At 36.9% G+C, this 144,179-nt stretch overlaps 1 protein-coding gene across 3 annotated transcripts; it reads left to right on the top strand.

The window, feature by feature from the left end:
- Window positions 1-23,806: 23,806 nt before the first annotated feature.
- On the top strand, window positions 23,807-141,263 carry Ntn4 (netrin 4). Of its 3 annotated transcripts, none has more exons than XM_076853217.1 (10): window positions 23,807-24,330; window positions 27,228-27,757; window positions 61,058-61,336; window positions 85,310-85,436; window positions 88,544-88,732; window positions 112,337-112,550; window positions 112,909-113,021; window positions 132,048-132,116; window positions 134,640-134,810; window positions 139,886-141,263. In XM_076853217.1, the coding sequence occupies exons 1-10, from the start codon at window positions 24,276-24,278 to the stop codon at window positions 140,020-140,022; spliced, it is 1,884 nt and encodes a 627-aa protein (XP_076709332.1). In that variant the 5' UTR covers window positions 23,807-24,275; the 3' UTR covers window positions 140,023-141,263. The 3 variants fall into 3 exon arrangements, with proteins under 3 accessions (XP_076709332.1, XP_076709331.1, XP_076709333.1); XM_076853216.1 differs by having other exon boundaries at window positions 112,906-113,021; XM_076853218.1 differs by lacking the exon at window positions 88,544-88,732 and having other exon boundaries at window positions 112,906-113,021.
- The last annotated feature ends 2,916 nt before the right edge of the window (window positions 141,264-144,179 follow it).

Genomic DNA, 144,179 nt, shown 5'->3' with positions numbered 1-144,179 from the left:
CCTGAAAATTCAGGTAGTAAGCAAATGTGGGCAATAACTACGTTGGAAATACTTGGCTTGTAGATATAAAAATATTTATGCATATTTTTTCTATCAGAGTATTTAACAAAAGAAAAAATGGAATTATTTATTTATGAAAATGTTTATTTGGAAGCTGCTTATTCTTTGGGGAGTAAACTAATTCCCAGGAATGGCTCCACAAATTAAAAATAATTCCTAGTGCCTGAATATTTGACCAATTGTTTTCATTTCTCCTCCTCCTCCTCCTCCTCTTCCTCCTCCTCCTCCTCCTCCTCCTCCTCCTCCTCCTCCTCTCCTCCTCCTCCCCCTCCTCCTTCTATTGATTCTTTCTAGTTATATATAACATTATGGTACATTTTGACATAATCACAAAAGCATGGAATATTATTTGCTCTAATTCAGTTCCTAGCACTTTCCCCCTCCCTTTAATCCCTCTCGATACTCACCTCCATCTACTAAATCTTTCTTTAATTTATTTATAGTTTTTTTTTTTAGTGTCTTGTGGATATACTCGATGTTGGGATTCACTATGGTATATTCATGATGTACGTATGAAAATTTGGTCAGATTCATTTTATACCTCATTTAAAAAAAATTTTTTTAGTTGTCAATGGACCTTTATTTTATTTATTTATATGTGGTGCTAAGAATTGAACCCAGTGCCTCGCATATGTTAGGCAAGTGCTCTGCCGCTGGGTTACAACCCCAGCCCCTCATGTTATACCTCTTAATGGAAAAGGACAACCTTATAATTTTATTACTAATTTTCTTGCACCATAATTATTACAAAAATAATCATTAGCCCAAACTGGTTGGAACTACTTGATTTTATGAATAGAAGTTAATATAATTTGCTAGGTGCAGTGATGCGTGCCTGTAATCCCAGCAATTTAGGAGGCTGAGGGAGGAGGATCACAAGTTCAATGCCAACCTGGGTAACTTGGCAAGTCCCTGTCTCAAAATAAAAAAATAAAAAGGGCTGGAGATGTAGCTCAGTGGCAGAGCATCCCTGGATTCAATTTCCAGTACCAGAAAGCAAGAAAGTGAATAAACTTGCACTACTACATAGTGTAAAGATTCTCAAAATCAAAGAAACTTAAAACTTGTTGAACTTCTTTGCTCCAGAGTCTTTATTAAAGACCTCTTTCCAAGGATGCTCAGTTCTGTCAGCCACTTTATCAATCTACCAATATCAGGTGTTGAGTAACAACTAGGACTCATGACTAGGCTTTTATTTAATCTACTTAGGCTGCAGTTATGACAGATAAATTGGGTCAGTTTTTTTTTTAAAGAGAGAGCGAGCGAGAGAGAATTTTTAAAAAATATTTATTCTTTAGTTTTTCGGTGGACACAACATATTTGTATGTGGTGCTGAGGATCAAACCCGGACCACACGCATGCCAGGCAAACGCGCTACCGCTTGAGCCACATCCCCAGCCCATGCATGGGTCAGTTTTTTTTTTTTTTTAAGTATCATTTTAATCACTGGACATTACATTAATGCCATGAGAATGATACAACCAGGGTTTATTCTTCTATTATACAATTTTGCTGTACGTGCTAGGTCATGGTAAAATAAGCCAATGACGATGTGAACATTTCAGCCCTATGAGAAAAAATTATATTTTCACAATCAACTACATGACCATTTATACAATAAAATTTGTAAATTTTTGTGTATCAATTTAACATGTCCTCTCTGGTCTTAAAACTTGGAATCACCTGACTTTTCACTCTAAAAACTATTATTGCAAGTGTTTGATAAATGACCACCCTTTTCTCTGGAAGAAGTCATTTCCCGTGTGAGTCATGGGAGGCTAAAGCCACAAGCTTGTATTTCTTGGTCTACACCTGAGACCTTATAATCATGTCTGATCATTCTGCCAATTTCTAGATACAAGAATTCATGGGTATATGTTAACAACATATGCCAAATTCAAGTTTTCATTTTGTCATCACTCTTGACACTGTAAAGATTAATTAGCATTTTTTAAAGTTTAGAATCATCCTGCAGGGGAGAAGTTCAGTGAGGATGGTTGGTACATAACATTAGACCTGGGTGCTACAGAAGACTGGCTCCACTTCTTTAAGGTACTCTTTGGATCAGTGGGTTTTCTTTCTGGGCCAAGTTACATCTTCTTTTCATTGATGGTTACAAGCATATCAGAAGGTCTTGCAATCTTCTCCTTTTTAGAAAACATAGTAGAAGTAATTGGGAGCAGGTGGGAATCCAATATGGCAATTTCTTTCTTTCTTTCTTTCTTTCTTTTTTTAGCAAAACAGAAAACACGTTATACTGCTTCTGATTAAATCTCACCCCAACCCAATCACCATCCCCCAAAAATGTAAGTGTTATGACAGAAGAAACCTGGACTGTCTTATTTTCCACAGAATCTCCAGTGCCTAAAACAAGGTGCTTGGCCAGCATTGACTGAGTGAATGAATAAGCAGATCCAACATTTAGGAATATGGGAACATGGCTTTGTCATAAGGGGCTTATTGCAGCACTTGCGGTCCCCACTCAACAAAAAGCATCGTGACTTTTAAAGAATGCCAAGAGGAATTCTGAATTACAAACATTCTTAAAATTCATAGAGAAAATTCTCTAAAGCAGTCCCCTAGTCTGCATATATTTTACAGTATCCTAAGCCACTGAGTTGTTTAAGGGCTTACCCAAGTGAATAGATTGAGTATATTTATTGTTACACACAGAATCACTAAATTTTTCAAATTGTATTCTAATTATATATTTTTATAGAATTAAAAAAATAAACATCATTGGTTTTACTATTAAACAAGTCCTAAATATCTGCACTTTATGACAATTTTAACTCACTTTTACACTCAAGTCCTTAAAGTTCCACAGCATTCACTACTTGAAATCTGAATGTATGTGAGGCAAATCTACATCACAAATAATGCTGAAAAGAAAAATTTTAGAAGATTTCTAATTTCATTTCTAACCATCTGAGTTCACCAGGGCGAACCACTGTGCCTGCCTGGTCAGAGTGTGAATTCAGCTGCCAACCATCTACATGAAGATCCTGGCTTGGTCGGTTACCAGCCCCATGACCTGAGGCAAATCATTATCCTCTTCTTGCCTTACTTCCTCATATGTAAGATGGGGATAATGATAGTATTTCTGTCACAGAGTTATTATGAGGACCACCTGAGTCCATGTTGTTTTTAGGTCAGTACCTGGAACATGGTGTGATGTAAAGCTAAAAAACAAACAAAAAATTATATGATTGTAGATGTTAAATGGTTTGTGTCCAGTGATAAGAGATTTTTGCATATTCAGAAAGATCAGCCCAGAAGACCTTCAGGCTCCCTTCCAAATTCTTTTACTCTCTCTTGCTCTCATAAAATGTGGCTACCTGATGTGTTCTAAACATCCATATTCTTTGAATCTTCACGTGCCTTTGTGAAAGTTCTTTACTGCTCATCTTTAGCCTATTCAAATCTCATCATCTCTGTCCATCATCTTTATTCCTGGGCACACTGACTCTGGAGTGCTTTATTACTTTTATTTTATGTGCAAATTATTGTCTGCCAGATCAAACTATAAGCCTCTTGAGAACAGTTTAATGCTTCATGTATATTTACCAGCATATAAGTAGCTATTTAATAAATGAGTGACATGGGAAAAATGAAATTAGCAATCAGCTTTTCAGTGATCATTAAATGCAAGTAAAGCAGAATATACATTCAACATTCAGATGATTACTAAGCAGTTCCTATTTCTAAAGAAGTTTTGGTTTATATCCCCTCACACACACATTTTTTTTTATTTTTTTTTTGGTCTGATCTACTGAAGGGAAACATTTGTAGATTAGCTGGTTCCCCTTCATTCCTTCTCTTCTGAAATGTTTGTTAAAGTAAAAATGCCCAGAGCAATAATTTGTGGATAAAAAACAGCTGCACATGAAAAATTATTGATGTGGTTTAAAAATTACTCTGAGGTGGAAAGTAAATGCCTTTTTCAACCTACGCTCTGAGAAGAGTGTTAAAGCTGATTCCTTATAAATCACAGAATGGAGGCAGAGTGGGTCTCACATTTGGGGCAGTCAGTTGATTGTAAACAAATTGTTTTAAATTTCTGTGTAAAAAGTTAGAAAATATTGTTTGCTGAGAAGATATAGCTGAGTTAAAGAAGGTCTTATCGACAACCTTAGCAATGTGAGTTTAATTTTTTCCATAGTTACAACTCAAGAAGCTGATCACTTTGGTTTACTGCCTAATTTTTTTTTAAATGCCTTTGTAGTTTTAGTTCTTTTTTCTATCATGCCTCTGAAATTTTCCTGGAAGTGACCCAAATGGCAGACACTCTATTGTATTCCCCAAGGTGCTATTATCACTGATGTGCTACCCAAATGCCACTTGCACCAGGTGTGCAGGTACATGTGCCATGCCAGACGTTGGGATAAGACTGGAAGATGCAACAGGAGGTTATCACATCACAACACAGAATGCATTTCATTGCTTTTTGATGTTGTTCTTATGTAAATCTATATAGGCCCATCTTTTCTTTTCTTTTCTTTTTTAATATAATTCATAGGTCTTTCTTTTCTTTTCTCTTCCTTCCTTCTTTCTTTCTTTTTCCTTTCTCTTCAATCCTGTTATGCCATAAATTCATGGGAAATAGGTTCCAGCAGTTCAGGGTCTTGTCCACTGGTCCTCACAAAGTGTGTTTCTCTGGGTGGAGGAGGCCAGCACTTCAATTAAATCCAAGTACCCTCTCTTTGGCTTCCTTTTTTTTTTCTGATGATTTTCCTTCATATATTTCAAGAAACTGTCTTGGCTCTCAGCATGCTCAGTATGATCAATATGCACATTGATTCTCTTGGCAAAAATCTTGCCCTTAATTTTTTTGTTTACAGCAATGCCAACAGCATGCTGGGTAACATTGCAAACCTCCGATTTGCCATGGTAACGTGGAGCTTCCTATCTGAACAGCAATCTTTTCCCCTTGATGTCTACATCACCTTCCCTGCAGATCACATGCATGTGGCCAAGGATCAACTCCATGATTTCTTCAAGGCCTAGAGAACAGAGTGGGTATCTTCATCTGAAATGGTTAGCTCTAGAAGATATGCCTGAGAGAATTCTAATTCCCTGGTTTCCTTCCTATAAAGTGTGTCTGAGTAATATTTTTTCAAAAATACTTTCCTTTAAAAGGAAATTTAAGCAGGAAATAGAAAAGGTTTTAGTCATTATTTTTTAAATCACTGTATCTCTTAGCTAATTCACACAGGAAGCCTACAAATTAAGCAGCATTAAAACGGAATGAGTCATTAACATTTTTCAAGTGCTTAATTTGAGCCTGTTATTAATTTCAATACTTCATAAATGGTAGTTAAGCACAAAGATTAAAAAATATACGTTTACTTTTAAAATCTTTAAGCCCTATGATTTATGATGCTTAGTAGTGTCTGTATACAAAGATAAAAAACATTCTATGTATCACATTTGGTATAATCTGCAAGTTTACTTTTTTTACTTGGGAAATTTGTTACTAAATTATAAGAACATTGAAATTTAACCCTAATCTTGATTTAGGGGAAAGAGATAGGCCAGGGCAATGAAAAGCAGTGACTCTGAATTATCTCAGGATTATAATAGAATTAAAGCAATAACTGCAATAAATTCAAAGTAGAAAGACTTGAATTTCTATCATGTATTAAATAAATTTGGAATATTTAGAGTGGGGAAAATTAAAGTTTTTCTCTAAGAACATTTTTGTAATTAATCTGTAAAAAATCAACTGGCAAAATATGTATTTTTTTTACATGGGAAATTACATGATAATTACTTTTTTACATGGGAAAAGTAGAGAAGATGAAAACTCATGTAAGTTTTATGTGTAAGGCACTATTCCTAGAACTATGTGTAAGGCACTATTCCTAGAACTTTACATGGAAATGACTCATGTAATCCTCATAACAAATCTGTAAGAAGATAACATTACTCTTTCAATTTGTTGGTGAGGCATAGATGATTCGTCCAAAGTCACTACTACTGAGTAGGATTCTATTCAGATGCCAGAATCTAGGCTGTTAACCATTTCTCCATTTTGCTTTTGCATCACGATCAATACGCTTGCAACTCATTTTTCTTAAAGCGTTAAGAATGGCTAGTTAAAATAGCAAGTTCTGGCAGGTTGATATTCTACCACAATAGGGAATTGCCAAATAAGTTGTATATAATTTTTTTCATGAAGTGCTAGGGATCAAACACAGGACCTCATACATTACTAGGCAAGCACTCTACCACTGAGCTGCACCTCAACCCTTTTTGGAAAAAAAGTGAATACCTTCTAGAAATCACATTATCAGACTACAGGGACTGAAAAAAGAAGAAAAAACTCCATTGCACCTGGTAGGGAGAAAAAAAAGATAAATAATAATTAACTTTTATTAAATGTGCCAACCATTATTCTAAGTGCTTTAATTAAAGCTATTTAATCTTACCTGATATGATACCTATTATTACTATTCCTATCTTGTGAATGAGGTTAAATGTGATCTAACACTCTTATGTTGTCCCCTCTCACCTCTATTCTTTCTTTATTCCTGGAAATTTCTAGCTCTTCAGTTTTCTTGTTTTACACATCTAGGTGCCTTTTTTTGTAAGCAAGGTTGCAATTTTAATCTAGGACTGAGTTGGAGGATAATTGTGGCTTGATGACAGAATAAAAAATAAAACTTTAAAGGCATTTTGCTTTCTGCTGGCGTGTCACTAATGCCCAATCTAGTTTAGTATAAAGATTATGAGCCTAATTTTTCAAATCCTGTCTCTGCCTGTGTCTTAGTTGCTTCCTGCTATCACAAAACACCTTAGAGTAGGTAATTTATAAATTTATTTCTCACAGTTCTGGAGGCTGGGTTTCAAGATCAAGGCACTGGCAGATTCGAGGTCTGGTGAGAAATTGGTCTCTCCTTCCAAGATGGTGCCTTTTTGCAGTGTCCTCACATGACCGGAGAGCGGGTGTAAGGGAAAACAGGCTCCCTGAGGTCCTTTTATAAGACACCAGTCCCACACATGTGCTGATCCAATCGACTCCCAAAGGCCTCACCTCATATTAGTGTGTGTGACCTTAGCGGTTAGGTTTGAAAGTATGAATTTTGGAGGCACAATCATGCAGACCACCATGGTTTCTTCTTAGTTGATCTTGTGCAAGTTACTTAACTTCCAAAGACAATGCTCTGAATGGATTATAGGGAAATGTCCCTCCCTTGTTTGTTTTTGAGGTAGGAGTGGAAGAGGGTAAGCCAGGACAGTAGGAAGAGGAAGCTAACTGACAGAGGGAATGAAAGAGGCAGAAGTACCTAAAAAAAGTTCCCTCCTGACCTCATTTGACATTTTTCCTTACCTATCTGATAATTTTTATTTGTTTAATCATGAAATCTGTTCAACTGCTCTCGGCTTTTTCTCAGTCATAGAACTTTCTAAAACTAATGTTCTGCATGAGAACTGACCTATCAGGCCTACCCATGCTGTTATGATGAGGTCACTTTGTGCACCACTCACTCTCTGTCTGCTTGCCATCTTTCCTGATGTGTCACCAATGCTGTCTGTGAACCACACCCACAAAAACAACTCAAAACAGATTTTCTTTAACCACATATGACGCCGGTGGATTGGGATTTTTTAAATTAGGCCACATAGCTATCTAATTGATCATTCTTCTTCCACTTTGAACAAGTATTTATTGAGAACTTATTTTTAATAAGTTCTCAGCTGTGCCTGGCACCAGTGATAGAAAGATGAATTAATCACAGCTGTGACCCTTGGTCACTTTGTCATAGCAGCAAGCTTCATATACCTTAAGTATTGCCAGGGTAGCCTTTTGATTTTTTTTTTTTTAAGTTAAGTTGCTTTCCAACTCTTGAAAACTATTTTTTTGGATACCAGGAGATTGAAACCAGGGTCACTTAACCACTGGGTCACATCCCCAGCCTTTAAAATTTTTTTTAATTGTATTTTATTTAGAGACAGGGTCTCAACTAAGTTGCTTAGGGCCTTGATAAGTTGCTGAAACTCGTTTTGAACTTGCAATTCTCCTGCCTCAGCCTCCTGATTCGCTGGGATTACCCATCCACTACCATGCCTAGCCAACTCTTGACTATTCTTAACTTTATCTTATAATCTATGGTCTTTATTTTTGCCTCTTGTTTACCTCCTTTGCTAGCATTATTACTTGCAAACATCAGAACATACAAACTTTATCCTTTTTTATCAGGGTCGTGGTTGATTTATACTCCTCTTTTGGCTCCCTCCATCCAGTGTCTTGTTCTGATACTGCAAACTAGTGGTAAGCATTTACTTTGTACATTGGACATATTATTCCAATGAGTGAGTGAAACATTCCACATAAGTATAACATATATGTAACTTAAGGCTTTGGATGTACAGCTGCAAAGATGAATTGGCTATAGTCTTTGACCCTTTTAGGATATATCTTAAGGCCTGCTTTTCTAAAGAAAGCTATATAGTTTCAGTCAGATAAAATTAATTTTGACTTTACATGGGCATGGGATGAGACTTTAAAGAGTTATAACACCATCTGATTCAAATGTATGATATGTCAAGATCATTGTACTGACATAAATAACTAATTAAAACAAATTTAAAAAGAGTTATAACAAAAGAGTCTAGTGTCATGTAAGTCTGACTTATGTCATTAAGAGTGACATTTCTTAGTGAGAAAGTAGCAGCTATGCTATGTTATGCTCTCTCTTTTTAAAGAGGTTTTTATGGCAGCATATAAGCCATGATGTAGCTTACACTTGAACTAAACCAAACAGCTAGGATTTATGGGTATAAAACATCAACATCATTATTATTATCATTAATGCCTTACCATTATCTCCTAAAAAATATTATTAGTACTACTAATGAGAATTGCAAAATTGTACTGTTTTTAACATTTATTCTTTCCCCCAAGGAATTTCGCCTATATTTATTAATTTTTTAACTTCACCCCAATTGTCTTTCTATAAACAGAAGTGAAAATTAATTACATAAAATTAAACCCAAAAACATAGAATCCATACTGCTTTGGCACAGGAGTTTGCCGACTAAAATTGTATTATAACAATTTACTTCCCAGGCATAATATTTGTCTACTTGCAGCTAAGAAAATAAACTGTTTTTCAAACACATTTTAGGTTTGCTTTTGGATTCAGGCATTCACAAATTATCATTCCTTGCCTGAGAGAAACCCCACATTCTGTAAAATGACAGAAAAATGAGAGACATAGGCAGGGCTATGTATCTAGACTTGTAGGTTATATACTGCACAATTCCAGGGGATGCCACACACAAAACAGTGATGAGAATAGTATCCCTGGTATTGTACAGCAAGGCAACCTACATATTTGAAAGTACTGGAAACAGTACTGTTTGGAAGGACAATTTCTCAGTAGTAAATTTTACAACAAATATTCAATTTACAAGAATACACCATTAGAAAGAGGAAAGTAAATGTGAAAGAAGAGAAGTGTATAATGAGCAAAATGAGTAGTAGAAAAAATAAAGATGTGGGAAGAGATTTAAGGTAATGAATGACAGATGAGATAGCTTAGATTTTCTTAGTACAGAAAAACCTAATTCTGGGTTAAAAAAAAAAAAATCAATCAACAAGCATGACTTTAAATACATTGCTTACCTCACAAGACAATAAGGGAAATCACTGGTTCTCCAATATTGTGACTTTTCAAAATGCACTAAATGGTGTAGCCAATGTAATAAGAAAAGAAAAATAATTATAATGATTGAAAAAGAAGAAACAAATTACACCTATTTACACATTGGTTGTTTTCTTGGAAAAATCCAAGAAACTTTATATGATTAGAACTAAGAACTTAGTAAATTTGCTGGATAATATCAGTATACAAAAATCAACTATATTTCAATAACCCAACAGCAATTTGCATTGTTATAACTAAAGTACTTTTATAGCAAAGAGTTATAAAGTACTACTTTTATAAGGATGTCACTCATAAATACAACTGAAAATATGTCTAGGAATAAATCTAATGAAAGATTGGCAAGATTTTTTTTATGAAGAAAAATATAAAACTCTATTGCAATGTTTTAAAGATGACCTATATACCCGAGGAATTAAATCACATTTATAAAAGTGTAAATTCAATTCTCTAAATATGTAAATATTTCTCAAATTAACTATAAATGTAATACAATTCCAATTCAACCCAGCCCAACAGATGTAAATAAGTGGAATAGACTTGAGGTTTTTGAGGTGAATCTGAAATTCTGTGGGAGACATGGCATAGTTAACAGTACCTCTGATGGGAAAAAAAAAGTCCCTGCAAACTCAAAAGGATGAATACTCAGATAAATATTGCAAACAGAAAAGCTATCTTATTTACCAAGAACTGGAATATTTACATCCACATTAGAACATTAAGAATGTGATTTCTTGGCAAAGGGACTGCTATCTCAGTTGCAAGATGGCATTTTTCATCCATGACTCAGAAGGAAAGTCTGGAATACCTGCCCAGTACCTAATATGGGTATAAACATTAGGTTTTTAGATCTAGAGAGGAGAATGTTTTAGCAAGTGCATACTGCCACACATGAGAGCATCCAAAGCATCCAGAGGTATCTGAATGACTATACCTCACCCAAAGGCCACTTGTTAAACTATAACAGGCATGCCACCTGTTCCTTCAGAGGCCAATAAGTGATCTTTGAACAGGGCTGAAGTTAAAAAGTAAACCTATGCTTCACGTTTTTGCATTGTTATAACTAAAGTACTTATAACAACTGACTTGATATGAGTGTGCAGTCAATGTTTGCTTCTAAGATTTGCCCAGTGTTTACATTTTAAAGGAAGGACACATTTGCTATGAAAAAGTTTTTCCAAATAGTCTGATTGCTTTTGAAGCAGCTCTTCAAACTCTAACACTATGTAATCAGCCAAAATTTCTGTACTATAGTTACCTTTCCAACTCTATATCATCATTGAGTTATCTTTATTTTATACTGAAAAGAGAACCAATTCAAAGCAAAAGAAAATATACACTCTTTTCAGCATTACACTATTACTTTTGCATTATAAACTATGAATTCCCAAGAACACAGATAAAGATAATATCCTTGGTCAATAAATATTTTTTTCAGTAGTCACAAAAGCATTGTATAGAATATGGAAAAAATCTCAGACTAATGACGTGATTGGTGTTGCCTTTCAGGATTTTCTTCATGTTTCTGACTCACCCCCTTACCCTGCTTTTCCTCTCACACATCCTCTTCATTGTTAGAGAGATATGAGAGACGCAAACTAAAAATTTCATGAAAAGCATGCATGACAGTCTATTTCCTACAATATACACTTTAAGTATAATTAAGTTTTTTTATTAACTTTTCTGTTGCTCACTAGTTGCTAGAAGTACATGCCATTTGAAAAGGGTGAAAATAGTAAAGCTATAGATCACCTGAATGAACTAACAAAATCCAAATGATAGACATTAAATATCCAGTTGTAAAATCAATTTTATTCAGTTGACATTTACAGGATAATCCATTCCACAATAGCACAATACACTTTCTTCTCAAACTCACATGAAATTTCTGAGATAGACCATATGCTGAGACATAAAACACATGTTAATGCATTTAAAGGAACAGAAATCCTACAAAGTTTGTTCTCAGACCACAATGGAATTAAACTAGAAATAAATCAAAGATAGCTGGAGTATCTTCAGTTATCTGCAAATTAACATGCAAAATAATGTGTCTTTAACTCTTGGGCCAAGGAAGAACTCTCAAGAGCAATATAAAAATATTTTGAGGGCTGGGGTTGTGGCTCAGCGGTAGAGCACTGGTCTAGCATGTGAGAGGCCCTGGGTTCGATCCTCTGCACCACATAAAAATAAAGGTATTGTGTCCAACTACAACTAAAAAATAAATATTAAAAAATTGAAACAGTGCAAAAGCAGAGCTTAGAGGGCAATTGATGGTATTAAATGTATATATTAGAAAAGAATAAAAATATAACCTTGTTAGGAAGTTTGGAGATTACAACTTAAGAAGTTAGCAAAAGATAAAGAAATAAAACTGATTAGCAAGCATAGAGGAAATGTTTAGGCTCAAGTATAATCCAATCAAAGAAATGCAAATAAAATGCCACTTTTCACATATTGAATTAGGAAATTTATATTTTTAAAGTATAACATCTAATGCTGATATGGATGAGGTAAAACAACCATCTATTAGTGGTGGTTGTACCAATGGATACAAACTTCTTGGAATCTAATTTAGCAATGTGGCCCAATGTACCTTTCTTTTTCTGGTATTTCCATTTTAATGGGTTATAAAGAAACAATCCCAGAATAAGAAAATATTTAATTCACAGAAATAGCTATAAAAGTATTATTTAGAATACTAAAAATTGCCCATGCAAATAAATGTGGTATTAGGTAAAACAGGATATATCTACTCATTAGAAAAATAAGATGGTCATTAAAATTGATGTCTTGAGAGAATTTACAATAACTTAAAAAGTAAACAGTGTATAGAACAAAAATTTTATGGGTATATATAGAATCAGAAGAAAATACACCAAAATGAAAACTGGTTTCTTCTGATTATGGGTGTGCCCTTCTTATTTTCTGTATTTTTGCTTTTCTGTATTTCCCAAAACCAATGGTGGCAATAGTGTTTCGCTCATGGGCTTTAGAGTACAATGGTTTGGGTTATAGCTTCAGCTCTGCTGCTTAATTAGTTGTGTGAATCCCCATTCTCATTTGTAAAATGAAGATGATGACTGAAAGTCTCTCCCTGAAGATGATCATGTATGTAGAGTGGTTACTACAGGATCTGCCATACAGTAGGTTCCCAGTAAATGCCAGCTATTGTTATTGGTTATAATAGGGAAAAAATGTTTTATCAAGAGTTAAGTACATACTGGGCATGGTGGAACACACCTATAATCCTAGGGACTCAGGAGGCTGAGGCAGGAGGATCACAAGTTCAAAGCCAGCCTCAGCAACTTAGCAAGGTCCTAAGGAACTTAGCAAAACCTGTCTTAAAAAAAAAAAAAAAAAAAAAAAAGCTGGGGATGTAGCTCAGGATTGACCCCTGGGGTCAATCCTCAGTATCAAAACAACAACAAAAGAATTATAAAGAGGAATAAGCACAGAAAGACAAGTCCATCCAGATTTTCAGGGTTTATTTCTACTTAAGATGCTATTTATTTAATCCTTTGAATAATATGCAAATTCAAGGCATTTATAAAAATACTGATTGCAGGGTAGTATTTTATGTCCACAAAGGGGCAGATATATAGATATATCTCACTGGGAAACTATAAGTACATTTTGCTCTCTTTGTGTATTTATCTCAAGGTAATACCAGTGAGAATGAAGAAAGAATTCAAAGTCACTGACTTTAGCTACTTATTACCTTAAGTCTGCAGGTCTTGATTTTTTTTTTCCAGAATAAAAGATAGTAATTTGTACCTCCTTTGCCCAGTTGGGTGGGTAGGAGACCAGAGAATATGGTAGGCCACAGGGCAAAATTCCTGTAGAGTCATTAGTAGACTAAAATATACCCTGCTATGTCAAGATTATTTTCAGTATAAAATTTAATATTGTTTTAAAGGGTTAATATAGATCTAAATGATTACATAAATATTCCTTACTAAATTTGAATTTGACCAGGGTTCTGCCCTTTAGAGAAATACCATGCATTCTAACAATAATTCATCCCCCCCACCTTTTTTTTTTTAACTCTGTGTGTGGTCTTTATTTTAAATATTTGTTAAACACCATCATTATTCCTTAGGACAAGAGCAAAGATCACACCCCCCCCACCCCCACAGAGAACTTTACAGAACAGAGGCAACGACCCTTAGTGGAGGCTGAGGGAAGGTGCCCTCTGAATTGAACTTCAGCTGCCATTTGGGGCCTATCTTGTGGTCACAGATTGCAGGCTCTGTTTTTGGAAGGTTTGGGTACAGCACAAGAATTCCATTTGTCTCTTGGCTAAAACCCTGGCTGTGGTGCCATTAGGTCAATGTCACTCAAGTTGCTGGCCACCAAACTCTCACAGTAAAGAGTTCCAAATTGAGAATCAGTCTCTTCCAGAAATCATTCCTACTGGAATGACAAGATGCTGATTATCATTTTTTAAAAAGATTCCATCTTTCCTGCTGGCAGTAAAGCTTGTATTCATTCAAACACTTCAGAAGTAGAGCTGAAAGTGGGAAAATGATGTGTTCTTTTTATGATGAAGGAATCTTCCATAGTTATGTTTATACAACTAACTTCATGAGTGCAAAAATGCTTTAACTTAAGAGTAATATAAATATTTTTGTATTAACTTTCGCTTTATTCTTTCAATTCTTCAAATTTAGTAAGGAATATTTGTGTAAGCAAATAGCTTTTAAGTGGAGAAAGTCTAAGTAGACATATGAGATGTTATTCTAAAGTGTGCAGAAACACAAAGGAACTTATTTTTATTTTAATCTTGGGTGCCTATAGCCTTTCAATGTCTTTTACAACTCATCTATACATTTTCAGAACTCATTAACACTTGAAGCCATTACTTGAGCCCTGAGGATGGTGTTAATATTTGGATACTGGTTAGTGAGGTTCTTCGGATGTTTCTGGGAACTGAATCCCTGTTTTGGTTTAGATCTAGAATGTCCCCTCAAAAGTTCATGTTTTGAAAACATGATATCCACTGCAGGAGAGTTCAAAAGTGGGGCTTTTAGCTATCACCTCATTAGTAGATTAATCCATTTGATAGACATATAACTTGAATGGACTACTGGGTAGTAACTGTAGGCAGGTAGGACATTGTTAGAGAAAGTAGGTCACTAGGGGTATGCCCTTTGGGATTATATTTTGTCTTTGGCCCCTTTCCCCCTTGCCTCCCTCCCTCCCTCCACTGGCTACCATGAGCTGAGCAGCTTTCCTCCACCATGCCTTTCTATCATGATGTTCTGCCTCACCCCAGGTCCAGAGAAAAAGAGTCGGCTGACCATTGACTGAACCTCTGAAATTGTGAACCTAAAATAAACTTTTCCTCCTCCAAGCTATTCTTGTCAGGTATTTTGGTCATTGTGGTAAAAAGTCAACTAAAACAATCCCTTTATACAATGAGCTCCATTATAATGAAATCAGGGTTGAAACAAACTGTCATACACTTGCCCCCTAAATTGCATTATAATCGTGTGAGATTTAAAATACAAGGGGTTTGTTTTTGAAACTACAGCACAAATTTAGGATTGGAAAATATTCGGGGTAATTAAGACCCAGAGGTAACACCAAGCTATAAGTACATTAGCTTTATTAACAGCTTGGGCATACTGTACTAAACATATATCTTGAAATTCTGCCTATAGAGATTTTTTTTTTAAATCAAATTTCTGTTCTAAAAGATTGGGAGATTTTTAAACCTGGTTTTCTAACTTTTGGACAGTATATTTTCTTTGATTTTTAGCTAAAAAGGCAGAAAAATTTGTAGAACCTTTGTGCTTTCAATTGTTTACATAGGAGTACTAGACACAGAGAAGGTTAAATCTGCGATCCCAGTGCAGTTATTAACCCTAACTAAATAACTTTGACTAGGCTAGAGTCCATGGAATACTAAGTTTTAAATGTAGAATCTCAAGGGACTTCAGTTTTCTCAAGTCAGAAAAGGAGGTTGGACTAACTGCTAAAGTCTTTTCCTATACTGACTGATACTTTATCATGAAGTTATAAGTTAGGTAAAATTATGATACTGACTACAAATATTTATGTAAATGTCTGCCTCTCCTCTTGGAGATTTTATTTCTGCTATTATTTCAACTGTCTTTTTATGTCAATGGTTTCTACTCAGAGTCTGGACACTTGACTTCTCTGTGAGGTCAGGGTACCTGTGTACTGGCCATGCCTGACCTACCCTTCTCTCTAAGCCAACTAGTCCAAAATGGAATCATCTCACCTCCCAAACCAGCAAAGTTCCTGATTTTCCTATTCTTGAAAAAGAGATTATGATTTTTTTTTCCAACTAGCCAGAGGAAGAGCCACCATTTTTTTTTTTTTTTTCCAGAACTGGGGATTGATTCAGAGGCACTCAATCAGAGTCCTTTTGTATTTTATTTAGAGACAGGGTCTAATTGTGTTGCTTAGTGCCTCACTTTTGCAGAGGCTGGCTTTGAACCCATAGTTCTCCTGCCTCAGCCTCCAGAGCTGCTGGGATTACAGGCGTGTGCCACTGCGCTGGCTCCAAATCATTTTTAATTTCTTCCCAGCCTTCTGCTGGTTCTATGATCAGTCACAGAGCAGAGGCCAATCAATTCCTTTTTTTTTTTCCTTCAGTCCTCTCTTCCTTTCCATTTTCCCTATCATCATCTTGGTGTAGACTCAGGTGTCCTCATAGACAAGACATTAAGCCTCCTCCTAGATCCTCTATTAAAATCTATTATGTGACATTTCTGGATAATGACAGCTATAGTTGTGTTACTTCTCAATACAAAATAGCCTGCCTCACCAGTATGTTAACTGTTTGGCCCTACTCTCCTTTTTCTTTCTCATTTGGGCTGACCTCCATGATTCTCCCCCTAATAGTCTCCCCTCCCATTCTCCTGGAAGCACTTGGTATATTCACACCTGAGTCTTTACGTGAGCCTAACCAGCAAAGCTGGTCTATACATACCACAAAATCCAACTACCCCTACCCATCTGATAGGCCCAGCTCAAGTCCACATCCTTCTTGTAGCTCTTGTGACCTCCTGTGCTGCCGATAACCTACTTTATATGCCACTTTTCATGTACTGCTTTATGTTTTTAAAATGTTCTGCCCTAAGCTGTTATAGTTTATAAAATTAATATGTAATCATAACAATTACATGGTATTCCTGAAAGTTCAGAAGCCAGAAAAAAAGTTTTTCTAATATTTTGAGATATTTCTTTCTGTACCTTTTTCATATGCACCTTTTCACTCTTACAATTAGAGCATATATGCAATTTTGCTTCCTATTTTTTCCCACTTAGCATATCAGAAAAAAGAAGAAAAACTGAGAATAATAAAATTCATGCACAGTGTTCCATAGGAGGGCAGAGGGTCAACCCTGTTGTCAGAGGAAAGGGTAAGAAAGAAAGTTGTGATAACAGTTATTGTCAGAACTGAATTTCCTAGACTGCCAGAATCCACCAGAAGGAGAGAAGAGGAGGTTGTCTATCTCAGAGACTGCAGGAAGTTCAGTGTGGATGGCAAGGAGCCTAATACATGATAGAAAGTTTGGATGCCAAACTAAGCAGAATGAATTCCATCAGCAAATGGAGAAGATCCGTGGAATATGTTAATAGATACTTGGGCCAAATATGTTAGTGAAATTGCTAACTTTTGATCACATATACAGCTAGTTGTCTTCCTGATATCCAACCTCCCCGTCTTACTAATAGAATCCTGACTAGATTAAGGGTGACAAAGTGCCCAAGTGAAATACTTAGCTCCCCAGATTTTCTTGTGGTTTGGAGAGCCCATCTAACCCAGTTCTGGACAATTAGATATTAGTAAGTGGGTGAAGCTGCTAATAAAGTTTTTAAAAACTCTGTTGGCATATACTTTTTTTCCTTCTCTCTTTTTCCGTCTCTCTTGCCTAGAACAGGAATACAAGTCCTAGAGTTGGAACAGGTATCTTATGGCCATGAGATAGAAAACCACACCTGCTGAATTACTTGAACAGCTGCACTGCATTGCACTGTATAACTCCTGACTCCTTGTTATGTGAGGAAAGTTAATCTCAGTTTGGCTAAGCCAATGAATTGGGTTTCTGTTAATGCGATTGAGTGCAATCCTATCAAACACGATATGAGACTATAGCTCCCGTAGATTCACAAAAATTCTAAGAAAGTCTATTTAACTTGATTTAACCTAATATTAAAATTAATGGACTACCAAATTCTTTTTCCCTAGAACACATAGTATATCTCACTGAACACAAGTGTTCTACAGAAGTTTGGGCAGGATACCCTTTTCGTGTTGATCAAGGCAAAAAGGATGCTAAATCTGCAATCACAACTCACTCACTAATAGCAACTAGATACATAATCTGACTAGGTAGGGGTCTATGAAATGAATTTAAATGTAGAATCTCAATAGACATCAATTTTCTAGTGTCATAAAAGGAGTTCGACTAACATCCTGCATCTTTTCCTATGCTAATATTTTTATTGTGGAATTACAAATTAGATAAAATAATAACATTCATGGTAAATATTTGTAAAATAATCTACATTCCTTGGAGCTTTTGTTGGAGATGAACTGTTGTGACATTGCACTAAGAGAGAATACAGGAAGAGAAACGTGTTGTGTGTGGTGGGGGAGGGGGATGATGAGTTTAATTTTGAACTTGAGATAGATTTAATTTAGTTCAGTGATGAATTTGAGATGTCTAGGTAGAGCTGCTGAAGACGGCTGGATGGAGAGCCACAAAGCCCAAGAGTGAGATGTGAGCATGAACAAGATAGGGGCTAAACATGGGCTCTGTGGGCTAAACTGAATGTTAAGGTGAAAAACATTCTGTGCATGCTTTCACCAATGAGGCCATTGGCAGCCCAATCACAGGACCCTCCCTCTTCACTGCTTCTCTGGCTGCACCAAAGAGGAAGTGGAAAGAACATGCTGTGTCAGACAGTCAGACACCCGGAGTTCAAATCTGGACTTGTCTGTTTCCTTAGCTGTGTGACCCTGGCTCAGTCAGTCATCTTCTCAGAGCTTCAGTTTCCTCATCATGTGAGTGACACCCACCTTAAGAGAGTCACCATGATGATTATATTTAACCAATTAGAATGGCTCATTCATTCTCCCTCCTCCTTTCTCCGATAGAGAAGACTTGCTGCTTCATACACATTTTCATCTCCTTTGGAATGCCCTTCATAGATGGAAAGCAGTATTTAAAGTTAAGCCTGGGTTACCACTTGGCTTCTGGCTACTGAAGATCTATCCACGTGTAAACTGAAGATGGAATTTCAGGGTGGGTCAAAAGAGAGTATATGTACATGGTCGATTTATATTTTACTATGTTTTTTATATTAGCAAACTAAAGTGCTTCTTGTGTGTCTTGGTCTTGTCTAAGCACTTCATAAATATTGGCTCATTTTATATTCATGATAATCTTATGAATTAGGCACTGCTATTATTTCCATAATGCCAATGTGGAAAGGATGTACAGAGAGGTTAAGTAACTTGCCCACAGTCACATAGCTAGTAAGCCACAAAGCCAGGATTCAAACCTGGGGAGTCACACCCCATAATTTATGCTCTCAGCCACTATACTAATATACAAAAGCTACAAATAAAAGGAATAACCCATATTGTTCACTATTCCTTCATTCTTCTGAGACCTTTGTTGATTATTTCTTTTCTCTATTTCCCTACATTAAGAAAAGTAGTAATTTGTCTCAGAGAATCTTTTAATCAATATCAGAAAAAGCAATATGCGTAGAAAGTTTTAGCAACATTTAGAGGAAATTTGTTTTCAATGTGTATATATATAAGGCTGTAAATAGTAGCTATCTCTGTAAAAACAACAGAACTGTTGTTTGTTTAAATTTTCTAGGCTCCATATAATTAATTTGAACATGAGAGAGCATGCGTGCATTTTTTTTTTTTAAGTACTGGTTACCTTCCTGCAAGAGCACATATATTTTCAAAGGCCTCACTCCCTTCCTAGGAATGAGCAGCTGTAGCCAGGAAGCACATGAAATAAGAAACAGTGCCATTGGCAGGAGGCTTAGATTAAAGCTTAAGGAAATTCCCAAGATGATGTTCTTAAAGGGCATTCAAAGGGCATAGGCCAGGTAGAAAATTGATGGTGATGGATAAACAATGGTTGTTTTTTTTATTTTTATCGGCAAACCCAAGTCCAATCTCCAGTGTATATTTATTATGTATTTAGGTATGTATGACCTAAGTCTGGCACTTACATCTTCCTTATTACTTTCTCTTTGTGTAAATGGGCACAACTATTCCTGTTCCCTCCCACACACTGATGCTGCAAGGATAAATGAGATAATGTTTATAGTTCCATGGAGGAAGGATACTAGGTATACTAAAAATATCACTATTTTTAAAGTCCTTCCTTTCCTTGGAAAGTAGAGTAATGCCACATGTGTGCATTGCTATTTAAGAGTTAAATTTTTCATAGAAGTTAATTTTTTTTCAGAAAATAAATACTTATTCCACTAAGGACTAAAGGTTCTTTCAAAGTTTCAAATAATTTTTTAAATTCAGCAATTTGAATTTGTTGATTTATTCTTTTAATTAGTGTGTATTGAATGCTCACCACATGCAATGTATTCTAATAAAATCTCCTCTGGTTATACAAAATATACTTAGCCATTTATTAATGATGCTGTAAGACACTGGTATATGTGAAAGGTATCTTAGTTGACTTCAAGCTTGGTATCAACCATCATCACAAAGCTGCTGATGCAGTTTTAGGCTACAGAATAAAAGCCCTAGATCTAAGTTAAGAGAACTATTAGTTATGTTTATTCTCTACTGATTAGACAAATATGGAATTAAATTTTAGGTGTATAGATTAAAGTAAACTGGTGTATACCTAAAAAGGGGTGATTAAGATGGTAAAAGGTTTGGAAATCATGTCAGATGGGCAATAAAACAAATACTTGGAGGAGGATTGCTAAGAGGAGTAATAAATTTGGCTTCAGATCTTTGAATATCTCTCAGAAGAGAAATTGGCCTTATTCTGCATAGTTGCAGATTATTAACACGTAGACAATGGGCTCAAGGTCATGTATGATTCTGAATACTCTATGATTCATTAGAGACCTCAGTTATTATACTAAGTTGTAAAAAAGTGATGCTTTTATTGCCTCTGTACTAAAAGGCCTTAGGCTGCTGTGGGTTTGGGGGTTTTGTTGTTGTTACTGATTTTGTTTTGTCCGTGTATCTGGTTTTCATAGTTTCCCCATCCTCCTTATTACTAGGCTGTCTGAAATTTAAATAGAATCCTGCTTCATTCAACATTTCTACTATGCTATGGTCTAGGAAAACCATCATAACCAAACATTAAAATAGCATGAACAGGGGCTGGGGATTCAAACCTGAGGAGTAGCTCAGTGGCAGAGAGCTTGCCTAGCTTGGGTGCGGCCCTGGGTTCAGTCCCCAGCAACATACACACACACACACACACACACACACACACACACACACACACACACGAGTAATTTAAATGAGACCCTGAAGAGTTCTCCTATGGGTATGTTCTTTGGCACAAGGACTTTTTACTATTTTAATTATTAAAGTCCTTTTCGGGCTTCTTCTAAGTTATCAAGAATGTTCTAGATTTAATTTTGCCAATTATATGGTTTCTGAAAACTTGTTATTGAAGTTTTATAAGTTTGCTAAACTTCCTCCTAATTCATGCTATCAAAAATTCTTAATCCATTATTGAAATTAAAAAAAACACAATCATAGTTAATGATATGTTTACCATTAAACAAGATTTACCTAAGCTTACTTTAATAGCATCTTCAAAATGAAAGTATAATGTGTAACAAATTAGGCTGTATAAGCAAATGAAACTGATTAGAATGCTGATTCTTTTTCCTTCTGAGATGGTTTATATATAAAGTATTGCTGTAGAATGTACAGATTCCTTTCAAATATGGGGAATCATTCTCATTTCACTGATTTTCTTCTTAGTCTCTGTTCTTAGTATATAGCAATACATAACTCAGTCAAAAAACATTTAAGGAGCTGGGTGCCATGGTACCTACCTGTAATCCCAGTGAATTGGAAAGCTGAGGCAGGAGGATCCAAAGTTTGAAGCAAGCCTGAGCAACTTAAAAAATAAAAAGGGTTGGAAATGCAGCTCACTGGTAGCGTCTCTGGTTCAATTCCCAATACCAAAACCAAAAATTTAACAAACATGTACTATATCTGGTAGGTATTTTCAGTTAAGAATAATGAATATGGACTGGGGATGTAGCTCAGTGGTAAAGTGCTTGCCTAACATGTGCAAGGCCCTGAGATCAATCCCCAGTATCAAAAGAATAATGAATATAAGAAAATGTTTTGTATAGACTAAATACAAGAGACTGTCCTACCATTAAGGAGTGTATTGTCTTGTTAAAATAAACAAGAATCAGTTATAGAGCAATCAAGGAAGTATATTATCTATGCAGGATTGTTGCAGATAGTTAATGTTTCTGAAATTTATAATAAGAAATGGAGTAGTTCTGCCTAAACATAGTAGACCCAGAATTAATAATAAATATTTTCTCTGCTTTTACTTCCTTTGGCAATTGGGTTAATATTGTCCTGAGTCTTAGACTGTTAACAATTTCAATAAAAAGTACAGTTGGAGAGGTGCTTTAATGACTTGTCATTAGGAGCCTGTCTATATGATATGAAGAAAGTCCCCCAATAGTTTAAAAAAAAAAGGATTTGTTTTCTAAATGGAAAATGTCATATGTGTTGCTGTGACACACTGGTTTGCCACTTCCTAATGTCAACCAAAAGAATAACTTTTAATGTTTCCCAAGTGGATTATTCTGACCTCAATCCAGTTTTTCCTGGAAGAGATAAACTTCTTATATATAACATTATATAATAGGTTTATCTCCCCCCTGAGGAACTGGATTGGGGTCATTATAAATAATATCTATATGTGCCCCAAGCGCTGAATTATTCCCACTTGCAATACACACAATAACTGAATGGTATCTGTAAAGTACTTAATTTTCTGGAAAATATTCAAAAGCACAAACCGAACGCTGCAATACAAAATTGCATTTGTCTTAACTTTTGCCAATTTCCCTGAATATGTAAGCAGAATTACATTTTCACAGAACTTGCAAAAGTCCCAGACTCCAGTGCTATTTAATCTCCTTCCATAAACACCAGCCCTGAGCAATCCTATCTATCCTAATTAGCTGCTTGTGGTTACTACTAAATTTTTGCCCATGAGTTATTTCATAACATTATTGTTGCACAGCACACCATAATCTATAGAGTGAGAGTGCGTGGAAGGACCAAAGAATTATTTGTAATTATGAGAAAGATGTTCTTCAACAGTTCACTAACTAATCCCGTGACCCTTTTCTTGCAGAACCCTGAGTGTGATTAAAGAACCCCATTTACACCTGGCTACACCCTCAGACCCATAGACAGTGAGTGTTTAGCCCGGAAGCGCCCCCATCCCCAAAGGCGGCAGAGAAGCAGCGAGTGCTACTTAGTGGCGCGATCTCGGTGCCAGTACCCGGGTCTGAGTTGGGGGTTCCGAACCCGGGTCGGGGGACTCGCGAAGAAGGGATGGCAGAAAGAAGAGGGAGGGCTTGTTTTGCTGGGGGACGTGAAAAGTAGGCGCTAGCCTGATTCGCGGTTTTTTAAGCCCCTTGGCATGCCCTGACCTGATCAAGAGGGAGTCAACTGCTCTCAGGAATGTTCCGGGAGAAGGTGGGAGATTGCTTCCCAGGGGAGGCCTGTGGGTGCTGGAGGACACCGGGGGGTCACGCAGGGAGATGCAGGGCGCGCGCCAGGAGGGGCGCCAGGGCAGCTGGGGACCGAGGGGAGGGCGCGCGCCTGGCTGAGGCGGGCGGGACCAGACGGCCGCGGGGGTGGCTGGTCGGGGCGCGGTGGACCCCTCCCCGGGCGGCGACGCGGCGACCCGGCCGCGCGGGCTGCACCGCCCGGGCTGTCAAGCACGGGGGGCGGGCGGGAGGAAGGGGTGGAGGTGCGAGGGGAGGAGGGCTGGCACCGGAGCGCCGCGGTGTCGGTGCAATAAAAATGCATCCCATGGAACTGCCCATGGAGAAGGACGGGACCGAGGCGCGGCAACCAGAGGAGGTGGTAAAAGCGGAGGAGGACGCCCAGGAGGCGGCAGCGGCGGCAGGGACGGCCGGGAAGTGAAAGGTCTCGCAAAGTTCAGCGGCGGCTTCGGGCGCCGAGCCCCAGGCTAGCGGCGGAGAAGCCCTCAGGACCGCTCGGCCGGGCAGCGCGGCCAGGCCGGCTATGGTCCCCGGGTTCCCGCCGCCCCCGAGGTGCCCGGGCCCCGCCAGGCCGGTGCGCGAGGGTCACCCCACCGCCCGGCGCGGCCCCGGCCCACGGCTCCGCGCCACGGGTGCCCACTGACCGAGCCTAGCGCCCCAGGAGGAGGAAGAAATAAAGAGCCCCGGGTTCTCCTGAGGACCGTTGCCGCTTCATCCCACAGCCGGGAGGTCTCGGCTCCCTCCCGCACCCGCCCAGCCCGGCTGCTCCCGGCCATGGGGAGCTGCGCGCGGCTGCTGCTGCTCTGGGGCTGCTACGCGGTGGCCGCAGGTGGGTGGTGACGCTGCCGGGCCCCCACCCCCCTTCCCTCGCGCCTTCTCTTCCCCAGCTCGAAACTCAGGGGTGCAGGGGGCCGGGCTGGGAGCTCAGAGCTCGGCTCCTGAGGATGAAATGAGTGGCCATGTTCCGCCTCCTTTCCCCGGGGCCCCGCAGTTTCAAATACCATTGATATTTTTTGCAACCGAGATACACTTGCCCTGGGATAACCCGATACCCTGGGTGCGCCCTACTAGAGATACTGCGACCTGGGTTTCTTTCTCGATTTAGTTTGTTAAAAAACTGTTTCTCCACTTTGTGAGGGAACAAAGGACCCAGCTCGCCATCCCCCGGCACTTCATGGCCTGAGGAGTGATGAGGAACGGTGGCCCAGCGACCCTGGGCGCGCGTGGGCCGGGGCGTGTGTCTCGTTGAGAGCGATCACCAACGTCCCCGACCTAGCGCAGGTGACTAGGGAACCAGGTAGGGCCACCTGGGGCGGGGGTGAGTGCCCTCTCCCCGGGGACGGTGACTGGAACGCAGTGGGACTCCGGGTTAGGACGATAGGTGGTGATCACCCTGGTGATTGCACGGAGCTGGCTGGCCGCCCCTGGGGAATTGGTACCCTGGCCGAGGCTCTGCGGGAGGTCGGAGGCGGGTCTGCTCCCTGTCTCGGTAACTGGACAACCGGCAGAGGCGTCGTCAGATGCCCTCTCCCTCCCACTCCTGTCCTGGCTTTCTTGGACTGCCCTAGGCCACCCGTTCCCAACTCGCTGTTTCTAAATTCGGGAGCCCCTTCGGTTCCTGTCCCTCCCTCGTGCGGGTCACCTTGTTTCCAGTTAGGCATAAATGCAGCTAGCTGTGTTGGTAAAGAGGAAAGAAAGTGAGGGACCCTCAGCCATCTAGGCTTGCAGGCGAACCTCGCTTGCTCCAGAAAGAGGAGTGTAGGCTACAGAAGAGCACTGATGGATCGCACGCATCTCTTCCCTTAGCTCCTTCCACTGTCCTCCCAGAACTTCTGAGACCCGATAAAATGCAGGCTTTGGAGTCCACACCCCTAAAGCAGTCAGTCATAGAAGCATCCCTGGTGTACTTGGAGAGTCACTTTTTTAGTAATCTCCAAGTATTTTATTCACTGATTACTATTATTTATTATCAAATCTTTTCTAGACTTATTAATGTAGGGCATTTACAAATTATTTAGCACCCCTCAGGAACTGTTAAAGGTCTATTCTTTAATTTTTCTTGCTTATACACCCTTATGTGCTCTAACATATGCTCCTCCAACCAAAAAGTGAACTTCAACAAAAATTTCCCTTTTCAAACCATGTTATGGCAAAAACATGCAAGCATTCAAGAAGTTGTAAATAAATATCACAAGGCAAGTGTTTCAAGTCAAAAATACTTGTACAGGCAGTATATGATTTTCCCCCGAAATGCTTTACAGGTGAGTCATAGCACACCGTGTGTTTGTGTGATTCTGGCCACAAGCAACTGTTGCTTCAGCTAATCAGAACAATGGCAAATAGAGCCAGGCATAGTGCACACTTTAATTTGACATTTAGAGAATAATGTCTAAGGAAGCCCTTTATTTTGGTTGCAAGACTACATGGGGCTGGTGATTGTCAATCAGCCTTGAAACATCTCCGTCTCCTTTTCAGCCAAAGCTGTCATTTGGCTCTCTTCAATACCACAGTGATAACAGTTCAGAAGTGCTCCCTTTTAAGCCGAAACGTTCAATTAGCCAGAATTTGGGGTTTGGTTTCTTTTTCCTTCTTTTCCTCTCTGTTTTAGCTTTTAAAATAGGTGATTTTGCTTAAAAGTATTCATATTAAAATGACAGACCCAAATTAAAGGATTATGATTTGTAGTCTGGATGTTAATAAGTGGATAATGTTTATCATTTTAAGTAATTTTGAAACATTAAGGTCTCTTGGACTTTTGGGGGGAAGAGTGTGTTTCTTTAAGAAGGTGTTTTAGTTCACAGTCAATAAAGATGTGTTAGTGGCTGCCAGAGTGTAAACATTCTCTTGTTAAGCAAACAGGTAACTGCTATGTAACCTGTCATAGGTAGAGGCACTCAAGAGGCAGAGAACATGTAAAATAAGCTTTCCTGTCATTTGGCAGTTTGGAGGGTTTTTTCATGGTTATATTTACTTAGTATTAGAAATGGATTTTGCACATTTGCCATCCAGTGGTTTCTGGCTTTGCCTCCCTCAATGAGGTCCTATTGTATTATTACATGTTTATTAAATATCACATATTGCTTTTCCTAGGGAATTTATCTTTTCATTGGCTTAAAAATATAAAGAAAGTAGAATTCTGCATTTCCTCCTAAATGCACTCCTTTTATTCAAACATTTATTTTTTAGTTATAGATGAACACAATACCTTTATTTTATTTTTATGTGGTGCTGAGGATTGAACCCAGTGTCCCACGAATGCTAGGCAAGCGCTCTAGCTCTGAGCCACAACCCCAGTCCCTAAATGCACACTTATAATAAACATGTTAGATAATTGCTAAGGACTCAAATTATATTTGAAAGACTAAACTAGGTGATCTTGAAAGAATGGGTTTGGGGGCTATAATTTCAGACATGACTTTAAAAAATTATATTTCAAAAATATAGAATATTTATGCTACAAAGTTCTCAAAAATATTAGGCCAATATTCTTCACCCCAGTGTTTGCATTTTCCCTCATTCTACATGAAATTTTCTCTTATGTGAATTTTATAACTGAATATAAAAAGCAAACACTTGGATACACAAATGTGTATGTGTACAGACCTATGTTCATGATCAAATCAGCCCATTAGAGAAAGTCAAGTTCTTTGGGGATACCTTGGCTGTGGTTGCTGAACCAGGTAGACAGAAGAGCTTTCCTAATGACATGTGCTTTCCCCTCCTCAGGACTGAGTGGAGTAGCTGGAGCCAGTTCCCGCTGTGAAAAAGCCTGCAACCCTCGGATGGGGAATTTGGCCTTAGGGAGAAAACTCTGGGCAGACACCACCTGCGGTCAGAATGCCACTGAACTGTACTGCTTTTACAGCGAGAATGCAGATCTCACTTGCAGGCAGCCCAAATGTGACAAGTGCAATGCTGCCCACCCTCACCTGGCTCATCTGCCATCTGCCATGGCAGATTCGTCCTTCAGGTTCCCCCGCACTTGGTGGCAGTCTGCAGAGGATGTGCACAGAGAAAAGATCCAATTAGACCTGGAAGCTGAATTCTACTTCACTCATCTAATTATGGTGTTCAAGTCCCCCAGGCCTGCAGCCATGGTGCTGGAACGGTCCCAGGACTTTGGAAAGACATGGAAGCCCTACAAGTACTTTGCCACTAACTGCTCAGCTACGTTTGGCCTGGAAGATGATGTTGTCAAGAAGGGAGCTATCTGTACCTCTAGATACTCCAGTCCCTTCCCATGCACTGGAGGAGAGGTAAGGGCACCTGTTTAACTCTACACTGTAAGTAAAGTAAGGTAGAAAAATGTTACCAGCCCACATTTTTTTTAAAGCATGAAGCTATACTTGTAGCAACATGAATGAAATTAGAATTTTTCATGAGCTTTATTTGTCATAAATTATTTCCCATCCTTGGATATGGATGTGTAGTCATTTCCAAGCAGGTTGCCCACTGGCTGTGTTTAAGACAGAATTCTAAGATTCTATTTTTTTTTTTTTTTTTTCATTTTAAGAAAGAGTAGGCACATGCTCTGCTTTAGAGATCTAAAAGGCTAATGGTTTCTTCAGTTGGCAGGATTACATGTGTTACTGAAGGGGGAAGGAGTTACCAAGACAGCCTGTTCCCGGAGCCCACACTGGTACTTTCCTGATACTGTTAACATAAATAGGAAATAAATAAAAACAAAGCCAACAGAGGAAAAAAAAATCTGTTGCCCAGAAGGATACTTCTGTGTGACAGTGGAGTTTTACTGTTTTAAGATTCCAAGAGTGCGTAGCAAACAAATGAAGATAGTTTAAGATGTAAGGTTCCTTTGGGGTTTACGGACAACATCTGTTCCAGCTTAGGGAGTTGGGTCTACCCTGGGTTCAAGACCAGCTCATTCACATTGTGCAAAACAGTCTCTTTAGCTCCTGTCCAATTGTTGCGTGGATTATTTTCACTCTAATATTTTCCTTTCCTAAGTGGGTACCTAGGTTCTGCCATATATGTGAAAACATTCAGAGAAAACTGGATGAAAATAGATTAAAGAGAGAGGATTATCATTCTAATTCTGAAACATATCATGAATATTCAGAATAAGTAAGTGGTTCTTGACTAGGGGTGATGTCACCTCCATCCATGGATATTAGGACACTTGGCAATGTCTGGAGACATTTGGGAGGGAGGACATTACTGGCTTCAAGTGGTTGGGAGCCAGGGAGGCTGCTAACAATGTGTAAGACAGCATTCCTTCCTCTACACCCAACAAAGAATTATCTACCTCAACATGTCAATAATAGGAAGGTTGAGAAAACAGATCAGGTGTCATACTCCCAGAGTACATATTACAATGGCTACAAACACCAAAGCACACATCTAGCAGTCCTTTATATAATTAGTCACAAACTTCCCAGATGGCTTTATTTAATAAAAATTTATTAAGTTCTGCTATGTGTCAGGCACTGTCGTTGGTGCTAATTCTGCCTTTGGGTTGGTGGGGCACTCTGTTTACCAGGGCCTGATGAAAAGATTGCTCTGGGAACTTCTCCCACTATTCTCCATAAGAGACTTCCAACATGTTGTCCACCTACTTATTCTTCTGAAGAGACCACAAGAATAGGGCTTCTGGCCCCAGAACCAAGTAGGACCCAGGGCAGGCAGCACACCAATTGTGCCATTCTTCTTCATGGTCCCTAAGGTTCTCTTAATATTGTAAGCTCCTTTACACCCTATTATGATGGATGTTTTTAAAGGTATCAGGACAGGAAAGAGATAGATAAGTTCGACTCATTGCTTTCTTATGTGGAGAACACTTTGTGTTGAAAACAAACAAATGGCTTTAACTCTCAGATTGCTTTGGAATTGATCCATGGGCTCCTATCAGCTCCTTCCATCTCAGTGCTACTGGGTCATGTGCATCTATGAAGTAGCAAAAATACAGTTTTAGTAACCAGATGGCAGGCAACACTCCCTTAGCAAATATCACATTGAATTGATTACAGCGCTCTAGCAGTTACTTAGAGGTGATTAAAGTAAGTTACCTGACCTATAGTGGCAACAAAATCTAACTTATTGTCATCAATGTTTGCATCAAATTCCAAGCCAACAGCGATTACAATTTATGTTAGTTATTTCAATGTACAGATGCTTGTTTTATCCAGTTTGTAAATTTTTTTTTAAGAGAGAGAGAGAGAAATTTTTTTATATACATATAGTTTTTCAGCAGACACGACATCTTTGTTTGTATGTGGTGCTGAGGATCGAACCCGGGCCACACACGTGCCAGGCGAGCGCGCTACCGCTTGAGCCACATCCCCAGCCCCTGTAAATGTTTTTAATTGCTGCTGTTAATTCAGCAGTCTTATATTTTAGGGGCAAGAAAAACATTAAGTGCAACTTAATTCCCCCTAGAGCATATTTGCAAGTCTACATTAAGTCATAGAATTTCTTCCCTTCAGAGAACAGATTTGTGAACTCATCTTTTTCAGAAAGTCTTCCTCCAAGATAATTATAATTATCCTCCCCAGAAAGAACTATAACCTAACCGTCTTCTGTTATTTTAGAAAATAAAGTAGTGCTGAGCTACATCATTTTGCAGTTACAACTTTATAGCGTCAATGTCTATCTTTGGAAATTCAGTTCTCAGAAAAATAAGCCAATTAATCAATTTTTATTTATTCCTTGTTTATAACAGACCTGTTATAAACTTCCTGCACTCTAAGTAAGACTTCTTACAACTTCTGTGGGTATTATTCTACTACTCAGGCTAACATAAGTATATTCCAGATATAATTTGTTTCCTGTGTTCATTCAAAAGTACTGTTTTGGCTTTGGGCTTTGAGATCCTCTAGCTTCATGTCTGAAGAACAGATACCTCCATCAACAGAGCTAAAGCAACCAACCTTCTCAAAGAGGACTTTAAAATTATAGGCACAAAAATCCACATAGAAGAGCACTTTTTCTTTTCTTTTTTTTTTTTTCCTATTTGTAGTGCTGAAGATTGAACCCAGGGACTTGTACATTTAGGCATTGCTCTACCACTAAGCTATACCCCAGCCCCAGATAATTTTTTAAACCAAAGTTAAACACAAACTCCCTAAACTGGTCAGCAGTTTCAAAGAATGGGGTGTGATTATATCCAAAAACACATCAACTTCCCAGGAGACCAGACTGAGGCTCAAAGGTAAAGTGATTTGCCCAACAATATGCAGTGAGTTATGGGACAGAGCTAGGACTATGTCACACTATTCTGAACTGAAGGCGAATATTTGTTCCATTAAACTACATTCTCCCTCAATTAGTGACCAACCCCCAGAACTGCTTTCAGGGAGAGGTATGCACATCTTCCCTTCTCTCAGTCTCGCAAAGCCATTTGTTGCTGTTCATTTGGATATGACATCAAGATAAAAAAGAATCTGCTGAACAGATTTCTCCTGAGAAGTAATAAACTTCGAGACATTGGAGATAGTCTAGTATAAAAGGGTCCTGTGGTTGGATTAGGCTGGGAAACACCAACTGGTGTCTTAATCTATTTTCTTTTGCTATAACGAAATACACGAGCCTGGGAAACTTATGAAGAATTAAAGTTTATTTGGCTCATGGTTCTGGAGGCTAGGGAGTCCAAGAACATACCACCGACATTCAATCTGCATATCTTGGGCTGCATCCTAACAGGGTGGAGGGCGTCACATGGTTAGACAGCAAACTTGCTAGCTTGGATCTCTCTTTCTCTTCTTATAAAGCTACTAACTCAGTCATCTTCACATAATTCTAATTACCTCCCGAAGTCCTCATCTCCAAATACCATCAACATATGAATCTGGGGATTAAGTTACCAACACATGAACTTTTGGGGTATACATTCAAATCATAGCAACTGAGTTTAACGAAGTTAAACGTTTATAAATACACAAATATTCTTATGATTTACCCTGTACCCCCAAGTGAAAGAAATAGAGTGTGGAATTCCCAAACTTGTTTGACCATGGGACCCTCTTTTTGCCAAACCCCAGTTAACTTTCAGAGCTCTAGAAAACCACAGAGCACAATGTGAAAAATTCTGCAATGGAGGCGTTAAGTGCTCCCAAAGCCTTGGCATAAGGAAAAGACAGCTTGGGCTTGGCAGGGTTTTAGTTCCAGATTCTGTCACTTGGGGGCTTAGTCTCCAATTTAGGTGAAGCAGTAGGTAATAATAACCTTGAAGCTAAAGATGATGGATTCATGAGGCTCTTTCGGGATGCAAAGAAGCACCCTGAGATCACCACAGGGTACAGGAAATACAGGAAATTGGGGAGATTCAGAAAACCATTTTAGGCCCCACATAGTCAGGACTTATGGAACTGGAATTTCCATTATCATTCAAAAAACTGCATCTGTTCCAGGGACCAAAAGCAACTCTAAAGTGATATAGGTATCATCTTGTTGAAAGTGAGCTTCATTCACTCCCTGCTTTCATTAACTCACTATTACAAGCACTCAATCAACCTCTTCTCTAGGGTATGAGAAATATATAACATTCAAAAGGAGGACGATAAGGTCAGAGGCGGCAGTGAGAGAAGTCAAGAGAGGAGGGAGTAGCTGGCCTCCAAGTAATCCTTGAACAGATAAGGATTGTTAAAGAGGGTAAGGGATCTGTCAGTCTTATTTGCCTCTGCTACCCAGCACTAAGCACATGACTTGGATCACATAGGCAATCAAATATGCAACTGAATGAAACTATGGGTGGATGATATGAAAAGCAAGGACAGAGAGGGAGAAATGAATAGGACTAGGGCAGGGGATGAGGTTCAGAAATCCCAATTAATTGGAAAAGCTGAGTTGGTAGTAATCTCAGATAAGCTATGGTTTAGGGAAGGGCAATTAATAAGGGATCTTAAATGATGTTTATTCACCCATTCAAATAATTTTTGAGTTATTTTTTCAGATCCCACTCCAGGTTCTAGGGATATAGCAGTAAACCGAACATAAACATCCCTGTCCTGATAAAACTTATATTCTTCATGGGGAGATATAAGAAGATAGAGAAAAAAAAATGAAATATACTGTGTGCAAGATTGTGATAAATGATGAGGGCGGAATGAAACAGGGGAGGGGATGGGAATGCCAGCAGGGGATAGTTTACCATTTTAAATATATACTGAAGGATTTGTGTTTGACAGAATAGTGACATGAACTTGGAGTTCCTGCCAAGTTTTCATGAGTGAATAATATCTATAAGTAAGGGTTACATTTCTTTTAACCTATAGATATGGGAAAATTAAGTTGGATATAACTTAATATGAGATACAGTGGTCCAAATCAATTTTGCTAGTGTTTACTAATGAGCAGAATCGGTGTTGCTAGTGTGTCTTAGAATAAGAGCATATGAAAAGGAATCTAAATGTCATCCATGGAAAAGAAGATTGCTCATGAGTAATCTGAAGCCTAAAGAGAGTGTAAATGACTTGTCTATAGTTACTTAACTGAAATCTTCATTTTCTGAATTCCAGCCCAGTGCCATTTCCATTAAGCATACTAAGTGGAAATTTCTTTGCGCCAAGGCAATTAGGATGGAAGATACAAAAACTACATACGTTCCTTTCTTTCACAGTCCTTACAACCTGCTGGGTAAAAGAGTAAACATAATTTATGGGCTGATTTATTAAATAATATGAGAGTAGATATGATGAATACTCCAAATGTTGTATGGATAATATGCCTCTCAAGATCCAAGCATTTATTAGTCTCTGTGTTTCAGTCTGGCACAAGTATGCAGAAAATGGGAAGCAACTTAATCAGGTTTATACATATTTATATATGTTAAATTATACTTAGAATTTTTAAAACTTAAAAGATAAAGAGTAGGAATGCTTTCTAAGCACCACTCTTTGGTTAACTACTCATTTTCTTTGGTTCCTGGAGTGGGGCTACAGCAACAGTTAAAAGTCATGACATGACTGGTATCTGCCTTCCCACGTGTCTGATAGGATGCACTGCACCCTTCTCCTCACAGGACCCTCACTGGTTAGGTAGCAACATTAACTCCATGTTACAGAAAAAAGGAAGGGAAACAGTGATTGAGAGTAACTCGGAGTCAAATAAGCAATGAGCTTTGGGATAATGAACTACATGGAAATTATTTGTATGATTAGGCTTTATTATAACCACAAACTGCAAAAGAAAGAAAAAAATGAAAACCTAAATTGCTCTGGTGATTGTTTTTGAGTTTTATATGCTTATAGTTTAATTGATAATTTGTGATAAAGCTGCATGTACTTTTTATAATAAAGTTAATATTTTTTTACATTAGTAAAGACAATGTGCACTTAATGATACCTGATATTGTTTAAAGTAAGCTACATGATAATGAATGTGCAGTTCTTCAGAAACATTTAGCATGCTTTTTGATTGGTTTGTATTCTGAGGGAAGAGGAATTAATACTTTTCATCAAGCCAATAACTGCTTTAAGTAGTTTTCTAAGTTAGCTATATCAATGTATCATCTTGAAACATAGTCTCAGATATAATTTTGCTGAATTTACTTGAAAATGAAAATGTTGTATATACTTATATATTTTGATTAAACATACCACAGTGCTATTTCCTTTCTTTAGGGATGGGGCTTAAGATTTATAGCAGCCTATTTCAAAAAAAAATGCCTTTAGTTCAAATAAAATCCATGTGGCTATTAGTTAAGATTATTTAAAGAATGTACATAAAAATGAGAACAAACCCAGATGCCTAATCAATAAATAGCTTGGTTTATTGATTTCAAAGGGTGGATCTTTCCACCAACAAAATAATTTCCTTGCTAGCTATTTTGAAAAATGTCTTTTAGCATTTATTTGCTTTGCATTTTGGTCTATTTGATGGTTTTACTTTGCCAATATTTAGTTAAAATAATCTGGAAACTTTAGGAAATTAGATGATAAAATATTGAATTATTGTGATGACTCATTGAAAAACTAAAGCCTGACGATGAAGAACAGATGAGGAGCAGGCACTTGGAAGTCAGGTCTATATGGGCATATGAGGCAGCTCCAAGGAATGGAGAACCCCAGAAACCAGGTTAGGGGTTCTAAGGATGAGGCTCTGGAAGATGAGGAGGATGAATCAGGTCAGATGATGTGGAAGTGATTGCCTGTGGTCAGTAATCTTAAGTGTCTGAAAATTCAGGGAGGATGATCTCTCTACTCTGTACACCATGCAACTCACACATAGCTATTCTGCCATGTCTCCTATGTCTTCTGCTCCCACACTGTTCACTCCTTGAGGGATACTGTCCTTGTTGAATTTGCTCTGTGGCTTCCAGCCCCCCAACTTCTGTACCCAGTACAGATCCCTTTAAGGAGTAAATGTCCTAAATACATTTGTTGAACTGAATTATATGAAAGTACCTATAAAATAATAATGCTATTTATTAACTGTATTGAATGTTACTCTACTAAGTACTGATCCTTAAGTGTGAGCTGCCTTTTAGATATTCAGTGGGAGATACTGAGGAGACAGTTCAATCTATAAGGTTAGAGTCCAGAGAAGTCTGGACCAAGTACATAAATTTGGGAGTCATCAGTGTAGAGATGTTATTTAAAGCTATGAAACTGGATGAGATCATCCAAGGAGTGGGTGTGGATAGAAAAGAGGAAGATCTGAAAACTGAGCCCAGAGGGGATTAAACTTTGTCCATTGAGGCTGCCATTTCTGAAAAACACTTGAAAATCCCAAGGCATATACAAAAACCAGTCTTATTAATTCATGGGTCCAACTGTTACTTAACTAAGCAACATATTGTGAATTTGATACCATTAAATTACCACAGTCAGAATGGTGGGTGTAAATTCTAAAATGACAAGTGAGAGAGAAGTTGGGAGGAGCAACCTTAGGTTTTCAAAAGAGGAAGCAAAACCAGCCAAGAGAATGGAAACCATTACTTGATAACCAATGAGGATAGAAAAGGGAAGGAGAATCATAGTTAGAATGCTAGATTGGAGGAAGAAGTCTTTGAAAACACCATGCTGAAAGAGGAATGCTAATTTCAGGGACCTGCAGCTGTCAAGGGTCTCATATTGTATTCCATCTTGATTCATCCAAATTTTCGTCCTTCTTTTGACTCTCAAAATTCCAGTCATAGGAGCAAGATTTTTGGAATGTTCCTGGGCCATCACTGTTTGGGAAATTAAGTTAAAATAGCATTGTACACATTTTTCTGCTTAATGTGTTGTAAAATTTGATTTGCAGAATGTGATGTTGAAGGGCATCTACCTAAGGCATAGGGACTAGACAATTAATCCTATTTAAGTAGAAGTGTTTACATTTTCAGAATTTCAATTCACATGCAGATTTTTAAAAACAACTTTATGAATGTTTAAATTAATGTTGAATATATTGATGTTGAATTGCCCTGTTAAGGAGAACAGAAAACCAACACTTAAAGCTTCCTTTAAGAATGTGCCAGTTTCTATGCTGGGCATTTTGCATGCATCTCATTTTATCTCTAGGACACAAATTCTTTTCCTGGATGATTTCTCTCGTTAATGAGCAAAAAAGCAAAACATCACTCTTCTTCCTATATCCATTTCTCTCTTGTTCACTTTCCTGCAACTGGCAGAAGAGCAGAAGTCTTCTCAGGCCTCGACAATGTTTGCTGATGTTGCTTTATATCTCATAATCACAGATCCTAAGACAAAAAAGTAATTATGAAAAATATTCAAATGCTTTCTACATGACATCATGTTCATTTGTGCTAACATTGTGTCTCTTGGCTGCTACTGAAAAAAGGCTTCTCTGTTTTAAAATGAATTGAAAAGAGAAAATGTGATCACTCTCTTGTACTGCTTAGTCTACTTTATTGATTCCTACGTTTCTCTCATATTTTATGTCCCCTCACCCCACTTCTACCTCCAAATAATAACTAAAGGTAGGGCTGAGGTATGTGGTTCAGTGGTAGAGCACACCCTGGATTCAGTCCCCAGCACTAATAAATAAATACGAAAAGCAAAGCTAAAGGTAAATGACGGACACCTCAAACCAGGGCTACATCGGAAGAAATAGGCATTGCTCTCCATAACCCTCTCCTTTTTTGTTTCCTTCCTGGTGTGTAAAACTCACCCTTTTGTAACAACAGTTCTTTCTGTAATGACTATCAAACTTAAGAAGAAAATCCAGCCACTGGAAGGTCCTTCCTAAGGAAAGGGGTTGTAATGCAAAGATATAGTTTTGCAAAGACAAAACACAGGTGAGCCAGGTGCAGTGGTGCACACCTGTAATCCCAGCGGCTCAGTGGCTGAGTACCCCTGAGTTCATCATCCCATGTGCTCTATTAATTCCTGGTTTTTACTTTTAGCCATTTTTCTTTCTGGTTTTCGCTTCTAGTTATGTCTCAGTAGACTACTGATTTTCTCTTCTCTGGCTCCTATTAATCTGCCTCTGTTTGTCAACTAAACCTGGCCCCTTGTTTTTTTCTCTAGAATCTCCCAACAGTTCTTTCAATTCCATTGGCGCCCTTGCTCCTTTAGTTGGACAATGGAACTCTTTGGGGGGAAATAACACAATTGTACTAAGAGATTCCTCTACAAGTCTATGTTTTCCCACTGTAAATTTGGCCCTCAAACTTCCCACAGAAATCCTTTTTTCCTCAGCCCTTTCCTGCAATGATCCTTTTCCATGTTTTCCTCCTCTAAGACCCTTCTCAGTCCCTACTCACTCTCAGCTAAAGAACTCGCCTCCTATCTCACAGAAGAAATAAAACCTGTAAAAAACAGCATCACTGTCCAACACAGAGAGGCCCATCAAGAAGAAAAACTGATATTCTCAATTTCGTTTTTTTTAAGAGAGAGAGAGAGAGAATTTCAATATTTTTTATTTTTCGGTGGACACAACATCTTTGTTTGAATGTGGTGCTGAGGATGGAACCCGGGCCGCACGCATGCCAGGCAAACACGCTACCACTTGAGCCACATCCCCAGCCCAATTCCCAATTTCTTTCTCTCCTCCAACTAGCTTCTAATATTCAGCAGGTCTTAACCCACTCTGCTTCTTAAGTGTCTCTTGAGTGTGTGGGCTTCTACCCTAGTGCAGACCAGCCTTTCATTTCATCTGTACACGGGATTACAATATGTCCTGTGTCTTCTCTCTGTTCTGTTTTACTCACTCTCAGTCTGTTCTCGATATTGCACTTGGATCTTTTTAGATGCAAAATGTCACTTCCTGGAGGAGAATTAGTCCCTTACTAAGTCCCCTCTGGTTCATCTCTCACCATTGTCTCCTAGGTTCTAGTTTCCAGCTATGTCTGTGGAATTACTGATATCACTCCAAGGTGCCAAGCTCTCTGTCTCATCCTCTGACTTGTGGTTCCTTGGCTTGAGAGACTCTTCTCTTCCAATCCCTTCTCCCAAGTTCTTTCACTTAGCTAAGGTGTGACTCAAATATTTTTTGGATGGATGAATGGATGGATGGTTGGGTGGATGGATGGATGGATAAATGACTAGATGATTCCTATTCAACCTTGGGGCCTTTGCTTAAACTTCACCTCTTACCAAAATTATGAGTTAGGCAAACCATGCATGTGCATCACATATGTGCATTTATCCCCTCTTTAGTGAGCTCCTTAAGGAGGTGCAGACCACACCTTGAGAAAAACGATCTTGGCTTCTAACATGCTATGTGACGTACTAAATAGAAGGAATCAAATAAATGCACTCTGAGGCATCACCATTGTTATTATTATTGATGACAACTTTTCATTGCTTTTTTTTGTGATTTAAAGTACTTTTATGGCAGAGTATCAGATATTCAGTCACAACAAATAGTATGGAGAGACAGCCTGTCAAGTGTCTCATAAACCAGAATGAAAGATCCTTAGGCAGACAATTGATGCATATAATGACATCATGAATCCCATCCTCTGCAAACCCAAAGCACAGGCTCTATCCCTAATCTGAGAGGCCTGGCTCAAAGGGCTGCTGTTTGGATGAAAGGCATGAATCTTTCATCACAGCATAAGGAGCATATAAAGATTCACTCAGGGATTCACTTAATTTTTCATCAATATCATGGAGTGATTGGGAAGGGTGCTTTGTACGGCACTTCTGCAGGGTTGCAAGCCCTGCTCCTTGCCATGGTGCTGCACTGGCTATAAGAGTGGTTGTTTTGTGATTCTGAAAAACAATTGCCTTATGACCCTACCTCTCGACAGAATTGTGCTGCTATTTGATTCTCTCAGATAAACTGCCAAGCCTGTTACTCTCTCTCCTAAAGAACTGCTATTTCAAGTAAGCCAAATCTAACTTGCTTTTCTAGAGTTTGGAGGAGAAACTAGTTGTGGAGAAACTTTCTTAGGAGAAGGAGGTTTATATCATTTTCTTTGCCAAAATATGCAACAGTTGTTTTTTTTTTTGCAAAAAAAAATTCTAAGCTATGTCTTTTCCCTATTACCTGCATTCCATTACAGTATATTCCTATTTTTAAGGAGTTCACAGTCTGATTGGGACTTTTAAAATCGTTGTCTCTTAAAGGATGGATTACACTTAAAAATTGGAGAAGGGAATTCCAAGGAAAGTGCACATGAATAAGGAAGGTCAAGCTTCAGAATGGTTGGAGAGTGTGGTGAGGTGGGTGTTGTGGAAGAGAGAGGCACAGGAGATGAGCTGACCCTGGAGGCTCAAGGTCTGTGGGAAGTGGAGATCCATCAACAGTTCTTTTGAGTAGGGATAACAAAATGGTAGGGGTCAGTGTGAAATATCCTTGGGCAAAACTTATGAGATAATAATGGTATAAATTTATCTTTTCAAAAATCAGCTGTACTACCACTAGAGAGGTGTGACTTATTAAGTGGAAATGAGAAAATAACCTGAGGGTAGTATTGACTGATTGCAATGTGGGTCAACAATACATCATGACTGCCAAAAAAGCTAAGGCACAACATTAGCCAAACAATGTTCTAAACAAAGGAGAAAATAGTCCTCCTGTCCTCTGTTTCATTCACTGCATTGCTAGAATATTATGCTCAGGTCAAGATATTCCTATTTGGAGAAAGCTGAGCAGAATTGGTGAGATCAATTAGGAGCCTTGTTATATAATGAACAATTAACTTGGGATATTTCGCCTATGAGAGAGGATTTATGGATGTTCAGGAATTGCTAGCATTCTTTAGATGTTTGAAGAGGGATTAAATGGACTCTGATGCTTTTCAGAAGGCAAAAGTATGACCAAAGAAAGACTTTCTTAAAATCTGGATGTGTCCAAAGACAAGTGAACTCTCTCCATTTTCTTGTTCCATGAAATGTTTCAGCAAAGGCCAAATGATCCACAGTGAGAAATGTTATAGAAAGAATCATGTGCTGAGTCAGAGGTTTGTCTCAGGACCTTTCATGTCCCATTCAACTTTGAATGCACACATTCTGACTTAAGAAAATCCTTTACATCCAGCTATTCCAATAGCTGAGAGCTGTGTTAGGTACTGCAGAGCTAGGTCAGTTAGTCTTTCTGCTAGCCAAGCAGGCACCCTCAGATCTGGGGTAACTACATAGGGGAGATCATATTTCTTGCTATTGCAAAAGGAGCTTCTCTTCTTCATGAACAAACATAAGGAAGTCCCTTAAGTGCCCCACCTACCAGGTCCCTACTCTCCGAATCTCTACTTTGTATTCATGGATGACATTTTATCCATATTTTGAATTTTGCCAGATGCCATATGGCAGTATGAGGGTGGGAGTTGGACTTCTGGTCCATCCAGTTTCTGGCAGTTCTGGCTCTTACATGAGTTCTCCACATCCATTGCAGCTGCTCAGTTCCAGCTCGCACTTGAACCTTCAATGCAGCCTAAGTGGCTGGCTTTTTATTCTAGAAACATTAGGATCTTCATTTTTAAAGTGAGTCACTATGAGAAAGACTAAGATAAGGCACATATTTTTAAAATATATTTTGTATTTTTTAGTTATAGATGGACACAATATCTTTTATTTTGTTTACTTATTTTTATATGGTGCTGAAGATCAAACCCAGTGCCTCACATGTGCGAGGCAAGCACTCTGCCACTGAGTCACAACCCCAGCCCAGATAAGGCACATATTTTATAAATGCAAAGTGCCATGTAAGTGCTAATTAATATTGTAATTCTATTATGTTATTAATGAAGAGGACATTTGAGGCTAGTTCATGTATTCATCCAGTAAATATGTGGGGGCCCTCTATGTGTCTACCACTGTACCAGGCTCTGGCGATATAAGAGTAAATGAAATAGACCTAAAATGCATTCTAAAGCTCACACAGTTGACCCACAATACATTTTTGGAACATAAACCAGTTGTAAATTAGACACTTCTTGTACTAACTTTGGTTGTCTGTCCATGTTTCTAACAGCACCAAAGAACTACCTTTTTTACTTAGCCTTTTCAGACACAGATTTAGTTAGAGAACAGCATCAATCTTAGTCACTAATATTATATAAAGAATTACATAGTTTTGGGGGCTTGAGTTGTGGCTCAGTGGTAGAGCGCTCGCCTAGCACGCCAGAGGCCCTGAGTTCAATCCTCAGCACCACATAAAAATAAATAAATAAAGGTATTGTGTCCAACTACAACTAAAAAAATAAATATTTAAAAAATTACATAGTTTGTATTAAAGCAGTGGACCAGCCATCTTAGGCAGTAACAGATTTAGAGAAAAATGAAAAAATCAGATGTAAAACGACAATACATGTCTCTGCAATCCCTATTTAGGTCAACCTATCTATTGTGTCTTTACAAATTCTTTTGAAATTATATTATGAATGCCAAGTACAAGATAAGGAACTAAGCTTCTAAAGATATTCTTAGATGGCGGTGTTACCCTAAGATAAAAGTATGAGCTTAAAGTAAAATGTCTTATCAAAACTGAAAGAAATGTATCCACCTACATCTTGTTGGTATTTCAGATTCATGAAGGAATTTCCAAGTGATTCTATTAAGAGGTTGCTCTGTAGTGAACCCGGAGAGAGCAAGGGAGTTAGGTGCTGGGCCCTCCTTTGGGTTCCCTATCTGGACTCGCCTTGTTCTTTTGTTAAGTGCAGATACTCTGTGGTTTGTCATTAAGATTTATGGACTTTTAAAATAAAATGCTTTTCAAAATCTCTCTTAAGGCCCTGTTCAAATTAGTCAGGGATTTATAACATGTTTAAAAGATTATCAATTTGAAATACTGTAACCAGAACTCACACACCTCTTTTCCAAGAACTTTATAAAACACACACCAGGCACAGGTGGAAGGAGTTCAGTGAAGAATTATTTCTGCTTCTTTTTAGTTCTCCTCCTCCTTTAAAAGCCAGCTTCATAAAGAATTTAGTTACTTAGAGTGGCCTGGCAGGTGCTGTGAGGATAGCCTATGGAGCAGGCCCTGGCTACAGGTTGCTATGTTACACGTGGATCTGGCCCCTGGTGCTGTCATCCTCAGAGCCCATTTTAGTCTCCTGGTCAGCTTCCAGTCAGTCACCTTCATCACTTCATCTGAGTAGGAGACAGGGAACTGATTCTGTAACTACTAAATATTTAGACTACTGCTGTGCTGCCTTCCCACACCTCCATCCGTTACCTCAGTATCATTGGCCAGTCTGCCTGTCCATTTAGTTGGCATGTGACCAGAGCTATTATTTTCTCATGATCTAAATAACACAGTAACAGATGATATGAAAATATGTAGAGGATATCATTACACTCTAATTCAGATGTAGAAGTGAATCTTTCCTCCCTTCCTCACCTCCCAAGATAATGGCATTGGAGCTTCAGTCTTCCAGCCGTGTCTTACCAGGACTGGAAGTAATTGCCCAAGAGGCTACATAAACCAGTACATCTAAAAACAACACATTTTTTCCCCTCTCACGCCACTATCTCCAATCAGTCAGCTCCATTTCTTCCCAAATAGCTTCCCAAATATTGAGAGTCTTTAAAAAATCGGAATATATTTCTTAGGCTATCAAAAAACCTTTGACATTCAAGCAGATTAAAAAGAATAAAATTGGGGCTGGGGTTGTGGATCAGTGGTAGTGCTCATCTTGCATGGGTGAGGCACTGGGTTTGATCCTCAGCTCCACATAAAAATAAATAAATAAATAAATAAATAAATAAAGGTATTGTGTTCATCTAAAACTAAAAAAAAAATTAAAAGAATAAAATTGGAAAAAAGAAACATTCAGAAATGTTTAACATCATAAAGGAAACAATAGCTAGAAAATATTGTCATCAGTAGCTTATGCATTTAAATAAAATAGAGGACATTTGTCTCTCAGCCAGAGTGGTAATGGTCAAGAAACCATGGGATATGAGACACGTTAGTAAAAGTTAAGTTGATGACTGCCTTTAAATACTTGAAGGACATCCATATTAAAACAAAATAGACTTATTCTGTAGAGCTCCCAGGCCAGTGTTAGAAGTCATAAGGGACAGAGCCTAGCTTTATGCCAAAGAACTCTTTTGATAATTAGAACTATCTAGAAATTAATCATGCTGCTTGATGGAGGTTTAGGATCTTGTGGAACACAGATAGGACTCAGCTACTATAGAGAAACTTCTTGCACTCAGAACTTTGGGTTAAATAGCCTTATGTTCTCTTTTGGTTCCTAAAGATATTTTGTGTTGTGTCTCATACCACTTTTGATAGAGCTTAATTTTCAAGAATTAGGAGAAAACTTAAATCTCTTATCTATAATTGATTTTTGTTACTCAGTTTTGTATCTACAGTACTCAGCATAGTGACTCCCAAAAAGTAGTTCTTCAATTAAATGATGGTTGAATTAATAAATTATTCCTCTATTTTTTAAAACTTTATTTTATTTATTTATTTTTATGTGGTGCTGAGGATCAAACACAGAGCCTTGCACGTGCGGGGTGAGCGCTCTACCGCTGAGCCATAATCCCAGCCCCAAATTATTCCTCTATTAAAAGGCTTAATAACACATAGACCTAGGATTTTTATCTTATTTGATCATGGTTTTGCTATCATTTGAAAATAAACATGACTCTAATGATGGGAGACATAATCAGAATTTATACTAAGTGCAATCTATTCAGGTTTGAAGTATCTTTTTATAATCAAAATGTGTTAGAAAGAAACATTTTTATTTATTATTTTGTTCTCTCTCTCTCTCTCTCTCTCTCTCTCTCTGTGTGTGTGTGTGTGTGTGTGTGTGTGTGTGTGTGGTGCTGGGGAATCAAACCCAGGGCCTCACACTTGTTAAACCTATGCTCTACCATTGAGCTACATCCCCAGCACAAGAAAGAAATATTTTTAGAGGCAAAAATAATTAAATTTGTTGGCCAGTTTTTCTTGTGAATCTAGAATTTCTATCATGAGCTTTCTTATCCAGTAAGCCCAATGGCTTCTTAGCAGAAGACAATGTAGACTAATTTTATAGTATTTACTGTTTTCTATCTTTATGAATCATATGAATTAGATCTATTAGACCTTTTTCAGTCAAACTGATTGTACTTCATGCATATAGGGCGAAGTAGAGAAAATAATACCTGTGTTTTACTTTTAAAAGACTGATTGCTGGTCTTTAGTTCTATTGTTTTTCCTTCTAATTCAGCTTTCAGTTCTCTTCCTTAATTCAACTCTTGAAACTAATCCTCATACTTCAGACTGGAACTTAATGGTAAAAGATATGTGAGATTAATCTCCACTGGGAAAACTTTTCATAGTGGTAATTAATACTTCTCCTCAAGGTCTCCTACATGTAAAGGACAAAGTGGCCCTATCCTACCTACCACTACAGTAACAGCAAATATTTGTCTGTGGCTTAGGGCAAGTTGGGAGGTCCCTTTGAAAACTGTTTGTTTGGTAGCCAGGATCTCCCCACCGGGTAACAGTGTTTAAAGCTTGATCTTTTTTTTTTTTTTTTTAAACCTTAATCAGGACTTTTGGTTGCTGCTGATAAAGTCTCTTGAATGAAAAATTGAAAGCACATTCTACTGTAAGTTTGCATTATGGAAATTCCCCAAATACAAACAAATATTTAAAAAGAAAGCTAGAAATATATTTGACAACTATATATGACACTCTGGTAAAATGTTAATTTTTAAATTTCATATTTATTAACTTATTTACACATAATTATATATGGCATATACATTAAATTATTTATGTGAATGAATGTGTGTGTGTGAGTGTGTGTATCTCACTGGGTCCTCAGAAAGCCTTAGTAGTGGGGTAAGTTAGTCCTAGAATAAAGAATACATTGAATTCATACTAAAACAAATGTAAAACATCCCCCCAAAAGACTAAACTGATCCCAAGTAAATTAATTGCATGTCAGAACAAAGTCTAAGCCTTGTAAGAGAAATACATCAAAATCCAGCAAGCGACATAAAATTTGCAGTATCTAATGTCCATTCAAAAATCACCAGGTGGGCTGGGGTTGTGGCTCAGCGATAGAGCGCTCGCCTAGCATGTGTAGGGCCCTGGGTTCAATCCTCAGCACCACATAAAAATGAATGAATGGGATAAAGATATTGTGCCCAACTACAACTAAAAAATAAATATTTTTTTTTAAAAAAACCACCAGGTATAAAAATATGATTCCTACACAGCAGAAAATTCAGTTAATAAAAATGTATCTATAAATGACACAGCTGGCAATGCTGGCTGACAAAGGCTCTGGGCAGCTATTAGAAATATTCCATACATTTCAGAAAACATGAACATATTGAAAAGAGAAATGGAATATATGAAAAAGATCAAGAAAAAAAACTTCTAAATATGAAAAACTCAATTTATGAAGTGAAAAGTATACTACAAGAGATTAACAGCAGATTAGATAGTGCAGAAGAAAAGCTGGTGAACTTGAAGGCCTAACAATTAGAAACTATAAATTGGTGAAGCACAGGAGAAAAAAAGGATTAAGTAGAAAGAATTATCAGTGAACAGTGGACAGTAGTAAATGTTCTAACATTAATGTAACTGGAGTCTAAAAGAAGAAGCAGAGGACAAAAAATATTTGAATAAAAGGAAAAAAATGTTCCAAACTGGATTAAAACTATGAATCCACAGATCTAAGAAGCTAAATAAACCTCAAGCAAAATAAGCATGAAGAAAGCACACCAGATTAGACATCCATATGTGAGATTAAAAAAAAAAAAAAAAAAAGAACCTCAACAGTTAGTTCACACCCTATAGAAAAATTCACCTAAAATGGACTTTAGACCTAAACATTTGAGCTAAAATCTATAAAATTTCTAGGAGAAAATATGAACTTTAAATTAAGCAAAAATCTCATACATGGGACACAAAAAACACAAAACAAATTGAACTTCACAAAAATGTTTAAAGTTTGCTTTTAAAACACTGTGAAGATAATAAAAAACAAGCCTCAAACTGGGAAAAATATTTGTGAATCATAGATCTGAATATATATCTATATATCATAAAAAACTCAATAGGAAGTAAAAAGAATAAAAAATGGACAAAATATTTGAGTAGATATATCACCAAGAAAATGTATGTCAAACACGTGAAAAGATGCTCAATACCATTAGTCAACAGGGAAATGCAAATTAAAATTACAATGAGATACTGTTCATATTCACTATATAAAGGCTAAGATTAAGAAGACTGATGAAATGCCAAAGGTTGGAAAGGATGGGTAGCAACTAAAACTAACATCATGTATTACTAGTAGAAATACAAGAGTACACCTTTAGACAAAAGCTTGTAGCTCCTTATAAATATATACTTAGCTTGGGCATGATGGTGCATTCTTATAATTTCAGCAACTTGGGAGGATGGTAACTTCCAGGCCAGCCTGAGCAACTTAGCAAGGCCCTAAGCAACTTAGGGAGATGCTGTCTCAAAACAAAAACTAAAAAAGGGCTGGGTATGTGGTTCAGTGGTAAAGCACCCCTGGTTTCAATCCCTAACAACAAAAATTAAATAAACACAAATTTACCATACCTGGTAATTCCTTTCCCAAGTACCCATGAAAAGAGATAAATTATGTTCTCATAATGACTCTATGTGAATGTTCATAGAACTTTTATTCATAATAGCCAAAATCTGTAAACACCCCAATTGTCTCCCAGTTGAAGGATGAATAAACAAACTGCCAAAGTTCTTCAATCACTTCTTTCTTGCTTTCATTTCCTCGTTCCATGTTCTTTCCTGCAATCTTTACAAACTGTCTCTTATTCTCTCTAAGCTCTCAGAAGTATTCTGCTATCCAGCCAAACTCAGCAAGCTTCTCACAGTCTTCTTTCCTGTCTTCAGAACTGCACTTGCTGTTGTTAATTGCATGTTCTTTCTTCGTGCTCTCACTTCTTTGGGCTTCTATGATAATAAATTTTCATTAATTTCCTACAATGCTCACTGATCCTTGTTTATATTTTTTTTCTGGCTCTTCTCCCTTCTGATCTCTAACCATGGAGGTGCCCACAGCTTAGCCTTTACCTCTGAGCTTATTCTGACACTCATGTCTCTGTCCTCACTTGTGGCAGCTCTTCCCCTTACCACTCTCTCTCCAGCTCCCGGGCTCAGCTCTTCCCTCTGCCACACATTTCTCCTGAAGGGAATTATGATCATTTCACTCTCCTGATCACCTACTCCATACCTTCAAGTATTCTGTAACCAAACAAAATAGATTGTAATAGAACAATAGAACTTAACTTGAATTCCAACAACCTGAAGCCCAGCCTCTTACTAGTTAGATGACCTTGAACAAGTTAGTTAGCATTTTCCTAGTTCCTCTGCCTGAAAGATGGGAATGAATAATACCACATCATAGATTTATTGTAACGATGAAATGAGATCAATAAAAATGAAAGCACTTTGTACAATGTAAATCGTTTTAAAAGCATGACTATGAGTTTTCAACAGGTCTGTGTTTACTATATGTGCCAAAGCATTGGCTGTACACTGGCGGGTAAGCAGACAAGATCCCCTGCACTCATGAGCTCGTAGTCTAGAGAGAAATACAAGCACTTAAACAAATTAAAAATAGACATAGTAAATTCTAAGTCTGGAAGAAATGACAGGTGCTTGAAGTAGTACATAGGGAGATTTCTTACCTAGACTTGTGGTGAAAAGGGATGGCAAAAACAAAAAGCAAAACAAAACAAAACTTCCTGAATAAAGTGACCCAACCAGAGATATTGAAGATCCAAAGTGAGGTAGGGATTCCTAACTGTGGGCCAAGCATGCTGCTAAGAACACAAAGGTGTGCCCATAATCCCAGCAGCTCCAGAGGCTGAGGCAGGAGAATTGCAAGTTCAAAGCCAGCCTCAGAAACTTAGAGAGGTCCTAAACAACTCAGTGAGACCCTGTCTCTAAATAAAATACAAAACAGGGCTGGGGATGTGGCTCAGCAGTTAAGAGCCCCTGAGTTCTCAAGTATAAGACAACAACAGCAACAACAACAAAACACAGAGGTGACCTGTACTCTGGGACATTACCCAGGTAGACATTGGCATCTGAGAAGCCTTTCAATGAATCCCAGCAACTGGGCTGCATTCACTAGTTGGGCTGTGACCCAAAGAAGGGATAGCCACAAGAACAAGGCAGGTGTCCAGGTAGAGGCTACACACCAATCAATTTTATTTATTAAAAGCAGTGATTTTTCAAGGCATTTCTACATCTGATACCTTTTCAAAAATTCTTCACTGCATCATCATATGCTCCAAACAAGAGCAGGTATCAGTACTTTCACCATGGGTACATTTGATGCTACCCAGTATTAGGATGACAAGTAGAAGTGAGATAAATCAAATATTATATTTTCCTTAATCCCACATTTTAAATTGGACTTTAGTCCAGGAATGGCTAGTTTCAAAACTATAAAGTGGGAAAAATCATTAGATTGAAAGTAAGGAAACTGGGTTCTGGACTTAACTCTGTCACTAACTTGTTGGTTGACCTTTAGCAAGCACTTTAGGCACTCAGAGCCTCAGTTTCCTCTAGCTGGACTGGATCATGATTGTTGAATACTTTTCTGACATTCAAATCCTTCAACTCTAAGTGCTGAGGGCAAAGGAAAAATTAGGATTCCACGTATTTTAGGGAAATTTTATAATGAATTTTTAGCCTTGATCTTTATTTCTATTTTGGTCTTAGGTTGTTTCTCGTTCTCCTTGCGGTTCTGTCATTCCCTTTCCCCTTGAAGATAGTTGAGAAGCAGTCTTTTCATCACTTTAAAACTGTAAATATGCCCTTGAAACATGCAAAGAGGCTTTTGTGTACTTACAACTGAGGTTATTATCGTACAAGTAAGTCACTCGAGTGCACTGCATTCCTCAGCCTGCTCCATTGAGAGCTTTATTGGGTTATATTGTCCTAACTCAGAAGATAAGACTCTCCCACTTTAAAAGGTGGACTATCTGATGAAGCAGAGTGCCTAATGCTCCAGAGTGTAAGCAAAAGGATTTAGGTGCTGCCCGAAATATAGACACACTTCTCTAAGACAAGGAGGTGCTTTACTTAAAGTGGCACAGTCAAGGACAAATGTTCTAAAATTAAACCAACCAGCTGCTCCACTGTAGACGCCCACGTGTCATTGATGCTGTCTTCTTTTGTCCAGCCTTTTCTTTCCATGGAACCAGAACTCCCACTTGTTGCAATGCTTTAAAAGCCTGAAGTTTCTCATACTTTCCAAAAGGCCACCTGCCATGAAAACAGAAGCCTGCCATAGACAGTATTAGGGTCCCTGTCTTCGTCTCTGAGATTTTAAATTCAGATGCTCTCAACTTCAACTTCATTGATGCCAGCAAACTGGCTTCATAAGGGAATTGAAGTCTAACCTTCCCTGTTAAAGCAAGGTGACAATACAAAAAGTGGAGTGTGTTAGTCCCATACATTTTATTTTATTTTATTTTTTTAAAGGGAGAGAGAGAGAATTTTTTTTTTAATATTTTTTTTTTAGTTTTCGGCAGACACAACATCTTTGTTTGTATGTGGTGCTGAGGATCGAACCCGGGCAGCACGCATGCCAGGCGAGCGCGCTACAGCTTGAGCCACATCCCCAGCCCAGTCCCATACATTTTAGAAACCTAAAAAATCTAAGTCTTTAGGTAGCTTTATAAACATTTGAATGGAGACAAGTTTTTTTAATCCGTTTTCATGTTTAGGTTTTTAGTATATTCTTTTTTTAATTTTTTCTGATTAGTTACATGTGACAGAAGAATGCATGTCATTTCATTGTACACAAATGGAGCACAACTTTTCATTTCTCTGGTTGTCCATGATGTAGAGTCACACCGTATGTGCAGTCATGCACGTACCTAGGACAATGATGTCATCTCATTTCACCATCTTTTCTGCCTCCATGCCCCCTCACTTTCCCTCCCTCCCCTTTGCCCAATCAAAGTTCCTCCATTTTCCCCATCCCCCCCATCATGGATCAGCATCCACTTATCAGAGAGAACATTTGACTTTTGGATATTATATATATATATATTATATATATATATATATGTGTGTGTGTGTGTGTGTGTGTGTGTGTGTGTTTCTCATTTTTTTTCTTTTTATTTTTTTAATTTGTTTTAATTAATTATACATGACAGAATGCATTTATGCACTTTAACATATTATACATAAATGGGGAACACATACTTTTATTTTTTTTATTTGTTCTAATAATTATACATGACAGCAGAATGCTCTTTGATTCATTATACACTAATAGAGCACAATTTTTTATTTTTCTGGTTGTACCCAAAGTAGGGTCCCACCATTCGTGCAATCATACATGTACCTAGGATAATGATGTCTGTCTCATTTCACCATCTTTTCTACCTCCATACCCCCTCCCCCTTCACCCCTGCCCCATGCAGAGTTCCTCCATTTATCCCATTCTCCCCACCCCCCATTATGGATTAGCATCCACTTATCAAAGAACACATTCAGCCTTTGGTTTTTTGAGATTGGCTTACTTCACTTAGCATGATATTCTCTAACTCCATCCATAATTTTATTCTCAATTGTGCTGAGTAATACTCCTTTGTTTATATATACCACAGATTCTTTATCTATTCATCTATTGAAGGGCATCTGGGCTGGTTCCACAGTTTGGCTATTGTGAATTGTGGTGCTATGAACATGGCTGTGTCCCTGTAGTATGCTGTTTTTAAGTCCTTTGGGTATAGACCAAAGAGTAGATAGCTGGGTCAAATGGTGGTTCCATTCTACATTCCATTCTATGGAATCTCCATACCACCTCCCAGATTATTCTTAAACTAATAATAATCCTAACAGTTGTTGATATATAGTAACATAAGACTGAAATAAATTAACCAGATGCTGTTTGTAAACAAACACATGGAACAAATGATGACATTATAATAAAATTGGAAATGTTTTTCATTACAGATGCTATCCTCAATAGGCTTATATGGAGTGGGGAAAAGCATGACTATTTTTCTTACATAGAAATAGTTTTCCTATAGAAGTAATTTTACTTTTTATTAGATTACATTAGGCAAAACTTCCAAAGATTCTTTCTTAAATGTTTCAAAGTCATTTTCAAGGTTGTTATATGTTTGTTATTGAGAATATATTATTCAAATAGGGCATTCAAAAAGTATTGCTTTATATTGATTAATATTAAATTCATTTTTTCTATGAAGTAAAATTTTATCACAAAAATTGAAGTGAGTATAAAATTAGGATACAACTGAAGTATTTTGTAAAATGATAAAGCTTACCAAGAGTTAATATATAACTAATACTTTCTTTCACAAACAAAATACGTGTTATAAAATTTTATTATGTTTCACACATCAGAAAATTTAAATAAACCTGTACTATCATGATTCCATATTGACTCACTCATTCAATAAATATTGTTGAGAATTTATAAGATACTATAGTAGATGTTGGGGGTATAAAGATGCATAAAATTTCATGAACATAAAAATATATGGAGCAGAAAATTAGCATCATAAATTACTTAGGAAGTTATAATGAATCTTTACCTGTCCATTAAAAGAAACAAATTACTAAACATGGAATAAAAGAATAAACTTGCTATGCTTAGATATTTATATTCTAAATTATATTTCATATGTCTTTGTTTGATATGCCCAATAAGAAAGCTTATTTACTTTTCATGTCTTTTATCTACAAACTGTAACAACACTTTGGCTTTAATATAAAACTTCCAGTATGTCTTTTCTACAAATTTCTATCCAAAAATAAAGGATTAGTATTTTGTAAAAATTAAGCTGTATTTTATAAAAGTTAAGCTGCCTTGGGTTAAGCTTATGTTCACCTTTCAGCCAGGGTGGGGTGACAAAGACAAGATTTTCCCTCCTGGTTGCCCAAAACAACTGAAAAACCAGACAAAACATATGGAACAACAGTTTCCAGATACAAAGGACACAAAGCAGCAGAAGACAGTAATCACTGGGGTTGGGGACAAATGAGGTGAATAGGAGGATTGTCCCTCTTACAGCCTAGTGAGAGTGTCCAGGCAGCAGTGGAGGGAAGAGGAACCTGGACGAGTCTGGTGGATTTCCTGTTGAAGGTCCTGCAAGGCTGGGAAGGCCAGTGCAGCTCGAGCTTATGGGGCAGAGTTCCAGACAGTTGAGCTCTGCACTGGGAGAGAACTCCTTCTTAAGCCCTCCAGCTGGGTATTGATCAGCACATGTGTGTAAGGAAACCGCTTCAGCCAGACAAGGCATCACCCTAAAGGACAGAAAGAATAATCTTCAGAGATCACACAGGACAAGGAATAGTTCAGCATGGAAAATCTGTTAACTCATCATTAGAGTAATTAAAGGGGCATTGCTTCAATAAGGGGCCAAAATGTGTTCTATGGTAAAGGATGGTCCAGCCTAATAGAAGTTAAAAGCAATCCTCAAAAGAATCCAGCTCTTCTCAAGTAACTTAACTGTATCCTAAGAAGAAGCTCAAAAATACCAAACGAGTGCTAGGACTATAGCTCAGTGGCAGAGCGCTTGCCTAGTATGTGTGAGACACTGGGTTTGATCCTTAACACCATATTAAAGATAAATAAGAAGGAAGGAAGGAAGGAAGGAAGGAAGGAAGGAAGGAAGGAAGGAAGGAAGGAAGAAAGGAAGGAAGGAAGGAAGGGGCATGTTGTCTACATCTACAACTACAAAAAATAATTATAAAAATACCAAACTATTCATCACCCAACAAAGTAAAATTCACAATGTCTAGAAGCAAACAAGACTTGCAAAGAAACAGGAAAATGCAATGCAAAATGAGAAGAAAAATATATCAATAGAAACAAACTCTGAATGACAAAAATTATAGAATTAGTAGCTTAGGACTTTACAACAATTATTAAACTATATTCCTTATGTTTGAAAGGTGGAGGAAAGATTGTCCACCTTATGCAGAGGCATGGAAAAGATAATAAAACCTCAAATTTAATGTCCACTGTTGCAAAATTTGATGTCTGAGATGAAGAACACACTGAATAGTATTAGTAGATTAGATGTCATACAAGAAAAGATTAGTGAAGTTCAGTGCATAGCAATAGAAATGATAAACAACACAAGGAGAAAAGAGCCAAAAAAGAAACACAGCATCAGTGAAGTATGGAACAACTTCAAGCCATTTAATATATGTGTAGTTGGAGAGGAGAGAGGAATGAATGGGGAAAAAAAGGAAAAAAAAAGAAAAGAATGGCTGAAATTTTGACTATTTTATTTTATTTGACTATAACTATAAACCCACAGCCCCAAGAAGTACAATAAGCCTTAAATGCAAAAACAAGAAGAAAACCACTCCAAGGCACATGATAATCAAATTGTTTAAAAACAGTCGCAAGGTGAAAACCTTAAAAGCAATCAGAGAAGAAAGTAATACGTTTGTGTAGAGGAACAAATAAGAGAATGACAAAAGGTTTTTGTCAGAAACAATGCAAGCCAGATGACAGTGAAGCAGAAACTTTAAATATTGAAGGGGAAAAAATTATCAACTTAGAATTCTATACCCAGCAAAAATATCTTTAGAAAATGAAAAGGAAATAATGACTTTTTCAGACATGGAAAAAAAAACCTGCATTATAGGAAATGTTAAAAGAAGTCTTTCAGACAGAAGAAAAATACCAGATATCAAAAAAGGAAAATGTGAATACATGTAAAATATCCTTTTTCTTGTTTTTAAATGATCTTTAAATATAAATTGTCTTTTTAAAGCAAAAGTATCATCAATATCTTGTGGGATTTATAACATGGAAGCAAAATGCATAATAACAATAGTACAAAGGTTGGGGTGGGGAAATGGAAGCATATTGTTTTATACTATATGTGAATTAGAATTTGTGACCTAAATGTAGACTGTGATAAATTAATAGCTGAGTGATAGAGCACTTGCCTAGCATGAGTGAAACCCTGGGTTTGAGCCCCAGCAAAGGAAGGAAGGAAGGAAGGAAGGAAGGGAAGGAGGGAGGGAGGGAGGGAGAAAATATAAATCCTAAACCAACCACCATAAAAAGCTTAATTAACAATAAAGGAGATAAAAGTGACCCTAAAATATTCAGTCCAAAAGAAGACAGAAAAATAAAGGAAATGGAAAATAAAACAAATAGCACAATGGCAGATTTAAAATAACCCTACTGATAATCACATTAAATGTAAAAGATGTACATATTCCAATTAGAGGCACAGATTAACAGATTGGATAATATGTTTTTAAACAACCACTGGGTCAGGTGTGGTGGCCTATGCCTATAATCCCGGCAACATGGGAGGTTGAAGCAGGGGGGTCACGAGTTTAAGACCAGTCTGAGCAACTTAGACCCTCAGCAACTTAGTGAGACCCTATCTCAAAACAAAAAAGTAAAAAAGGGCTGGGGATGTAGCTCAGTGAGTGGTAAAGCATACCCAGGTTCAATACCCAATCCAAAAAAATTAAAAGCCTAACTGTGTTGTCTGTGAAATATCCCCCTTATATATAAAGACAACTATGTTAAAAGCAAAAGGATGGAATAAGATATATCATGCTAACACTTCAAAAGTGGCTATATTACTATCAGACAAAAATAGACTTTAGATCTATGAAGATAAAGGAGTCAATTCATCAAGAGACTATAACAATTTAAATGTTTATGTACCTAATTATTGGACTTCAAAATACATGAAGTAAATGTGTATGTATGAATATTTTACAATGAATCCCATTATTATGTATAATTATGGGATGCAACAATAAAAAGTACATGAAGCAAAAGCTAAAAGGAGAAATAGATAAGTTGATAATTGTAATTGAAGAGTCAACACCTTTTTAAGGGCACAAGGAGAATTTATCAATATAAACTATATACATAAAATAGGTATCAATCAATGTGGAAGATCTATATCACACAAAATATGTTCTCTGACCAAAATTGAATTAAATTAGAAATTAATAACAGGAAGATATTTGAGAAGTCCCCAAATATTTGGGAAATAACAACTTTTGAATAACCTATGTGTGAAAGAAAAAATGAAAAGAAAAACTAGAGAGTATTTTTGAGTGAATGAAAACAAAGACAACATATCAAATCTGTAGGATACAATTAAAGAAATGTTTAGGAAAAAAGATAAGTCTTAAATCAATGATCTAAAGTTCTACTTTAAGAAACTAGTATAAAAAGAGTAAATAAGCCAAAGTAAGCAGAAGAAAGTAAATAATAAAGATAAAAACAGAAACTAGTGAAATAGAAAAACAATAGAGAATATCAATGAAACAAAAAATCAGCTTCTTTGAGAACATGAAGATGTAGGATTTTGAATACTACTAAAGAACAATGCAGTTATGTTTCTAAAGCTTCCATTTTTGGTAAGTAAGAAAATGAGACCAGAAACTATGGAAAAGATCTACTATTTCTTTGGGTGTCTGCTCATACCTGTCCAATCCTTTTCCTTGAGTATAGGAAAAATCTGTGTGCCACTGAAGAGAAGGAATTTATAAAATCATTTTAAAGTATATTACATATTTTTACAGGGGTATTAATGCAATGGGGTATGTTCATGTGCTCTTATCAAGAATGCAGAATTTGTGGTAAAAGCATCTTGCTTTCTTAATTCTTCTAAATCCTATCCTCTATTTAGCTTCTCCTTTCAAAATGAAATTTGAGAAACAGTTCATTCACTTATTCCTCCAATGGCAATTATGAAATGCTACAATGTGCCAGAGACTGTGGGACATGCTGGGGACACAGCTGTTAACTAAACAAGATCCCTGCCCTCTGAACACTGAGTCTAATGAGAGATACAGACAAGTAAATAGGCACTAACAATAGACTAGTGTACAAGTGCTATCATGGAAAGAACGAGTTCCAAGGGCATCCACAGGGTGGATAATCAACTTGGACATGAAGTATTCCCCAAGCTACCAGCTTAAAAAAAAAAAAAAAAATAGTGGATCAGGGGAAGGGAAGAGGGGAAGAAAAGGGAAGAGACTGGGGAAGGAAATTGACCAAATCATGTTATGTGCATGTATAAATATGGCATAACGAATCCCACTATTATGTATAACACAAAAATATGAATATATAAAAGAAATTGTTAATGTGATGACTAAGTTTTTGTATCTTTATTTTTTTCTTTCTTTCTTCCTGTTTACTTTGTTTTTGTTTCTTATTTAGGTGCATGCTAAGGATGCACTATACCACTGAGCTATACCCCCAGCCCCATGTTCCTTGAATTATTGTGATTCAATATAGACAGTGAACTTTTAGATAGGGAACAATATGTAAGGTCTGAGTTAGATTCTAAAAGACCTCCTTTACTGCTATGTACCTAATATTTATTCCTTATTCTGTTCACAGTGTGTTCATACTGTTTGAATTTTTATGTCAGAGTATAAATAAGATATAGAATGTTATTTTTACTATTCAATATTGTTATTGAGGGTGTGTTTTGTGTGTGTGTGTGTGTGTGTGCGTGAAAATTCTAGAAAAGAAAGACAATATAGGCAGTCTTAACTTGTTCCAGACTTTTTAAGGATTGCTTCATTATACTTGGTCATAAGAAACAGCAGGGCCTGAGCCAATAATCCAGATCCTCAGGCAAAGTTTAAGGGAGTCCTGGCTCAGAAAAGCCAGGAAAGATCAGGAAAATGTGAAGATTTCAAAGATGAAGTAGGAAATTGTTTCTGACTCATTCAGAAGGCCAGACATTTTTAAAATTATCCATTTTCTTTTTGACCTATTGGTATCACATTGGGAAACTCATCTTTAGGAAATTACTATATATGCCCACATTTTAGCTTCAAAGTTGTTCATGATAGTTGGTTGCACTGGAAAGTTGTAAACAACCTAGTTGCCCAATAATAGCAGCCTGGATAAATAAATTATGTCATATCCATAGGATGGAATGCTAAGCAAGTTTCAAAATTATGCAGTAATGTTTCTCAAACTTAATCATGCATCAAAAATCACCTGGAAGGACTGCTGAAACACTGATTACTAGGCCAGGCCTGCAGAGTTTCTGCTTGAGTTGATCTGGGACAAGGCCCAAGGATCTGCATTTCTAACAAATTTGCTAGGGATGCTGTTGGTCTGGGGGCCATACTTTGAGAATCACTGATGTAGAGGTAAATTTATTGACTTGGAAAAATGTTCACAAGGCATACAAAGTTACTGACATATTTTATATATAAACACAGAAGTTTAGATGGAAAGATATTACCAAGTTCATATCCCCAGTTGTCTTTGGGATGGTTCACACTGAAGGTGCTTACTGTCTAATACTTTTTGAATGACAGATTTTTTTTTCTGTAGTGAGCAGAACATTAACTACTAAAACATAATAAAAGTACTTAATTTAAGGAAACAAGATCATGAAGTATTGACCAATAGCATGAACAAGCCAGAAGTATCTAAGTGTGCTTGATCCTAGTCAAAAGCTTGGTTCCTGACTTTTTAAAGGTACCATGTTGAGAGTATATATTTAGAAGCAATTGGGGACACAGGAACAGCAATGGGCCCATAGATAGATCCTGTTTGGGGATGGAAACCAGAACAGGCTGATGTTCTATGGGGACTTCTACACTTCATCTGACTTCATTTTAGCAGTGCCATACAGGCTTCTTCTGGGGACATTTGAAGAAAACCTGGGTGGGACCCAAAGGGCGACCTGCCAGAATTTTGAAGCATCTGCATTGGCGTGCTCTTTGTTTCCTGATGCAGGCTAGATCCACTTCCCAGGGTATCAGATTAAGGCGTCTCCTTTCTGGAAAAAAGATTTCATGGTTTAAATTCCCGTTCACTTTTGTGTCTGTAGCACTCTGCTGTCTCCTTTCCAGCATGCGGCCTCAGGGGTCATGATGTCCGTCCCCTGCTGATATCAGCCTGCCAACTGTGGTGTCAGGCACACCAAGCACAGAGCCACCATTCAGCCTCCACAGGCTGCGTCCAGGAAGCAAAAGAGCTTCTAAGTTTCCCCAAACCTTGACAGATCTTCCTCTTAGCTCTGCCTGCGATGAACAACTCTCAACTCCCAGGGTGAGGGAGGAGTAGGGTGGGGAGGGAGAGGGAGCCAGGGTAAATGTCAAGGGTAAATATGTGACAGGAACAGAGAGAGCAAACAGCTGCCACCAGTGTTCAGGAAAAGGAAGGGTGGGCAGACAACATGGAGAAATGCACTGCAGACTTTTCAGAGAACAAGTCGCACTGGGTTACCCTTTCCATGTCCTTGATTACTGTGGTTGATAAAAGGGGCGGGGGGGGGGGCCACATCATTTGTATTATTTAGAGTAAGAGTTTCTCATGAACATCTAACAGAAATACTGGTGTTTGGGATGACATACTGAAAATGAGTCCTATTTAAAGCCCACAATGGATTCAATGTAGTTTTGTTTGTGGGGTTTTTTTTGTTTTTGTTTTTGTTTTGTTTTTGTTTTTTTTGGTTTTGGTTTTGAATGTTCTAAAATATGAAACCATATTCTGATTTCTGCCTTTAAAAGAAACAATCATCTGGCATTTGCAGGGAAATGGATGGCATTACAGCAGATTATGCTAAGTGAAGTTAGCCAATCCCTAAAAAACAAATGACAAATGTCTTCTTTGATATGGGGGGGGGGGGGCGACTCAAAACAGAGCAGAAAGGAAGAGCATGAGAAGAAGATTACCATTAAACAGGGACAAGAGGTGGGAAGGAATGGGAGAGAGAAGGGGAATTGCACGGAAGATGGGAGGAGACCCTCATTGTTATACAAAATTACATATAAGAGGATGTGAAGTTGAAGGGAAAAAAAGAGAGAAATGAGTTACAGTAGATGGGGTAGAGAGAGGTGATGGGAGGGGAGGGGAGGGGAGGGGGGATAGGAAGAGGATAGGAAGGGCAGCAGAATACAACAGACACTAGTATGGCAGTATGTATAAACGTGGCTGTATAACCAATGTGATCCTGCAATCTGTACACGTGGAAAAATAAGAATTCATACACCATTTGAATCAAATGTATGATATATGATATGTCAAGATCATTGTAATGTTTTGAGCAACTAATTAAAAAAAAAAGAAACAATCATCCACTCTCATCACTTATTTAAGTGACATTATTTAGAAACTTTTTTTCCCTAATATGTTTTTTTCCACTACCTTACCTGTGGTTAAACGGGGAGAATATTGTTTAAGAAACAACTTTTTTTCTAAGCTTTGCAAGTTTAAAATGCATAGAAATGCATACTCTGGTTAGTTATTCAGTTATTTATTACAGAAATCAGGCAGGACCCTTATATAGCTTTGGTATTTCATTCTGAAGGAAATGGGAGGTCTTTGGCAGAGGGTGGGCAGGGGAAAGTGGGTTTAAGCAAGGGAATGAAACTATCCAGCTTATGTTGGTAGAGGATCATTCTGGCCACTGTATGGAGGCCAGTGTACTTTGAATTGTCCCTTCTTCCCTCAGCATTATATTTCATTGGAGATGTGCTCCTATACAGTGGACCCTATATTGAGGACATAATCCCATACAATGAACTTTTGATTACTGTGGTTGATAAAATTCATTTTGGTATAAAATGAATTTCTAAAATGAAATTTTTATATGCAGAGAATTTCTTAAAGAAAAATTTCTTCTGGAAAGTTCCTTTTGGATACATTATACCTAAACGGAATTTTTTCCAAAGCCTACTTTTGACATATGACTCCCATATAAAACATAGACTCATACACATGCCCAAAGGCTTCCCGGTAGCCAGCAGCCAAAGTCTGTCCCATCCCAGCCTTCTTCCCTCTTCAGAAACAAAGTGTTAAGTTGCCTTTAAAGTCTATCTATAACCTCCATAATAAATTACTTAATTAAACCTTGCATTTAATCAAAAGTCCTCTTAACTAATTTGATCAGCCATTTTTTCTCCCTAAACTTGGTTTTAAGTGACTTTTGACTAATTTTGGAAATCAAATTCATCCCTAAGAGAAGTATATTTAACACCAGCAAGGATATCCTCAAAATGTGCCACCAGTCAGGAGGGCGACTCTAGAAAAGATTGGCCACAATAGTAGCCCCAATTAATAACTAAGCAATCTTTGAAAAGGTCAGACTTCATTTAGAAACGTAAGTTCCTGGATCTTGATTCTTGCAATTGCTTTCTGACTGGTCTTCCAGTTTATATTTTTTACCATTTATTTATTTAGGTTCTGGACCTCACGCAAGCAAGCTAAGCACAAGCTCTAACACTGAGTTATATGCTCCCAGCCTCTATTCTTCATCTTTTATAATTCATTCTATTTGCAGATGTGAGTTAATCTGTTTATGTGGGTATAGTGGTACATGCCTGTAATCCCAGCAATTTGGGAGGAGGATGGCATGTTCGAGGCTGGTTAGCAAAGCCGACAGCAACTTAGTGAGACCCTATCTCAAAATATAGATAAATATGACTGGGGATTTAGTTCAGTGGTAAAGTGCCTCTGGGTTCAATCCCCACTACTAAAAAAAAAAAAAAAAGAAGAAGAAGAAGAAGAAGAAGAAGAAGAAGAAGAAGAAGAAGAAGAAGAAGAAGAAGAAGAAGAAAAGAAAAGAACAAGTTTTCTTTTTAGAAGATGTGACAACTCAGATCCCTTCTCTGCCTATAATCAACCTTTCAGTGGCTTCCACTCCAGTTAGAGTAACTCTACCATGGCTTTTAAAGTTTTTTTCTAGACAAGGTTTCACTAAATTGGCCATATTGGCCTTGAACTTGTGATCCTCCTGTCAGCCTCCTGAGTTGCTAGGATTACAGGGATGGACAACTGCACCTGGCTTACCATAGCTTTAAAGGTCTTTCTTCGTGTCTGTCTGGCACATGCTTTCTGTCCTCTGCAGCCACTCTTCCTTTGGTCACTGGTCTCCAGTGGATGGCCTTGTTGTTCCCCCGGCCCAAGCCAAGCTTGACTTGTTGAGGGCTGTTAACCTTGATGTTCCTTCTGCTCAGAATGTTCTTTCCTCAAGATCTTTGAATGGCTGCCTTTGTCACTGTCATCAAGTCTACGCTGGTTACTTAGTATATACTTCTTCTACCTGAAGAGGCAACACTTCTGCTCCCTAGAATAACAGGGCGGCTCTTCCCCAGGTGAGATCAAGGCCTTAAAACCTGTTGCTAGCTTATCACTCATAAATAACAAAAGTATAAATCAAACTGAGACTGCATGGGCAAACATTTCAGGGTTTGTACACAGCCTCTACACACACAATGTTTCTCTTTTACAGGTTATTTTCAGAGCATTGTCACCACCGTATGATGCAGAGAACCCTTACAGTGCCAAAGTTCAGGAACAGCTGAAGATCACCAACCTCCGTGTGCAGCTGCTAAAACGACAGTCTTGTCCCTGCCAGAAAAATGACCTGAATGCAAAGCCTCAACATTTTACCCACTATGCAATCTATGATTTCATTGTCAAGGGCAGCTGCTTCTGCAATGGCCATGCGGATCACTGTATACCTGTTGATGGCTTCAGACCGGTCAAGGCCCCAGGAGCATTCCATGTGGTAGGTAACTCAAGTGCTCCTCTAAGAAAAGCAAGTCATAAGTTACCTTCAACCTCGGATAGTGGTGCTTTAAGTTCCCTGAGATTTGGTACATGTCTAACAGAGCTGCTTATTTCTTCCTCTGCTGAATCACTCCTCCAACTCCATACCCATCCTATAAAGTACTTATTAACTTGTATTTTAATCTTCAATTTTAGAATTAATTTTAGAATTATAGTCAAATGTGATAGCTAGATTTCTTGGAAAACACCCATGCCAATTTTCAGTGCCATGACCTTCAGATATAAAGCCTAAGATGAGCAGTAGGGAGAGGTCAACATAATCACATTAGTGACATTGTCACATTGAATCCAGCTTTGATGGTAAATGGGGACTAGTCTGCAAACTAGAAAGCTTGTGTGAAGTAGAGCCACTGTTGAGTAGATTTTCAAGTGGGGAAAGCAAGAACCTCAATTTAATGCCTGGTGTCTTGCTATCCAAATAATAATTCTCTGTGAAGACCAGTCTGACCCTTCTTCATCCTAAGACAGGGTTAACCTGTCTTTCTTCTATGTTCATACATGTTGTGCTTTCCTCTGGACTTTTTTTAATCTGCATCCTCCAAGAAACCATGAACTTCCTGAAGACAGGGACTGCATGATCTTCACATCCTTGGGACCAACAAGTATGTCACCTGAGTCAGGAGCAGGTGCTCAGTAGGAGTTTTATTGAATGATAGCAATGTAGGAATAGGAAGATAATGAGAAATTAGTGTCACTGTCTCACTTCATCCTCAAAAAAAGAAACAATGACTTAGACAGCAACCACTTTGTCAGGATACAACCAGAACTATAGATAGAGATTAGTCGAGGAGAAGAAAAGTAGGAGATCACTCTAATCCTTTAATCTTATATGTTGCTCTGATATTTCTGAGCAAAGCAAAGCAAAGCAAAGACAAAATTAAGTTTAAAAGGCCTCAGTGTATCCTTATTGCATTTCCTGAAGAACAGATTCCACACTCCTTCCTCCTTCTCCCATCCTTAACATAGAGTAGGATCACCAGGGTCCATGGACTAAAGCTGATCAGCAGCACAGCATGTGCTGGCTGGGCTGTCTGCAGGGCACAGGGCAGCAGTGGGGGAACTCAAATGAGCTCCTGGCAAATGCTAAGACAGTGGCCAGGGAGTAACAAAAGCAGAATCAATCTATTACTTCTAGTGAATCTAAGGCTCCCAAAGCTGAAGAAAATGAAGCTTTCATGCAACAAATACCTGCTAGTTTCCAGACACTGAAAGAACTTTGAAATTGTGCTGCTTCTGCCAAATTGTGCACTGGCACACACCTGTAATCAGTGACTCAGGAGGCTAAGGCACAAGGATCTCAAGTTCAAAGCTAGCCTCAGCATCTTAAAGAGGGCCTAAGTAACTTAGCAAGACCCTATCTCAAAATAAAAAAGGCATGGGGATGTGGCTTAGTGGTTAAGTGCCCCTGGGTTCAATCTCTGGTTTAAAAAAATGAAAGAAAGAAATTATGCTGCTTCAAATAAAGAGCGGAATAATTTAGTGTATCTTGTTTAATTGGGTTCAGGTATGACTCAAATAGGAAATAACCCAGACATTCATGGAGACATATACTAGACTGAAAACTAGAAAGCCTGTGTGAGGTAGAGGATTCATAAATTTCTGCCACTGTATTTTGGTGAATGCATGAAAGAAGGCCTTTTGTTTCAACTGTATGTTATAATCCATGCCTTACAGATCCACTTCAGAATAAAGTGCTGAGAAAAAGAACAGACACAAGACTGGGGGCCCCCATCATATGGCATGGAGTAGGCCCTCAGTAAATATTTGTGCAGTGAATGGCCTGAGACAACCTAAATAGCTCTGATCAATCAGACTAAATTATTAGGGTTCTCAAGAGCTTTATAAAACATTCATGAGCATGCATTTAAAAATTATTGTTTCTTTTTTCTCTTTTTAAATAAGTTATCTGGGTGTAAACTTTCAAAGAGTTAGCAGTATTTTCTAAGGCTGAAAGGGAAAATTCTAGAAGTTTCTCTTTATTCTATTAAACGAAAAAAAGGGTAATTACTCAAAGTAAACAGACTTTTGTAAAATCCTTAAAATAAAATTTTCTTATACAACATTCTGCTGGCAAGAAAATTACCAACTCAAGGAAGCAGCTGAACAACCAAGTAAAAGGGATTAGATATTGAGTGCTTTTCCATTTTAAAAGGATGTTTGAGTGAGAAGTCTTCATTCTAAAAGACCGTATGGAATGGGAATCTCATTTCCTTACTGATCTCAGGCTGCTTTGAAATTGAAAGCAATTTCCTATTAAATAATACTAGTTTTCTGATGTATTTCTACCCAGTTTTCATCTTCTGCAGTGGTGGTAGTAGTCCTTTGTGCTATAACTAAACAGGTGCCGGCGGTAGGCCAAGCCCAGCCAAACCTGGAACTAGGACAAGATAAGGGATAGAAAACAATAAAAATCAGGCTAAGTGCCAAGACTGTCAGCTTCCAGGGATCCAGTTCCATGAGAATCCTTTCTCTACTCTCTTAAAAAAAAAAAAAAAAAAAAGCCATAAGCAACTGGATCACTAGAGGCAATGGTTCAAAATATGAGTAATTTTGGTTTCAGATTTTTTCCCACCCCTAAGCTTAAGAGCAATTTTATTTTTATCTATATTTTTCTGAATTGCAAAGTACTGGTACAGGTTGAGTATCCCTTATCTGAAATACTTAGGACCCAGAAGTGTTTTGGATTTAAGAACTTTTCAGATTTTGGAATATTTACATATATTCAGTGGGATATCTTGAGAATCGAACCCAAATCTAAACACAAAATTCATTTGTTTCATATACATCTTATACACATAGGCTGAAGGTAATTTTATACATTATTTTTTACTGCATCTGTGTTTTGACTGCAACTCATCACATAAGGTCAGGTGTAGAATTTTCCACCTGTAGCATCATATCAGCACTCCAAATTTTCAGATTTTGGAGCATTTCAGATTCTGGATTTTGGGGTTAGAGATGTTTGATCTGTTTTAAATTTTGAAGTGATCACTTCTTTTGAATATGAAGTTTTTTTATTTCTAAAATTGCAAAGATGAGCAAAGTGCACATTATAAGCATAATCTTTTGTAAAACACCTGTAAGGTCACCTGCATTTCCATGTTTGTCTGTGGACCCCATTCATTTTATGTATACCTCTGTAAATAACGGGATTCACAAATTATGTCTACAGAATGGAAGGTAGCCTCTTAAGAAATGTTATTCTTTGACAGGTCAGCTTGTCGTAAGTGTGTATTTACAAATCTAACTTTCTTTAGCACATCTTTTATCTATAGTAGTGGCTCTCAAAGTGTGGCCCATGAACCAACAGCATCAGCATTGACTGATAGCTTGTGAGAAATTTAAATTCTCAGATGCTACCCCAAACTTAGTGAATCAGAAACTCTAAAGGTGGGGCCCAGGACTCTGTGTTTAACAAGCCTCTCAGGTGATTCAATTCAGGTCCTCACTAAATTTGAGCCTTTACAGACTGAGCCAATTCATCTGCTGGTAATACTCTTTCTAGGATGAAAAATTAATTAGTGAAGTGAAATTTGATTTTATGGTACAGAATTCTTGATGGTTGATGATAATGAATTGGCAAAGTTCGTGGAAATGATTCTTGGACTATTTCTTAAGCTATCTAAGATTTTAGGGTTATTTCCTTTCTTTGGGAGAAGGTATACAAATTGGCTGTATTATGTGTCCTTTTTTGTGTGAGGGGGGAGATGTACTGCTGATTGAACCCTAGGCCTCACTCATGCTAGGCAAACCCTCTTCCACTGAGCTACATCCCCAGCCCTCTTCATGTGTCTTTTAAAGTAGTATCACCTTCTCCATGTTTCCCTCCTTCCCATTTCCCAGTTGGCCTTCCCCAGTTCCATTTTTCCTCAACTGTTCCTTTTGCTGGAAGGCAGAATAGCATCATGGTTAAGACCATAACACTGCAGTCAAATCGACCTAAACATGGCTTACCAAGCTTTTACTAAACTACTCAGTCTCACTGAACCTCAGATTCCTAATAAACAAGGACAATATCTACTTCTGCAGTTATTGTGAGGATTAAAAAGTATGGTAGCCAGTCTGGGATGTGGTAAACCCAACTTAACATTGCTGTTATTATGATACTGTGTTATCTCAGTCACCTCTACTGCTTCTCCCACATACAGTTCTTCCCCAATAACAACAAAAATCAATCATGGCTATGTGCTGCTTGACATGTTTACAAGGATAGGATTTTGTGGCAAGGAGAACTGTACTTTGACTCCAGACTGCTGAGATCCCAGAAATTAAGTGAAAAGGAGATCTTAAGCTTTCTTCTCTTTGCAGCTGTAGAGGACTGATTTAGTTCTCTTTTTTTCCAAACAGCTGGCGACTTTATAGCTATTGGATGATGCATGATAATAAGAAGAAACATGGACCATTTCATTGTTGTACTAAAATATCATCCATTGGATAACACAGATGCCCTAGAGTACCATGGAGAATTATTTAAATGCCTTGAGCTATACTTGTTTAGATGGACTTTTCTTTTGCAATGAGAAACTCATTAGAAAAGAGTGTAAATATTTTGACTGATGTGTTCTAAATACAAGAGTAAACATTGAAACCTGTGGAGTCATGTTAGTGGAACTTGGGGATAATGTTACTTAGTCACCTACCTTTGTAAGGTAGGCTTTAGAAGAATCATTCATATGTCCTCATTCCAAAAGTTTTTTTCCAACTGAATCTGAGTACACTTGTTCATATATTTATGAACAATATATATTTATATTTGAATATCTCATATATCATATTTTATAGATTTGGAAAAGATTTACATAATTTATTTTCTTTTGAAAATTTCTTTACTGTATTATAAATAAGCCAAAAGTATATATTAAGAAAGTTCTTGAATATTCAAGGTCTTAAGGAAAAGATCTGAAAGTTTTAAAACAGTGTTATTAAATCAGGATTTTAAAATCTTTTATATAGTAAAACATACACTCATGTTTGGAAATAAACATCTGTAAGTCAGCATAGAAAAAAAAATTAGCATAGAAGAAATTAACCATTATGAATTAGAAATACTAATAGTCATCACTTATTAAATGCTCAGTATGTGCCAGGTCATATACTTTTAGGCTACAAATGTTAATGAATTTAATCTTCACAAGAATATGTAATATATCATCATTGTTTTTTCATAAATGAGGAACTAAAGCTTGGAAATGTTACCCGACTTCCCCAAAGCTCAGAAAGGGTAGAAACACACTTTAAATTCACCTGTCAGGCACCAGTGCTATTAAAGATGTAGATCTAACCAGGGTTGGCATTATGCTAAGAACAGATAAAAGAGAAAGAATGGGAGGGACAAGGGGTTGGGGATAGGTTCAAGGGACTGAGTGGGATGATGAGATTTAGAGAATGGAAGTGAGGATATGAAACATGATATCAACAATTAGCTGTTTTATATTTTATAAAATTCTTTTTCATCCATTATTTTACTTGATCTTTACTACAACTCCATAACATATTTTATAGCTATTCTGAAAATAAAGGAAATCAAGGTACAGAGAGATCAGCTTACTTATTTAAAGTCACAGTAACATAGCAATTACACACACTCAGTATTGTTACTACTGCACCCCACCTCCACCCACAATAAACTTCCAAGGGGGGAAAATACTCTTATTCAAAAGACTCTTCTTGTAGGGATGGGTAATCTATCCACGTCATCTACATTTTAATATGGAACAAGATATTAACATTGGTCCTCTCTTCTCTTCCATTCAGCAACTGGCAAATTGGCCCAAAGGGAAGAAAAAGAGAAAGAATAAAAGCAATAACTTTGGGTAATCTACAAAGTAAATAATTTTAGAAGTGGCTGTCTTTGGCAGGGACAAGTAACTTTGTTTCATTAGTAAGAGGGATTTCTGGATTTCCTATCCTTTACTTCCATGTCTTGTCCTAAATCATTTTTGCTGCTGATGAAAAGCAGCAGGAACCTTACCTATTTCATTTCTCATAGTGGGATCAGGAGGAATAGGTAATCCTATCACCAATGGGGGGTACAGTGTATTCCTAATATTAACAAAACATGCAGTATGCTAATTCCACACAGTTGGTGTGAGACTGTTCCTAATTTGTCTCAAGGTTTTAAACTTCTTTTCAACACTCCTGTGTTAGTATGGTATAGCTTTGCCAGTAGTCCCTTAGCAATGAATAACTACTCACTGAGCAATGAGTAATTATCTTTTTATTTGATGATTAGGAAACCAGAAGACTTCAGAACAAGGGGAATTAGAAAATAATCTTTGCACTCATGGAAGGATTCCCTGTGGGATTCCTTTTAAGGGTTCTCCCAGAACATTTAAACTGTTATTTGTAAGTAATTAATTATTTCACAGAAAGGTGAAAGGATAAAAACATCTGAAAGCTAAAATGTTGGGGCCAGAGATGATATATCTAAAAGTAAAATAGAAGCCAATAAGAAAGTAAGGTTATTTCTCCAAAATATTACATTTTTCATTCTCCTTTTTGTGAACTTTCTTTGCAGAAAGTAAAGCACATATCTATCTAGATCAAAACTGGAGGCATTGTAAAGATATAAAAATGAATCTCTTTAACAGGTTTGAACTGCCAGTTCTATAAATTTGGGATGGGACGACTTAAATTTGTTATTTTTCTTACTTTAAAGTGCCCCCACTCCGGGGCTGGGCGCAGTGGCACTCACCTGTAATCCCAGTGGCTCAGGAGGCTGAGGCAGGAGGATTGAGAGTTCAAAGCCAGCCTCAGCAATTTAGCGAGTTGCTAAGCAACTCAGTGAGACCTATCTCTAATAAAATACAAGATAGGATTGGGGATGTGGCTCAGTGGCCGAGTGCCCCTGAGTTCAATCCCTGGTACCCCCCAAAATAAATAAAGTGCCCCCACTCCAGGTTTAAAGCAGATCTCACTTTGCAAATTTTTTCATGAATAATTTCCTTTTCATTGTAGCACTTTTGAATCCATAGTGTGAATAGTTGAGAACCTGGAGTAAGATCTCTGTCTGGAAGGCCTGGTCTCCCAATTTAATTGCTAATATTGAGGAAGAGAGGAGGGAGGAAGCAACAAGGAAAGAGAAACAAGTTAATGTCACGGATGGCTGTCTGACTTCTGGTTTACAACCAGTTTCTCTGTCGTACTTCATTTGCATCTTGCCAGTTTTATAAAAGCTGAAAATGTACTTTAACTTGTCCTAAAATAATTACATCCAACAGAAGATAAACTGTAATTTAAGTCTTTATTTCCTTTTGCAAAAGGAGCATTGTTATTGAACAGATACATAAGTTTAACACACACTTTATAATAATTTCAGAAGACAGAGAAAATTCAGTCTTTTTTTAGTAATGTGGAACTCTGATTTCTGTTTAGCTTTTCTCTCTAGCTCTTTAGACACCAAAAAACCCAGAAAATTATGATTTTTAAAATAAAAATATATATTGTTAGCTTTAAAAGAGCTCACATGTTAGAAATGGAACATGATTAAACAGTCTGACCATTAAGTATTTTATATGTGATACTCACAGCTATGACATTTATAAGAATAAACACTGGTCAAGTGTCTGTTGCCTTTTATTTCTTCATCTCTAAGGACATCTCTACCAGGCATGGCATGTGGCTGGCTCAGCCAGCTCTCAGAATTCTGAGGGGCAGTGGTTTCAATGTTTGCCAGATAAGAACCTAGTTTGAGCTCTAAAATTAAAGGGAACATGCAATTGGAGTATGTCCATATACTGAACAGGGGAGACAATTCATAGGTGCAGCACATTTATCTTTTAATTCCTGTTTGTAATTTCAGTTCCCATATGTAATAAAATATAATTTAAATATGGGATACATAGGAGTAGGAAAAGTGAGGACAGCTGTGCTTCAATCTTTTCTACCTACTTTCACTAACATGGAAAACAAAGAACCATAGCCTTTCTCAAATAATTGGATTCTTAGTGGTCTTTCCACAGAAACCCCATCATTCCGAAGGCCTTTCAGAGCTCCCTATATTTTTTCTCAATTATAGCACTTACCTCACTGTATTGTAATTATTTGTTTACATGTCCATCTTTCCTTATCTGCTAGTTGCTAAAAAGGGACATTTGTAATATCTAGCATGTAATAGGTTCAAAAAATCCTAGTCAATATATGAATGAATTAATCAATGGCATTATTCCAGAAAATTATGTTAATAATGACTGTTCTTGATTGTATCACACATGTATACACATTTTTTCTTTGAATTCCCAAACAAATATATAAAACCAGTATTTTTATCCTATCTTTGGGAGTATAGGGGTTAAGAAACTCATGTATCTAATTACAAAATTTATTATTTTATGTCACATTTACGCACATAATGCTAAGAAAAGAACCTTCAAACTACTTAGTACTGTTTCATATAGAGTGCTTCTTATTTTCAGTTGATATTTTTGTGGTCTTATGAAAGCAATAAGATAAAGACTAATAATCCACTTTAAGGTCATCCCAAGGAAAGGAAATCCTCTCACATCCTCTTACACAGGCTTTGTAAATAATGTAATCATATAAATATTAAAAATGTCACACTGGTTACCTTTGATCCAGAGTCACATTTTTTCAGAGAGTATCTAACTTATCTTCAGTATTCCTTTCCATTATTGGATTTCTGAAAAGTGATGAAAGGAGAAACACAGTGAGCTTATTTCTGATATTGCCACTGTTTTTCCTAAACTATTCTTCAGATATGGATGACACAACATTTTTTGGAACATTTTTATGTGATTTTTCTGGGTTGAACAGAAAAGAAATTGAAATGAAAATTTAATTCTATTTCACCTATACTGACTTTTAATTTTAAAATACCATTCTAATCTTAATTTACTCCTTTTTCCATAATATGAAAAACCTTAATAATTCAATTACAAAACATTTGGCTTATAATTAAATAGCAACTAAAATTCATGTTAGATTTGTTACTAAAGGACCTGATTCACATGAGATATTTGAATCCATTCTATTGTATATTATTTCCTTAAATTCATCAGATTGCAATGGAATTACAATAGTCTTGCCAGGGAATTAAATGGTTATTATGTAGTACATATCTAGAAAAGCAAGAACCTGCTCTTTGTGTTTTAGATATTAAGTAATGAGTAATTATGAAATTTAAAATGTTCTATTTTAGCAATAAATTTTTCTAATGAAACCGAATAATATCTGCTTGACTAGAATGCTCAGAAGCCAAAGAACTATATTAGCATAAAGGTATCTCATAATAAATAGTTGATAACATTTCGGTATCTAGTATAGCCACATTACATAAGTTGTAGGACTTGAAAACAGAGTATAACATTTGTAAATACTAAGACATAGATGGCCTTAAATACATCAGCTATCCCTCAATATAATTAAATATAAATTTAATTTAATTTAATTTAATTTCTTAGACTACATTTTCAAAAAATTTTTTCATGCTATAACACCTGTTGAAGAAATTTAGTTATAGAAACTGTATTTCACTTTTTAGTTAAGATAAATCCTTTAAAATATTTCGTCTAGACATTGCTAAGCCAGTATGACTGATGCACAATTTTTTTCCCCAAGTATTGAAAAGAGTAGTAATACTTCTCAACTAAGGAAAGAGAGTAGTTCTTAGTTATAAAATTTTATTTCAGTAAATATCTAGATGACCATGTGTTTTGAAATTCATGGTAGGTTTAGCATCAGAAAGTCAGCCAACGTATTATGCCAAAATAATGTTAAAATAAAGAACAAAACCACATGATCTTCTCAATAGAATCAGAAAGCACATTTGACAAAATCCAGCATCCTTTCATGAATAGTGAAAAAAATAGCACTCAAAAAAACTAAAAATAGACGTTCCCTTCCTCAACATAATAAAGGTCATCTACCCAAAAAAGCCACATTTACATCATACTTGGTGGTGAAAGACCAAATGCTTTCCCTCTTATGATCAGGAGCAAGACAAGAATGCCTGCCCTCACCACAGCTATTCAATTTTGTACTGTAAGTTCTAGCCAGGGAAATTAGGCACGAAAAATGAATAAAAGGCATCCAGATTGGAAGAGAAGTAAAATTATTTTTCTTCACGGATGATATGACCTTATATATAGGTAAGAACACACGTACACACACACACACACACACACACACACACACAGACACACACACACACTAAATACTGCACTTGATAAACAAGTTCAACAAAGTCATAGGACATAAAATCAACGTTCAAAAATCACTTGTATTTCTATATTATAACTTTCAAAAATCACTTGTATTTCTATATGATAACAATGAATAATCCATTAGTAATATTAAGAAAACAATTCCATTTACAACCACATCAAAAACAAATAAAACACTTAGGAATTAAAATAATCAAGTAAGACCTGTATACTGAAAACTCAAAAACATTGTTAAACAAAGTAAAGACCCAAATAAAGGGAAAGACACAAAAGGTTGGCCACCAGTTTAAAAATGGGCAAAAGGCATGAATGGACATTTTTTCAAAGACATGCAAAGGTAGCTAGGGCTGGGGCTCAGTGGTGGAGAGCTTGCCTTGTACTGTGAGGCACTGATCCTTAGTGCCACATAAAAATAAATAAATAAATAAAGGTATGCTGTCCATCTACAACTACAAAAAAAAATTTAAAGATATGCAAGGTATCAATAAGCACATAAGAAGATGCTTAATGTCTTTAGCCATTAGAGAAATTCAAATCAAAACAATGAGACCCTACTACTCAGTCACTAGGCTAGCTGTAACAGAAAGACAAACATTAACAAGTGTTGGCAAAGACATAGAGAAATTGAAACCCTCATATGTTTCTGATGGTAATATAAAGTAATGTTGATGCTGTAGATAAGAATCTGGTATTTCCTAAAACTGTTTAATATACAGTTATCACATGACCCAGCAAATTCTACTCCTTAGTTACACCCAAGTAAATTGTAAATATATATTTACACAAAACCTTGAACATAAATGTTAATAACAGCATTATTCATCATAGTAAAAGAGTTGAAATATCCCAAATTTCCATCAGTTGATAAACAGATAAACAAATATAGTATATCCATACAATGGAAGATTATCCAACCATAACAAAGTATGAAGTACCAATATATGCTACAACATGGATGAACCTTGAAAATATTATGCCAAACAAAAGAGGTTGGACATTATGCTAAACAAAAGAGATTGGATACTTTTTATATGAAATGCCTGAAATTGGCCATTACATAAAGACAAACAGGTTGGTGAGTACCAGGTGCTGAGACTCAAAGGCAATGGGGAGTAAGTGCTTAGTTGATATGAGGTTTCTTTCCAGGGTGATGGGAATGTCCTGGAATTGGTTTTACTGATTGTACAACATTTTGAATAGTCTGAAAATTACTGAATTATACACTAAAATATTTAAATGATGAGTTTTATGTTATGTGAAATCTCAATACAAAAATAAAAATAGATCAAAAACAAAAATATGATTGGTTATATAAAACTTTTGTAGAGTGAATGTATTTCTTTTCAAGTCCCAGTCATTAAACTGTTTTTAAAAAGCAGTATCTTTGGATGGATGGGTTTTAAAGAGATCAATGTGTCCAATAGCCATGGCTGTTGTTTCTGGACATATACAGCAGATCACAGATTTCTTAATGACTGTCTATTTTGATAGATTTGCCAAACAAGAAGAACTTTTTAAATAAGTCAGTTATTTCCACCTTGATCTTTCATATGAATATACACAATAATGCAGACTGTGTTCTACAAGACTCCCATGGAAACAAGAAATTTTCCAATATGAAGAGAGTTATCTGAATGAATTAATTCAACAACAGAAGCTATCAAAGAAAATATGCCTTAGCAACTAGCTTCTTGTACTACAATCAGGGGCTCATTTATCTTAAACAAGTCAACTTTTGTAACACCCTCTGCACTGTATAGAGTACTGAGTGACAGTCAAACAGGGCTGTCAAGAAAGAAGGAAAACAGTGGGAAATGAGAACTAGAATGAATTGAAGGGGAAAAAAAACTTTGTAAGAGAATGCAAAGTAGTCTGTGACAAGGAATTTTCCTTTAAAATGAGCAAAAGCTATGTGATCACACTGAGTAAATGAATGTCAATGGGGTGAAAAGTACTTAATAATCCCCACAGCATTTCTAATAGGATCTACCTGGCCCCCAACTAATTATAAAAACGCATCTAAATCCTAAAAGACATTGAACAAGACCCTACAAAACCTTCCTTCATTCTCACGTCAAGCCCTGCTGAACAGATAAGTGGCTTACAAAATGAGTTCTATTCTTTTTTGCTTTCACTCAGTTTCCCAGGTTCTTGCCTTAATATCGTATTAGGATTTTTAACAGCACATTAGTGGTTACCTATTATTAATTCCACCTTGGCTATTCTTTCTAAAATAAGTCCTAAGAAGTTGAAATTGAGATGCTCCCTTTTTCCCTCAAAGAGATTATTTTCGGTGTTTGTGAGAAGGAAAACAAAAATATTCCTGGATGACATCACTGTTCTAAGATGGAGCGTCTCATATTTTGGGAGTCTCTTGGGAGTTCCATTGCCTGTTCTGCCATTGATTTGCTGTGTGATCTTGGAAAAGTTTAAATATAAAAAAGACAAGTGCAAAGTGAAACTATGAAAACAAGACTTAACTGAGATCAAGAGAAGAGCAGAGAGGGAATTAAATGGCCTCATTGCAACTGTCCTCGTAACTGAACTTAATGACTGGGGACAATTTTGGCTTGAAAAAAATTCCATATTACCTAGTTGTGCAGTGAGGCAGTTTCTTATATGGTATTATAGGAAACTCAAAATTTACCTATGGACAAGCACTGCAGTACACATCTAGTGACATTTGTCAATCTTTTTTGTTGTTGTTCTTTATTTGCGGTTTTTTTGTTGTTGTTCTTTATCTGCTAGAAATCATTTTTTAATGCCTATCCATCAGAAAAAATTCTTAAAATCCAGTGGAAACAAAGAACAAATAAGAAACAGTTCCACACAAGGAAGTAAAGAAACTGTGACTGTTATAGCAGAGAAAATGAGTCAATTTGATATTCTTAAACAATAAAGTGTTAGATACACTGAAATAAGCATTTTAAAAGTCATAATGCTTTATTCTGTTGACAGTTCGTGCATGCAAATCTGAAGCCAAATTATGCATATATGCTAGGTCAATTCACTTGTAGGATCTAGTTGAATAGATTATCTGTTAGAAAACATTTTTTAATGCCTATGCGTCAGAAAAAAAATTCTTAAAATCCAGTGGAATCAAAGAACAAATAAGAAACAGTTCAACACAAGGAAGTAATGGTATGGAGAAAAAAAAAAGCTCCCAAATTGGTAATAGTGTGATCTTATCTAAATGTCATCTTCATAAGCCTCCTGGGCATTCCAGCTTTCAGTCCAATGCTATTTGCATTTTTTAATAGCAGAAATATTTGTTACAGAGGGAAGATAAAGTACTTGATGATACTGAAAAGAGGAAGCTGGTAAAATTAATCTTATGAAAATATAAGACATTCAAAACCCACTTATCTATATAAAATATGTAGCAATCCCACCTGTAGAAGTAAATCCTAAAGTAGTACTCTTGTTTAAAAAAAATCTTCAGTTAACATATGGAGGGTAATAAATGTCACTGTTAAAGGATAAATTTTTAAAAGGGAAAAATTATGACTCACACAGATATAAAACTAAAATGTGTCAGAGATGTATTTAACTCATTAACAAAGAACCAGTAAGACGTTACAACCAGGTCAAAAGAAAATTCAAATAAACCACATGTTCATAGGCAAATAAAGCGTGTATTTACAAATGGGTGCAAAACAGTAAGAAGGGCAATGATAAATAATATTCTATCAGACACAACTAATTTGTGTTGCTATGAATAAGAACTATTTGCATTATTACTAGTTTTCTACAACTTAGAGTTATAAAATAGCTTGATGATAATAAAAGGGAGAGAGACCCAGACAGGACACTGAAATTTTTTTCCCCATTTCAGAGTTTATCAGTTTGGGGTTTTTTCCCCAGTAGTAGAATATGATTTGTTAATTTGAGAAATAAGCGAAGAAAAATAATTCTGGTTCTGAAGTTTCCCAAACAAATGATGTATTTGAACTTACTAAGTTCATATTTATAAATAAAAGCAGTCCCTATCCATAAGGAAAGAGAGATTTGTTTGTTCTGGGAAGCCATTTCTTCTCTGATGGGTAAGAAAGAATCCTACCTAAAGTCACTCAAGACTCCAACATTTAAACTCTACTGCTCACTTAAAAAAAGAAAAAGGTATTTATCCAATGAACTAATTTTAAACATTTTAAAACAATACTTTAAAAGAATACTTTAACACCATTAATTTGACTTTTTAAAAAATATGTCATTTTTTTCACTTAACTTTTTAAGTGAGGTTTATTTTATTGACAATATTTGGGAGCTGGGATATACCTCAGTGGTAGAGTACTTGCCTAGCATGTACAGAGTCTTGGGTTCAGTCACTACCACCACCAAAATAAAGATAAATAAATTCAAAAAGTCTCCACAATTTATTTGAAAGGTCACTCTAGGGAAATTTCTGCCTTTCTTTCTGAAGAAAGGTAGAATTTGGTGGTAGAATTTGGAAAGAGTGTGTGTGTGTGTGTGTGTGTGTGTGTGTGTATACTTGCTTCTGAGTACCCCTTCAACTCTTGATTTTTAGGGTATGCATTGCATGCACAATGAAACAGATAAACTTTCATTTAGATAAATCAATCAAAGCTCTGAGGACATATATAATTTTTTGCATGAAAATAAGCCAATCTAAAAATCTACCTAAATCATTAGGTTTGCATGATGATTTCATGAGTTATTCTTCATAACCTAAATTAAAACTGACTATAAAAGCATCACCCTACAAAATATCACTACCCCTTCCTGATTATATTAGGGATAGTAAATAACATAAAGGAAGTGCTATCCACAAGGAGAAAATCTTTAATTAGATTAATTTATATTCCGGTTGTCATCTCCATTTGTAAATTTATTCTGTGGAGTTTCTAATAGACTTGTTAATGCTTGCAGTGTTTCTAATAGACTTGTTAATGCTTGCAGTGGCCTGGAAATTCCCCTAGGAGGCATCAGATTTTTCAATGAGCAGAAAGGGTTTACATCAAATCAATGAATATCTAAAAGCATTCTGTACTCTTTCTTGTCAATTTATTCATGCAAGGTATGGGAAATTGAGCCAATCTTTCTTTATTCATCAACCTTCAAGACTTCCTTGATTCTTCCAGAAGTATAGGATTAATAATCCATTCAAGGACAGAATACCCTAAAATGGTTCATCATGGGTCCAAACTAACCTTTATCCTGAAGAGCTCTTAAAGGACAAATTGGTTTAAGATACACCAATTTTATTTAGGTATCACCCTGACTTTGTGATCAAAATAAATCCCTCAAAATCCACTTTCCATAGTTTAGGGCTTAATTTGGGGAATCTGAAGTCAGACTGCTAGAGTTCAAAGTAGCCCCACCACTTACTAGCTTTGTGACCTTGGGCAAATTTTTGAAACCCCATGGGCCTTACTTTACTCATTTGTGAAATTGGGCAATAAAGATTACACCTACCTTGTATGGTTTTTGTGTAAATCAAATGAGCTCATATTTATACAATGACTTAGAACCATGTGTGGTGTATTGTAAGTACTCTGCAACATTAGTTACTATTATTATCATTGTTATTTATCACCATCTCCATGACAGATTCATGTTCCTTAGACTTACAGTAAATCTCCCAGAGATGCCCAGGTATGAGCCAATATATTCTTTATAGGAAGTACTTTAGACAAATCTGAATATCTTAAACAATCAAAGTATCTCCTTCTCACTTCAAATGCATAATTAGCACTCTTGACCTCCTTGGCAGTTTTTAAAATGGAACTAAGCTTAATAACCAAAATTCTCAAGACTCACTAAATACATATGAGCTGAATAAAAAAATTAACATATATTTACTGAAAACCTATTATATGCCAGATACAGGGGATTCAAAAAAAATTTTAAGTCACCCTTTCTTTTCTACAAGAGTTTACAATCTAGTGGAGACAGGCAGATAACCATTTGATTCCCATACAGAGTGTTAAATGCTTAACACTTTCTTTCAAAATTTGCATTGGCTCCATTCATGCTTTTTTCCCTGATCTGTCAGTCAGAGCAGGGTCTTGGCAAATTAGTGAAGTAGGCACAGTTTGTCTTTGGCTCCTTCCCGCTCCTCTTGAGACATTCCCTTTCCCTTCTCCAGGAAGTCCCTTCCTCCTCCAGGCAACTCTGAGTCCAGTTGTAGGATTGAAAACAAATGGTTAGAATCCCTGCTGATAGTTGTTTTTTTTTTTTTTTTTTTTTTCATAATATAAGAATTTTCCCCTCCTGAGATTTTTTTTTTTTTTTTAATGTTTTGTTTTTTCTGGAGTTGGTGAAAGATCCCAGGACCTAGGACAGGCTAGGCAAGTCCTCTACCACTAAGCTACATTCCCAGGCCAGTAAGTGCATTTTTATAAGGAGCTTCTGAACATGAAACACTGTTAGAGCTGAAGGAATGAATCCCCACAGGAAGAATTTCAGGCTACCAGCTACCTGGGAGGAACAGTCTCTTAAGTACTGGCCAGTTTTCATTCTCTGTTGTGATTGCTTTTGCCCCATCTCCATCTTCATTTTATTTTCCATGCTTTCTGGGTTCAAATATACACCGAATAAATAAAAATAAATTGTAGAGATTTTCATTATTGCTTGCAATTTTGCTGTGTTGCTGGACAAGAATTTGGAACACTGAACCTTCAACCTATTTTGCCCCTTTCTGACAGGATGTTTCAAGTCCCCTTTTCCACTAAACACAATTATCATGCTTCATCTTCACCACAGAACTCTTACTTCTGTTAAATTAAAACATGCAAACCTTTAATGGGAAAAAGGCATATTTTATTCGTTAATGAAAAGGCAAAACATGCTCACAATGCTTTCTATTCAAAGGTTGTGTTGTGGCATTGTTGTGCCTGTTTTTGTCCTGCATAAGAGAAGCAGGTTCGAACAGGCTAGCCTAGTATTAGAATTTATCTCTTTTCATGCATAAGAAGTTCATTCTTTTAGAAGTTAATCCTTTTCTTTACAAGGGACATACTATCTCTTTAGAAATTAATCAGTTTTTGCCTTCACATTTGGTCTTGAATTGCCACATAGCATTGTTCCCCTTTCTACATCATTTGTTATAGCTAAATAGAGGCCCATGAATTGCTGCAGCTGCCTTTAAGTGGGCATTTTTCTTCAGCTCATAGAATAAGCACTGTGTGTATTCTTCCTTCACAAACATTTTTTTTTTTTTAAGTTTCAATGATGGTTTGAAAGAATATTCATTTTCCATTGGAATTCAAAGCGGCACAGTGAAGAATACAAGTCCTGAATATATAAACAGTAACAGTTCAACGGCACAAGAAAATTACTATTTGTGAAATTCAAAATTTTCTGAACACTAAGCCATAAAATAAATCTTTTTTTTTCACTGACTTTCATGATCATTTTCAGTAAGACCTAAACAAGAGGGCCCAACAACAGTTCCCTTTTTTCTTGGAAAGCAATTGGGAAGCAAATGTATCAGATATTCTCCAAAGAATTTAGTTAAGATGAGTGTCTGAAGCCCTGGCCTTCATTTTCTGCTGTGGAACTCCACCATGGCGAATGACTTCAGGGAGCATTATCACTAGATGACAAAGCACACATGGTTATTTGAGAGGAGAAACTAGAATGATTTTGAGTCTAAGATGGCATCAACCACTGAAATGGACAACATGGAGTAGAGGGTAGAGGAAGAAAAAAGCAGAAAGAGAAATAAAAGTAAAAAATTTTTTAGTTCAATTATTGTTTTTAGTTCAATTATAATCAATATAGAAAATGAAAGTTTGTCTTCAGAGTCTATTAGTATTTACTGTCCCATTTGTACCACTCAGGCAAGAAAGAAGAAACATTGTTGTAGCTCTCCCTTGGTTGATTTCAGATCATTCTGGAAACATTCTGGTGAGGTGACGGAGGACGCAGCTGTGTTACTTGAAATCTGTCTGGTAGCTCAGAAAGGATTATGGATAGTTGCCTGCAACCTAACAGTCTCTACAACACAGAGAAGCCAACCTTGAAATCACAGAACCTTAAGACTAACAGGGTTGTCTTAAGTCAGCCTTCCATCTAATATCTAAATAGTCTACAACTTCTTGATAAGTGATTGTCCATCCACTGTGCTCCACACTGCCAGTGACCAGATTCCCACAACCTCCTCCCATGGCCCATTTCCTCAACCACATGACAGCTGACTTCTGAAAGCCTTCTGCCCCAAAAGAACAACAATAAAAAACAACTTTTCTAGGCAAGAACCATACGTCTTCTAATGACAGGACTGAAAAATAAATTCCTTATTTTGCCCTGACTTAAATTCTTATGTCTGTAGTTTCAAATATGAAGAGATGATATTTTCTCATCCTCTATTTGGCTTCAATATTTTTTATGAAAGTGTGCAGCTCTTTTTAACAAACATGCTATTTCAGTAATCCCTTGAATTTTTCGTTCAAAGTTTGCATGAGTCCTTTCCGTGGTAAGATAACATGCTAAAAATGACTGGCAAGTAGGTTAATATTAGTAGCAAATAAACTCAACCAGATATGAGAATGAAAACTTATGATATCAAGAGAGAAAGAATTCTTGCCAGCTGCAGTGGCTCACTACTGTAATCCCAGCATCTCGGGAAGCTGAGGCAGGAGGATAGGGAGTTTGAGCCAGCCTCAGCAACAGTAAGGTACTAAGCAACTCAGCGACACCACGTCTCTAAATAAAAAATACAAAAATAGGGCTGGGAATGTAGCTCAGTAGTCAAGTGCCCCTGAGTTCAATCCCCGATACCCTACCACCACCACCACCAAAAAAAGAAAAAGAATTCTTAGCATTTACAGAGGGGTTTCTGAAACTCAGAATGTCCAAAATATCACTTGGTTAATTAGGAATCATCAGTTTATTGCTAAGGTAAATTTCTCATTTTCCAACTAGACAGACGGACATCACTCTTCTTCAACTAAACTTGAAGTGCACAATCCCAATTTCCTGCTCTTTACCTAGTTCATGTTTGTGTACCAAATAAGAGCTATGTTTAACTTGTTACTAAAGTTTCCTTCTTCTGTTTTTTTTTTTTTTCAATGAAGACCTAGTTTTACTTGCACATTTTTCACGAGCATCAAATAGTAGGTGATCTTTCAAGCTTGAACAGCAACAGTTGTATCGCTGAGGAAGGATTTCTTGTTTCAAACTGTCTAGATAATGATTTACAGCTATTTTTGGTAATTCTCAAAATGACAGCTCCTTGAATTTTTCTGTATGCAGAAAAATTTGCTGGACTAGCATCTTTCAGACCCTGGGAGGCTCATCCCAAACCTTGGCATGTGGAGACAAGGGAATGCCATGAAATTCTTACTCCAGGGGGAACTGACCTGTCCGGCATTATTTTGTCATACATGTGAATGTTTGATGAGGTTACCCCAAATGTCTGTGACCTCCTGAGGCCTGGAATTTGTGAGACAGGATGAACCTATGAACATATAGGCTTTCAGCATTCCAAGACCACAACTGGTTTGACAATAGTTGAGTTCCTCTTAAAAAAAAAAAATACAAACACTACTTTGTAATATCTATCTTCATGAAGTCCTTAATATATGGTTACTAAAAAAGAGAAAAGATGCAAAAGGGCAGAAAGTAATAATTAACAACATTTGAAATTCTGAATGTTATACAAAATGCATGTGGGTGCCATGGCTCTTGGAAGACATAAACTAGGGAGTCGGGGAATGTAGAAAAGAAGCAATAAGAGGGGAAGGGATAAAAAACATAATAGGCAAGATAGGGAAGTAGAAAGAACTTTTCTTTAAAGTGAGGAAAAGAAAATGTTTTTAATACCTTTCATTCATCTCTTTACCTCAATGGATCTGCATTATCTATAGGATAAATTTCAGTCTCTTTAAGCTGATATTTAGTCTGTTCCATGATCTGGACCCAACTATCTCTCCAGCATGTACCTCTGATTTACTTATTGACTGTTCCTTGGACATTCCTTTGGGGTTCTTATTTCCTTGCCTTTACTCTCTAAAGAAATTCCTGTGTACCTCTGTGTACCCTCCAAGACATGACTCCAGGGACTGCATTTAGACATTTTATACAGGTAGCACTTAATGACCTTGTTCTCTCTCTCTGAATACTCCTCAGAGTTTTATCTAATGCCCTACTCAGATAATCCCCTGTTCCCTTGACAACAGTGGTGGAGGAGAGATGGTTTATTATAAGTGCTCTGACTCTATATTAATTTATATGTATTTTGTATGCATGGTTTGCTTGTATTTTGTTTATGACATGGGATTTAGACAATTACAAAAACAGCTCTTCCTGATAATCTTCATTGTGCTACTGCTATCAGATACATGTCTTCACTTCACTAAACTCTTGGAAAATTTTTCCTACCCTGTCAGTTTTTACAAACACTCCATTTTGATTGAAGCCAGCATCTAGTACTACAAGTAAAACAATGAGCCAACAGCTTTTACTGAGTTGGGGTTTTTTTCCACATTTTTTATTGGTGCATTATAGTTGTCCATAATGGTAGAATTTGTTGTTACACATTCATACATGAACACAATATAACAATTTGGTCAATATCATTCCCAGTATTTTCTCTTCTCTCTCCTCTTCCCTCCCACTGGTCCCTTTCCCTACTGATCTCCCTTCAATTTTCATGATACCCCAGGATATCCCACCTTTCTTTTCCTTTTTTCTCTCTAGCTTCCACATATGAGAGAAAACAAATGATCCTTGATCTTCTGAGTTTGACTTATTTGGTTTAACATAATGTTCTCAAACTCCATCCATTTTCCTGCAAATGACAAAATTTCATTTTTATTTATGATTGAATATGTGTGTGGTGTATACATGCATTTTCTTTATCCATTCATCCATTGATGGACACCTAGGCTGGTTTCATAGTTTAGCTATTGAGAATTGTGCTGCTATCAACATGGCTATGCATCACAATAGTATGATGACTTTAATTCCTCAGGGAAAAAATACCAAAAAGTGGGATAGCTAGGTCATAGGGTGATTTCTTTCCTAGTCTTTTGAGTAACCTCCATACTGATTTCCATAGTAGTTGTACTAATTTACAGTCCCACAAACAATGTAAAAATCATCATTTTTCTCAACATCTTCTCCAGAATTTATTATTCTTTGTGTTCTAGATGACTGCCATTCTGACTGGTGTGAAATGAAATCTCATACTGAGAGCTTTTAAAAAAACTTACCGTGTAGAAAGTATTTGATAAGAGTTTCTATTTTTTGCATGATGAGAAAGAATACTGAATAAAAAAGATTTAATAACAGCAGTAGGACCTCAGCATTCATATATACTTTATATGAATATAAAGTATATATGAATGAAGATACACAGGAAAAAAACAGATATCCAGGAGCTAGGATGAAAAGGCTTCACTTTTATAGAGCAGTACCAAATGAATTCCTGCAGTTTCCAAGTTTAAGTGCGGCTTTGTCTTTAGAAGTTGTCTGCATGTGGGCATGGAGAAGTGTGATGACCCTTTATCACTCCAGGGACCTCCATAAATTAACTGTTTATGTCAGAGATAGTCAAGAAGAGAGGCTCAAGAAGACAGTTTATTATCACCCAACACATACTTGGACATTTCAAAACCAAAACCAATAAGTGGAATCTATAATATTAGCCAAAATTCTAGAAAGAAAATTAACAAAGATTTTTGTAACACCAATTTACTCCAAGGAGCCAATCCTATTCTCTTTAAAAAAAATCTATATCCTTGCTAACCCCTGAGAATTAAAAAAGACTGCAACTATTTTCATAAGTATGAGGACGTTATGTTTCTACATACTGAAATTAAATTTGGCAAGATGGTCACCAAAATGTTATCTGTAAAATTTTCCAGATTATGACTCTTAGACATGTGGTTCATTCACAGACAGTCTCTAAGCCCTGAGTATAAGCCTGAACTTGAACATTATGTGAGCTTGATGCCCACAGCAGTCACACCGCATGTGCCCTTCCCAAGGGCCTCCACCATGGGAAATAGGGATATATATGCTCAGGAAGTATAAAAAGAAACAGGGTCCTCAACTTCCACATATGAGAGAAAACAAATGATCCTTGACCTTCTGAGTTTGGCTTATTTTGTTTAACATAATGTTCTCAAACTCCATCCAATGAATTGGTGACAATTCATTCCAATGCCTGAAGCAATAGTATATCAAGGTATTGATGTGGCTGTTTCCAAGTTTGTTGAATTTTAGTGTTTGGCCACTCTTAAGTACATGTTAGTAGTTCCCCTTCTGTTACAATCAAAATATTTTGGATACAGTGAAGTAAACTTTGCTCACAGACTCTCCTTACACCATGGTTCACTCTGGTTCCTCTTCCTGGAAGGTGTCTTTCCTCTGACCTGTTAGAAATGATGTTTGTCAAGGGTTCAAATCCCAGCATCTCTCCTAAAGCCCTTCACAACTGCAACCCATGGTGACATCTGCATCTTCTCAGTTCCAACATCATTTTTCTTCTTAGGCATTTATGTATGACTTATTTATTTCTTATTTTTTTCTTACATAAATCCTTTTCTCTAACTATACTATCTCCCTCTGAGCAAGACAGTGTAGACCAAACAGTGTAGCGTAGTGATTGTCCCTTGCAGATACTTGTTAAAAAAAAATTGCTGACTGGTTTGTATAATTTGTGACCTTTATGCTGAGTTACCCTTAACATTGTCAAGGAAAAAAAGAACGCTCATGGGCTGGGGTTGTGGCTCAGTGGATGAGCACTCGAAGGGCATGTGTGGGTTCAATCCTCAGCACTGCATATAAAATGAAGGTCCCTTGACAACTAAAAAAAATATGAAAAAATAGATAGTTCCATATATATGAACACCATTCTGAGCTGTTTTACAGTTTTCACATTTACAGTTGTGATTTCAGTATCAATAAATACACCTTGGTACTGGAAACCATGGCAATTCTTAGATACTAGCAGATAGTACGGATGATCCAAAATATTAATTTATCAATGAAATAATGCCAAGAAAATTAAAATTATCAGATGCTCTACTAAAGTATTCTTCTCTGTGAAAAATACTATTTTAATAAACCCTCAAGTACTTGACTGTAGGGTCAAAAGAAAATGCCTAATTATTGTGACAAAATGTATTCAAAGCCTTAATGATATACATATTTTGACCCTTCAATTTTACTTCTAGAAAACACATTCAAAGGAAATGATGATTTACGGATAGTCATTAGAGTATTAAATGTAACATATAAAAATAATTACAAGCCTAAATAAGAACAAAATAGATAATTATTTAAATAAATTGTACATCACATAAGAGAGCCTTAAAATGTGTATTATTCAAGAATATGTCATGAAATGGAAAGAAAGCAATATATTATATGAAAAAAGTCTTAAATATAATTGCATTTTTTAAAGCCTTAGAAATATATATACTCCAAATATTGATATTAATATCACTTTGTTATGAGATTTCATATTTCTAGATTTTTTTGGTTAAAGAATAAGTAAATGTAAAAGTATCTAAATTTTACTTAAATGCTTAGTTAGAACGTCAGAATTGCTCATTAGGGTCATAGATCTATAGCCAAGAAAAATATTATTTATTATTTTGAATTAATCACATATAAGCTAAAGAAAGGATCGTTCCTGACTTCTTTAGTGAGCGGGTGTCTCGTGGCTTAAGCCAACCAATGCCGGGGGATAGTGGGGAGAATGTCGTTCCCTGGCATCACTGGTGCTCATGACTCTTGCTCAATGTTGTCTGTAGGTCCACGGCAAGTGCATGTGCAAGCACAACACGGCAGGCAGCCACTGCCAGCACTGCGCACCCCTGTACAATGACCGGCCCTGGGAGGCAGCTGATGGCAGAACAGGGGCTCCTAAGGAGTGCAGAAGTAAGTAACAAGCCCACCATGCTCAAACTTATCTGTGGACTCCTTCTTGTCTCTAGAATCACAGTATAAAATGGTAGGTGAGACACTACAACCTACACAAACACAGCCATCCCCTGCTCAATTTGACTCAACCACTGGAATTAGGACAGTGTGCACAGTTGCCAATAGGACTGACTTGTGTTGCCTACCTGCTTGGACACTCTGTGAGACCTAAGCACACTCCTGGACAATTTGATATTAAACAAACCTTACTAGACACAAGAGCAACTGAGTAGACATAAGAGCAATTTTCATAGCAGAAATGTTAAACTATAATTCATGAAACTATCTATTCTGAATTCAGCTCTCAAAACAACCCCCCAAAAGTGGGTTGTGTTAATTCTATTTCAGGGATCAGGAAATGGACCCCCAGTAAGATGAAGTGTCTTTCCAAAGTTAGTAAATGAAAGAATTAAGACTTGACAAAGGGGCTGGGGATGTGGCTCAAGTGGTAGCGCGCTTGCCTGGCATGCGTGCAGCCCGGGTTCGATCCTCAGCACCACATACAAACAAGGATGTTGTGTCCGCCAAGAACTGAAAAAATAAATATTAAAAAAAAATTATCTTTTTAAAAAAAAAAAAAGGACTTGACAAAGTCCACTGACTCAGAATTGGTAGGTTTTTTTCCCCCCAGAATATCATAATGCCTTCTTTTCAGTATGACACTTGAAATGACAGATCAGATTTGAAATTAAGCCAGTAAGAATGAGATTGCTTTACTAGGAGTAACTTTGGGTTTGAGATTGGAGATTAGATAGGAGAGTAGAAAACATGGTATTATGAAACATTTTTCTCTTTGAAATTTAAATGTTCAAAGAAATGCACATGCCCATAGTAATGTTTACACTCAATAGATTTAAAGGCAACTACCGTGGGTAAATTTGGGAGAAGTCTCTTCCCATACATAATTTGGAATCACATTGATTTATTTTGTTTCTAGGAAATGTAAAGGATTTCCTCTAAGCATAAATCTTAAATTATCTCATAATATGCTTTTTAAAGATACAAATCTAGTCAAAATATCATAACATATCAAGGAAACAATGAAAAACAATACACAAATATTTTCACATACAGTTGGCTTCCAGGAAAAAGTCTAGATTCTTATTTTAAATCACTCATCAAGAGAATCTAAAGAATTTCTCCTAAATTCCTAGAGTGCCATTCTGGTCCTTTTTGCAGAAACTTACTGTACATCTAAGTACACACAGAACACAGAGACGTGTCCCCCAGTGCTACTGACTGAAGATCTCAGAAATGCCACTAAGAAACGGTTACATAAAGCAACACTGTGGGCCTCTTCTCTAAGGAGATTGAGGTTTCTGAGGCAGACTACCTTATACTCACCACAGGGACAACAGCTGAGGAGTGGACCTCATGAAATAGAAATCAATCTGCTGGCCAAGTTGCTATTCTCTTCCACCAGAAGTTTCCTTCCAGACTTTGGAGTGAGCATAAATTCAGACTCAGATCTGCAATATAAATTGCCATTTTCAAATAATGTCTGGCAATCTTGGTTTTTTCCTAGTAAGATCAAAAGACTCAAAGTGATGACCTTGGGAAGTAGCAGGAATGGAAACAGTGAAGTGTTACCATCAAAGAGGCGGGGAAATGGGTAACCACTCAAATAGTCTTTGCAAAATAAATTCCAACCCCAGTTGACAAGATAACCAAAACATCTCTGTCTGGCCAGACAACAAATCCACACACTATTGACTTCATGCATAGCCTAACACTTATTTTTAATCAACAATATATAATGAAAAATGGGAGGATATGGGGAGCTGCTCTGAATGACCATGCCTTCCAGTCCTGAAGCACAAGGCTCTGACCAATCACCATACTCATGGTGGCTTGGGTGTTGACCCAGCTCACAGCAAGGCGGTCTTCTTAGGAGGCAGACCCCTGAGGTTGAGTTACACTCATCTGTTCCCTTGTAATCCTTCCCCTTCTGCCCTTTTATGGACAGAACTTTCTAAGAACAGTGCCCTCCCCCACCCCAATAAAAGCTGACTTCCAAACGTGCTCTCACTGTCTCATTAGCCTCTTGTGACCTTCTCTTGCTCTCTCTTTTGGGGAGCCTGAGGCCGAGAGCCAGGGAAGCCATCCTTAAGCTTGTGTAAAGGTAAATTGTATCTTGCATTTTATTTTGTGTCACTACAAATTCACACGAGAGCTGCCCACATTTGTCGGGGGTGGCAGAAGGATAGATGAGAAACTTTAAAAAAATAAACTACTGAAGGCAAGGATAAAGAACATAAATAGGTACGAAGAAACTAGAGTTCTCAGCTATACCATTTTTAGATTCTTTCTATTCTTGTACTGTAGTTTGGCGAGGCAGCCAGCGCCTCATTTGGGGGTTCTTTTTCCTGCAAAGGAAGGTGTAAGCCACCTGATAAATTAAAGTCTAGAATAATTAGTTAAACAAAAGACAAAGTCAGAAAGATAGTTTCAAAAGGGGAGCACCTGATAGGTCCATCCCACACCGAAGCTGGAGCTGAACAAATAGAAAATGGTTCCAGTGGTTTATTTAAGGGGGTACATCAAAGGCAGGGGTAATGTTTCAAGAGTGGAGTCTTGCTTCGTGATGTCTTGCAGTCAGCAGATTGGTTGGCATCTTGGAAGGTCACACCCATCTCAGAGGGCTGCGCAGCTATAGCAGGTCACCCCATCTCGGGTGCTATGTGGAACATGGGAATTCACAATGTCAGTCATACACGAGGAAATGTCCACTGGAAGTAACCGAGACAACAGATTATCCTGTTCACTAGGCTACAATGTACAACATAGTCCACACACAGCCTATGGACAGCTCTCAATACTGTACACTCTTCATAAAAACTACAAATGAAATAAATTATCAAGCAGCTTGTCCTGTATTTTTTTTTACTGCAGTGCTGAGATCAAACCCAGGGCCTCCGACATGCTGGGCAAGTGCTCTACAACTGAGCTATACATCTGGCCTTCCCATCCAACTTTTAATTACGTGAATATAAGAGAATCTGTTGCTATATGCTTAATTATTTGAGTTCCTCCTCTGCTTCTTTTTTTTTTTTTTTTTAATCCAGCCTGCAAGTGCAATGGGCATGCTGATACCTGTCACTTTGACATCAGTGTGTGGGAGGCATCAGGGAATCGCAGTGGTGGTGTCTGCAATAACTGTCAGCACAACACAGAAGGTCAGCATTGCCAGCGGTGTAAGCCAGGCTTCTACCGTGACCTCCGGAGGCCCTTCTCTGCTCCAGACGCTTGCAAAAGTAAGCCAACTCTTGGTGCCTAGAGACAAGGATGGCTTGTACAAAAGAGATGAGTCTTCCCATCCTTGTTTTGCTGGTCCAAGGAACAGAGGTCATGAAATTGTCAAACAGTATACTCATGGATAACAGTTAATTTCCTTGTTGTTAAGGGGTAAGGATTTTAAACATGTTAGGTGAAACAGTTCAATAGTCATACTCCTTTTCATGCTCCATGAAGTAAAATTATTTCCTGTAGCATCACATTTTGGAAAATAAAATGAGCAATAAGAGAAAAAAAAATGAAGAGGGAGAGATCTTTAAAATGCTCTTAAGAATCCCTATATGAGTAGGGATTGAACTCAAAGTGATGACATACAGAGTAGTTATCTACCCATGCTTTCATCTCTATTGGGAACTTGAACACCTGAAAAACCACAGGTTTGGGGTTTAGTATGCACTGTGGGTGACACTGCTTTTGTGTGTCTCTGTATCTTAACTAATTTCAAGCATAGCAAGGATTTCATGCCCTCCCCCAAAATATTAACTTCTCATAGAATGGGTTCTGCTTCTTTGTTGGCATCACCCCAAGAAGATTATTTGAAAAAAAGATTGAATTTTAAAATATCAACCTAATTCATGTGACATTAACAGCAACATGTGAATATGAAGAGTGCCTTGCAGAGCTTATATAATATACACTTAATGTGGATGAACAGCTCATCTAACTACATCAGTATTTAAATGTCTATCAACTTGGAAATTGTCGACAATCATGCCCTTCCTTTCCCTACCAAGGACTCCATGTTCTATCTCAAAAACAGGGACAGGAAGAGAATACAATGAAAAATAAGCATTTAAAACCTTGAGGGTTTTTTCTTCTTCCTTTTTAAAGGAAAAACCAAAGTGCTCTTAAAAGATACATATTTTTAACTTCAGGGAAAAGATATGAAATATACATGCAGTGCCAATGGGCTTGCTGTTCCAAGCTTTGCCTCCGAAGTAGTGGAAGGTAGAGAGTATGGCACCATTCACTTTCAATATCAAGCTCTAAAATTTGGGTGTGTCATAACATTTCTCCAAGAATTCTATTTTATTTCTGCTCCTTGTTGGTTCTCAGATTCATTTTAATAGGTTTTAAACAGATCTAGATTATATGCCTTCACTGCCACTTCGCTGTATGACCACTATGCCAACTACTGAGGCTCTCCCCTTGGACTTCAACTTCTTCATGTATAAAATTTCTCCCTGGGGACTGGGGCTCAGTCGTAGCACACTTCCCTAACATGTGTAAGGCACTGAGTTCGATTCCCAGCACTGTGTATAAATAAATAAAATAAAGATCTATCAATAACTAAAAAAAAATTTTTTTAAATTCCTCCCTATAATGTCATAATGAGAAAAAAGATATAATATGCATATTAGATAAAGTATTGGTCTGGGTTTGTGGCACTTACCTAGCATGTGTGAGGCACTAGGGTTGATTCTCAGCACCACATTAAATAAATAAATTGTATCCACTGTAACTAAAAATATTTTTTAAAAAGATAAAGTGTTTAGCATATTGCCTGTCAGATAGGAAGCCCTAAAAAATGAAAACTAGTATTATAATAACTGCTGTCCTACAAGCCAGAAAGTGAGAAATAATACTACAGGGTTTCTGTACTTTATTAAAAATACCTTATGTCAAAGGTAATTACTGTAAATTCCATAGTACCTTAGGGTCTAACTAAAGGCTACTTATCTGCATGTGCTGCCTAAAAGGACTGCTAATAAAAGTGCCTTCACCTAGAGCACATTCAGTCCTGACATTATTTGTACAAGGTAAGTTTAAGTGAATAGATATGTGTATGTGTATATCCCATAGCCTCAGACCACTAGTATAAATATCTAAAAATCAGAATGTATCAGTTACCAAGCAGAAAAAAAGAGGAGAAGATTTGTCATTTAGTAATCTAGATGACTGTCTTGTACGTCATCAGACAGCATTTTAAAAAGATACTATATTGTATGTACTTGAAACAGTATGTTCTACATTGTACCTGATGTACTTACTCATTTATTCATTCAATTTAGTGATTGCATTTTAAGTGCCTATTATGTGCCCAGTGCTTAGGACACATCAAGAAAAAAAGCAAAGATCACTGCCTTTGAGGAGCATATGTTCTAGCAGAGGAGACAGAAAGTAAATACAATTGCTAAGTTGGTAATATGCAAGGTGATACATTCTGGTATCATTAAAAATTAACAAAAAAAAATTAAGAGGGATAAAGGGTGAATGGGTGATGAGGGTGGGCCTCATTGTGGGAAATGTGAGCAAATATTTAAAGATGATGAAGAAGTTGGCTGAATGTTTAACTGGGGGAAGATCATTTTAGGCAGAAGGATACCTAGAGCAAATGTCCCAAGATATTTGTCCACAAGTAATTGATAGTCAATAAATATCATTTGGTATAATTTTCTAGGCCCAAGCAGGGCAATTATGAAAAACTAATGCCTCTTTAGTTCTTTTAGCATGATTTGTAGGAGATGGATGGGTTAGTACAGAATATCTGTAATTTCTTCTTCCCTTCTCTGGACAGCCCCTACACTACTAGGTAGACTCCCCATGGAAGATGTGTCCACATGGGGCAAATGTACCCGCTTCTCTAGGTAGGTTTTCCCTACTGGCATCTTCTTCCAGAATATTACTGTGGCCTTTCCTGAGTCTGTAGTAGAGTCCAACAGATCCAATTCTTCTACCCCAATACTCTCCATAATGTATTGTTTGACTAGCAATAGTTTATGGCATTTCATTATTAATATTTTCATGTTACTAACTCCTTCCTTAGCAGATATATCACAGTGTCACCTGTTCAGTTATTAACTCTGACAATAAAGCTATGACACATAAATTAACATACCTAACATTTATTATCCCTAATGCACCAGGCTTCATGCCAGGTGCTAATAAAGATATCACTATAGCAGAGGCTTTCTCCTCCTTAGTTCTTACTTTACTTTCATGAGGAAGGTGGTATCAAGAAAACAAGCTGTATTTTTAAAAATTTAAACTATCTCAGCGTGTGGTTCCATCAACAGCATGTACAATGTTATTCAAAATAATGATTTGATTTTATTATTCTACTATGTTTACTAAGGCAGAAAACTATCCTACTGCTCAGAGTGTGTGCCACAGACTAGCTTCATTGGCATCATCTGGTTGCTGATTAGAAATGTAGAATCTCTGATCCCAGTCCAGACCTAGAGAATCAAATATGTACTACAACAAATTTCCTAGTGGTTATATCACATTAAAAGCTGACAGTGCTGTAGAATGCTTTTAAATAAGGGTTCAAATATTTTAGCCACTTCTCTATGGTTAAGTTTTTTAACTTAACTAGCTGGAACACTTAACTGAGTGTCCAAAGTAACCACGATGTGCATCTCTATTTGTGTACATAAAGACTTAGAATTTGGGGCTGGGGATATGGCTCAAGCGGTAGCGCGCTTGCCTGGCATGCTTGTGGCCCAGGTTCGATCCTCAGCACCACATACAAAACAAAGATGTTGTGTCCGCCGAAAACTAAAAAATAAATATTAAAACAAAAATTCTCTTTCTCTCTCTCTCTCTCATCTCATCTCTCTCTCTTTAAAAAAAAAAAAAAAAGACTTAGAATTTTTAAAATAAGTTATCCAGAGATTTATCAAGAAAAAAATAGAAATCTAGATAAATGTGTTCTGTGGAACAGGATATTCCATAGTTTGATCCTCCGTAGAACACTAATCCATAAGATAGTAAGAATTATGTGAGAAGGTATTTTTAAAATTTAGCACATGATGAATTAAAGGTCTCTTTAGAAAAATTTCTGGAAGTTTAATATGCTAATGCTCATGATAAACCTATATCTGTAAGATTTCACTTGGAGGAACATAACCTAGAAGATTCTTTCATGTCCAAGTGCTAAAGTCTACAATTGTATATCAAGGAAATAATCTCTAATGGTGAAATATCACAAATGTCATATCAACAAGGCCCAGGCAGCCTTCAGTCTATTGGATTACCAACAGGGAGTATGTGATAGCCCTGTCTCCTTTTCTGGATTTTGTCTCTTCAGGAGTTGGAACCATTGAAAACCTGAGCAGCAACCCAGATAAATTTAGTAGAAGTCTAAGTTATCACTCAACTTAATTCAAGATGCATTTATTGAATGTCTCCTCTGTGCCAGGCACTCTGGAGAGGACCAGGTCTGTGAAGATGAAAAGGTCTTTCCCAAAAGATCTTTACATTCTATGTGGGAGAACTCAACAGTAAAATCATTTCAAAGACAGCATGGTGGCAATCGTGATGATACAATAGCATTGGCTTTTATTGAATACACACTATTTTCTGTTAATAGTTCAAAGGGTTCTATGTGTATTAATACATATAACTTTTACAAAGGTGCTTTGATGTAGGAACTATTATGACACCCCCCATACACACACACACACACACACACACACACACACACACACACACTTTATGTGTTTCTTTTCTTTTCTCCCTGGTACTGGGAATTGAACCCAGGGCACTTCACCAATAAGTTACAGTCCAAGACCTTTTTATTTTAAGGCAGGATCTCACTAAGTTACTTAGGGTATCACAAAGTTGCTCAGGCTGGCCCTGAACTTGCAATCCTTCTGCCTCAGCCTCCCTAGTTGCTGGAGTGTCAGGCTTGTGCCACTGTGCCTGGCTAACTCCTCACTTTACAGGAGGAAAATGCAATGAGAAGAGACTCACCAAGTGCTTCCAGGAGAGAGTGGGAGTGAGGCCCAAGCAATTTAGGGATGACTTCCTTAAGGAGATTCCTACCCCCCATATTTTTTTGGTGTATGTTTCTATTTTTTTCTCTAATGGTGCAAAAACACAAAGTTTGTCCTACTTTCCAGTCTCAGTGATTGCCTTTGTTGCTTCTAAAGAGTTGATTTAGAAAATGGAATGAATTGATGATATTCTTTATCACAGATTCCCCCATGTGCATAATAAAATACTTGCCTGGGTACATTAATTCATTTAACAGATAGCGCGACATTAATCTTAAGACTCTTCTCAGGTAGTGTCCTGCTGAATGAGCCAAAGACTCTGGCTCCATTAATGTTGTAGGCTGCTTTTTTCCCTCTAACTCTCCTGATAAGAACTAAGCTAAATGCTATGGTCCTTCTACCTACACTTTTAGTTAATGGTCATAAATTCATCAAACCTGAATAAATAAGGCCATGACCCAAATATATTGATCAATAAATTTGTTCCTGTGAGCAATTCAATCATCTCTGTCCTCACTTCCTTTTCATTTTAACCTTAACTAGAGTCTACTGTGGGGCCCAAACAATCAACTACACATTACCACGCCAAGAAATCACTTCTGAGGATTCCAAAGATGTTGTTTGTTTTTTTAAGACAAGTGGAGATCATTGAAACTGAATTTGTTCCTACAACTCAGGGGGAAAAAAATGTTTTAAAGGACAGTGCATTTAAGGTCTGTAACCACAAGGGAAAATGTGAGTCTTTCCAGCTGAAACTAGGGCTGAGAACAGAAATGGAGGCTCAAACTGGCTGGTTGCTAAAGGACAGAGGAAAAGGGGAATAACGTTTTATGTACTGAATGCTTTGAGTAGTTATTCTCTCTGTGCTGAAAGAGTATCATCTCTAAAAAGAATTCATCTGATATCTAAAGCCACTTATGTGGCTTTGGTATCCTGTAACCTAAGTAGATTTTCCTACAATAGGCATATTTAAAAGGTGAGAATAACCCTACCAGACAGATGTACTGACTTTCAAGGGTTGGGGATGGATCAGTCCTGATTTATAGCACTTGCCAATTTCTATGGCTTACATATTACCATCATGTCCAATTTCAAGCTACCAGATCATTCACTAGGAAATCAGAGAGACGCTAAGGCAAAACTGAAAGGGTTTCTTTCCTGTGTACAAAGCCTAGCCTCCACCTTCATAACCTGTTTCCCTGGTCTCATCACTGCTCTCTCCTCATTGGCTCCTAGATCTGATGTGGATCAGAAACATTTGGGGGCACTAACTGAAAACATGGAATCTCAGAGTCCTGACCTGCTTATACTGACTCCGAATCTCCAGCAGGAAATGGGGCCAGAAACCTGTATTTCTCTACAAAGTTTCATTGGTGATTCTAATTCAGCTTTTTGGCCTCAAGGTCAGCATGAGAAACACTGTGTACACAAGTCCAGTTTCTAGATGAGCTCTGTTCATGCTCAACCTTGGATGAAAGATTATGAGCTAACAATCATCTTGAACTTAATCTACTCACTCAATTAGCCATATCTCTGGTAGAAAATCCTAAAGACTTGCTGAATCTCTGGCTAGACACTTTTCCTGATACACTGATGAATATAAATACTGGTAAGCATTCATGTCAATGATCTCCTTCAACTCAAGAATGTCTAATGTAGAATCTCTGGTTTTCTCCAAGAAAATTCCTGACACAAATTCTAGGTAACCATTTCAAAATAAATATCTGGTTATTCCAACCAGAGACTCCCCCAAATATTCATATAGATTTATTTTTTAAAAAAATTTTTAGTTGTAAATGGACCTTTATTTGAGGTATTTATATGCAGTGCTGAGAATTGAACGCAGTGCCTCATACATGCTAGGCAAGTGCTTTACCACTGAGCCACACACAGCCCCAGCCCCCACATAGATTTATTTACCATAAATATCTCATACTTTAAACTGAATTATTATAATGATCTTAGAGTTGATAATAAAATTAGCCTACCACTACATTGACATTTACTTCTATATTTATGTATTAAAAACATAGCATTAAACTACTATAAATTTGTTATTTTGTTGGTATTTACATAGTAATTGAGTCCAGTTCATAAATCTCTCCTTCCCAACCCTCCTCCTTTTATCACCAAAGGATATATTAAATGATGCATGGATGGGAATTTGGGTTGCATATGTATGGATTTTGATAGCTACTCTGTGACACTTTTCTATAGAAAATTTCCCTTGCTTTCTTTAGTAAAACATATTTGAAACAGCTGTTTGAAGAAATGTCTTGCAAAGCAGAAATAACTCTCTTTTCAGGAAAAGCTAGTTAGTTTCTTTGCAATAAATTTGTCTTTTTATGTCAAGACACATACTTTTAACTATTGCATAGTCTCCATATTTAAAGAAAAATTAGCAGATGGAAAACAAAGTAGAATGTATCCCCGGTCAAAGTAAACAACCTCTTGAAAAACTGGCATGCCCTTCCTTCCGCCCTGGTGGGCCAAAATAAATGTAGTCAATTGCCTTTTCACAGAGTGAATAAAAATAAACTTGGTCCCTCTGCCCTGAAACCTAAACCAAGTGTTTACCAAGATACCATCTGGTTACGTGGTCATGGTTACTCTAAACTACCAACTATGTTGGTAAGAAAAGGTTCTAGCTTCTAGATTTCTCTCTTCTTCTTTTTCCCCTGATCCTTTTCTTCTTTCTGGCTTAGTGTAAAGTACTCAACTGATGAAAATGCAGGATCTTGGGTGAATGACCATCTTTCCATCCTTCAGTCTACTCAAATAGCACCTTCTCATGATGCTCTCAGGAAGAATCTTTGTTCATTTGTATGGCTGCCAAACAATTATTTCATTCTACCTCTAGGATAGTGATTCTAGTTTTTCCATTTGTTTACAAGTTACATTTTAAAATTACTTAAATCTAGAGCACCTTTCCATGATGACACATTTAGGAATCCATAAGCACCTTCAATTCTTCATTCCTATGTCTATGTCCAGTCCGTTGTTTCCCAGGGTGGCTGAGGTCACTCAAATAGTAACCAAGTGAGCTTCTTCTTTCATTCTAGTTTTGGCAAAGCCACATGAGTTCATTTTATGCCATATAAACAACATAGACATCTTTGTTTTATATTGAAAGCAACTGTGAATGATTCCAGCATAGAATCAATATGAAGTAACTGTTTTTGAAAAGCAAACTTTAAATAGAACCAGTGACTTGGCAGTAGTGGTTGGGAAACTTTAATCTAGATTTTTCGGGTTGTTCTTTTGTTCTTTTCTTTTTAGGAAGTTAAACCAGAGAATTTAAAGTTAAACCAGAAATGACAGAGGTAGAGAAAATAGATATAATATAATCTAATAATCATACTAAGACAACCCTTTAAAAAGATCAAATAACACATGTTAAAATGTACTCCACACACCCCCAAAAGGAGAAGCTTCATGAATTGATTTAGGAAGTGGGAGAGATCATGAAATTCTCATCTCTCTCAAACAGGAAGTATAATTCACTGAAGAGATAATATGCCATTCTGCATTTGATGAGGACAAGCATTAAATAATCAAGCAACTAATTATAAAATATCAAAACCTGCATAAAATCTGGACAAAATTAGGAGGGGGCATAAAGAAAAGAATTAGCATTTGTTGAATGGCTATTATACAGGCCTGTGCTGAGCAATTTACATAAGTTATCTCATTCAGCAATCTTTATAAGTTAACTGGTATTTTTTTCTATTTTATAAATGAGGATATTGAGGCTTAAATTGATTATGTAATTCATCCAAGTCCACACGGCTCATCAGCGACAAACCCAGGATTTGAGCCCAGGTTTGTCTGAATACAAAGACCTTGACCTACAAAGACCTACAAAGATCCAAAGAATTCTACTCTACACTGTGACCTAGTTGAAAACAAAATGAATAAACAAATGTAGACATAATCAGACAAATGTTTTAGAGCCAAAAGTAGTTTGCAAAGGACCTAGATTTTTTATTTAATTATGCCCTTTGTTTTTTGAGTAAGATCCTGATTACTGATAAACACCCATGTAACATCTAAATCTAAAGAAATATATTGAGGAATCTGAATACAAGAAATATGGAATTGACTGCAGAGTCTTCCAGATCTGCAAACAAAAACAGTCAAGAAAAAAGACACACTAATGAATAAATGTGAAGGATGATAAATGCATGCAGATTAAAATAGGAAACTTCTTAGGGAAAATATCATTGTTTCTACAGATACTCAAAAGGTATAAGGGATACAGAGGGGTGGTTAAAAGAAAAAAAAACTTACTTCACTAGAACAAAGAATTGTAATTAGATATAATTGCCTGAAAGAGAGGAAAAGGAATTTCAGATTGATTAATGTGAAAAAATATTTGCTTCCAGTGAAAGGCATTTATGGGTGGAGAATGTCTCCTGCAGAGTTACAATAAAGAGCTTTTATTACAAATAATATAACTGGACTAAGTGAAGCACTAAATGAAGGAAATAGTCATGCCCTGGTGGTTCATAATAATCTACTTTGTTTTGACCACTTCCATTTTCTATAGATTAGTTTGGTGTTTTTTCTGTTTGATATTGTATGATGTGATGCTAAGACACTAGAAAACCTGAAAGAGGAGTAATATAAATCTATTAGAATAGTCATCAAAACATAGAATTATTCTGTGGTTGTTGCTTATTCAGAGGCACATTTACTGATTCATTCAACAAAGACTGAGTTGATGAAATGGGTGAGGCATGACTCAGGGTTTTGCAGACAGAGATCAAAAGATACTATTCCTACCTTCTAGATCTCACTGTGTACTACAGAGATGACAATGAGGCAAGAATCATAATGAGAATACTGAAGGCCAAAAGACCATCAATCAGTAAGAAATATATATAAAGTGACATGATTCATCCATTTTAAAAAACTCAACTATATTTACTGAGTGACTACCATGTGCCAGGCCTATTCTAATCACTGCATTCACAACAAAAGACAGTCTCAGGGAAATGGACTACAGATAAACTTACCCATGTAAAGATTTAATTAAAAGCTATCAGTGTGGGGGCTGGGGTTGTGGTTCGGTGGTAGAGTGCTTGCCTAGCACATTCGAGGCCCTGGTTCGATCCTCAGCACCACATATAAATAAAATAAAGGTATTGTGTCCAACTACAACTAAAAAATAAATATTAAAAAAAAAGCTATAAGTGTTATGAAGAGAAAAGTTATTGTGACAGATTATAGCAGGGACCAATCAGTCCAAAGGGAAGATCTAACACAGATAGAGTTAACAGGGAATAAGTCTTGCTTCTCTAGGGAAAAAAAAAGAAGTTAGGGATGACCCCAATTCCTGGCTAGGTGCCTGGGTGAATTACGAATACTGAGCAGGTGGTATTTCTTAAAATATGATAATGATGATATACAATATAATCGAATTCTTCAAAGCAAAATGCAGTGCCCAAAATTATATCTGAAAGTTTTCTAGTAATAAATACACTCAAAAGTGCTTTCTTCCATTTAAATGAAGTGGCTAACCAGGAATATAAAATTGTTTTTTTAACTACATAAGATCCCTTAGACATACCCAGGAATAAATAGCAACTGGCTCAATGACAACTCATAAATAGGAAAGGAACCATACAGAAATCAAATAGTGGTTCTGAGCAGCAGAACCAATGAAGCATTAAAAATGGTAGGCATAATTCTAGTATTAGTTTGCATTATGCATTTAAAAATTTATAGAAGAAAAATAGGAAATATTCTTAAATACCTTACACTTATGTTTTAAAGCATTAAATAAAGGCATCTCTTAATCACCAACACATTGTCCTCTTTTATGGGAGTTGTACAACTCTTCAGGAGACTGAATTTCGGTAAATGAAAGGTAAATTTTAATTTTAGGCTACTTATTAGATTTATTCAAGAACAATTGTATTTGAAATTAAATACACCTTGATTCTGTGGAACTAGCTTATCACCGAGCACAATGTATATAACATTTCAAGGATCCATAGGAAAATGTTCCCTAGGGTTAGTGAAGGGAAAACTCTATTTCCTTTAACAAAGTGCAATTCATTTACAATGTGTTCTTTATTTTTTTTTTATAGCTATTCATCCACTAGCAAAAATAGTTGATAGTAGATGGAAAGAAGAAAACACTATAAAAAAAATAGAAGCATTCTTTTATCTACTGTTTAACTTCACACTTAATATATTTGTTAACAGTTCATAGTATCTCCTTTCTATTTGAAGCTGCATCTCAAAACCATCCCCTTCAAGTCCCATTCCTTCTAAGAACGTCAACAGACAGCTGGGCAGCTTTTGAAATGACTTTGCTATTAAAAATTCCCCATTAGAAATTCTGAAGGGCCTTGGCCTTTTCAGAAGAAAACAATGCTGGGAGCCTGGGAGGCGCTGCTGAGGGAGTGGCCACCGGTTAGTGGTGAAAGGTCTTGAACAGCTACTTCTTTCCCAGCTAAGGCCCTTGAACTTTGAGTTCTGTTTTTAGAAAAGCTAAATCAGGAGCAAATACTTTCAGGGTATTTTGCTCCTGAGTAGCTTTTACTAAGAGAATAGCAAAAGTTAGAGCCATCAGGTAATACTAAGGAGCACTGGTGATTAAAAAGAGGTAAGATGTTGAGTTCAATTGATTGTTTCTAATAATAAGCTTGGTACCCTGCATCACTCTTAAAGTGAAAGGTGTGCACACAGACTCCCAAAGTTCTAGTGAAAGTGGGGAGGCAGAACAAAGGCAGCAATGGTGTCCTTTGACTCTACCACTCAAAACTATAGAAATTTCATTGGAATAAAGCAAGCCATAATGGTTCCTGGTCATTTCCTACTTGTATTTACATAATTACATTCATGTGGGTAACCAGCTATGACTTTTCCTCTGCATTACATTGCAGGGTAGCTCCCTGGAAGCAGCAAGATTTTAGACCACACCTGACTTTTTCTAAATGATCTACAAAATGAGTAATGGCAGATCATTTGCTGTTGTTGTTATTGTTTTTAAGCAAAGTAAAAGAACATGTAAGAGGAGAGGAACTTAATTCTGAAGGACTTATGAGCAGAAAAGAAAGGCTTCCATTTGCCATATTCCTCACAGATCCAAGGCAAAGAGACCCTTTGGAAAGCCAGTTAGATCATTAATTTCCTTAAAAACCAGCCCTAATCTGCAAATGAGGCCTTTAGCGCACTTTCCTCTTTGTTCTCAAGCATGCTGGACTAATCTAGCTCTGATACATGGTGCCCTTTAATTGTTTGTTTGCACATCTCTTTTTTCATCACACAAGAGAGATAACTCTTGGTATCTTCAGTCCTAGCATAGTTTATTTTTTTTAAACACTTAACATTCAAAAGCTCTTTCTTTGGTGAAGGTATAAGTGAATGAGTAGATGGATAAATGGATGTACAGAAGGATGGATGGTGGCTATTTTAAAACTAATGTTTCATCCAGATTCTATCAGTTCCTTTTTGAGCATTTGGTGCCACTAAATGCCTGCTATATTGCTAAATACATGCACTGTCTCATTCAATTCCCAAACAACCTAGTGACATGGGTATTGTTATTCTTCATCAACGAGAAAATTGGGAATGAGGAGATTCATTTCACAAAGCCTTATAAAGAACAAGCCTCACAACCAGAATTTGAACTCATCTAGTCCAATTCCCAAACTTGTGCTGTTACTAACTTTATTTTATTGCCTCTGTTTTATTTTCTGTTTTCCTAAGGCATCATAAGGGCAATTTCCAAACCACTGGATTTATTATCAGCCTTTATGGTTGAAACAAATATTAGTTTTAGAGCCTAGAAACACACAAGATTGTTTGAAAATGTGTCCATCCATTTTTCATTAAAATGGTTGTGTTTGCTGTTAGAAGATCCTCCAGAGCAGCTTCCTGTTCTCTTTTCTGTAACTGCCCTATAGAAGGGCATTTCTTCTTACAATAGGTATATTGCTACAAACATATATCTGTAGATCAAATGTGCATCACATTCTGCAATTAGCTAAATTCATTGATTGACAGGAACTTCTTTGTATTCATTTCCTTTATCTTTTGTTTTGAAAGTTCTGTATTGTCACTTTAGATTTTCTTCCAATAGGACACCCTTGTAAATAATGTACTATGTAAAATAAGTCACTGACATTACTAAAAGACTATTGTGACAATATTTAGGAATTAAAATAGCATTTGTAATAATTTCACTTTGCCACTATGGTTGTGATGTGAGCAGCTCAAGGTAAATAAGTGATTTTTGATTTGGGGTAACATAATGACTCCAATGTTGAATTATTTGCCATTTAGGTCACACAGCTCCTAAATAAATCTGACTGTCACTGAAAGCACTATTTTGGCTTTTAAAGACAGTCTGCCATAGCCATATACACTAAAAATTATAATGGAGAAATAATTAAATTCAGAATGAAAATATAAGGTGGCTGTTCAATCTTCACTATTGGGGTTCATGTCTAACAAGATAAAGGACTGAACTCAAGGACTTGTGTCATTCTGGGTCATAACTTTTGACATTAGTTATGAAAAAATAAGTGCTCAAGTTACATGCTAGAATCAACACTCAGTAAGAAATATGTGCTGGACAGTCAGAACTAAACCCAAACTTAAGGAGATCCTTTTTCCTCCCAAACAAGAAGAAAATATATTTTCATTCTGAAAAAAAAAATAAGAAATATAGATTATATGTGTCAGATATTGACTATTACCAAAATTCAGGAGTTAGGTATGCAAAGCAAGCCTTGGAGTGCTCCTAAATAAATCTGACTGTCACTGAAAGCACTATTTTGGCTTTTAAAGACAGTCTGCCATAGCCATATACACTAAAAATTATAATGGAGAAATAATTAAATTCAGAATGAAAATATAAGGTGGCTGTTCAATCTTCACTATTGGGGTTCATGTCTAACAAGATAAAGGACTGAACTCAAGGACTTGTGTCATTCTGGGTCATAACTTTTGACATTAGTTATGAAAAAATAAGTGCTCAAGTTACATGCTAGAATCAACACTCAGTAAGAAATATGTGCTGGACAGTCAGAACTAAACCCAAACTTAAGGAGATCCTTTTTCCTCCCAAACAAGAAGAAAATATATTTTCATTCTGAAAAAAAAAATAAGAAATATAGATTATATGTGTCAGATATTGACTATTACCAAAATTCAGGAGTTAGGTATGCAAAGCAAGCCTTGGAGTGCAGTCTGAAAAAGTATGTCTTGAAAGGTGTCAGAGCCTTCTGCCTGGAGCCAGTTCTGCATAGTTTCCAAGTGGTATTTTTATCTGGCAATTATGCAAAAAGTCCCATTGACAGAAGTCCACAAGTACATGTGATAGAATCACATTTTCCTCTGGCCATTCCTGAAAAGTATGTGTGTTTTAAAATACAGGGTAATACAGAGAGGTCAACTTCTAGAAAAGCTCAAATTTTCCAGTAGATGAAAATGTAATGGTGGTATAATACCATATATTGCTGTGATAAGGGGTCCTACAGCATCCTTCATCTGGCTGAATCTCCCTATCTGTGGTCAACCAAATCAACTTAAATGAGTGATACAGTAACTTTTGTTTTAGTCATGTCAAAATGAAGAAAGCATTATACTTTTACATGAAATTTCATTTAATGTCATTTCTACAGTTTTGAAGTTAGAAGTTTTATATATTCACTTAACATATATTATATAAGTCCTCCTAATTATTTAATTAAAAAATGAGAGACAAATCAAAGAAAGTGTCCTCAAAATGAAACAACTGAAAAAATATTAGGGGATTTAATTTAGAAACAATTAACCCCAACTGCATGAATTTAAATAAAGCCTTTCTCTTGAAAATGTTGTACCAGCAAAAATCTTTACTTCTCTCCATATATTAGGTAAAAATTTTTAAATATTGGAATTACCCTTCTAAACTATAGCTCTATTTGAAGGGCCAAGATTCTGTCATTTAAATATGACCCCTAGTAAATAATTGCTCAGTACTTATCACATTGTAACTGCTCATTAAATGCTTGGTGAGTGAATGGTTAAATGCTGCCTTACACAAACTCACACACTATTAAGTCTTTCAAACTGTGTCTTTTATGTTTTCCTCCATTGTTCTTTGAAAAGAGTTTTCATCATTGTTTTTTAATTCAATTTAATGGCCATTTTTTGAGCATCCATAATGTACCATCTGGAATTCTTATTGCGTGCTATAGACATACACTACCTCTCAGTTAATCTTCATATAACCCGGTAAAATAAAAGGGTGAGACTCAGGTAAAAAAGGAGCACTGCAGGGCATAGTTGAATGTGGATGGGAGCTTATAGACTGGCTTGACAGAGAAAGAAAAGAAAACACCTAGTGTCTGCAATGCAAAGAGTGTGATCAGAGATTAAAGAAGAAATGCTATTTTTAAGGCACTGGAGGGCTTCAAAGAAAGGATATATTAGATTCAATTATGTTAGAATAAAGAATGACTTCTAAAAGATGGTAAGCCTGTCCCATGGGGAAGGAAGGGGGCTGCACCTCACTTCTCTCTTCTGAATATTGATATATTTCAATTTCAAAAGTTTAACAAGAAATATGTCATCAGAGCTCCTACATTGAGCACTCTCACCCCACAAATGGTTGAATTGGGGCAACTCTTAGGAATGACATTTGAGATAGATCTGGAAAGATGTATGGAATTTCAACAGATGGATATGGGAAGAAAAATTTCCCTACAAAAATTAATAAAGAAACAGGAAAGTTGGGGTATGTCTAGAAATTTAATTAGATAAGGACCATATACAAGAGAGTAATGAAAGGCTCAGACTGAAAAGGTAAAACAGGGCCATAGTATGAAGCATCTGAAATGTTTGGCAAAGCAGTGATTGCATTTTGTAAACTACAAATACTTCATAAGCATAGAATTATTATTATCAACTAGCATTTCTTAATTGAGTGGGTAAATAAATGAGTGAACATGAGATTCTTCCCCAAAAGATAATATACACCTTTCACCAAAAAAAGCAACATTTCATGCTCTGTCATAGTGGTTCTCAACCAAGGAGAGCACATGGAGGGTTGGGATGGAAGTTTACACACAGAAAAGAATTTTTGCAAACTTCACACAGTATTACTGGTTTGAGAACCACTTCTCTACTGGCTCTTTGTTAAAAGTTGAAAGAGAAAAAAATAAAATAAAATAAACATAAAAAAAAAAAAAGTTGAAAGAGAGATCTACACAAAGTAGCATGCCATCAGGGCCTATAAGTATAGGAAAAGCCGAAAAGTTTCCAGCTCCTGTTCTCAGAAAAGTCACCAGTGACCTCCTGATGGACAGTGTTACTGGCCTATTATCAATTGTATGTGACTCAGGCATTCTACATTGTTGGTCACTGCTAGCCACTTGAAACTTTCTAATCCTTTGTTTCCATAACAATGCTGTCTTTATTTTTTCCTCCCTCTCTACCTGGTGCCTAACAATCTGTTTCAGAAGTTCTTACTCATGTAACCAAGTACACTCTGTGGATGTCCTCCAGTAACCTATTCTTGATTGTCTTCTTATTCTATACATTATCCCTGCAATGTCTCATCTAACCCTCCCAGTTCCAACTACCATTGACTGGTAACTCTCAAAAGTACTTTTATGATTCCCAACTTTTCTTCTAAGCCTCAGATCATGCCTGGTTGCCCATTATAATGTATTAGCATATCCTTCAAGCATCTCAAAGTTGGTATGTTTGACCCTACTCCTTCTTTTCTCCCTTCCTTCCAAACCACTCCCTTCTGAATGTGGATCCATCTCAACCTTCTCAAGCCCTAATTCCAAATCTTTATAAATAGTGTCATTATCCATTCAGTTTTATAAACTAGAAATTTCTAAAATCTGCCTCAACTTGTTTGTCCCTTAACGATTTATTCTTCCTCATCTGGATAGTCCCCAAATCCTTTATATCTTAAAAAAAAAAAAAAAAGTTTTTCATATGCAAACTTCTCTCCCATTCCCACACCTCCATACCTGCTGTTTTAATCCTTTCCTTGCTATCATTTCGCTGGCTTTCCTGCCACTGGTATAGTCTATACAAAGCCACCAAATTGTATGTCAAAATTAAATCCTAATCACATCATGATTCTGCTTTAAAATGTCCCATGGTTCATTATGCCCAACCAGGACAAAATTCATCTTCCTGGCATAGGACCTTCCACAATCTGGAATCCCAACCCCAGTCCAACCTACTCTATAGCTTTCCACTCAGCTCATCTCCCTTCCACTGCTTTCTGTTCACCCACACTCCAGCTACACTAAGCTCCTCACATTCCCCACACAGGCCATGCTATTTCACATAATGCCCATGGCCTGGAATGTGCTTCAGGTCAATTCCACAAATGCTTATTTGAGCATCTACTATGTACTGGACACTGTTCTAAACCTCAAAAACAAAAATAAGAAGATAAAGATCCCCCTGTCATTTCAATTGACTATCTACAAATTTAATTGGAAAATCAACTTTGGGGACAAATGTAACATTATATTATATTTCTATATATAGAAAACAATGATAAAAGTATTCAGAAAATCTAAGATGGGTAGTGCTGATGATATAAACATATTTGTAGATTAAAAAAAGAAAACTGTAAATTGAGGCCACATTCTCTTGCAGTGGCATATATCTGATCCTTCCATAGTGAAAAGTGTCTAATGTAATCAGCATTCTACCAACTGGCTAGCTAAATGGGACAACATCAGCACAGTGCTTGGTCAACTTTGTTTTCTGTTGAATCTGTGCAGAGCCCTTTTTTTGTTTCATGATCTCCTTGAGAAAACCAGGATATTTGAGTTAACAAATTTGTTGGGTAAATTATCTTATCCACCTGATGTAAAGAACATTATGAAGTGTATGTTTTGTGATAAGCACTTACATTTTTCACAAGGGGTATATTCTTATATCTCTTCCCTAAATACTGACATCATCCATTCCTTTCTCCCTCCTAAACTTCCAACTGTAACAGAGAAACATCTTATACCTTTAAAACACAAGGAATCTAATTTTGCATATTATTATGATTAGTTTTTTCCCAATAAATATGAGAAGAAAAAGAAAAAGACCCCTCTGTCAGTGATTCAGAGCCCAGTTCTAAGGACAACAGGTATTTTAACAAATAAAAATAATGAATTGTGATGCACAAAAATTAGAAATATATACAAAGAACAGAGGCAGCATAGAGGAGAGAGTGGATAACTGGAGGAGCAGGACAAGAAAGCATGTCAGGATCTGGATGGACAAGATAGGAAAAGCATCGCAGGCAAGGCCAAGGGCACCCAGGGTCCACGAGTCAGTGAGAGTTTCACCATCACACAGAGACATGAAACACAATGGGGTGAACTGTATACCTAAAAATGACTAAGATGATAAATTTTTTGGTGTTTAATCACAATTAACTATGATTTTTTTTGAAAGCACAATGAGTAAAGCCAGAATGAGCAGCTTCCTACTTTCCCCACCTTTTCAACTCAGACAAAACTCCTTTTTGTCTGTTAGATCTGGCTCATTATCCAACACCCTGCTCTGTGTGTCCTCAGGATTCCCTCTGATGGCTTGGCTGTGCTCCCACAGCACCTTATGCGTACCTCTATTTAGAACATCACAGCGTATGGAAGTTCTAGTATAGTTTTTTGCTTCCCCCACAAGACCATGAGTTCCTTGGGAGCTAGCACCATACCTCACACAAATACAGATCCCATACCTCTATAAGAATCTCTTTTGCACTAATTAGTTAATTTACTATTGATAAACTCTATTTGCCAGACACCACACTACCAGCTGTGTATACCTGTTCTTCTTTCTTACAGCTTTATGAAGACAGACATATTTTTATTTCCATTTTTACAGACAAGGAAATGGGATGGGAGGCTAGGTGATATGCCAAAGGTCATACAGTTGGACAGTGGGGAAATGAAGACAAGCTGACATTTTAATAACAAAATAACTAGTAAATGAAGTTCCAAAGATATGGCAGAGAATTGACCTAATCCATATCAGACACCGTGTTATATGCCTTCCTGATGCAGTTTCATTTAAAATAACTTCAACCTAGCTGGGCATGGTGGCACAGGCCTGTAATCTCAGCAGCTCTGGAGGCTGAGGCAGGAGGATTTTGAGTTCAAAGCCAGTCTCAGCAAAAGTGAGATGCTAAACAACTAAGTGAGATCCTGTCTCTAAACAAATACAAAATAGGACTGGGGATGTGGCTAAGTGGACTAGTGCCCCTGAGTTCATCCCTGGTACCAAAAAATAAAACTTCAACGTCATGAAATCTCCATAAGAAGTAAATATTACAGTAAAGAAACCAATGTTCATGAGGCAGAGTGGTGCACACATGTAATTCAAGAGACTCAGGAGGCTGACACAGGAGGATCTCAATTTCAAAGCCAGCCTCAGCAACTTGGTGAGACCCTGTCTCAAAATAAAAAAAAAATTTAAAAAAAAAAATTTTCTTGATAATATATTTTATTTCAAAATTCAAGGAATAGTTTATACTTTGTAAAGCCTCAGTGTGCATTATTTTGATTGTTCAAGTTAGAGCAATATATATGAAGGAAAACAATTAGTACCATCTACAAATTAATCATCCCATTGAGCATTTGGACATTAAAAATTTTTCAGATGACTCTTAAGTCGCAATAGCCTCAGATCTGCAGTATACGAAGAGAATTCCTCATTAGATCCGTTTACAGTTCACTTTTTCTAGTCAACAATCCTGCACATAGTCTCATAGGTTTACATAATTGAACACATAAACATGTAAAAAAATGTCTGGAGAGAGACCAATAAATTCATCAGTGTAAAATATACACAAAGATATTTTTAAATGATACTGAATAGGAACTGAAATGTTTCAAGGACATCAGAAGTAGTTGGCAAGCTTATTGAATTGATGAAGCTTTTGTGGGAAAATATGTATCAGGATGGAACAGTCATACTGGCAGAGTTTTAGAAACTATAACACCTTATCATTTTGAGTATTGCTTCAACATTTTCTTTTACAATGACTTAAAAATATTGCTGGAAATTTAAATTCTATGTTAATATTTTATACTTTCTCAGAAATTCACTTTTTTCTTTCAATATGGGGTTTTAAAGATTTACTTGTTCTTTTAAAAATCTTTACTGGAGTATAAGATACACATTGAAATGCACAAATGTTAAATTTGCAACTTGAATGCTTGCATGCACACACAAAACGTACATCGGCACACACACATACACCAGAAAATCCAACACTCAGATCAAGTTACAAAATATTTTCAAAACCCCAGAGGCCTCTCTCTTGAACTTGCCACTCGTTCCATACTCTCAGAGGTAACTAGGGGTCTGACTTCTAGTATTATTAATTTGATTTTCCTCTTATGGAACCACATACAAATTGAATCATAAAGCATATAATCTTGCCTGTTTGGCTTTCCAGGCTCATCAGTATGTATGTAACAGTAATCTACATTGTTCAGTGTAGCAGTAGTTCATAATTTTTTTATTATTACAGAGTAGTATTCCATAGAATGAATTTACCATTGTGTATTTATTACTTTTTAGTTTTGATGGACATTTGAGTTGTTTATACTTTGAAGCTATTAAGAATTAGGCTGCTAAGAACATTCTTGTTCCTGACTTTTGCATTCATTTTCTTGGGTATAAATGTAAGCATGCAATTGATAGAACACAGGGACAACATTATGGTTAGCTTTAATATGTACTGCCAAACATTTTTCCAAAGTAGCTGTATCAACTTTCACTCCTTGCAACAATGTATAACAGTTCCAGTTGCTTCACATCCTTGTCAAAACAGAACATTGTTAGTGTCTTTAATTTTAGGTGGACATTTAATAGTATCTCATTGATTTGCATTTCTCTGAGGAACAATAGTGTTGAGAATTTTAGCATATGCTTATTTCCCATTGTGAAACCTCCTTTGGGTAAAGTAATAATTCAAATCTGTTGTCCATATTCCTAATTGCTGCATTCTTACAAATGTGTTTTATTATATACACGATACAGTAGGTTTTCCTCAAAAGTAGGAAGGTTAATTGGAAAATAAAATTACCTAAAAATACACTCATATTTTGGAAAATTTGCTGAACTATGTCATATTTTTACAACAGATTTGTAGGTATATGTGATTTGTCAATGAAATTGTGTTATTAATAATCTATTTAACTAAGTCTATTCTGCCATTATGAAAATAAGTCATATCCCCACCACCACCAAGTTCAGGCCTCTTGCATTTTACTTCTTTTACCTGAGATGGAGACATAGGACCTTCATATGGCAATTTGTCATTCTTTACTTTAACAAGTAAACCTACTATGTGACTTTGTTGATGATATATTCTTACATCATCAGATATGCACAAAATGCAAATTTACAAAGTAAACCTTACAAAAATGACTCCTAGTTGCATTTTAAAGTAAAGATAACGACAATGACAACATGAAAAACATTTTTAATTCCTTGAAGTCCCTTTGTCTGTTATTTTTTTTTCTTTTTTTTTTTAATTTTTATTGTTGGTTGTTCAAAACATTACATAGTTCTTGATATATCATATTTCACACTTTGATTCAAGTGGGTTATGAACTCCCATTTTTACCCCGTATACAGATTGCAGAATCACATCGGTTACACATGAGAAGAAGATTAACATTAAACAGGGATGAGAGGTGGGAGGGAAAGGGAGAGAGAAGGGAAATTGCATGGAAATGGAAGGAGACCCTCAGGGGTATACAAAATTACATACAAGAGGAAGTGAGGGGAAAGGGGGAAAAATATAAGGGGGAGAAATGAATTACAGTAGAGGGGGTAGAGAGAGAAGAGGGGAGGGGAGGGGGGAGGGGGGATAGTAGAGGATAGGAAAGGCAGCAGAATACAACAGACACTAGTATGGCAATATGTAAATCAATGGATGTGTAAAAAAAAAATTTTAAAGAGCTGAAGGTATGGTTTGATGGTTAAGTACCTCTGGGTTCAATCTCTGGAACCAAAAAAAGAAACCAAGTTTCAGGACAGTTAAATTTTTTGACCAAAATCACAGACTAGTGGGCAGCAGCGTCATTAGCTGAAATCCCTCCCAGCATTTCTCATTTGATCTTTGGAGGAAGGAGTGAAAAGATGAAAATAAAGAGATTTTTAAGGTAAAATAAAGATCATCTAGAGGACCTTGTTAATGCACCAGAATCATCAGACTAAGTGGGTAGGGTGAATGGAAGAGCCTGGGGAAGTTCTGTGTTTGTCACTGTGAGGAATATTAAAGAAAAAAAAATAGATGGGGGTTCTGGGGGCTGGAGTTGTGGCTCAGTGGTGTAGCACTTGCCTCTCACAAGTGAGGAGGCACTGGGTTCAATCCTCAGCACCACATAAAAATAAAATAAAGGTATTGTGTCCATGTACAACTAAAAAAAATCAAAACTAGGTAAAATTGAATAGAGTTGATGAGTATTACTTAGGGGACCCACCTGAAGTTAAGGTACATGAATTTGTGATGAACTCAATAAGCACAGAGATAGATATTTTATTTATATACGTGTGTGTGTGTGTGTGTGTGTGTGTGTGTATTATTTCTGCTATCCCAGCAGAAAAGAAATACTGTGGATTGTCAATCTGTGAGCAGAAGGTAATTCTGGGAGTAGGAGAGGGTTGAGGAGAAGGATTTGCAGAATTGTCTGAATACAGATTTTACTCTGAGGAGCTAGATTTAACCCCACCTAGGTTAAACCCAACTTTCCTCCATCACCAAACCCAAACCTTCTCTGCTATATGAGTCTGGACAACTCGCCTATTTATCTGGTGACACTGTCAATTCATGTCCACTAACCTTGAAGGCCTTACTGCCTGCTGCCTGACAACTAATTATACTTCACTTCCTAAGTCTCTCACTCTCCCACTCTTCATATTTCCATCATCTCTCACCTGATGGTGACCTTGCTTCTTATTTTATCCCAAAACCAAGCCATTAGAAGAAAAGTCCCACCAGCTGCCACCCCTGTGATTATGTGCTCTGCCTTCCACCTGTATCTGTGAACTGATCATGCTCCTGCCTGAGATCAGCACCTCTTCTACTTCAGATCCTGTCCCTCCTTCTCTACTCAAGCATCCCTCCAACAATTCTCCCATCTCTCTTTTCGTTATCAGTTTTCCCCTTTCTACTGGATCATTCCCATCAATGTCAAACATCACATATGCTGTGATTTCTCCCATTTTACAACAAAACAAACAAAATCCTACTCTTCCACTTGAGTTTGTATCCCTACCCAGCGTTAGATACCACCTTATTTCTGTGCCAAAAGATCTGTTATCATGCTCAGAATCCTCCATTCCCATTCTCTTCTGAGTCCTCTTTAATTATATTCCTGACTCACTGTTATGCTGAAATGGTTCCTATGAAAGATATCAATGGCCTTCATCTTGCTAAATGCAATGATCCATTCCCATTCCTCATCTTTGATCTATCAGCATTTGACACAGTTGAGGCTTAACTTCGTTTGGCTTCCAAAACATCATATACTCCTTCTGTATATGATTTGAAATGCTCCTTCTATCTCCTTTGCCGGTTCATCCTCATCACCGCAACCAAACAGCATTCTTATTTAATGACTTCAGTTTTAGAATAAATTATGTTCTTTTTGCAGCTGACATGCTTTTCTGATTTTATCTTGCTTAGCTATAATTTAATTAATTCTCTTTCTCTGAGCATACACCAACTGACTAAAGGAGGAGTCTCAGAAAGGTGAGGTATAGTGAAGGGAAGCCATTTTGGAATTGCTGAGCCTAATCTACAGATGATCGTCGGTCACTCATCAGTCCTCTGTGTCCTCTCTGTTGTAGTGTGTTCCTGCCATCCAGTTGGATCAGCTATCCTTCCTTTCAGCTCAGTAACCTTCTGTGATCCCAGCAATGGTGACTGCCCTTGCAAGCCTGGGGTGGCAGGGCCACACTGTGACAGGTGTATGGTGGGATACTGGGGCTTCGGAGCCTACGGCTGCAGACCTTGTGACTGCGCGGGAAGCTGCGACCCTCTCACAGGGGACTGCATCAGCAGGTGAATGTGCATGGCACTTGCTCTCATCTATGTGTATTTCAGATTCTTTCAAAGATCTGGTAGTGATCTGGAAAATCTTGGATGCCATTAGCAAAGATATATTTGCACATATATTTAAAGAATTTTGGTCACATTGCAGAGCCAAGTAATTTATTCTTGCAAGACTAGAGATCATCTAGTCCATTTTGCAAGATAAATTATTCTTCACTATAGTTTCTTAAAACACTTTTGCATCCTAGAAAGTAAGAGTTTGGAAAGACAATGGTAAGGTTGGAATCTCTATGTATAGATTCATTTCCACTCAAGTTCTAAAAAATTGCTTCATAAATTCTTCATTGTTCTCTGTTTTATTAAGCAGCACAGACATAGACTGGTATCATGAAGTTCCTGACTTCCATTCCATGTATAATAAGAGCGAGCCAACCTGGGAGTGGGAGGATGAGCAAGGATTTTCTGCACTTCGGCACTCAGGTGAGACCGATATAACTTGATATCATGTTTCCAGGTCTGGTCTTGAGTAATCATGAATGTAACAAACCAGGACAGCTTTTGGATCCTATGAAGAGAGCTCTTTAGTTTTATGGTTTAATACAGCAGTGACTCCCATAGTATGAAACTGAAATTTTTCTGAGAGGTATTTTAACAAACCTGTTTATTTTCTGTTAGCATAACATATCTAGTTAGTACAGAAAATGTGGAAAATGTAAAACATCAGAGTAATAGGAAAAAAATCATCCTAGGTCTCATTATCACACTTTGGGGTATTTCCCTCTACAGCCTAATGTTCTACATAGTTAAGACATAACTGAATAGATCTGGAAATGTACAGATCCATTTAAAGGAAAAAGTATTCTTACAGACTAGTCTAATATGTTCAAAGCAAAAGCTACATGTGAAATCCTTATATTTATAGTCTTTTTACAACTATAAAACAAAAGTAATTTTACAAGGTAAATATAAGCCAAGTAATAACATAAATAAAATTACTGTTAATTAAATATGAAAAATGATTTTTGTTGTCCATTCTGATTCTTTAAGTTTGTCAAATCTATACTATTTCCTCTGACTTAATTGTCCTATGGTATTTTTCCATTCCTTCTTTTCATAAGCTTGCTGTGGCATAGGTTTGTTTTTTTTTTTTTTTTTTCCTGGTTGTAGGATTTCTTTTTTTTTAATTGATTTTATTTTTTAAATACATGACAGTGGAATGCATTACAATTCTTATTACATATATATATATATCACAATTTTTCATATCTCTGTTTGTATATAAAGTAGGTTGACACCCAATTAGTGTCTTCATACATGTACTTTGGATAATGATGTCCATACTTCCTTTCTGTGTTCATCCTGTCTCAGTCCTCTCTTATAGAAAAATCAAGTGATTTTATTTAGCACCAAATTGCTCATTTAACACAGTTTCAAATGTGAACCAGGAAGCCAGTGTGGCTGGAGCAGAGAATGCCAGGAGGATAGTAAAAGAGAGAGAGTGGAGATTATATAGGCAACTGGAAGGATTTGGGCTTTTACCTGGAGTAAGGCCAAAACCTTTGGAGGGGTGTTTTATTTTTAGTTGCGGATGAACCTTTATTTATTTTTATTTATTTATATGTGGTGCTGAGGATTGAACCCAGTGCCTCACACATGCTAGGCAAGCACTCTGCCACTGAGCTACAGCCCCAGACCCCTTTAGAGGGTTTCAACCTGTGATAGGGCATTTGAGATAACACCAGTTGGCACAGATGATCTTTTTCTTCGTCATATTCAGCACTGTGGATGCAGGCATAAGCAAAAAATTAGATTTAATCTGGGTTGAGGTTTTTCCAAGCAAGAATGAAGCAACAGAGGGCAATGATTACTCATGGAATACAAGCTGGATAAGAAAGGATATGAGGGTGAAAAGAGGTTGGGTCAAGAGATTGAAGGGTTTCAAAGGATTGTTGGTGCTGGAAGCATGCTAAAGGATAGGATGTAGAGGTCATCTAAGAAGGGGATGCTTGAAATTGAAACTGAGAATGATAATGAAAATGTCTGAGACATGGTCATGGGAGAAGCTGGGGCCATTGTTTGTAATGCCACCTCCTGTATTGTTTCATATAGTGTCTATCATGTTTCAAAAGCCAAGTACCACAATGCCTTGTTACAGCTTTATAAGGAGCCCTGATTCTTGAAACTCCCTCATTTTGTTTTTCTCTCTTGAAATTATTTTAGCTGTTGGTTTGTTGCTTTTTCCTGTGAAATTCCAATTGAGCTTATTAAGCCCTACAAAAATCTCTGTTGAGATTCTGATTGCAATTTTACTGACATTTTTATAATATTAAGGAGATCCCAATGTGAATGTATCTTTCTATGTATTAAGGTCTTCTATAAGGCCTTTCAGGAACATTTTGCCACTTTTCTCCAAAAAGGCTTTGCATGTCTTTTATTAAATTTACTCCTAAATATATTTTAGATTTAATTGCTATTGAGAAATTGTTATTTACTTGAACTTACAAATTATTATTAATATTTTGGGTTGTACCAGGGATTGAACTCAGGGGCACTCAACCACTGAGCCGCATCCCCAGCCCTAATTTGTATTTTATTTTGAAACAAGGTCTCACTGAGTTGCTTAGTGCCTCACCATTGATGAGGTTGTCTTTGAACTCAAAATAGTCCTGCCTCAGCCACCTGAGCTGCTGGGATTATAGGCATGCACCGCCATACCCAGCCTAAATTATTATTAATGATATAAAGGAGTATCATTTATTTTTTGGATTTTGATCTTGTATCCAACAGTCTTAATGAACCTGTTTACTAATCCCAATGGTTTATAGTTTATCTTGGATGTTTAAATGTAGACCATCATATCATTAGTAAATATGGACTTGTCTCACTTTTAGTTCATACACCTCATTTTTTCCCTTGCCTTATTGCATTGGGTAGTGCCTCCAGTATAATATTTTCCCAAATTTGATGCAAACATTTTGAAAATTTCTCCAACATATTTGATGGTGATTTTTGATATGCTGCCTTTATCAGAAAAAGTCATTCTCTTCTATTCTTAATTTTATTATTAGTGAGTTTTGTATTTGGCTATCTTTTCTGTATCCTTTGAGAAAACCATATGGTTTTTCTTTTGTAATCTAATAATGTGAGGTTTAAAAATAAGATTTTTCCTATAGGAATGTGTATTTTGGAGGTGGTTGATCTATCTACAAAGAAAAATTAGGAATTACTTATTATAAAATGTTCCTAGAAGTCTTAATTGTTTATTTTTCTAAAATACTGTAATGTTAGACTTGTGTGCATGGAAGTTACATCATTATTATAGTTTAAAAGTTGCATATGATAAGACAGTTTTTGTTTTTACCAAATGGTCTATTCCCCATCCCAAGGGAAGCATGAATAAAATTAGGTTAAATGCAAATTTAAAAAAAGATTTTTTCCTATATCAAGCTATTCTTTCAGTCTTAGGATAAGCCCTTTGGTCATGATATATTTTTATTCATACATTGCAGAGTTCAATCTGCAAGGATTTTTTGGTTTTTTAGTTTGTTTATTTATTTAGAATTTTTCTATGTTTATAATTGATTGTTGGCCTATAACTTATGGTATCATATATCTGGATAAGTTAGAAGATCCTTCGACCATTATTTTTATCTATTATCTGCAATAAATTATATTGAAATACAGTCATGTGTCACTTAATTACAAGGATATGTTGTGAGAAATTGCATTGTTGTGCAAACATCATAAAATGTACTTACGTAAACTAAGATAGCTATGACTTAGTGGTATAATTTTATGGGACCAGCAGAGTGTATGCAATCCTTCATTGACAGAGACGTCATTATACAGTGCATGACTAGAATTATCTGCTTGAATGTTTGTTAGAACTTATTTACAAAACCATCTTGACATGGTGTTTGTGAGTAGAAGAAAATATTTAATTACTGATTGATTATCTTCATTAGTTATTAATTATTTTAGTATTGAGTTGGTTTTAATACTTAAAGTTTTCTATAAAATTATCAATTTTATTTAATTTTAAAAATCTTATTGGTGCTGGGCACAGTGGCACATGCCTATAATTCCAGAGACTCAGGAGATTAATGCAGAGGGATCACAAATTCAAGGCCAGATAGTAACTTTGCAAGACTCCATCTCAAAAACTAAAAAGGGAGGTCGAGGAGGAAGAAGATGGCTGCGAAAGGAGTGCAGCACTCCCGTGTACTGCGTCACTGAGCAGGAAAAAGACAAGGTAGAATGGATAAAAGCTAGCTTGTTAGGAATTTCCAGCAAAATTGGAGTGCTCCGAAACCTAGAGGAAGGATTTCCATTGCATAAGGACCTGCTACTGGAGCTCAAACGCGAGAGATTTGTCCGCACGGAGGGTCACACTGCGTATGCAGCAAATCGCCCTGCGGCCAGAGTCTGCGGCGCGCGCTGGGAAACGACGGTAAGATAACAATGCAAAGATACAGTGCTACGGATTCTGCAGGCTCCCGCCAGCTGTGCAAATACTGTACTCAGAGCTGAATTCTGGGCTTGAGACGGGGAAGGAAGCCATCCAATTCGGTTCTCCACATCGGTCAGACCACAGAGGAAGCCAGCGGCCACCATCTTGGAGAGCTGACGTCATCATCTCTGTTTTTTTTTTTTTTTTTTTTTTTTTTTTTTTTTGACTGATCACAGCTCTTTCAGCTATAGATCAGCGGGGAAAACTTAAGGGCCCCTCCCAGCTCTCCTGTGAGCGCAATAGCCAGACCGAGGGCGGCACGGAGCCGGCGGGAGACGTGGCTTCGGCGAGGGAGCCGGCGGCTGCGGCGAGGGAGACAGCGGCAGCGGCGGCTGCGGCGAGGGAGCCGGCGGGAGCTGGGGCTGCGGCGAGGGAGCCGGCGGCAGCCGGGGCAGCGGCACGGGAGCCGGCCGGAACCGGCGGGAGCCGCAGCAGCGGCGCGGGAGCCGGTGGGAGCCACGGCGGTGCTGGCACAGGAGCCGGCGGGAACCGCGCAGCGCGGGACTCCCAGCTACCGCTCCCACCAGTGCTGACAACTGAGGTCTCTTGCACCGACTCGCCTTGGCATGGGACTCACGGCTACAGCTCCCACCGGTGCTGACAACTGAGGTCTCTTGCATCAGATACGGGGGCGTGGCTACCAGAAGGTAAGCAAGTTTGCTGGGGGTGCTCAGCCCCAAGCTCTACAAACTAAGGGCCTGAGGGAGGCAAACAAGGAGAGTGTGCCCAGGCACTAATGAAACAGCTGCTCCACGTGTGTGCAAGGTAGGCAGAACTGTGACCACCGACAAAACAGGTCCAGTGGACTGCCAGACACATCACTCAGATTGGGGGAGGGGCAGAGCCGCCAGGCGCCTGCAAGTTACGCAGACCTGCGAATCACCAGCTGATCAGACCCAGCAACCGCGGAGCGGCAGAGCCACCCCGGGCCTGCAAGGTAGGGGCACTTGCCACCCACTGGCAGGTCAGGCCCAACAAATTGTGGAGGGGCACAGCTGCCCCACGAGCCTGCTAGGTAGGCAGAACCCTGACTACCAACAGAACAGGCCCAGAGGCCGGCCAGACACATCGCCCCGCCCCAGTTGGGGGAGGGGCAGAGCCTCCGGGCACCTGCAAGTTACACAGACCTGCGACTCACCAACAGATCAGGCCCAGCAACCGCGGAGCGGCAGAGCCACCCCCGGGCCTGCAAGGAAGGCGCACTTGCCACACACCAGCAGGTCAGGCCCAACAAACTGCGGAGGGGCACAGCTGCCCCACGAGCCTGCTAGGTAGGCAGTACCCTGACCACCAACAGAACAGGCTCAGAGGACGGCCAGACACATCGCCCCGCCCCGGTTGGGGGAGGGGCAGAGCCGCCAGGCGCCTGCAAGGTAGGCAAACCTGCGTCTCACCAGCATATCAGGCCCAGCAACCCGCGGAGCGGCAGAGCTACCCCCGGGCCTGCAAGGTAGGTGCACTTGACACCCATTGGCAGGTTAGGCCCAGCAACTCTCGGAGGGACACAGCTGCTCCACGCACGTGCAAGGTAGGCGGAACCGTGACCACTGACAAAACAGGCCCAGTGGCCCGCCAGATACATCGCCCCAGTTGGGGGAGGGGCAGAGCCGCCACCAGCGCCTTTTAGGTAGACAGACCTGCAACCAACAGACAGAACGGGCCTAGTGGCCAGCGGAGGGGCAAAGCCACTGCTCACGCCTGCAAGGTAGACGGACCTGTGACCACCGAAAGAACAGGCCCATCGAAAGTACAGGCACAGCGGCCTCCCGGCGTGGTAGGCACATTGCCTCAATTGGAGGAGGGGAAGAACCACCGCCAAAGCCTGCGAGGGAGACTTTGCAGCTATACAAGAGCAATATAAATATATAGGGGGAAAAATCAATAACACAACAGTTTCACCAAGCAGAAAGAAACGCGATCAATATGAAAAGACAAGGAAAGAAAGGACCACAAGCAATGCAGGTCAACTCAACTTTAGAAGAGGTAATTTCTGCAGCAGATGGAATGTCAGATAAAGAATTCAGGATATACATGCTTCAGATGATCTGGAGTCTCAAGGAAGACATTAGACAGCAAAATCAGTCAATGAAAGACCACTTCGACCACTTTGACAATCAATTACATAAACAAATCCAAGAAGTAAAAGATCAATTATACAGGGAGATAGAGGTTATAAAAAACAAACAAACAGAAATCCTGGAAATGCAGGAAACAATAAACCAACTTAAAAACTCAATTGAGAATACTACCAGCAGAGTAGAACACTTAGAAGATAGAACATCAGACAATGAAGACAAAGTATTTCAACTGGAGAAGAACATAGACAGCTCAGCAAAGCTGTTAAGAAACCATGAGCAGAACATTCAAGAAATATGGGATAACATAAAGAGACCAAACTTAAGAGTCATTGGGATACAGGAAGGTACTGAGGTCCATACCAAAGGAATGAGCAATCTATTCAACGAAATAATACGAGAAAACTTCCCAGACTTGAAGAATGAGACAGAATCCCAAATCCTAGAAGCCTACAGGACGCCGAATGTGCAAAATCATAAGAGATCCACACCTAGACACATTATAATGAAGATGCCCAACATACAGAATAAGGAGAGAATTTTAAAAGCTACAAGAGAAAGGAAGCAGATTACATTTAGGGGTAAACCAATCAGGATAACAGCTGATCTTTCAACACAGACTCTCAAAGCTAGAAGATCCTGGAATAACATATTTCAAACACTGAAAGAAAAGGGGTTCCAACCAAGAATTGTGTATCCCGCGAAATTAAGCTTCAGGATGGAAGATGAAATTAAAACCTTCCATGATAAACAAAAGTTAAAAGAATTTGCAGCTAGAAAACCATCTCTTCAAAACATCCTTGGCAAAATATTACAGGAAGAGGAAATGGAAAATATCAATGAAAACCAACAGCGGGAGGTAGTACAGTAAAGGGGGGGGGAATAATCAAAGAGGAAAACAAACCATGTTTAGTAACATAAATAAACAAATATGGCTGGAAGAACAACCCATATCTCAATAATAACCCTAAATGTTAATGGCTTAAACTCACCAATTAAGAGACACAGGCTAGTAGAATGGATCACAAAACAAGACCCAACAATATGCTGCCTTCAGGAGACGCATTTGATAGGAAAAGACATACATAGACTGAAGGTGAAAGGTTGGGAAAAATCATATCACTCATATGGACTTCGGAAACAAGCAGGAGTGTCCATACTCATATCAAATAAAATAGATTTCAAGCCAAAGTTAATCAAAAGGGATGAAGAGGGACACTACATACTTCTTAAGGGAACCATACACCAACAAGACATAACAATCATAAATATATATGCCCCAAACAATGGTGCAGCTATGTTCATCAAACAAACTCTTCTCAAGTTCAAGAGTCTAATAGACCACCATACAATAATCATGGGAGACTTCAACACACCTCTCTCACCACTGGACAGATCTTCCAAACAAAAGTTGAATAAGGAAACTGTAGAGCTCAATAACACAATTAATAACCTAGACTTAATTGACATATATAGAATATACCACCCAACATCAAGCAGTTACACTTTTTTCTCAGCAGCACATGGATCCTTCTCAAAAATAGATCATATATTATGTCACAGGGCAACTCTTAGACAATATAAAGGAGTAGAGATAATACCATGCATCTTATCTGACCATAATGGAATGAAATTGAAAATTAACGATAAAAGAAGTAAGGAAAAATCAGGCATCACCTGGAGAATGAACAATAGGTTACTGAATGATCAATGGGTTATAGAAGACATCAAGGAGGAAATTAAAAAATTCTTAGAGATAAATGAAAACACAGACACAACATATCGGAATCTATGGGACACATTGAAAGCAGTTCTAAGGGGAAAATTTATTGCTTGGAGTTCATTCCTTAGAAAAAGAAAAAACCAACAAATAAATGATCTAATACTTCAACTCAGAATCCTAGAAAAAGAAGAGCAAAACAACAGCAAAAGAAGTAGAAGACAAGAAATAATTAAAATCAGAGCTGAAATTAATGAAATCGAAACGAAAGAAACAATTGAAAAAATTGACAAAACTAAAAGTTGGTTCTTTGAAAAAATAAATAAAATTGACAGACCCTTAGCCACGCTAACGAAGAGAAGAAGAGAGAGAACTCAAATTACCAGCATACGGGATGAAAAAGGCAATATCACAACAGACACTTCAGAAATACAGAAGATTATCAGAAACTATTTTGAATACTTATACTCCAATAAAATAGAAGATAGTGAAGGCATCGATAAATTTCTTAAGTCATATGATTTGCCCAGATTGAGTCAGGAGGATATTGACAACCTAAACAGACCAATATCAATTGAGGAAATAGAAGATACCATCAAAAGACTACCAACTAAGAAAAGCCCAGGACCGGATGGGTATACAGCAGAGTTTTACAAAACCTTTAAAGAGGAACTAATACCAATACTTTTCAAGCTATTTCAGGAAATAGAAAAAGAGGGAGAACTACCAAATTCATTCTATGAGGCCAACATCACCCTGATTCCTAAACCAGACAAAGACACTACAAAGAAAGAAAACTACAGACCAATATCTCTAATGAACCTAGATGCAAAAATCCTCAATAAACTTCTGGCGAACCGGATACAAAAACATATCAAAAAAATTGTGCACCATGATCAGGTAGGATTTATCCCTGGGATGCAAGGCTGGTTCAATATACGGAAATCAATAAATGTTATTCACCACATCAATAGGCTTAAAAATAAGAACCATATGATCATCTCGATAGATGCGGAAAAAGCATTCGACAAAGTACAGCATCCCTTTATGTTCAAAACTCTAGAAAAAATAGGGATAACAGGAACATACCTCAATATTGTAAAAGCAATCTATGCCAAGCCTCAGGCTAGCATCATTCTGAATGGAGAAAAACTGAAGGCATTCCCTCTAAAATCTGGAACAAGACAGGGATGCCCTCTCTCACCACTTCTGTTCAACATAGTTCTCGAATCACTGGCCAGAGCAATTAGACAGACGAAAGAAATTAAAGGCATAAAAATAGGAAAAGAAGAACTCAAATTATCACTATTTGCAGATGACATGATTCTATACCTAGCAGACCCAAAAGGGTCTACAAAGAAACTATTAGAGCTAATAAATGAATTCAGCAAAGTGGCAGGCTATAAAATCAACACGCATAAATCAAAGGCATTCCTGTATATCAGCGACAAATCCTCTGAAATGGAAATGAGGACAACCACCCCATTCACAATATCCTCAAAAAAAATAAAATACTTGGGAATCAACCTAACAAAAGAGGTGAAAGACTTATACAATGAAAACTACAGAACCCTAAAGAGAGAAATAGAAGAAGATCTTAGAAGATGGAAAAATATACCCTGTTCATGGATAGGTAGAAGTAACATCATCAAAATGGCGATATTACCAAAAGTTCTCTATAGGTTTAATGCAATGCCAATCAAAATCCCAACAGCATTTCTTGTAGAAATAGAGAAAGCAATCATGAAATTCATATGGAAAAATAAAAGACCCAGAATAGCAAAAACAATGCTAAGCAGGAAGTGTGAATCAGGCGGTATAGCTATACCAGACTTCAAACTATACTACAGAGCAATAGTAACAAAAACAGCATGGTACTGGTACCAAAACAGGCGGGTGGACCAATGGTACAGAATAGAGGACACAGAAACCAATCCACAAAACTACAACTATCTTATATTTGATAAAGGGGCTAAAAGCATGCAATGGAAGAAGGATAGCATCTTCAACAAATGGTGTTGGGAAAACTGGAAATCCATATGCAACAAAATGAAACTGAATCCCTTTCTCTCGCCATGCACAAAAGTTAACTCAAAGTGGATCAAGGAACTTGATATCAAATCAGAGACATGGCGTCTGATAGAAGAAAAAGTTGGCTATGATCTACATACTGTGGGGTCGGGCTCCAAATTCCTCAATAGGACACCCATAGCACAACAGTTAATAACTAGAATCAACAAATGGGACTTACTCAAACTAAAAAGTTTTTTCTCAGCAAAAGAAACAATAAGAGAGGTAAATAGGGAGCCTACGTCCTGGGAACAAATCTTTACTCCTCACACTTCAGACAGAGCCCTAATATCCAGAATATACAAAGAACTAAAAAAATTAGACAATGAGATAACGAATAACCCAATCAACAAATGGGCCAAGGACCTGAACAGAAATTTCTCAGAGGAGGACATACAATCAATCAACAAGTATATGAAAAAATGCTCACCATCTCTAGCAGTCAGAGAAATGCAAATCAAAACCACCCTAAGATACCATCTCACTCCAGTAAGATTGGCAGCCATTAGGAAGTCAAACAGCAACAAGTGCTGGCGAGGATGTGGGGAAAAGGGTACTCTTGTACATTGCTGGTGGGACTGCAAATTGGTGCGGCCAATTTGGAAAGCAGTATGGAGATTTCTTGGAAAGCTCGGAATGGAACCACCATTTGATCCAGCTATTCCCCTACTCGGTCTATTCCCTAAAGACCTAAAAAGAGCACACTATAGGGACACTGCTACATCCATGTTCATAGCAGCACAATTCACAATAGCAAGACTGTGGAACCAACCTAGATGCCCTTCAATAGACGAATGGATAAAAAAAATGTGGCATTTATACACAATGGAGTATTACTCTGCATTAAGAAATGACAAAATCATAGAATTTGGAGGGAAATGGATGGCATTAGAGCAGATTATGCTAAGTGAAGCCAGCCAATCCCTTAAAAACAAATGCCAAATGTCTTCTTTGATATAAGGAGAGTAGCTAAGAACAGAGTAGGGACAAAGAGCATGAGAAGAAGATGAACATTAAACAGGGATGAGAGGTGGGAGGGAAAGGGAGAGAGAAGGGAAATTGCATGTAAATGGAAGGAGACCCTCAGGGGTATACAAAATTACATACAAGAGGAAGTGAGGGGAAAGGAGGAAAAATATAAGGGGGAGAAATGAATTACAGTAGAGGGGGTAGAGAGAGAAGAGGGGAGGGGAGGGGGGAGGGGGGATAGTAGAGGATAGGAAAGGCAGCAGAATACAACAGACCCCAGAATGGCAATATGTAAATCAATTGTTGTGCAAATGATGTGATTATGCAATCTGTATATGGGGTAAAAATGGGAGCGCATATCCCACTTGAATCAAAGTGTGAAATATGATATATCAAGAACTATGTAATGTTTTGAACAACCTACAATAAAAATTAATTTAAAAAAAAAAAAAAAAAAATAGTAGAGGTAAAAGTACAAGGTGGGAAGGAAGTATTCAGTCTTTTCATCATTAAATAAGAGTTAACTATAGGGTTTTTGTAAATTCTCTTTACTGAATTGAAAAAAATCTATTTCTAGTTTTCTGAGACTTATACCATGAATTTATGTTGAATCATAATTTTCTATACTTATTGAGATGATCCAGATAGTTTTCATCCTTCAGTTTGATATGCGAATTACATTGGTTGGTTTAGTGAACCAACCTTGCATTTCCACCTAATTATATTATTCTTCACATTGTTAATAATTTGCTCGTCTTTTTTGCATCTATATTCATGAGGGAAATTGTACATAATCTTTTCTTCTATAAATGTCTTTTACTGGGTTGATATTACTAATCTCATTAAAGTGAGAACATGTTCTCTTTTATCTTCTGAAAAAAAAAAAAAAAAAAAACTAAAAAGGACGGAGAAATACCTATACAAAAACAAAAAATAAAATAAAAAGTTATTGGTATAAAGTTAAACATAGTATTCACTTATAAGTTTTTAACTTTCTACTCAATTTGCAGTTAGTTTTCCTTTTAGTCCTTAACCTTTTTTCTGTATTTTGTTCTTATTGTCTTAATGACATTACTGATCTTTTTTTAAATTTTTATGTTATATATGACAACAGAATGCATTACAATTCATATTACACATATAGAGCACAATTTTTCACATTGTACACAAAGTAGAATCACACCATTCATGTCTTCATATATGTACTTAGGATAGTGATATCCATCTCATTCCACCTTCTTTCCTACCCTTATGCCCCCTCCTTTCCCCTCCCTCACTTTGTCCTATCTAGAGTTCATCTGATCCTCCCCTGCCCACCCAACCCCAACCCCATTATGAATCAGCATCCGTGAATCAGAAAAAACATTTGGCATGTGTTTTTTGGGGATTTGCTAACTTCAGTTAGCATTATATTCTCCAACTCCATCCATTTACCTGCAAATACCATGATTTTATTCTCTTTTAATGCTGAATAATATTCCATTTTGTATATATACCACATTTTCTACTGAAGGGCATCTAGGTTGGTTCCACAGTTTAGCTATTGTGAATTGTCACACTATAAACATTGATGTAGCTGTGTCCCTGTAATGGTTTGCTGTTTTTAAGTCCTTTGGGTATAGACCAAGGAGTGGGATAGCTAGGTCAAATGGTGGTTCTATTCCCAGTTTTCCAAGAATTCTCCATAATGCTTTCCATATTGGGTACACCAATTTGCAGTTCTACCAGTAATGTATGAGTGTGCGTTTTCCCCCGCATCCTCGCCAACACTTATTGTTGTTTGTATTCTTGATAGCTGCCATTCTAACTGGAGTGAGATAAAATCTTAGAGTAGTTTTGATTTTCATTTCTCTAATTGCTAAAGATGTTGAACCTTTTTTTTCATATATTTGTTGGTTGATTGTATAACATTACTGATCTTAATTTGCTTTTCAAAGAACAACTTTTGGTTAAGTTGACTGAATCTATTTAATTTTTCTTTATTTTACTAATTTCTGATCTTATTGTTTTCTTTTCTAGCTTTGTTGGTTCAATGATTAACTTATTTATTTTAATAATTTTTTAACAAGCTCTTTTAAGGTTATAAATTTCCTAATAAGCTCTCTTTTGCTGAATCCTACTAGATTTTATAGACAGTGTTTTCATTATGATTCAGTTCTAAATTTTCTATAATTCCCATTAAGAATTCCTTATTTACCAACTGATCAGATGTAGGGATTTAAAAAATAAAAACACACAAAACAACTGTTTCTTGATGATCTCTAATCTAATTTCATTATATTATATCAGCTCTTTCAAAACAAGGAAGGCAACCTGAATCTGTTTCTGGGTTACTTCCAGAACTAGCCAGTTTGCAGGGCTCGGTGCTAGACAAAATGGAAAGCTTCTTGTTCAAAAATGGCAAAGAATGTCAAGGTGCCACCACAGAGCTTTCCATCAAGCACAAAGCCTTTCTCAGCCCAAGGCCCCATGTAACTGCACAGGTCTCATGCCCGGAAGCCAACCCTGTCAGCTTACCTACGTCTGCAGCTTGCTAAAAACAAAAATCCCAGCTCATGAACAACCATCATTTGGTTTTAGTTTTGGGTTGTGGCTTTTTCCCCAAGCTCCCTCCTTCCTTTGGCAAGGAGAAACTTATCCAATCTGTCTCTAAAAGGTGATCCTCACTGTTGTCCCTTCTTAGTCCCCTTAACCCTTCAGGATCTGAACTCCTGATCACAGCTGCCTGATTCTGAAACCAGATCTGAAAGATCTAAGATATCAGGCCTCTCCCGCTTGGCACATTGATTCATTTCTAATCCTCAGCAATAGGCATCTGGTTTTTGACACAGGCTGTTTTCTCTTTTGTCTAACATTGCTGTAGGTTTAGAGTTGAGGATGTATTCAAGTATGAACTTACAAAACTGTATTGATTGTCTATAATAATTTCCCCAAATTTTTTATTATGAAAATGTTAAAACATACAGAAAGGTTTGAATAGTCACTTATCCATATATCCACACCTCTATTCTGATCCATCCTCTAATCTATATTTTAGATCAAGAAGAAACCACCCAAATTTGAGAAACACTAACATTTGCATTTCTGGTTATTTTACCTAACTTAATATTATGATAATTTTCCTAATGGTTTCATTTTAATTTGATAATCTCTAATCTAATTTAGTAACAAGAAAGAAGGTGAGAAAGATAAGATTATATGAAGTTGCCACATTTATCTTTTAAGCATCTGGAAAAGAAAACAAATCTTTCCTATGAATTTTTTTTTTTTTTGCCTTAATGTTACATAGTCTGAATTTTACAACTTTAATAGTCACTTTTACAAGTTTTCATTCTCTTTTCTAATACAGTGACTTTTTATAATTCTCCAATTGGTCTGCTAGGTCAAATTTGTAATAATCAGGTCTTTAGGACTATCAGACATTCACTGAGCCGATGATGCTTGTTATTAGGGAGCTTATTATTATGTATCTAGTCTTGGAAAAAACCCAGATACAGATCTGGGCTGCCTTCCTTGTTTTCAGAGAGTTTATATAATATAATGAAATTAGATTAGAGATCATCAAGAAAAAGTTTTGTTGTTGTTTTTAAATCCCTACATTTGAGCAATTAAGTACATGTTCTAGCACATAAAGTGGCTGGCACCAGAATGACTCCAGACCCTCATGTCCACCACAGCTGTTAGGTCTGTGATGTCCCCAGAGAGCCTGTAGGATTCATCCATATGAGCCCCAGCTGCAGGGAGACTTTGTTCAGTTTCCTGTTAAACAGCAACATTCCCACTGGGTATAGGATAGTGATCCTGGCACTTTTTTCTTAATCACTTAATTTAAAAAGTCTGTCTTCAAATTTAGGTGCCTGTATGCCTACAATCTACCATAAGTTTCCATAAAAAGCTTTCAACTAGAAGTATAAGGCACTATTCCAACAAAATACCCTTACTTCTTAAGTTCTTTCTTCTCTTTCTTTTTTCTTGTTTCTTTTTGGTGGTGCTGGGGACAAAACCCAAGGCCTGCATATGCTGGGCAAGCGCTCTCCCACTGCATGACATCTTCAGTCCCTTAATACCCTTAATTTCTACCACTTCTTATGAGGTAAAGATCACCAGATATAAAATTTCACTTCCAAATACCAAATTTAATACCAAAACTGGTTTTAAATAGTGCCATGGACTTGTAAATAATACTCATTTTTCAAAATGTTCTAGTAACTAGGTTAATTCCATTTTTAAAAATCGTATTGTGCTGGGTACAGTGGCACATACCTATAATCCCACCAACTCGGGAAGCTAAGGTAGGGGGAATCACAAATTCAAGGCCAGACTGGTCAACTTTGCAAGACTCCATCTAGTAACCTAGTTACTAGAACATTTTGAAACTAAACAGGTTTTTCTCTCCTTCCAGATTCACATTCGGAAAATATATCTGGGCTGAAGCCTGACCAACAAATTTTAATGTTTGAGCTCTAAGCATATGAAAAAAGAGTATTATTAGGCAGACAAAGACCTTCAAATAATTCTAAAAGGCTGAAAGACTAAAGAGAAGAGCATTGCATTGAGGAATAGTATATGCCATTTGGAGTTCCACTCCAAATGATCTTATATATATATATTTTTTTTTTACTTATGCAGTTCTGAAGATGGAACCCAGGGCCTCACACAACTAGACAGGTGCTCTACCACTGAGCTACATCCCCAGCCCTCCATTAGGTTTTTATAGTGTGGTAGTTATTATACTTTCCTGTTTTGGTAGATTTATAGAAGGCCATGAGCTATTTCACTTAGGTTACTACAACTTGTGCATGAGTAAAACTCTGCTATGTTGAGATTATAAGCAATATTATTTAACAGATCACAGTAGCTGATTTGTGCACCTTTGACTTCTCTTTTCCACTATTTCATTCCACCGTGATTTTCCACTTGTAAACTCATTCTCTGATTTTGTTGGCAGCTTTAGCCACAGTGGAGAGGCCATTGTTTTCCACGTCACTCAATCTACCTGGTTTCACCAGAATCATCATCTCAGTTCTACCTTTCAAATCTCTAATTCATTATATTCCCCCTTGTACTAGACCTCTGCTGCTTCTATCTGACCAGATCCATTTTCCTTTGTTTCCTGCTATTTGTGGGGGGCGGGGAGGGCAGCTCCACACAGTTTTCCTATGGGAAGCAGCCCTTTCTAAGTCTGTCTTGGAGAAGCCAATCAGATGTTCTCTCTCTGGAATTTAAGTCTAGACCTAAAAGTGGCAAAGCTGAAAGTGGTTAGACTTCATAAAGCCAGTGGTGAAGCTATAAGAAAATACCCAGGAGTCCATACTGACTGGATCTCCAGTGCTTTTCTGATTCCTGATCTTTCTGAGTTTTGTTTCTCCCTTCTGTGAGCTATTCCACATTCTTTCAATAAGTCAGGAAACTGTTACATAAATCTTTGAATTAGAGTCCCTTGAAATTCTAATTTCCCCAGTTCTGTTGATAACTACAATTCACTTTTACCTTAGCTGAAAGCTTCATTTAATGAAATTCTTCTTACCCTTGCCTCCTTCCTCTTCCTTGTATTGGGGATTGAACCCTGGGCAGTACACATTCTTGCCAAGTGCTCTACCCCTAAACTATACTACCAGGCCCTGAAGTTTTTTTTGGTTTTTTTCCTTCCTTTTTCCTAGCCCTCATCCAACCCATTGTCAAGATTTGCAGACCCCAATTCTGCAGCATCCTTGATGCTTCTTCCTTTTGTGACCCATAGCCACCTCTCTAGTTAGACCCACATTACATAGGACTTAGAGAGACAATATAGTGAAAAGATCAGAGTTTTAGATTCTCCCCAACTGAGGCTTAAAATCTGTCTTTTCTACTTGTTAGCTATCCTGCCTAGGACAAGCTGATTAACTACTTCAAGCCTTCATATTCTTAATTCATTAATGCCTACCTCCATAAATAGGCATAAATATTAAGTAATTAGATCATACAGGTAAAGTTCCTCACATATTTATGACTTTTTTTTTTTATGAGTTTATATTTCCTTCATTTTTTATTCTTAATAATGTTAATTCAAAACAATTCCTTGGAAAATTACACAAAAATTCTCTGAAATATTTAAAGAAAATTTATTATACTAACTTTTATTATCTTGCTTTTTGTATATTTTAAGGAGTTATTTGATATTACTCACACTTGAGAAATTATGGTAGAATATAATTTTTAATAAAAAGAATAGTTTAATCTTTTTTTGTTGTTGTTTATTTATTTTTTTTTATTGGTTATTCAAAACATTACAAAGATTGCAGAATCACATCGGTTACACATCCACATTTTTACATAATACCATAATAGTAACTGTTGTATTCTGCTACCTTTCCTATCCTCTACTATCCCCCCTCCCCTCCCCTCCCATCTTCTCTCTCTACCCCATCTATTGTAATTCATTTCTCTCCTTATTTTTTTCCCATTCCCCTCACAAACTCTTATATGTAATTTTGTATAACAATGAGGGTCTCCTTCCATTTCCAAGCAATTTCCCTTTTCTCTCCCTTTCCCTCCCACTTCATGACTCTGCTTAATGTTAATCTTTTCCTCCTGCTCTTATAGTTGGCACTCAAATTAGTTATTGATGTTATTGTTATAATTGCTTTCACTAACTTTTAATTGATTCCTGCCTCCATTTCCTCTCCCTTCCAATACTTCTGAGGAAGTAATATCAGATTAATTTTCATATATATGTATTTTTTAAATTCATTTAACCTCTCTAAATAGATCCCCTGTATCTAACAAGTTAAAACCAGGGCCTAATTGGATGTCAATCAGGGCCTTCCCTCACACCTCGACTACTATTCTCAACTCAGCCAGTACTTAGAATAAATAGGACCACTGACCCTTCTACAAACACTCTATCCTCTCACGCTTACATTTCTTTGCTAACTCTTTTATCCCTATATTCTTATCAAATTTTTACCTGTTAAACTATTAAGTGAATAAATAAATGTAAAACAAAACAGTGCCCAGTAGAGTGGGGGGTATAGCTCAGTGGTATTGTGCTTGTCTACCATGCACCAGGCCCTGGGTTCAATCTCCAGCACTGAAACAATAAGGAAAGTACCTGCCATAAGCACGCCACATCAAGAGTTAGCTGCTAACTCAGAGCTAATAACTTATGAAGTGACAGCATGACAGCAGGAGAGAAGGGGAGAGAAAAGGGGGCAACGATATCTAATCATTAAATCAGTTAAGATGGAAAATCACATCATTTCTAGGATCTAGGAATATAAAGATGAATAGGATATAATCATTGTCCTCCAGGATCACTCTAAAGAGAATAAAAACAGATAATGAGTATGCACATGCTCTATATGGGTCTCGTACAGAGTACTTTGAAAATTCTACATAGCATGGCATTTCTCTCACACATTAGAATTGTAATAATTTTAGCTGTTGTGAGAAAATATCCCACTTTTTCTTCAAAGTCCATTTCAAATTTTTCTTCAGACACAAAACTTTTTCCCCCTTTCCCGGACATATGTGACCCACTCAAGCAGACTGTGCCTCTCATAGGCCACTTACAGCTTTTTATACACTTGCTTTATTCACTTCACTGAATTGTAATCATTAAGGCAAGAATTCTAGCTTGCTCATCTTTATATGCTGATATATATGAAGGTTATATCAGGACTTGCATATCACAGGTGTTAAATTAATACTTTTTAAATTGGATGGTATTACCTTTAATGGACTATCCAATAATTTTATTTGACTTTTGTGGTCATGAACATTAATTATAGAAAATTGTTTTTTCTATAGGTTATCCATTTAATTGTTCCCTTTCATGAATACAGAATATTACCACTGGACATGGAATATTAACATATTGATATTAATAATTACCATAGCACCAGTTACAAGTACTGAAATATGACACTGTTTCTACCTTCTATATTTTCTTAGGAAAATACTTTATTGGATGATAACTCATTCAATTCAGAAAGAGACTATTTCATGGTTGTTTAGTATTTATGGGTTATGTTGCATGAATCACTCAAGGTTTAAAGGGTGTGTTTCCTGGATTTATTTGCTGATATGCACACACACACACACACACACACACGCACACATCTCTCTCTCTCTCTCTCTTTTTCTCTCAATAACTGATGCCATTTTCCACTTACTTTCTATAGGTAAATGTGAATGTAAGGAACAGGTGTTAGGAAACTCCAAGGCATTCTGTGGAATGAAATATTCATACGGTGAGTTTGAAGTTCTCAAATGTGCTAAGAACCTTTTCAAACCTAGTACAGAGAATTTTTAAGAAAATGGGAGGCCTGGCAGATGACATGAGCACATTACCAAGCACATAGTAGATGCTTAGGAAATGGTAGGGAAGAGAAATGATATATTTTTGTGATACACTGAGACTAGCTATCCACCTAGGTCTCTTTCCCAGCTTCTCTGAATACTCTAAACATCTCTACCGTGCAAATACTATGAAAATACATCATACGGAAGAAGAAAAATGGTACTACCCTGAGGAAAGACTTACTATCTTCAAATTCCAAATGGCTTCACATTTATTGTTAAATATATTAAGATTTACCAACATATCTTATCTTACCAACATATTCTTGATCAGTGTGTGAGGCTTTTTATTGTTCTCTAGTTTATATGGCCTGAAACATGCAGTACTCTGAAGAGAAAATTGTAAGTCATGCTTTTCGAAACCAAGTATTTAGATTCTTGATAACATTGTATTTAATCTCATAAAAGATTAAAAAGTAAATGATAACAGACATATAAATCTTGTCTATAATTACATGCATACTTCCCTCTCTTCACCTCTCAATTTTGCTAAATAACAGAATAGATCTGGCTGTTTTAACTTTCTACTGAGGAGATTTGAACATTCTTAATGAGGGAGTGAAGCACCTTGGTCTTCTTAACTATATGACACCTAAAGACTTGGGGGGGGGGGAATGGTTTCTCCCTTCCCATTCTCTGGCTTAATGAAAAAACACTTCATTTATTTATTACTTTATCACATATTTGTTGAGCAAAATAATGAACAGACAAGGCAACTGCTCTATTTGAGCTTACAGACCAGTAAAATAATAATGGTGGACATTCGCTGAGCATTTATCATGAGCCAGGCACTATGCTAGTCACCCTTAATGCATTTACTCAGCAAGGCAAGTCCAGACACTACGTCTAGCCAAACAGTCATGTGAAATTGAGCAGTTTACTTAATTTCTTAAAACCTGCAAGACTACATGAGTTCTTAAGACCTTTTAGAAGTCTAAACTTTGATGATTCTGTAAAGACTCTGGCAACTGTATTCTCAGAACATAGGATCAGCCAAGATAAGCTTCTCTCCTTATACACAATCTTCCAAAATGATGTAGATGAGCCAGTAAGAACTTTCCTAATGAAATAGAAAATTGCATCAAGTGTTCATTAGGTCTACTTTCTTCCCCACTCCAACTTACTTCATTACTTAATTCCCAGATACATCCATTTTATAGATGGAGGAACATAATGGAATCAAAAGTCAAACAAAATACTAGAGCTCTATAATGATACATACTGTACGGTGTATTTCAGAGAAGTTAAAGTATTTCAAAATGTTTTCACCACAAAGAAATGATAAATGTTTGAGTAGATCTTCTTGCCCTGATTTGAACATTACACAATATATACATGTACTGAATTAACTCATGGTACTCCATAAATGTGCACTTTTTAAAAATCTTAAGTTAAAATACACTTTTAAAATTGTTTTAAAAACTATTAAAATCCTGAAGTTCTCCAGTAGAGGGACAGCTTCCCTAACTCCAAGTTTTAGTCACCTTTTTTACTGCTGTGACTAAAAGACCCACCAGAACAACTGTAGAGGAAGAAAAGTTTGAGAACTCATGGTTTCAGAGGTCTTAGTCCATAGAAGGCTGGCTCCATTCTTTGGGGCTCAAGGTGAGGCTGGATATCATGGCAGGAGAGTATATGGCAGAGGGAAGCAGTTCACATAGTGATCAGAAAGCAGAGAGAGTCTCCACTCCACTCTCCAGATATAAAATATATACCTCATGGACACCCCCGCCATGAACCACTTCCTCCAGCCACACCACACCTGCCTCCAGTTACCACTCAGTTAATCCCATTAGGGATTAATTTGCTGATTAGATTAAGGCTATAACCCAATCATTTACCCTCCAAACCTCTTGCATTGTTTCACATTGTAAGCTTTTGAGGAACACCACACATCTAAATCATAACACTCCAGTCAGCTTGCATTGTACACCAAGGGAAAAAGAGTAGATAATAATCATCATGTAATCTTTAGAATCTGTAAAATACATTCTAGCAGTAACATTTTCCTCTCTATCATATATTACATATGGTCAGCCATGAAAGTATAATACAGTCAGAATCCAAATAAAACAGGATAACAATTCAACTTCCTGTTTCTTCTTTCTATATAGATTTGATAGCTGAATGTATTTAAGATTATAACTGCAGTAAACAAATGGCTGCTATCCCCCTAGTATAGAGATACAGGAGGAAGTAGAAGGTAAAATTTCCCAAGAAGGAAGAACACAGTTTATATAGAGGAATGAGATAAAATGAGTGCAAAAAATGAATGGACCTGATGGTTTTAAAAGCAAATTTCCAATTCTGATCATTGATGCACCTTCTTACTCTGAAATGCATATTTAAATTGTTCAAATTTCAAAAGATAATGTGAAATTGTTATATTTTGACTTTGAATTATGTTGTTACAGTGCTAAAAATAAAGATTTTATCAGCTCACGATAAAGGTTCTCATGCTGAGGTCAATGTGAAGATTAAAAAAGTCTTAAAATCTACTAAATTGAAGATTTTACGAGGAAAGCGAACATTATATCCAGAATCATGGACGAACAGAGGTTGCACTTGTCCAATCCTTAATCCTGGTGAGCATTAGACCTTTTTAACTTAAAATCTACCATGTCTCTGCTGATTTGCTGCTTGTCTTACATCCTCTGAACCACAACTTAAGTAAACTCAGCAAGGGTATCTCTCCTCTTCACCATTTGAATTCTGGGGAAAGTCCAGGTGGAATTTTTGAACCAACATCAAAAAATTATTTATCTACCATGTGCTCTGTAAAAGTAAAATATTTAAAATCCAGCAATATAATACTTTCTGTCCTAAAAGAGAAGTCTCAGATTGATTCCAGGTGCCAGTTGCATAGAAAGCACTTTTATGAATTTATCTGCCACTAGCATGTTATCTGAAAACTAGATCCTATTACATTAGAACCTGTTGCCAAAGGAAGCTCAAATGCAAAAGTCCATCTGTGCAAATAATATTGAATTCATTTTTACTATTGCATGAGAAGCATCTGTTTCTCTTGGACAGAAAACAACTCTCAAGTTCTCACCGTGTTGTTTTCATTAAATGATCATTCTGGTTTCAAATCAGAAACAACAGGGAAATTTTTTTAAATAGAATTTTAGAAAAACTTGGAAGGGAGGGAAATTTGATTTGAACATTAAAATGTATGGCAGAGGTGGAGATGAGCAGTAAGCAAGGGAGTTCTTACCTCTACGCTGTTTATGTGCACTCTTTATACACTGTCATAAGCTACTTAGTTCTCTGTCTCCCTCATTAAATCTGAGGACAGGATTTAGGTTTTTGATCATAATATATCTTTAGTACCTATTATTAGTACCTATACATTGGTAATATAATACTCAGTAGCTTCTAGTAAAACAAACAATAACTCAAAAAAAGTCCTGTTTCCCTGTTTATGTCATCTGTCTTCCTGTTTATGTAGTCATCATCTGTGTTGAAACAGGTGCATAATTTATGTTCTGGATCTAATTCCTTCTCCATATATGCCAGGAACTCTCAGTCATGTTCATAAGGAGTCTTTTGTGGTCTCTGATTAATAAACTTGAAAGAAACAGATAAACAGAGAACAAAAAACAGTAATAAAGTATCCCCTCAATCTAAACAATCTAAGCAGTGATACAAATGCTAATTTTTCTCAATTATTAATTAATTTATCATGTCCTTTTTAGCCCTTCAGTGTTTTATCTAAATTCAAACTTTTTTAAATATTTGTTTTTTAGTGGTAGTTTATTTATTTATTTATATGTGGTGCTGAGGATTGAACCAAGCGCCTCACACATGCTAGGCGAGCGCTCCACCACTGAGCCACACCCCCAGCCCACTTCATTCAAATTTTAATAAGAAAAAGGGGAAAGCATTTCAATCTGAAAAAAATATATAATACCTAAGGATAAGGTGAAGTAGTGAGAATCTTAGATTTTGAATGCAGCACACAAAGAATTATTATTAAGTTCTATTTCCCAGTGATCTGTGCTGAGGGGCTCTTCTTATAAGCACTTTTCTACTATATTAGCAAAATAAAAAAATATTAAAAAAATTTAAAAGAATCTGCTGGTTTTTCAGTAAGACATTGAAACAAAAGCTTTGCCGGTTCAGCCACCCTCCAGGAAGTGCACTGTACTTCCTAATCAGGTTTCTGCCAAACAGTCAAAGAATCAACTGGGTTCATCACAATTGAAAACATAAGCGCAATTATTCAAAGAATTCTTGAAAACATGTTTACTCGCTTTGAAGAAAAAACTGGAACCTGCCAAAGCAAAACCAGACACTCTTTCATTTTACTTTGTTTTTCCATTTTTACAAGTTCAATTGCTACAGCCAAAGAAAGCTGATAAGAAAACTCTGAAACCTTGCACGTCAACTTGCTCCCTTTGCTACTCTGAAAAGGAGTAATCTAATCGGATACCTCTGAAAAATCATTCCTTTTAATTTTTGTGTACCTTCACTCATCAATCATGTAGTTTAGAATACCAAGACTAGCACTAAAGTATATTTTCTTTTTCTGTGGATATAAAATAAAACTTTGTGCCTTCCAACTTGCAGCAAAATAGATGTCAAAGCATAAAGATAGAAAAATGAAATGCAAGTGCTAAAAAGAGATATAAAAGATCACATCGTGGGGCTGGGGATGTGGCTCAGGCGGTAGAGCACTTGCCTGGCATGTGAGAGGCCAGGGTTCGATCCTCAGCACCACATACAAACAAAGATATTGTGTCCGCCGAAAACTAAAAAATAAATATTAAAAAAAAATCACATTGTTTTGCATGTTAATTTTTGGTATGGTGTTACTCTATAACTTAAAGATTTATCAGTATCATCATATTAGTTTAATTTACATTTATACTTTAATGGTAAACTGTATTTTTTATAGTTTCAAAATAATTTAATTTAAAATACTAGACTTAGTCTTGGAGTTTAAAAAAAATTGTTTATTGTAATTTTTAAAAAAGAGTTTATTATTCCAGATAGATATTAGACAATATCAAGACTATTACATTTTAACTAGTACATCAATTAAATATTGGTATTCTTTTTCATGCAGAAGCTAAGGTTACCCCTTAAAGAATGTAATTACGGTATAATCTACATGTTTTCCAGTACTATTATATCATTATTTAATAATATTGTGTCATTAAATTATTGTGCCATTATTTTCTCTATGGCACTATTTCTCACCCCCCCCAACATCATTATAGCTATTTTTAAGTTTAGAATTGATTTTGTTTAATAATCTTTTAATTGTTTTATTATTATTGAAATGGTAAAATGCATGCATAGTACAGAAATTTAGGGGAAATTTCTAAACTTCACATTTCTTACCTTCCCCCAAAGATCACCTCTGTTAATATCTTAGTTCAAATCCTTCCAGATCTTTCTCTGTGTGTGTATGCTGTATTTTTAACCTAAATGAAATAGTAGAATATGCTGTATTCTATGACCTGCTTTATTCAGTTAATAATCATTACCTTTAATTTCAGTGTATTTTCATATTACCTAATATGAAAAATAGGTAAGTTCTGATAAGAGATCAGACTATCATCCTATTTCCCAACTGATCCTTAAATATCCTTTGAAACTGATTTGTCTTCCAATATGAAATCTAAAGTCTCACATTATATCTGGCTTTTCAGAACCTCAAGTCTCTTATTCAAGCCTAGGTTCCTTTTTTTTTAATGATTGGTTGAAGAAACTAGGCCATGTGTCCTATAGATTATCCAACCTTCTACATTTGCCTGGGTGGCTCCTTGTGGTGGCATTGAGCTTGTTCTTTTGTCTCCTGTCTCCTGTGCTCTCTAATGAAAAGCTTGATTGATTCAAGATAAACACCTTGGTTTGCATCAATTTTAGCTGTTGTTGTCACAGCATATTCGATCCTATCAGAAAGCACATAAAACTTGTGTGACCCACATGGGTGTCACTAAGCTTGACCTTGGGTTACACAGAGGACAGTCTGATCTCTCCATGGGCAGTTCCATTTTTCCACTTGAGTATCAAGCAATACTGATTGATACTGTACAAACATCCACTTTTCCATTAACCATTCTTTTAATGATTTTATCACCAATTGATGTCCCTTTATGAATCCGCACTTTCAAGTTTGATGTTTTTTAAATTGTCCGATTCTCTTCATTTATTAACCAGCATTCAGTGAGAGGACTTTCTCTCCCGAGCTGTGGTCATAGATTACTGTGAAATGCAGTTCTTATTGCAAAGGCAGGATAAAAGCCGAGTTCTTTCCTTTTAATTTCCAATGTAAGAGATGGCTCTAACAGCTGCCTCAAAAGATGCCAAATTAATTTCTTTCTGGCTTTCTCTTATTTTGAGCATAATATTGGAATTAGGAATTTTCATTAATTCAGTGTGTTTCCTTATGCACAATTATTATGTTTCTTGGTGCTCATATTATCACTACCTTGACAAGTTATGATTTGTTACAATCCATTCTGGAGCTTCTGAATCCTCTAAGAAAGCTCCCTACTAATCTTTGGAGGCTTCCCTGGTATTTAGTACAATATATGTCTCACATTTACCTCATGTCTGTCTGCCTGGACTTGGAATGTGCTGTTCGCCAAGAAGCCTTGTTTTGTTTTGTTTTCAATAGATATGTTATCAGAAACCATAGCCTGCTTGTTTACAGATATTCATTACTTTTAACATTTTTTCTAGGTCCTTTAAGTGAATGAATAATAAATATATAATCATAAACTTAAATTGACATTTTCGATTGAATTTTAACATGTAGTATTTCATTTAATTTTTAAAACATATGGCTCTTATAATGGAAAATTTTATCTTATAAATAAAATTATTTGCCCAATCTTATAATATTTTTTAAAAATTTGTTTCTAAATACCAAAACTGATTTCATTATGAGTATTTACTAGGAAGATTATCATTTTAAAATTAATATGTAGGTAATGAGACTAAACAATCATTTTTGTGTGAATTTGTTAACCATAATTTTTAATCTGAAGTCTAAAAAGAACTTTGAGTTATAAGGTCAGCTGTAGATCTATTCAAGCTTCAATATATTTTTTAGTGTATCAAAACAAATGCTCTATATTCAAAAAACATATCAACTTCATGTAGGGCATATGTGTTATTTTGTATAATCCATAGCTATTTCCAATTTTTTAAATAAATGCCTGCTTCATTTTCCTAAATTCCATCTTAATATACTGGAATACTTAATATACAGAAATACTGATTTATATCAGTTTGTTAAGGTCCCACAGAATCCTCACTTCTGTCCCATGGAGAGTGGTATAGTATGAAGCACAGGTTCTAGCATCAGACAGACCTAGGTTTGAATCAAGGTACTGCTGCTGCCAGTAAACAAGTTTCTTAACTTTGCTGAGCCTCAGTTTTCTCATCTGTAAACACACCACACACACACACACACACACTCTCTCTCTCTCTCTCTCCACAGGTTGTTTTCAAGATTAAAAGAGATAATCTATGTAAAGCACTTAGCACAGAATAAATATATGTTAAATGGGAGCCACTATTGTCTATTACTTCCTATTCCAACCATGCATATGCAAAACCACAAATAAATGAAACCAATGAAGTCACATTTCCCCCTTCAATAAAGTCTAACACTGTATCATTCTTAATTTTGTTATTTTAGGTTTGGAGTACCTTGTAGCTGGGCATGAAGATGTAAGAACGGGCAAATTAGTGGTGAATATGAAAAGTTTTGTCCAGCACTGGAAACCATCTCTTGGAAGAAAAGTCATGGATATTTTAAAAAAGGAGTGCAAGTAACAATAAAGGTGTACAGCACACAATGGCACTTGTCTATATACAAAACACAAACTTAATGAAAAAGAAACCTCAAAAACAAAACTGGAAATTTTTTAAAGTGCCAAAATGTAGAGAAATGTTCAAATATGTGGGCATTGTCTAATCTATGTGTTCTGGGCCCATGTTTAAATAGAGTTTTGTTTCGTAAAGAGGAATGAAACCCCCTATGCTGGTTTCTATTTTCTATGTACTATTTTGAAAGTCTGATTCTCAAGGATGTTCCAATAGCAGCATGATATTCAGCAGTAACCCATGAAGGGCAGGACTTCTAATAAGGACTCCCCCAACTTCAGGTGTGTTACCTACAAGTGATGCTACTTAAAGTAATTCATGAGATTTTAAGGGATCCCCACCCGCACTTACTATAAGGAAAAGTATTTCTTAAAAAAGAGCCTTCCCTTGTATGAAGTGTATGAACTTAGGTCTGTGGGATGCCAAATGGAACCTCTCCACATGTATATAGTATTTCCTTGTATAAAGCACTTTACCAGCTACCACTTGCATTGTGAAAATTTGGAGACTGGTGTTGACAGGAAGAAAAGAAAAGGGCTTGTTTTAAAAAAAAAAAAAATCTGCTGAAACAGAAGCACTGCCACTACACGTGGAAGAAGTGACCTATATGATGAAGATGTGCTATTTAACTCCAACACTTGGAGAATCCATGTGAAGATACAGCCTGAAAGGAGTACACATTTGCATGAAGTCTCAGCTTTGGGCTAGAGGTTAGATTCCAAGATGCTGGCGGTGGTGAAACTTTTTAAAAAACTAAACAAAAAGACTTTAAAATAAAAGGAAGAAATCATTAAGTGTAGAAGTATGTTTTCATAAAGGGGAAATGGACTTTTTACATTTTAAAAGCCTCATTTATTTGTAATGCACTTGTATACACTTCAAAAATTATTGTAGACACTGAGTTTGTTATATTTTTGTGTTTAGTATTTAAGCCTGAACATGAAACAGTTCTACTCCTTGTCTTTATTAACAGTGTAGAGTCTTCATATTTACACATTTTTAAACACAATGTATGTGATAGTTCACCAAATTACAGTTTTTCATTAGTTTTCATCTTTTACCCCTGCATAACCACTATCCATACAGTTTCTTCTGTACTTGAATATACAAAACATGAACCACAGTGCCATAAGATTAAATTCACATACAGAACATATTGTTTTCCTGAGGTCCTGTGGACTTGCAAAAGATATATATATATTGCTTTGTTAATTTGTTTTTATATTTCATATATGTAATAAAGGATTATGATCTCCCAATTTTTTGGTCTCATTTCCTTATCAACTCTTTCAGTCATGCTAAAGATTAACTTCTCTTACCACGGGAACTTATATTTAATTCCTTAAATTAAAAAAAATAAATAAATTAAGCCAGGTGCAGTGGCACATGCCTGTAATCCCAGCCAAATGGGAGACTGAGACAAGTTCAGGAGGATCACAAGTTCAAGGCCAGCCTCAACAATTTAGCAAGACCCTAAGCAACTTAGTAAGACCCTGTCTCAAAATAAAAAAATAAAAAGGGCTTGGGATGAGTCTCAGTGGTAAAGTGCCCCTGGGAACAAAACAGGAAGGAAAGAAGGAAGGGAGGGAGGGAGGGAGGGGCGAGCAAAACAAAGGGGCCCAGTATTTCTACTCTGTTATTCTGAGGTTTTGGAACACAGTAGAAGCTAATTTAGGTAAAGTTTAGTTTTTGTAGTCCTTGGACATGAATTTTTTTTTAAAAATAAGGTACATTGTAATTTTTATATTGTATTTATTTTGACTAATTTTTAAAGTAATATAAGTTCATTGTTTAAAATACAGAAAAAGCATATTTGAAAAATACTTATATTGCAACCATCCTCCATTAATTGCTGTACTTTAGTGTTCATGTGTGAACTGTTTTTTAAGCATATATGTACCTTTTATATAATTGAAATCATATTGTCCATATTCCTAGGAAATCTTTTTTTTCACTATAACATGACTGTCAACTTCTTGTGTATTCCAATCTCATCTTGGTAAATGGAATATTATACAGTTGGGTTATAATTTAGAAATAACTTATAAAACTTGTTTGTAAGTATATCATATCAAGAGATATATTTTAAATGCATCAGATATAAATATTTTTCATTTTACTTTATTTGATATGGTATTTCCCTTTAAAAGGAAGAGTATAAATAATGGCTATTATTTTTAAATACTGTTTTTAGTTGTAGACGAACACAATACCTTTACTTCATTTGTATGTGGTGCTAAAGATCTAACCCAGTGGACCTCACACATGCAAGGCAAGCACTCTACCACTGAGCTACAATCCCAGCCTTAATAATGGCTTTTTTAAGAGTAGAACGATGTCCATAAGACACAAAGTAGAACTATTTCAGAACAATACTTAACTTCCAAACAAAAATCACATTTATGTTATATATGGTGCTTTAGAAATTCTGAAAGATAAATTATAGCAATATTTGTCACTCTAAAAAGAAAAAGTAAGGCTATTTCCCCTTTTTTTATTTTATATATATATATATCTGTTCCTAAAATGACTTCCTTTCACTTACTATGTACTAATTTTATAATTTATTCTTTCAACAAAATTTAATCAATTGGTTTTTTTAATTATATTCAAATAAAATCACAACTAAAAGTTTAATTTAGTCTCATTTACCAAAGGTTATAATTTGACTCTTAAAAGTCCCCCGAAGGCCCATGTGCTGACAGCTTGGTTACCAGCCTCTGACACTATTGGGAAATGGTAGAACCTTTAGGGGTGAGGCCTAGTGGAAGGAAGTCAGGTCACTGAGGTTGTGATATTGGGACCCTAGCCCCTTCCTGTCTCAATCTCTGCATTCCAGACCCCAGGAGGTGAGCAGCTCTGCACTACAGCTGATGTTCTACCTCACCACAGGCTCACATGTAACATAGCCAAAACACCAAAATCCAAAACCTTTGAAACCAGAAGCCAGAACAAATCTTTCCTCCTTTGTTTATCTCAGTTATTTGTCACAGCAATGGAAAGCTGACTACAACAGTCCTGTGACTAGAATCTTCTTTTTCTAAGCACCTTTATTCATCATTGCCAAACTTCAGAAGCAACCAAAATGTCCCTGAGAAAGTGGATGGATACATAAACTGATACAGCCAGGTCACAGATCATTATTTAGAGTGAAAGAAATTAACTATCAAACCATGAAGTACATGGAAGATACTTAAATACACATTACTGAGTGGAAGAATCCAATCTGAAAAGGTTGCTTACTGTATGATTCTAGCTCTGTGATAGGATGGAAAAGGCAAAGCTATGGATGTAGTAGAAAGATCAATGTCTTCTTTCTTAAGAGTTGCTCCTTCAAGCACCTTTTCTGCAACATGTAAAAAAAAATCACTATTACAATAATTTGTTAATGTCTCAATTCTAAAAATCACTTGCAGCCTTTACACTAAAGTTTGAAGCTTTCCCTGAGCATCCTTTAACTTCCAAACTGGAAAAGGGGGGTGGGGGAAGAAACCAAGTGTTTCCCATTTGTAAAAAAAAAAAAAAAAAAAAAAAAATCAGACTGCCACACTTCTGTATGTACTTTCTTCTCCTTAGTATCTTTCAAAATAACCACCTCAGCGCCAAGGCAACAAAGTCAAATAAATTTCCATCTATGGCTTCATAGGAACCCAAACTCTTCCTTCAAGAGCTGCTGGGAAAGTCTCTGCCCCTGGAGCTTTATTCCCTGTACCATTGGGCTTTATTAGTCAGCAGATTAGTTGCATAATCTCCACATACCTATCTGCATGATGTGCCTGAGGTCAATAGTCTGTGCCCTGTTCTTACATCATTCTCCCCGTAGAGGAATGTTACTAATATTTAACATTTGATGCAATGGAAATTCTCAATAATAGGATAATCTTTTAATAGTATCCACTGAATGAGGTCAAATCTGTGGGGATGTGACCACAAGTCAAAAAGCAGTGTCCAGCTGGTTGTATTAAACAGAGTACAAGGCCCATTATGGGTAAACATAGTTCTTTGGGACACTGTAGGTTCCTGCAAAACAAATCTTTTTCTAAGTGATCAGAGTCTCAGTGACTCTGCAGGGAGGGAAAAGGGGCCTTGACAATATCTTGTGCTGG

The sequence above is a fragment of the Callospermophilus lateralis genome, chromosome 4 (genome assembly GCF_048772815.1).
Source record: "Callospermophilus lateralis isolate mCalLat2 chromosome 4, mCalLat2.hap1, whole genome shotgun sequence".
Classification (NCBI taxonomy): domain Eukaryota; kingdom Metazoa; phylum Chordata; class Mammalia; order Rodentia; family Sciuridae; genus Callospermophilus; species Callospermophilus lateralis.
The sequence above is the reverse complement of the archived record's forward strand: the minus strand, read 5'-3'. Positions and strand labels throughout refer to the sequence as shown.

Coding starts and splice junctions, on each gene's coding strand:
- Ntn4 (XM_076853216.1), top strand. CDS start 24,276: ATGGGGAGCTGCGCGCGGCTGCTGCTGCTCTGGGGCTGCTACGCGGTG. Junction 61,337..85,309: donor CCCCAGGAGCATTCCATGTG/GTAGGTAACTCA, acceptor TGTTGTCTGTAG/GTCCACGGCAAGTGCATGTG. Junction 113,022..132,047: donor TTCTGCACTTCGGCACTCAG/GTGAGACCGATA, acceptor TACTTTCTATAG/GTAAATGTGAATGTAAGGAA.